Source organism: Medicago sativa, chromosome 1 (assembly GCF_051527215.1).
Source record: "Medicago sativa cultivar Bolivia chromosome 1, Bolivia_mono, whole genome shotgun sequence".
Classification (NCBI taxonomy): domain Eukaryota; kingdom Viridiplantae; phylum Streptophyta; class Magnoliopsida; order Fabales; family Fabaceae; genus Medicago; species Medicago sativa.
In genome coordinates, this window is record NC_140749.1 from 70,590,974 (window position 1) to 70,735,152 (window position 144,179).

Below are 144,179 nucleotides of genomic sequence, written 5' to 3' on the forward strand. Positions count from 1 at the left end.
GAACTTAACACTGCCTGATACATTAATGTGTTTATCTACTGAGACTTCAGTTTTTCTATTATCTGATAGAGCAACTCCAATATTCGTTTAATTTTATTTATAATGTCAGTATCCTTCTGATCTTTCTCATTTTTTCTAATGTAAGCCGTACTCTTCCAGTGACCATATTATCAGCTATATGTTCTGCTTCATTTTTTATACAATCAGCTATATATCCGTCTTTTTTTTTCTTTGTTCTTTGGAGTGCCTATGTTTATGTGCATGCACAGGAGAATTTTGTAGTCCCTTTTTCAAGCATTTTTTGTTGTGTTTTTGTTGATGAGTTATTTTATAATATGCTTAGTTAAAAAAAGTGATAGATAGTTGGTGTCTGTATCCTAAAAATGCATCTTCATTTTTTTATACAATCAGCTATATATCCGTCTTTTTTTTTTCTTTGTTCTTTGGAGTGCCTATGTTTATGTGCATGCACAGGAGAATTTTGTAGTCCCTTTTTCAAGCATTTTTTGTTGTGTTTTTGTTGATGAGTTATTTTATAATATGCTTAGTTAAAAAAAGTGATAGATAGTTGGTGTCTTTGTCGTTGTTTGTTATACTTATTTGTTACACGATTGAATAATTACAAATTCGTGTTGGATGTTAAGATGAATCAAGTGTATGCACGATATTAACATTGTATATATAAGGGTATCCGCTATAGAAATTATGGAATTTGAAAGAAACTATATATAAGGGCATTTGGTAGAAACTGTATATGCAGTGGTAGGCCTCGAGACTCCAACACCCCCAGTTATATGCATAATAGCCAAAAAAAAAAACAAGACTCATGATGTCTCCGTACTTTTAGTTATCCGTGTAAAATATTCCGACATTAAATACTAATATTTCAACGTTACATCCGTTAAATCATTCATGTTTATCGATACGAAAATCCAAATAACTATATACACATTGATATTTGTATATAATATGCAATCGAAAATACGATAACGATGCGTTTTATTAATATATTGTGTATAAAATAATGAATTTGCCATTTAATTAGATTTTATATAAAAAAAAATAGTCGTAATTCTAGCCCGTGCTTGGCACGGGTTTCCAAGCTAGTAGTTAAACTAAAAGCGAACTTTCATACACATTAATGGTTTCATAACCACATAGCTAACAAACTAGAGTTGCTTATTTATTACTACCTCCGTTCCTTTTTAAGTGTCACTTTTTAACATTTTACACAAACCAAGACACTCAATAAATGTTACTTTTTCTCATACAATAATCTATACTTTTACTATAATAGTCTTAGTCATTTAATACTCCCTCCGGTCCTTATTATAAGAAAAAGTTGACTTTTTAGGTTCATAGAATAATTAATGTATCTTAGTGTAAATATAGACTAGATACATCACTTACACAATGAATCAAAAAATTTAATTGTTTCTTATAATAAGGACCGGAGGGAGTATCTTATTTCATATATTTCTCTCTCCACAATAAATAACTAAGGGTAATGTTGGTAAAACAACATTTATTGTTGCATTGAACTTTGAAAGTGACAGTTAAATAGGAACAAAAAATTTCTCCAAAAGTGACACTGAAAAAGGAACGGAGGTAGTACCATGTAGATCCTCGAGTATGACCAGTCAATTGATAATTGTTTGTATAAGAAGGTTTACATGTCAACAAACCACAATCATTAATTTATCTAGGTTAGAATATGGTTTTAGTCCCTGCAAATATGCTTCGTTTTGGTTTTAATCCCTGTAAAAAAATTGTTGTTTTTGGTCCCTGTAATTTTTTTTTGACTATTTTCAAAAAACAAGAAATTTTGCAAGGACCTTTTTTAAAAATAAAATATTTTGCAGGGACCAAAAACTACAAAATTGGTTCAGTTATAATGTGTCACGTATGCAAATCATCACAAAAGTGGGCTCAGAGACTATTTTCAAAAACAAAATATTTTGCATGGACCAAAAACTACAAAAAAAAAATTGACAGAGACTAAAACCAAAACGAGACATATTTGCCGGGACTAAAACCATATTTTAGCCATTTATCTAATTACTTGTTAACTATTTTGATATTTGGACTCCGCAACACTCACAAACACTACAAATTTATCATGAAAATTGTTGTTGACACATTGCATAAGGCTGTGTCACACATGTAAAATACGATTATACCCCCTCGACAGTTAACTGCCGAGGAATTTAAAATCCGGCTGCAGTTAACTACCGAGGAAAACCTCGGTAGTTAACTGCCGAGGAAAACATAACTTCATTTTCTTCAATACTTCTTCTTCTAAAAGTGCTGCATATGCAGCAATTTGGGTACTTCTTCTCACAATATTCATTCTTCCGTTGCAGAGCATACACATCCACCATCAAATACTCAATTACATCAATATTTATGTTTGCATTCAAAATCCCCTATTCTCGATTCATCCTTTATGAGATGCTTTTCATTTTATTTTTCTTCATATTTCTTTCTAAATTCATATCAAGAACTTCCCTCTCACACCCAATTTCTTCAATCTATGTTCATCTTCGTTTCTCTAATTAATCTTCATCCATTTTTATCTCAACAATCTCACTATTGTTTTTCTATGTGAAAAGGCACAGAGATAGAAGTAGAAAGAGAAGAGTGAAGAACTACAAATGAGAGATAGAACTAAAGAGTGAGGAACAGTACTGTATATAATGCAAAGAACCTTTAGGGTCTGTTTGGTTGCAAAAAGAAAGTGTAAGGAAAGATAGTGAAAGGAAAGATTGTATAAGGAAAGAAAGGGAGTGGAAAGTGAGAGGATTGTTTTAGTTGTTTGGTTTAAGAGAAAGTGGATTAGAAAGTTTAAGGAAAGAATGATCTATTTTAAGTAATTGACATAAACACCCATTTGTTCAAAAAAGGAAAGAATAGTAACATAAATAAAAAAAACAATAATGGTAGGGGTGTTTTGGACTTTTAAGTAAAATGGTGAGTTTCCTCAACCTTTCTGCACGTTTTGGTGTGGAAGGATTTTTTGTGTGGGGCCCACCAGATTCTTTCTTTCCAGTCCTTTTTAGAGTGTTTCCAAACAATGGAAAGTGTTTCTTTCCTCAACCTTTCTTTCCTCATCCCTTTCTTTCCTTTGAAACCAAACATACCCTTAAACCACTAGATCTAGAAAAGCAAAATAAATAAATGATGGAACTCCAAAGAAATAAATGAACGTTATTGTATATGCATCACTTTTAGAAGAAGAAGTATTGAAGAAAATGAAGTTATGTTTTCCTCGGCAGTTAACTACCGAGGTTTTCCTCGGTAGTTAACTGCAGCCGGATTTTAAATTCCTCGGCAGTTAACTGCCGAGGGGGCAAAACCGTATTTTACATGTGTGACACAGCCTTCTCAAATGTGTCAACAACAATTTTCATTTATCATTTGTACTAGTCGTCGCAGTTACTCGTTAAATTGCCACTCCATCGGTAAAAAAAATTAAGTATATAAAAATTACTCGTTTTATCCATCTTCCAAACTTGAAAATCTCTCTCGGTGAAGCATGTTTACAAAGAGGCTAACTCTTGTGTGAATTTTACAGCAAACTCTATTGCTCATATTTTATCATAGACTGAGTATTGAGCTATTTCATTAAAAGATGGTATTAAACTATAATATTTATAGTTGTATGTTTTGTGAATGAATTGAAGATACACATGATGGGAAAAAAATGAATGATGTAGTGAAATAAATTAAGGTAGGGATGAAACACATGATGATGTAAGTCTATAGGTCAACCCTACCCAAAGTAAAAAATCTTTAATACTCGTTACCCAAAATTTATACTTGACGGTGACTATGAAGAAATATATGGTGTAAATATTAACGTTTGAAAACTAATGTGTTTTCCATGTTATGTTGTTGAAACAAATTATTATATTTACTGGATTGGGCCTAAATGAGTATATAGCTATCTACAGTGATGTTGTTTTATTGGGTCTTGTTACCCTCACCCTTATTTCTCATTCCCACCCTCTTTGTTTCAATGGAGTAAATTCGACTATGTTTCTCAAGCATGTTGGATTTGAATATTGGAAGTTGAACTACTAATAAAGTTTTAAAGTATTGATGATGATTGTTCTGGTGTTTGATTTCTTTGTTGGCATTCGTGTCATGATTGTGGAGGCGGATGATAGGGTACGACTCGATGATTCATAAATTTTGTGAAACATGCTAGTGGAAAAGAAGAGCGAAAATTCGGTCAAGCTTCATTTTTTGACACTTTGAAATTCCTAATGGGTCAAGGTTGAGGAAAACTAAAATTTGGTATGAATAAATTGATGTGCATGCATAATTTTTTTTTTTTTTTGCTTAAATATGTAAATCGTCCCTGTAAATTTGCGTGTGTTTGGTTTTCGTCCCTGTATCTTTTTTTGTTCTAAAACAGCTCTTGTAAGTTATAAACGTTTTGCTTTTGGTCCCCGCCGTCATCATCTCTTACAAAAACTCTTATGTGTCTAACGGCGGCTGACGTGGCAACGTCTGACATGGCAACTGAGGCTTACGTGTCGTTCCAGATGTCCAATGGCAAGGTTATAAGGACCAAATCCAAAACCGAGAATTTACAGAGGGACTAAATTCAAAAACACGACTTAACAAAATCTTAAATTAAAAACTTTGTTTTCCTTTCTTCATCTTCTTCTTTCCCCTTCTTCATCATCTTCAACCCCACCTTCATCAACGTTCATCAAACCCAAAAAACATGCATTACACATTCAAACTCTTTAATCAAAATCTCATATTCCATTTCCATCAAAATCTTCTCCTTCACCATATTCATTGTATTCCCAATTCCAAATCTAAATCAAAATGAAACCCTAAAATCTCCAAATCTACCCCCAAATTGCATCTTTTTTCTTTACATATAATGTATCGTATAATGAACACTTTATGGATCCTTATTTTGGTTCTTCTATTTCCTTCTATCGATTCGTCATCACCCGAAAATAATTGTACCCATAAATCTTCAAACAACAACAACGCGTGACTTTAATTAAATTCTCCAGAAACCTTCAAAATTCCACATTAAACCACACAACAACAACATCTCATTAAACCACACACCAGTTGCATTTTATTCTTTCGAGCAACACATTTTTTTCTAGCAAATTTTAGAGGCATAGTTTTCCAAAAGATGCAGGCTAGTTTGAAACATTGCAAAATTCTTCCAACCATAAAAAACCTATCATAGTCGTAGGTTTGTTTGTTTTGGGTTTGTGTTTTAGTTCACATTGGCAAAATTAAAATTGAAACTAGAAGATGAATGTTTGGGTTTTGGGGTTCTTCTCAACATCCTTCATATTTTTTTTCATTGAATTTTTTTTCTATCCCTTTGTTTTATTATGTTATGTCCCTGGATATGGAATTGAAAAAAGGGGGTAGAATTGAGAATTAAGAAATGATATGTTTAAATAAGAAGAGTTTAATAAGAGGAAATGGAAAAAGAGATTTTGATTAAAGAGTTTGAATGTCTAATTTATGTTTTCTGGGTTTGGTGAAGATTGATGAATGTTGATAAAGGTGAGGTTGAAGATGATGAAGAAGAGGAAGGAAGAAGATGAAGAAAGAAAAAGAAAGTTTTTAATTTAAAATTTTGTTGAGTCGTGTTTTTGAATATCGTCCCTCTTTAAATTTTTGTTTTTGGTCCCTATAACCTTATCTGGAACGACGCATAAGCCTCAGTTTCCACATCACACATCACCATGTCAGCTGACGTTAGACACATAAGCGTTTTTGTAACGGATGATGACGGCAGGGACCAAAAGCAAAATGTTTATAACTTACAAGGTCTGTTTTAGAACAAAAAAAGATACAAGGACCAAAACCAAAAACACGCGAACTTACAAGGACGATTTACATATTTAAGCCTCTTTTTTTAAGTAAACATTTCAACTGGAGTCACCTGTTCAATAATAGGTTTGTATACAAGAAAAAAATTATTTGACTCCTTTGAAACTTTGTTGCTTAGGTTTTATTACGGAATGGTTAATGTATTATTTCATTGAAATATAATATTAAATTATAATATTTTAAATAAGTCATCTATACGAAACATTTTACTAGATATGATTGTGTATTTTGATAATTAATTAATGGTACACGGGATGAAAAAACGTAAAAGTTGAATAATTGAATGTAATAAATCGAGGGAGGAGTGAAAGACACAATGACATCGATCTATTTGTCAGCCCTCCCCAATTTTGCTATGTTTCCTATATGAGTTTAATTTGACTTATATCCCCAACCATGACTTTCAAAAAAAACCTCATCTTCTCATTTTCCTCTCCATCTTGAATACATCTACATGAATATTGATAGGTTGATTAAAAGGGAGTACAGGAACAACACAACCACAAAGCCAGCATATCCTCTTTCACTGTCCAAGATCAATCGATATTTGGCAGACAACAAATCTTTGGTATTTGATTTCTCCGTCCCTAAACCAGTTTGATAATGCTCCTGATATTATTTTCAATTTGTTGCAAAAATTGACGGCAGCTCAAACTGAGATCATTGTCTCTATTATGTGGAGTATTTGGAAGGCTAGGAATCTTCAGGTTTGGCAACAGGTGACTGACTCGACTATTACCATTCTGGAAAGAGCAAGATACCTTCTCGGTGGTTGGAGGAAAGCAAATCGCAAGCAAACTTCCGTAAGGCCAGACAACCCAACACCCCTTCCGAGTTCTTCAAATCTCAATGATAATTCAAATCTTAGATGGAGGAAACCAAGAAGCGGTAGATATAAATGCAATGTTGACGCCTCGTTTCCTAATACAACGAATAAGGTAGGCTTTGGAATGTGCATCCGAGATTCGGATGGGAATCATGTCCGCTCTAAAACTATGTGGTTGACTCCAGTCTGATCTGTCGATATTGGGGAGGCCTTGGCGTTGCATCATGCGATTCGGTGGATACATGAACTTCAACTCTCAAATGTTGATTTCGAAGTTGACTCAAAAAGAGTAGTTGATTATTTCAACAATGGTCGTGAAGATGTCACCGAGTTTGGGTCAATCATGGATAGTAGTTTCCAATTTTGTAACATTTGTTTAACAAACTCTTATGTCGAGTTTATTAGGAGGCAAGCAAATGAGGTTGCACACACTTTAGCTAGGGCAGCCACATCTAGTACTAGCTTCCAGGTCTTTGATGATATTCCAACATGTATTTCCGATCTGATTTTTAATGAAATGATATAAGTTACTTTCCTTAAAAAAAAACCACAAAGACATACAAACATTCATTACCCATTTTTTATTCATCATCATTAACTGCAACAATTAATTTCTGCAATTTTGCTAACAAAATCCAGAAAGAGATGCCTAAAATGTGTTTTTGGTCCCTGCAAATATGGAAAGTTTGAATTTTGGTCCCTGCAATAAAAACTTTTGAAAAACATCCCTGCAGAAATTTTTGTTTTTTAAAATAGTCCTTGGTCCCACTTTCTTTATGATTTGTCATATTTCTGCATAGGTGGCATTAGCTTCCTTTGTTAAATTGTCCACTTGGCAATTCATTTATTTTAACTAATAAAAAAAATATTTAAAAAATCAGAAAATATATTTATGAAATTAAAAAAAGCTAATTGATTTTAATTATTTAAAAAACAAAAAATATAGCAGAAAAGAGGGAAAAATCCGAGAAAATAAACAATCTTCATCACATTCATCATCAATCCTCATTGTCATTTTCTTTTTCAAACCAAACTATTTCTCCATCTTTTTGCAAACTCAAACTATTTCAAAAACAAATAGTGTTGCCGTGAACTCAAAACAAACAATGTCGCACAATAACACAACATGAACTGAAAATCCATAGTGAGGATGATGCTTAAGCGAAATAGGAGGATAGAACAAGTGACCTTAAGAACCTTTAACAGTCGCAAAGAATAGAAGAACAAAGAAAGCACCATGAAAGTATGACTGAAAAAACAAGACGAACACATCGAAGCCTTTGGAGCCTGCCATTGCCACGAAAAAAACCAAATCCAACACACTCCAATAACAACGACATAACCAGATCGAAACCCAAAATTTACTAGGCGACATCGCCGCCTTCCTTAAACACACCCAAACCGCCGGTGAGGTAGAGCAACGACATGTACTGACCCACGATAGATTTGAGTTCATTTTGATCTTTGCTTGCAAGATGAATTTCATTTTGGATTTGGATGAAGAATTGGTTGAATTTCAATTTGGATTTGGATTTGGTTGAAGGTTTGGATGAATTTGGATTTAGATGAATCCGGTCTAGATTTCGACACGACGCTCTCTGGAAATTTGATTTGAAGAAGATGAGTTGATGAAAGATTGAATCGAACGGAGAAGGAGGAGGAGGAGAAGAAGAAGAAGAAGAAGAAGAAGAAGAAGAAGAAGAAGAAGAAGAAGAAGAAGAAGAAGAAGAAGAAGAAGAAGAAGAAGAAGAAGAGGAGAAGAAGAAGAAGAGGAGGAGGAGGATGAGGAGAAAATGAGAAAATGATTTGTGAGTTTTCCAAAATAATTTATTCAATCCTTAAAATAAATGATTTTTTAATTTTCATAAATATATTTTATGATATTTTAGAATGATTTTTAATTAGTTAAAATAAAATAATTGCCACCTGGATATGTCATGTTTGCACCGTCAGCATCTGCCACATATGCAAAAATGGGACAAATCAGCAAGAAAGTGGGTCAAGAGACTATTTTAAAAAACAAAATTTTGCAGGGACGTTTTTCAAAAGTTTTTTTTTTTGCAGGGACCAAAATCCAAACTCGCCATATTTGCAGAGACCAAAAGCACATTTTAGCCTAATATTAATAATGTCATCAACAACAACATAATGACAAATTCTTATGCAGATTTTTGTCATTATGATCTATATGCAGATTCATCATCACATTCACAAAAGTCTTGATCTTCTATGGTTAACGTTGGTGTTGATGGTGATGATATTGGGGCTAGTAATAAGAACAACATGAAGAGAAAGAACAAGGAAAATGTTGATGATGGTAGAACCCACAGTCTACCACATAAGAAACATATGTTTCTTATGTGGTAGACTGTGGGTTCTACCATCATCAACATTTTCCTTGTTTTTTTACCTTCATGTTGTGCTTTTTACAAGCTCTAAAATCGAAACCACCAACAGCAACAACGCTGGTCGTAGAATACTGAGACTTTTATGAATGTGATAATGAATCTGCACATATTATAAGGACTTCATAAGAATTTGTCATCATGTTGTTGTTGATGACATTATTAAAATTACTGGATAAAAATACCGAGCTAGCACATCAATTTATTTAAATAAAATAAAGTGCTTATAAATAGTTTAACTAAACGATAGTTGCATACGTTAAAGTTAGATAAACAAAGAAATAAAAGAGATGAAAGGGAGAAGAAAAAGCACACAGATAAAGATTTACTAGTTTTGCCGCAAAACCCATCAGGGCCTTCATGTAGTTCTCGAGGAAAAGCACATTGAGATTTGACTTACCAGTATTTTAAAATAGGATAACCTTGAAGCTTTTATGAGCTTACGAGAACTCTCGAAACAAAATTATTCTTTGTAGAATAGACTTTAAATTCAAGAGATATTACCTCTCTTAAATACCTTGAAATCACACCAATAAAGACAAATAAAACCAATTAGAGATTACACGAAATGTGTACATATAACAAATTGAAGCATAATTGATACAACTAAACTATATGGTATAAAAGCTCTCAAAGAAAATATATGTGATTAGGTGAGAAATGACAGAGAGAGAAAAAAGTGATTTGACAAAGTTTAAGTGCAAATATAGGGTGTTGAAAAGAGCTAACATAAGCCAATCTATTTATAAGACAAAATGCTAAAGAAGTACAATATCAAAAACTAGTCGTTGGCACTTAAATAAAAAAATAGTCGTTGGTCAATAAAGCTGTTGGACATAATAAAATAAAGGGAAAATTACATCCACCTCCCCTGAGGTTTATTCAAATGTCACTAACACCCACTTTATTTCTCACAAAGCATTCACCTCCCTTATACTCTTAACACTGTTTAGCTTCCGTCTAAAACATGAGTTAGTCTTTTACTCTGCTTATGTTCACTTTGCCATGGATGAGTTTACTTTGTGTTTAATCTCTCCTCCATTGCTAGGTTAAATCACTCCACCACCAAACTAGTGTGTCTCACTGTCTCAATGATTTCCCTGATGGCCATTTACACTTTTCAGACTACAATGAAAATGCTTAAATTGACAAATTCTAAGATAGGCTTCCTTTATAAGCAACAGGTTCCTCAATTCATTTATTCTTTATATACAATGTATTAGTTGTTTTGGAGAATATATTACTTTAAAATTATTACCATGTGAGATTGTGGTACTGATTTATACTCCACTTTGTTACAATTAAATTAGACTTCTCACAAATCAAGTATGGGTTAAATTTTTGCTGATGCGAGATTGTTTTGATTGGTGAATACAATAATCAGTGAAGTGTGGTTTGATGAATTTAGAGATGAAATTGTTTGACTCAGGAAAACGTAGTGGGAACCTGAAATCATCTTTGTGTTCATTTAAGTGGACGGAAAAATCAAAATTGACGGAGGTTTAGACATAAGGGTGAACAAAACCATTAATTGCAAATACAAGGGAGGTTAGTGTTCATTTAACAAATAGACGGGGTGTGAGTGATATTTAAACAAACTTTAAGGGAAGTTAGTGTAATTTCCCCTAAAATAAATTAGGAAAATATAAATTCTTTCAAGAATGAAATCAATGCAATACCAACATTAAAAAAAAACAATTTCATACCAACGGTTCATTAATCAATTTGTAGAGAAATTAAAATAAATTTAGCTCTTTTAAAGCGCTCTAACTGCTATCTTAAAGGCATAAATCGTTTAAGTCATCTAATTCTAAAGTTAGGGACAAAATCAAATCCATGCTAAGATTGTTTTAAGTTAAAATATATTACGCAATTTTCAAATCGATTATTTTTTAATTATAACCAAAAATATTTTTCTTTAAAATCACATTAAATAAAAAATGTTGTGAAAGTGTGATTTATTTTCGAGGGAGATTTTATAACCACTTACAAAAATATCCTAATAAAAATACCAAAAACCAAAAACCCAAGACTTGATAGTTTCAATTTATTTTCCTCTTTTTGTAGCATGGTTCTTGTAGTGTGTCTTTCATCAATCATCAAACTAAAAATATTACTCTCAAGACATATATTTATATTTTCCCCCCCTTTTGATGATGACAAACATCTCATGGTGGGATTTGCTTAATTAAAGGGTTAGATTAATACTAAAATATATATAAGTTTAATTGCATTTTTTATCCCTTTGTTTTACAAAAAAAAATATGAAGTTTTGGTCGCCCTATGTTAAAACCTAGTTTTTAAAATATCTGGCTATTCATTTATGATGTGGCAACAATTATTATTAGCTAACATGGATATTAAGTGTGGCCTAATAAGTTTTGCAACCTCATAAAAATTAACTCAAAGTGAGATATGGTGACCAAAATTAAATAAGGGATCAAAAGTCCAATTTTTAAAACCGGGGTACCAAAACTTTTTTTTTTTGTAAAATAGAGTGAAAGAAAATGCATTTAGTCTAAAATATATATCAAAGATAAGTGCAAATTAATCTCCTCATTTCTAAATGCAAACATTTAAAATTCACTTCATGATAACCGACAAAATTGTTGTTAATTACTTGGCAATTATCCCCATATCTTATGATAAATTGATAAGACTCTCACATATGATCATCGACTATTTGGGAAATTAGATTTAATTGTTAGTTAGTCATTTTGAACTAGTAATGCTCGCTTTGATTGTTGTGGGGAACAGATTGAAGATTTGCTCTGGCGATGAGGACATGTAGGAGATATATTGTTGTGGATCGCCCAGTACGGTCGTACAGTTGTACAAACTCTTGGGACCCTTTTCTATCATTGCTTAGGGGATGAGTTCGATGAGCTGGCGTCAATCATTGTAGTACAAGGAACAATGGAACATGTTGAGTACTAGGAGGATAAGCCAAGGACACTTCATAGGAGAAATTACCAAAAGTCGCAACTTGTAGTGGTTGCGCTTGTACCATAATTAGACAACAACATGTTAGTGTAAAAGGTCCTAATTTTTCTAGACAGAATTGGGCGGCCAAGCTCCAACTAGGGTTAACCACAAGAGTTCTCACTCTATCTCATTTTCCTCGTAGATGAGCATGAGTGCTAGTTATTAGTAGATTAGAGTTATGATTACTTTTGTGATGCTTAAGTTCACCTCTTTTCTTTTTGGAGTGTAATCATTTTCTAACTTTTGTTTATCTATTAATATAGATTTTCATGTCTTCGTCTATTTCTTCTTTATTTTTTGTTTTTATGGATAGGCTCATCATGAGCTAAATCCCTTTGGTGGTTTAGACATGAGGTTATGATTATTCTTTCATATGATTTGAGAGTTACAAATTCAAGCTTATTTTAAATTAATTATTTTAATGTCAATCTTTGAAAATTAAATTTGATCACTTTTACATTTATTGCCAAATTCCTTGAGAGTGGAAGGAGACATGAATGAAACTGTTTGTTCAGCATGAGTTACGTCCCTAAGTACAGGAAGAAGATGGTAACAAGAAATATTGCTTGCTATGAACATAAATCTTTAAGTGCAAAAAGCAAAAATCTATCTATGATTCTTGTCATAGGTCATGGCTCATCCTCTCCATAAATGAAGAGCTACTGATGAATTAACCTAATAATGTTGCATGTTAAGTACTCTGAGTTAACTCCATATGGTGTGTCATCCCACGCTTAACATGATGCTTGCGTTGGAAAACCCTAAGGCCACTAGGCTGCCAAGATGTTGTAGAAAGATAAATCGTTGCAAAACCATGTTATAACTAAATCATTGTTTAAACCACACTTTTATTCTTGATAACTTATAAGTGTTTTTACTTGTTTTCCTAAAATGTTATTGCCTTTAATATATATTTTTTATTATTGTGACACCAAATGATTTATTTTATTTTCCCGCAAATAAGTTTATCATTGGAAAGCTATATGAAGATATAGCGCTCAATTCTTGTAGGTTCGATCTTTTTATATTATTATTTGAACCAATGTATATTTGCACTAGTGAAACTCCTGAAAATACATAGTGTTTTCATAGCTACCAAGTTTTTGGCGTCCTTGTCGGGGATTGCATGGTGTTACAGTTTTTCTTAGTTTTTCATTATGTAGCAAACGTGTTTACCGGTTATACATGGAGCCTAACGACATAAACCTTGTTTATAAAAAAAAAAAACAACTTGGTTAAGGTTCTTGTGGTCAAACCATAACCATGAAAAACAATATGGAAAAGCAACTCATCACACAATCAGAAAAGCAAGTGATTAACAAATATGGAAGCAATGAATAAAAAATAACACATAACAGACGAAGACACAAACACTCAACCAAACAATTCCTATATTTCAAACAAATAACAGTCCTCGTGAGTTTAGCTCAGTTGGTATGGACAATGCATAATATATGCAATGTCTGGGGTTCAAACCCCGATCACCAAAAAAAAAATAAGATAGACACATTCACGTCAAATAGTTCAATACCAAAAACACCCATTAATAATTAATGAGTCCCCATCTTAATACTTTACTAGGTATTTAACTCGTGCGTTGCACGAGATTCATCCAAATGCGTATATTTTTTCGCACAAAGATTATTAAAAACCTTGAACATTATTTATTTATTAAATCAAATAATTGTTTGTAAATTAAATCGTACAATGACGCGTTATACTAATATATATATATATATATAGATTTGACTTTAATAATAAAAACAATAACAACATTTATATAATTGATTAGAAATCGTACAATGTTGATATACTATATTATAAATTTTTATTTAATTACGCTCAATTTTTGTTTAAAATAAAAATACAAATTAAATTATTTTATTTAATAAGTAAAAAGTATATTAAATATTTAAATCATAAAATGTATTTACTTTAATTAAAATTGTTGGTGTCATATGGATACATGTGAAAAAAATTAAATTTATAGTGCAGAAAGTGTTACTTCATGCACGTGTGAAAGTTATAAAAAAAAAAAAAAAACTTAAACTATGTGTAAGACTTTCACTTGTCCTATAACCTAAAGGAAACTTATCCTCTTTGCAGAAAGACACTTAAATGGCTCAAAACACAATGTCCTAAAAACGGATGGCAAGATTTTTTTAGAAGGCTAAACATTTTTTTCACATTTCTCTACCTTATATGCAAGGAATTTATTAGAGTACCATAATCATTTTTAATGTTAAAAATGATGGGATTTAATTATCAATAGTATTTGTACGTTTTTTGGCATTTGGATTGTTAAACGGAGGTAGTGACAAATACTCTTAAGACAAATAACTAAACATTATTATTTGTTGCACAAATTAAGATAATAAAGATATTTGCACCATACAGTACGAATGTGAAGAATATTAATACCTTGTTCTTTATTCATATTGTAAAGTGTAAAAAGGAGAAAATCACTGGTGTACACCAAGTTTGAGCTATCCCACAAACCACATGTGATGATAGTGATTTCTTAGCAGGAGTATGATAATTGGTGTGTTAATATATATTTTACGAGTGTGTTTATTAATATGGAAAATAATAATACACATTATGAAGATTGGATGTTACTACATATGGAGAGTATCTTTAATAAGGAGTTACATCAGAAAGGAAATATAGAGAGCAGGGAAGTGAATGTAAAACATGAATGTATGAGAATGTAAGTGGATTAAATTGTGTTAAATTATATTACGTCACTTCCTCCCTTCTTTTAAGAGATTTTTTTTCGTCAAAAAAAATCATGTTTGAGTTAAATTGTGTTTATGTTTGTGACTGATTCTATGTTCAAAGGTTCTAATATTGAACTTATGTTTCTGATGGTTAATCCTACGATATATATAGAAGTTTTTGTCGAAGACTAAAAACAATTATGTGTGTATCTGATCTTATCATAAATTTGATTTTTAATTTGTATGTGTGTTTTATTTTGTGATAGATGATTGTAAATAAGTTGTTTCAGTTGATAATAACATGCTTTCTAGTTGAATGACGTAATATGAGTTTTTTTTTTTTAAGTTGTGATTGATGTTTGTTGTAAATATGAGGTTTCTCTCATGGAATGTTAGGGGGTTAACAAAGAAGGCAAAACCTATATCATCCAAAGTGTTTTGTCTGAAGTTAAGCCCATTGTATTTGGATTGATCGAAACACTTCGATGAAGCTCCAGCTGCGCATTGCTGATTTCTTTCTCAATCCTGAATCCCTACTTTCGTGCTTTTAGCGATACATGCTTTTTCAAGTGGTTGTCTAAAAATACAGATATACAAATATAGATTATGTTTAGATTTCGGGAACGAATGAAGATGGAAAGTCAAAGAGGATGTTGAGCTGTGAACTTTTTTATGCTGGAACAAAAAGCATTTCAATGCATCGAGAAGGGATAACAGAAATCAATGGATTTTTGTTGAAGGTGTGTTGCAAGGTGAAAAACCTTTGAATGTTAAATTTATGTTAGTTTATGAGCCATAATCTAAGTATGGAAAAAAAGATGTATATTGATATTGTGGAGAAGTTAGCGTCGTCACATCATCCGCTGATGTTATTTGGCGACTTTAACCAGATTTTAAAAAATGCTCAAAGAAGGGGAATGAAAAAGAGACGCGACTCAAGGGATATGAATGACTTCGAGAAATGCATAAGTAGTATGCATGTAGTTGATTTGTGCAATGGAGACTACAACTAGTATTCTCACGATGCAACAAGTTACATAGACTGTGTTTGTTGAGGGTGAATGACTAGATTACTTTTAATGATATAAAAATGCGCGGCTCGATCGATCAACGTCCGATCACTACCCTTTTTAATTGAATGTGGTTTAGATGCATGGCAGCCCAAAACGTGTCCAATATTTTTTAATTTGGATTCAAAGATAAGCATGTATAACTCTGTGCGCAATGATCGATTTGAAAAGAAACTGGAGGAAGCAAATATGTAAATAGAACTTGCTTATTCTAGACAAAATTGGGAAAGCGCTCTCAATTGTGGAAGGATTTTCATCTAAGCACGTTGAAGGTGAAAGTGTCGTTTTATTATACAAATGTTTAGATGTACTCAAATTTGAGTATGACTAGATTGTTGTATAATAAAAGAAAGCAGATAAAGAAGCTAGATACAAAACTGGAAGCACTTCTAAAAGTGGGAATCTTTCTGCTGGATATTCTAAGCGAGTCGAGTAAGGAACCTAATTGGAAATGAAATTTGGATCCAAAGGTAAACAACTTGTTGGAAAAAAGTAGAGGAGTTGACAACCATGATTAATAAACTTGATCTTTATTGTGTTGAAACTGTCCAAGAAACGGAGAAGTCGATAGAATGTAAAATAAGGTATTTAAAACTTGAGCTCGGTCGACTTGACAAATCTTTAGATGATGCAGCTATGAAACAAGATCAACAACCCTTACAACCAGTTCAAAGTTAAAAGTTAAATTTTGGGTTGCAATTAGTGGTCAAAACTTGTTCAAAACGTTCGTGACACCTTGTTAAAAAATTTCCAGCTAGTATAAAGGTATTTTTCAACGCTATTTAAATTATTATTTTTTGTATTAAATTTGAAGAAACAGATAGAGAAATATCTAACAAACTCTAACTAACTTTTCTCAATTGATACTTCATGTTGAAAGAAATGGATAAGTGTTATTATGTTATAAATATATAAAACAGATGCAGCCGCTCTGCAAACAATACTTAATTGTCACATGTAATTGGTATTTTATATTATTACATACAAAATTTAAAAGAACATATTGTTTGTCAATCAAATAAATTTTATAATTAAGTGTTACCCAACCATCACGTTGGATACATGAAGTGTTACTCAACCATCAAAATATGAAAATAATTTATTTGAATAACCTCAAAGCCGAGATCTTGAATATCCTTCTTATATTAACACAAATAAAGAATATACAATAATATTAGTCAAATGAATATAGTTATATCAATAACACTATGGTTGAAATGCTCAAAGTGAAGTATAATCGAATATAATAAATTCAGTTGAGACCTTCTCATGCATCCGTTATTATTATTGTGAATGCTTATAAAGACATTCTTATTATGTCAAAACTTAAAACAATTTAGAGAGTGAAACTATTAACTAATTGGAGGAATAAATTTGGGTAAACAAATGGTTAAAAAGATAGGGGAGAGGTTGTACGAAATCATAAAATAAAAATTTGTGAATGCTTATATACATTATGGTTAATATTTATGAGTATAAATAAAGGAGATTTGGTTGCATGAAGGGAAAACATAGTAGCACCGGATTATGAATATAAACGATGATATATTTTAAATTCAACCATTGACAGAGCAATAAAAAACTCTTTACCATAATGTTTGAAGCTTTGTGCGGCTTCACCAAATTAATGAATATTTCCAAAATTCTCTATGGTGGTAATGTTGATTGGTTTTTATCTTTAGTTAAGAAATTAATAACATCGATAACTTTTGCTAAAACAATGGTGTAATCTGTAGGACCACAGTTACTGTTCTTAGAAACCAGTTATGAGCAGAAAGATTATTTACAGGAGGATCTTGATGAAGGAAGTGTAGCCTATTGGGCTGCAAAATCTGATGATGTAAAATCTTACTTAGATGACATAAGTCCTGATGAGCAAGAATGGCTAAAAATTAAGAAGTTAGAGGAACTGTGTAAAATCTATGGAAATGGGGAAGACGAGACACAGCGTGAACTTGATAAAGCTTCGAAGGATATGACTATGGTTGACACAAGGGACCTGCTTATGACAGCAAGTCTTTGGAGGTTGGCCAAAAAACATTCTTCAATACTGGTAGTAGTTGTGCACATCATTTGATTGGAATGCGCCATTATTGGGCCATGATGAAATTATCAATGTACTCCAAGAATTCATACAAAGACAAAAGACAAATTTAGGCTGTGAACCTCCTTCCATGTGCCGTTGGAACTTCCTGACTCCAGAATCAGATGTGTAAATGAAGCAAAGGCCTGTATAGGGTGTTTGGAGGAGGTCTGAATTTTTTTGCAGCTGTTTGCATCAGGACTTTTTATTTTGGTTGTGTTATGTGCAACGATCGCGTGCCAGTTTGGTTATGAGTATTGTTTCAGTCTATTAGTGCAAAAAAAAAAATCATCTTAATTCCTTTTACAATAATTTATTTTATTCAAATTTAATATGATTATTTCTAGTTCCATTATTTAATCTTTAGTATATACAAATGATGCATGTTATGTTTAACATGTTTAGTGCTAAATCCTTGTCAAAAAAAAGTTTAGTGCTAAATTATTTTAAAAAAAATATTTAGTGTTAAATACAAAACAACCTTTTTATTAATTCTTTTATTAAAATAAAAACAATGTATTTACATAACATATTAATTTGCTTCGAACGAGGGACAACACAAATATTTTACCTAACAATATTTACATTTGTCAATTGATAGTTACAACTTATAGATTAATTTATATTGTAGTTAATGCCTCAAATTCTTTTTTGTTGAATACGTTTTCTTAATGAATTGTCCTAAACCTATTTGCAATAAATTAAAATTTTCATTTTATAAATTCATTTTATAAATTCATTTAATTTTTTTTTTTGAAGAAATCAAAATGGAATATTATAAACCAACAAACTATCCCTTCAGCACAAGGTGTGCAGAAAAGGATAGCCAATAATTACAAAAGAGTGTCAACGGTTAAAATAACGGTTAACCAATCCCCAGTTAAGCACACTACTACAAATGTGTAACTTCGATCATGTCCTTTCCCCTTATCTTTTCAAATTCATCATATCAATTTGAATTCTAAACACCATTCTTATAACATGTTATCCAACAAAGTGAAATTAGTTTTTCTTCGATGCAATTTTATTCTGGCATCGAGCAAATTAAGTTTGGATCCAACTTGCTCAAAATATTAGTGAAAAAAAAATGCGAAACAACCTAGCAATAGTCATGACAACGTTATCTTGTAGAGCATATTGAAAAAACTCAAAATATGATGTTTGTTTATCTTCAATAAATGTTTAAAGAACCAACCACCGACAGTCGAACATGTTCTCAGGTAAGCATAAGTACATCTTTCAACATTACCTATTATAAAAAATATTACCTATTATTTACTTAAAAATATCAATGAAAAACTAAAGTATAACTACAATATTTTGCGATTAATGGCCACCTTCATTTCCATCATACTCCAAAAGGGCTTTTAATTATTGCAACCAATGTGCGTTGATATATTTACATGTTTGCAAACAACGATGAGGACTTTAACAGACATTGATCAAAATGTGCTTTTTGATAAAATCGCATGTTTCAAATTAAGTTGTATTGATAATGAGTTTGAGCATAAATTCTTCTGTGTTTGAAAGTGAACATCTGCCCCATTAATACTTGCTAGACATCGTAGAAAAGCAACATATCATCAATGGATTGAAATTAATGGAGCTTGATTATATAAAAAAAAAATAGATTAAAGATACACACTTACATAAGTTATTTCATAGACTTTGTGAGAAGCAAGGATCCAACGAAAACAACTATGGAAGCCTCTTTTATCCCATATTTTCCTCTTTCACATGAAAAATATAGTCATGTAAAGTAAGTTTGATTTAACATTAAGACTGGATTGTAAATTAATATCTTCTCCTCATGTAGAGTTAACATTAGACACAAATTCTAAATTCCGAATGTCAATATATTAATATTGTTTTATTAAAATAAATTAGGATGATTGAATTAAAGAAAAAGACCAAAATGATAGATGTTAAAAAAAGATGAAAAGTGCTGGAGAAAAGTAAAAAATATATATTTCTATATACATATTAATATAAATTTTATTCAACGATCTAACTTTTATATATATATATATATATATATATATATATATATATATATAGAGAGAGAGAGAGAGAGAGGAGGTGTGTGTGGGGGGGGGGGGGGGGGATAACTTATGTCTTTATCAATGAAATATAGTTGTTTCAAGGGATAGAAAAATCCATCTCTTTTATTCTCCTCCAAAATTGCTTCGCCCTTTAAAGATGAGTGATCATGTTTTTGCATGTTCTTGCAATAGTTTTTATATTATAAATTTATTAGTGGTTAATTAAATAAGGTGAATGAAAGGTTGTAACCAATTAGTTGAGGTTCTAAGTTGGAACTAATTAAAAAAGGTGAACGATAATAGTTTTTTTCGGTTACAAAAATGTTGATAGTCTTTCTTTTACTACTAAAAAAAATGTATAGATCTTTAATTTCATAGAGTACAATTGTTAACTTTTGTGATTTTAATTTGTTTTTTAACTTTATACAAACATCTATGTTTACATGGTCAAAAATAGTCCTTTGTTTTTTATTTAACTTTTACCTTATCTATTTTATATGTAATCTTAGGGCTTTGGCAATTAATAAAAAAATGAAGTTGCCCGGATCTAATATAATATTACATTTTTTCACGAATATGTTAAAACATTACATTGATAAAATAGTTTCATGAGAAAAAAATGAACAAGACTAATGTGTGGAATGGTGGTGTAACTAATAAGTTTTATATCATGAGAATAATAATCATCATATATTAGAATGACAAATACAATAGTTCTATAAGAGAGAATAAATAGGACTATTTATATATCTATACAGTTAATTTGAACAAATGCTACCGTACAAAGGGTTGTGAGAATGACAATAAAATAAAATTCACTCAATTAAAAGCATTGATAGAATAAGAAAGGGTGAATGTTTTTTTCTAACTCATGCTTAAATACTTTATTAGAAGAAAAAACTAAAAGTTATAATTTAAGGTGATTTCCATTTAAACACGGATGAACATTTCGCAAGATAAAAACAATGTCATAGTTTTCTTTTTTACGCAAAATGGTGTCATAGCTAGACTGAACTTTGAAGTATGTTGGAAATTTCATATTTTCTTAATAACATAAATAATATATAAAAGATTCCATGGATTTCAATAACATATATAAAGTAATAAGAGAAAAAAAATAATATTATAAGTTTCCACAAAAGAGACTATAAAAGAGAAAATAAAATAAGTTGGAAATTTCATATTTTCTTAATAACATAAATAATATATAAAAGATTCCATGGATTTCAATAACATATATAAAGTAATAAGAGAAAAAAAAAATAAGATTATAAGTTTCCACAAAAGAGAAAATAAAATAAGATTATAAAAGAGACTGAGATTTCAATAAAATATAAAAAAAGACTATAGATCTGTAAAAAATAAATAAAGATTTCAATAACATATTAAGTAAAGGAGAAAAAAAGGCATGTCATCAAAGAGACGTAGATTAAAGGGTTAAATGGCTTTTACCCCCCTGTCATATGAGCGTTTTTTGGTTTACCCCCCTACGTAAAAAAAAGTTGGAGATTCCCCCTTGCCATTAGAAGATTCTTTGATTTTCACCCCCATACCATCTGACTGGATTAATGTGCTGATGTGGCATGCTGAATCATTGATGACTGTATAAAAATGATGAGGTGACATGCTGAATCATTGATGACTTGTCATTTTTAATTCTTTTCCATTTAATTAATTTATTGCACCTGTTTTTTTATTTAATAATAATTTAAAAAAAATCAAAATTAAAAACATCATCATCTTCATCTCTTTCTCCTCTCATGTTCATCATCTTTCCAAACATAAACACAACATCAACACAACAAAGCAGTAAAATTATGCAAAAAATCATCGTCAGCCACAAAATTGGACATTCTATTCCATCTTCATCTTCTTCCTAACTCTCTTTTTCAATACTTCTTCTATCAATACTCTCTTTCCAGCAACACAACAACATCAACCCAGCAAAGCAGCAACACAACAACATCAACACAGCAAAGCAGCAACACAACACAGCATTAACACAAAGTCAATACGCACAACAGCAACAGCAACATAAAATTCGAGCAGTACAACAACAACCCCATAAATTTTCCCTCTTTAACAAGTACTACAATAACAATAACAACTCCATCCTCTATATCCATCGATTTTCCCCCTTTCTTCACATCAAATCCATTTCACAAACTGAAATTCGAGCATCTGGGTCAGATTCAACAAGAGGAAAAAAAATGAGGGATTCAGCAAAAAAACAAGAGTTTGGATCGGATTCGAGCATGGTGGTGGTGGTCGGATTCGAGCATGGTGGTGGATGAGTAACAGAGGGTCGGATTCAATGATTGTGCGAAAGAGAAAACAAAGGCATAGGTCATTAAAGACCAAAAGACAAAAAGGGGGTAACACAGGGGAAATTAGGGTTCATGTGTAAGAAGAGAGAAGACAAAGGATAGTGAGGATGAAGGAAATGGGGAATTTTAATTTGAGATTTAATTTTTTCAGTTTTTTTCTGCAATTAGGATTCTGCAAATTTTTTCCTTCAATTTTTGAGAAAGAATGAAGAAACGATTCTACGGTTTTTTCAATTTTTGAGATTTAATTTTTGTTTTTTCTTTTAAAAAAATAATGACATATAATGTAATTACACATGTGTAACCAATAAAAAAATAAAAAATAAATTGTTTTACACACTCAGCGTGCCACCTAAGCTAATTTGTACAGTCATATGTGTTTAGGGGTGAAAACCAAAGAATCTTCTAATGGCAAGGGGGGATCTCCAAGTTTTTTTTTTTCATAGGGGGTAAACCAAAAGACGGTCATATGGCAGGGGGGTAAAAGCCATTTAACCCTAGATTAAAGTAAGTATGATAAATTATGAATTCCAAATTTTACACTTTTGTAGGATAGGTCAATGCAAACACGTTCTAATTTTTTTTTGGAGGGAAAACATGCTTATAACATTTCATTGATAATTAAAGATTCAATACAATCAGGTATATCATAATAAATAGCGGGACTAGTTAAGAACGTGGCTTCTCTTGCAAGAGCATGAGCAACCGCGTTGGCTTTTCGCTTAACAAACTCCACCCTAGAGTTAGAAAAGAAAGAACTAAAATGTAAACGACAAGATTATAGATTATAATAAAAGATAAAATAAGATTAAGAATATAGAAGAGACTATGTATTTCAATAACCTATAAAAGAGACTATAGATCTAGAAGAAATAAAATCCCAATAACATATAAAGTAACAAGAAGAAAAATAAATGTCATTTTCTTCAATAAATAAATAAATAAATAAATAAGGGGTTAGCTACAATAGACCCACTTCATTTTATGAAGGTCTATGTTAGCAACCTGCACCTTTTCATTTGGACACAAAGACCCTTGGTTTTGTTTTTTTGGGCAAATTAAATATAAAGGGTACAAATGTAATTTTGGTTTAAAGGTTGCATTTTTTTTTCTTTCACGAGAAACTCTTCGTGTCTCTCTCATTCTCTTTCTATCTTTCTTCTCTGTTTCCTTAACCCTTCTTTAACTGAGTTTCGTTTCTGGTTGCGGCGCCGCCATGGGATGTTTCAATTCTACCGATAGAAACGCGATTGTCTTCTTTTCTTCACGGGTCGCTGTGTTACACCTCAAAAATGCAATTTCTTTAACATTCCCTCAGAAACGTGTCATAGCATCAACCGGCGCCGGCACCGGTGCCGCTGTGGCATGATTCACCTCCGCCTCCCATTAAAAACGTGAATAGATTAATTCTTTCTTTCTATCTCGGGTCAACTGGTTTTTTGAGTGAGGACAGTGCCGGTGTGCTATTTGTTTTTCTGTGTTTCGGTGCTAGCTTTTGGGTTTTGGTTTTCACGGTGGTAGCGTGGTAGCTTGGCAGTAGTTTGAGGCGTTACTGTGGTAGCCGGATCACTGCTGAAAGCCTGAAACACTGCTGCAAATGCAAACACAACAGACCTTGACTGAACAAAACTTAAGCTGCAGCTACAAGAGAACCTTCTCTGCAAGTTGAACTCATTATTTCTTCCTCCAAGGACCAATCAATGGCCTCATTTCTTCCTTCCGATGACAGAATTATCTCAATTCAAATCTGAATAACCTTTAAAACAACTAATTGTTAGCAAGAACAATTGTAAATTACCCAAAAAAAGAATAAAAAAATGAACATTTTTAATCAAATTGAAATGGAGAAAACTCAATAACATAGATACTACTATACGTAAGCTAGACGACGCAAAAGCAAAAACAAATAGTTTTTTTTTTTTTAAGAATAAAAAACAAATAGTTGAAACATAGATAAAAGATTGGTTGCATATGACGTCAATCCATAGATAAAAAGACTTGGACACAAAATGAATATTTTTTAAAAAATAGTAGAAGGGAGTTTACCTTTCCTTCAATACAGGATTTGTTGCATATGATTTCACAGTAGAAGCACGACGTAAATCCATGGAATGTGATGAGTGGCAAACACAACAAAAAGAGGGAACAGAGAAGGAAGAGAAAGAGAATGAAGAGTTTCTCGTGAAAGACAAAAAAGAAAATCCAACCTTTAAACGAAATTACATTTATGCCCTTTATATTTAACTTGCCCAAAAAACAAAAACAAGGATCTTTGTGTCCAAATGAAAAGGTGCATGTTGCTAAAATAGACCTTCATAAAATGAAGTGGGTCTATTGTAGCAAACCCCAATAAATAAATAAATGTCATCAAAGAGACCGTAGATTAAATTACAAAAAGAAAAAAAAAAACGGATTGTAGATTATAGTTGGTAGGAAAAATTATGAATTTTAAATTCTAAATTTTTTTTAAGGTATAGGTCAACCCAAACATGTTCTAATTTTTCTTAGCCTAGTTGAGACATGCATTTTTTAACAAAGCATTTCAAATCAATGGTTTAAGTAGAATTAAAACTTACATATAAATTGATTTGTTGCTTAATCAACACATTGTGATGGCCGTATATGTTCCATTGCCATCTTTGAAAAATTCGATCCTGAAAAAGTAAGAAAAATGGATATTGAAAAGAGTAAATTACACTCCCCTTCCCTCAAAGATGCTTGAATTACACTCCCCTCCCCTCTTATGTTGAAATATACAATCCCCTCCCTTGAAAAGTAAAATGTACACTCCCCTCTCTTATAAGATGCTTGAATTACAACCCTCACCCTTAATAATTAAATATGCACTACACTTTAATCTATTTTAACATTAATAAATATTTTAATGATATTTATTAATTTTAAACCACCATTTCAGAAAAATTAGCTCATTTCTTTATAATTTAAATGTCAATGATAATTAAATTTAAATATTTTGCTATTGATTTTATAATTTAGAGTATAAAATTAACTTTTAAATAACCATGTTTTACTGTCTTAAGTAATTTTTCACATATTTTAATTTTATTTTCGGTTGTTTCATATTTTATAATAGGGTTTAACACTACATGTTAATCAAATTGTGAATAAAAAATAGCGAAAAATATGCATTCAATTTTTTATTATATTAAAATAGACCCGTAATAGTACTTTTTTTCGAAGTGTGTTATATTATTATTATTTTGCTAGATTATTAGAAATAAAAAAATATATTGAGGGAGTAAAGGTAAATTTTAACATAAGAGAGGAGAGAAATGTAATTCAAGCTTCTCTTAGGGGAGGGGAGTGAAAAGTTTTCTAATAGGGTTTAACCGTGATATGTGTGTGGTTGTAATAATTGCATTATTTTTTTAATAGTTCCATAGTTGAAAAATACTAGTAACATTTTTTTATAAAAGTTTAAAAAAAGTTCAAGTGGAACTTTTTCATGCGTCAATGAGATATTAACCGGAAGATATAAGGTGTGAATTTTAAAGGTGACAACTTTTGGTAGAAGATACAACAAACCCTGCATGAAGTTAAAACCATTTAGAAAATGAATAGGACAACAAATTAATAAAAATTGTAACTCACTAATTCATTTTTCTCAAAAAAAAAAACTCACTAATTCATTATTAAATAGGGAAAAAGAAAGATAGAAATATTATTATAATGAAGCAGTCATGGCAGGTTAATAAGTTGTATCATCACTATCTTTAAGTCTATAGTGGAGGATAACTCTTCATAATGCATAATTTTTTTAAAAAAAAATTCAATCATTAAAAGAGATGTAATATGAGAGGATAGGTCAAGCTTTAAGAGAGAGTGTGGAGTTTTTTTAGAGGTGCCACGTAGATACAATGAAAGTCTAAGGTTAATCAAAGTTTAGAATTCAAGATAGTATAGAAGATTGTTATAGTAAGAAGATAGAAAGCCAAGTTGTTAATACTATGATAATTTTTTTAGGGTTAATTAAGTTTTTAGTCCCTATAAATATTCACAGTTTTGTTTTTAGTCCCTACAAAATAAAATTACACTTTTTAGTCCCTGTGACATTTTCCTTAAGCATTTTAGGGACCAAAAATGTTTATCGAATTTTTTTACAGGGACTAAAATGCTGATGGAAAAATTTTATAGGGACTAAAAATGTTGATGAAAAAATTTATAGGGACTAAAAAGTGCGATTTTATTTTGTAGGGACTAAAAACAAAATTCTGAATATTTATAGGGACCAAAAACTTAATTAACCCATTTTTTTATAAGTGCTATGTAGGCATTATGCTAGCTCTAGAATGAGTCAAGTTTAGTTTACAAAGATATATAGATATAGATAGATAGATAGATCGAATTATCTCGCACCATAGCTATAAAATGTTGACTTCATTGCTCTGATTCCAAATTGTTTCCAAGCTTCCCCATGACCAATATTATCATAGTCACTAGAGAGAAAAACACCGCACGAGCATATCAAGGCAGTCCAACATCAAACAACAACAATAGAGTCAAACATGAATTTATTTAAAAATGGCAAATGAGGTTTCAAACGAAAGCTGATCCTTTACGGTTCAAATATGACATTCGAGAAAGAATAAAAGTTTTACATCAAGGAAGTGAACTTCTGATTATTTAAAACATCACTTTAATCAAAACAACTCAACGTACATACCATTCTTTAAAAACGAAACACAAGCTTTCACCTTATTTTAATTCCTTTTGTGGTGATTCAACAAGCCCGTACCTAGTCAGGCCCCTTTGCATTCATGGAAGTGTTCTTATCAACAAAAATATCTAAATCTAGAGAAATTTTTGGTTGGGTACAAACCCAAATTAAAATATTTGGGCACACATACAAAAGCAAGAAAAAATTAAAGGAAAATAAAACTATAATATATCATATCAATTGATGTGACTAAATACTTTTTATTTAATTTTATTAGTTTTATGCAAGTATGTGTCCAAAAGTGAGGTGTTGAGTATGTGCCCAACCAAGACTTTCTCCTAAATCTAAATGATTGACAAGGTTAATGAAGAACCAAATTACAAAAAAGTTTGAGAGGATTTGTTTTTCAAGACTAAAACCTTAATTTGTCCATATCACATGGATAAAAACATATATAACCTTTAATTTTATCTCATTTTGTATTCCACACATTATTAAAGTCGAAATTAAACAATTACTTTTTATAATATGAAATTAGACTATGTAACATTGTCATTTATCACAAAGACTAAGGGTGCGTTTGTTTTAAGTTATATTTGTAGATTCCTGGGAATAAAACGATAGGAATACACATGCCTATGTTTGTTACAAGTTTACTAAATTTTATTCCCGGGTATAAAACGTTCCTGGGAATAGAAAATTTTTCCCAAAGAAAAGGGTGGGAATAGAGTTCCCATGGAGATGGGAATAAATTCATGAGTAATTACCTATTATAAATCCTACTTTTATGGTTCCCATGAATATTATAATGTTAAGCAAACATCTTTTTTCTAAATACCTTGGAATAAAATTCCCATCTTTATGTTCCAAGGAACGTTATTCCCAGGAATAAATTTGGTAAACTTGAAACAAACACACGTGTGAGAAGAACAAACCTCAAGATTCAACGAGCGTCAATTTATAAATTTTTTTTTGAAAGAATGAGCGTCAATTTATATATGTATCAATAAATGACCCATAAAAAATATCTTCGATTAATAAACGAGAATTGAACCCACAATCTCTTTATCCGATTAAGCCAATTCGCATCAAGCGAAAAATATCAAATGAAATAAAATCAAATGTTAGTACTTCATCCTCCTAGAACTAAAATTCTACATCGGTAAAAACAAACAAAGTAGCAACTATACATAAGACTTGGTTGAGAAAAGAAGAGAAGAGTCCGTTGAAGTTAGATCGTTACGTTACATACATTACATTACGCATCTCTCACCTTCCCCCTCAATCTAGGGTTAGTTTTTCGATTCGAATATACTTATAAACTTCGCATTTTTTTTTTCAATTTTATTTATTTAGATTAGATCCATTTATTAAGGTATACTTATCGTGCTTCACACTTCTTCTTCTTCCTCTTCTTCAATTGTTTTTTTTACATTAAGATTTAACAGTGTGTGATAATTTTGATGAATTAGGGTTTTATAATTCAAGATCTTCATTGTTAAAGATGACGATTGCTGAATCGGATTTTCCGATTGATAATGGGATGAGTTGTGTGCCGATTTCACCGGAGGAAGAGAAACGGATCGTGAAGGAGTTGATAAAGCAATCGGAGCTTAATTTGAAAGATGGGAACTTATACTTTATTATTTCCAATAGGTTTTAATCTTATCTTAATCTTGTTATATAATTTTGAATTTTAGGGATTTTATGATATATGCATGATGAATTTTGATGAATTCAATTAATTATATTGCTATATGCATGTGGATATTGTATTACTTGTGCTGTTTGTTTTGATATGTTATTTTTAGGGTTTCTCGAATATCGGTTATCTGAGCCCTTTTTAAAATTTTATTAGGGGGATTTTGTTGATCATTTGTCGTTTTTGGGCTTTGTCGTAGATGTTTGATGATTGTTGCCAAGCAATAAATTTGTATCCCGAAAACGGCTAGTCTAGCCCCTTTTAAAATCTTATTAAGGAGTTGTTTTTTTTTATCTGTTAAGGTAATGTTACTTTACCTTAAGTGAGTTGTCGACAATCAATAAATTTGCCTCCCGATAAACAGCCTGTCTAGCCCTTTTTAAAATCTAATGAGAGAATTGCTTCATTATCCGTGAAGATAATGTTCCTCTACCTGCGATGAGTTGTTGATCCTTTGTCGTTTTCCAGTTTTGTCGTTGATGTTTGATGATTATTGGCAAGCAGTAAATTTACCTCCGATAAACGGCTAGTCTAGCCCCATTTAAAATCTTCTTGGTTTTTTTATCTGTTAATATTATGTTTCTTTACCTATGTGAGTTGTTGATCATTTGTCGTTTTCCGGTTTTGTCATAAGTGTTAAATGATCAATGACAACAATAAATGCTTGGAGACAGACATTGTCTACCGTATTCTCATTCCTATTACTGTTATCGTTCACAAAATAGTTTGTGGCGTGGCCGGCATAGAGTTGCAATGAATGTCTGGTCGTGAAATCGCGGCATTATGTCGCATTTTTATAGAGCAACGATGGCAGCGTGAATTGCAGGGAAATGATGGACTAATCGAGGCCAACACGGTTAACAAAAAATTTAATCCCCGTTATCTGTCTCTTTTGTTCATTAACCCTTAATTTGTCAATGATTTTTGACCTGTTTCTCCATTGGAATGAAGATACAGTTTGAGACCCTTCATTATTCCAAGAATGATCCACTAGCTTGCAAATCTGTTTTTTCACCTCCTCCATCTCCAGCAGGTGATGCATTTCCTGGCTAATCCCTTGGTATACCTCAGCCTCTGCATCATAATTAATAATCTTAGACTGCATAGAGTCAATACCCAACCTAGAAAATGCTTTAGCAGGATGTCTTTTGTTTTGAAGATTAGAATAGAGACTAAATAATTTATACTGCTCACAGTAAAAAAAAAAACCAAAATTAAAAGCTTTTTATTAAGTAGTTATGTCCTTGTCGATATAGGAGCATGGGGGATGGGTAGCTCAATTGGTTGAGCTAAGGGATTAAAGGAGTTAAGGAGTGAAAGGTCCGTAGTTTGAATCCTCGAAAGGGAGAAAATGCTAACATAACAATTTACATACTAACATTTGCTGTTCCAAAAAAATAAACTATCCATATAAGAGCAATGAGAACATAGGAAAGAAATAAAAGATTTGCTGGAATTAATAGGAAAAAGCAGAACAAGAACAAATTAGATAAAAATTAGAAGTATGTGAACTGTGAAGTGTAAATAGAGACCGAACGCTGATGCATCAACATAGACCAAGACCAACCAAAGAATGGATATCTTTCAGCAGAGGGTCAGTGGTCCAAAAATGTTGATGGCCGGAGAAGATGATGGGGAGCAGCGAGTCACTGAGGTCAAACAGCGTTGTTCAAGACAGAGGTGTTTTTGTGTGTGTGTGTGACTGATAAAGGAAGAAGGATTTCAACCCCAATAACTTTTCTGAAGCAATGTACTGCACGGATAATTACGAGTCCGAAGAAAATCAGATATCCAGGGAAAATGTTGGTGTTTAGCCCCTGTTCACCACAGCAGCCTCAATGATTGCATTTTTTTGCATCAGTGACTGTCATCTTGAGCAAGATGGCGAATGCAACCCAATAAGAAACGGAAATAAAAATGTTGTGGTCCCCTATCATGTGATGCGACAGAGGCAGCACTACTGCGTCTCTATTGTGCTTGATTGAACTCCAACACAATTTTTTGCCAGCCCCTGAACCTCTTCTGAGTCTCTTCTTTCTTCTGGTTTGTGTCCATAGTACTGACAGGCCTGCTCTTTGTTTTTTTACTGTAATTTTTTCCTAGGTTCTTTCTCATGTTTCTTTTTACTTTGAGACACAGAGACACATCTTCTGTGGCTCTTTCGAAGAGAAGGCGTAATTATCAGCGATCATATATCTTTCATTTTGGGTATTTTTTTTATTTCAAATGTTTAACTGTGTGGTATGAATTACCCCCTTTAAATTTGGTACAGCATCCATTTCGCTATCTGCAATCCTACTAATTTGTTTTTTGGGTCAGCTACTTTGCTATGTGGGTTTGACGACTATAATCTTTCGTTAAGTTGCACAATGTTTTATATTTTTTTCCCCAATATATAATTTGTGATGTACCATACAATCTATTAATTAAACACATATCTGTGCCGCTTTTTGTTACTCTGATCTTGCAATAAATCACGTTGACCTTTAACAGTGGTTATATGGGCTCATTTGTTCAAGTTTAAGGAAAAACCACTTCTTTACGTCAAGAATATGCCTAAGTTCTTAAGATGTTTAGATAAGTTTTAGTGATTTTTAGAAAGTCAAAATCAAGTACAAAAGTACAAAAGCTTATCAAAATGTTCCCTATATTGTATTACATTTTATATTATATTTTATATGTAGCCTGCCATTTTTAATCAAGACTTTGCTTACCACCCATGCAGATGGTTTTCAAGTTGGCAGAGGTATGTTGGGCATTGTGATGGAATACTTTCTACTGACCAGCAATCTTCTGATGGCCTGCATGCCGATACTGTTCACTTGAAGATAACTGATAGACCCGGTCCAATTGATAATTCTGATATAATTTCAAATGGAAGTAATTGTGACGGGAGTGATTTAGATATTCATCGACCATTGGAAGAGGATAAAGACTATGTTTTAGTTCCTCAACAAGTATGGGAAAGGCTGTTGGGATGGTAAGCTTATTATTCTCAATACTTTTTTTGCTTTTTGGTCTGGAAACTGTTAATAATCTTGTGGTTTGTAGTTGTAAATAATACTGTAAGAGTTAAATAAGCATATATTATCTTTTGATGCTTCAACCGTTCTTTTAAAAAAGAGCCGCAAACCATCTTTTAACACGTTTATTTAAGTATGCAGTGGGATGTTTTCGTAGAGACGTCACACAGATTTAGTTCCACAAACTAAGTTTCAGGAATCAACTTAATGAAGCAGATGCCTAAAATGCTTGATATTTGTAGTGTGTGAACTGATTTTTATCTTACAATTGTCTAGGTACAAAGGTGGACCAGCATTGCCAAGGAAGTTGATTTCTCAGGGTGTACCGAAGCAGTACAGCATTGAGGTGTACCCACTTAATCTAAAGGTGATTGATGCGAGAGACAACAGTGTCTCAATTGTAAAATTAAGCAAAAAGGTACTGATTGATTTCTTTTCAACCTCTTTTCTTGTAGTTAGTTTTCTGGTAATGCCAATGATTAGAAAAGGGTTTTGGTGGTGTATCTATTTGTATGGAGCATGCTCTGTATGGTTGGTGTTTGTTTGATATCACTATAGGAAATGATTATACTATTTAGTTTGTATGAATGTTAGTAATTTAACATGACTAAATAATGTTATGAAAGAAGCAATTTTTATATTCTGTATGTTTATACAAGATCATCGTAAAGATTAGTATTTCGCTTGGAATAAGTTGAATTAAAAACTGACATGTTTTTATGTTTAATGAATGCCCAATTAACCATAAAAATTTAAAATTGAATTATATGTGTGCGTGCGCGTGCATATGTATATTGGCATCCTTACATATATGTGCTAGTCAATCTGAGCTCTCATTTCATTTAGAATGTAGAGAGAAAAATAATAGTTAAAATCTCTACGAGAACTTTGGGGTTTGGGCAATAATTTATCTTGCCATGAAATTACATAATTTATAACAAGTTATCAACAACATATTCTATTATAAGACATTTATTGATGGGCATTAGTTTTTTCCCAGAAGATTACAAATATAGGAATTTTACTCCTTTTTTTTTTTTTTTTTTATCTGGATTAGAATAGCATCAAATTTGGTTATAACATGATATTTATGATTGAAATGTAAGATGAACCATCCTTATGATTTTTGTTTTCTATTCCTGTATTGTATTTTAGGCTACCTTGAGTGAACTCTATGAGCTAGTGTGCAAAGTTAAAGGAGTAGAACAGCACAAGGTGGTATTCTTTTTTATGTTTTCTTTTTCTTTTTCATTGTTGTAAATCTCAGACTTCTGATTCCATCGTTTTGCATTTTATTGGTTGTAAATTATATTAGGCTTCTATTTGGGATTACTACAATTTGAACAAAGAGTCATTGCTGACGGCTTCAGACCAGACATTGGAGAATGCAAACTTGGCAATGGACCAAGACGTGAGTAACTCTGAATTGTAAACATTTTTTTTTATTGATTGATTGATTTGAAGCTGCTAATAGAAGTACAAAGCTTTAATGGGACCTTGAGCCTACAAAGTGGATATTTTTAAGTTACTATAATTATGATTTTCCATTAGAAGGACGTTTATGTCCAATATATGATATTTTGAGTGTCTTTAAGTTGAGCGAGGTGCGGAATATTCTTATGGTATGATTTGATTTGATGTTTAGCTATTATGATATCCTAATTCTTTGCTTGGTATTGATTCTTCTATAGAAGCTTGATGCCCTTAATTTATCTCTTGCTCACAGATTCTTCTAGAAGTTTCAGTCGATGCTGATCGTTCCTCTCATTCTGGTGTGCATTCAATGGGAAATGAATTAGCATTGGTACCATTAGAACCTCCAAGATCATCTGTATCAATTGCAGGGGGACCTACCTTGTCTAATGGTCACTCAAGTGGGTCTGGTTTTAATTTCTATCAGGGAAGTTCTGTAAGTTCATCACTGACTACTATGGATGATAAATATGACGTCTATAGTGGTGAAAGAGGTGGTTTAGCAGGACTGCAGAACTTGGGGAATACCTGCTTTATGAATAGCGCTCTTCAATGTTTGGTCCACACTCCACCACTTGCTGAATTTTTCTTAGAAGATTACAGCGATGAGATCAACATGGAGAATCCTTTAGGAATGCGTGTATGGACCATTTCTGTTGGCTTTTATTTTTTCTCCTGGTGTTCTCGGATGCATAAGATATTGTGTACCACAATGGCTTTACTTTCAAGGCAATTTAAATTAATTTCAACATTTCTCTGATCTGCAGGGTGAATTAGCACTTGCATTTGGGGACTTGTTGAGGAAACTTTGGTCCTCTGGGCGAACTGCTGTTGCACCACGTGCGTTCAAGGGAAAGCTGGCCCGATTTGCTCCACAATTCAGTGGTTATAACCAGCATGATTCTCAAGTTAGTTTCTGCATTTTGTACAATTTTTATTTTTGGAATGTCAAGTAAATAAACCCTAGCGCTTTTATTACCTATGACAAAAACTTCCTGTTACACGATGCCTGTTGGTCATTAGCATTTTCAATCATATGATTTTGATTTTTGGAATGTCGTCAAGTAAATAAACCCTAGCGCTTTTATTACCTATGACAAAAACTTCCTGTTACACGATGCCTGTTGGTCATTAGCATTTTCAATCATATGTTATGAATAAGGAACAAATGCATGCAATTATTTTTTATATTAAGTTACAGTTTGGGCCAATGAAATATGAAATAATTCTGTAGTTCTTTTTTTTTTTTTTTTTTTATAATTCTTTATAGTTTTGTTTTGATATATATATATATATATATATATATATATATTTCATTTTTTAAATGGTCTAACAGTAATTGTAACTAGCAATTCTTTGTTAAAAATTGGCTGCCAAAAGGTTCTATCTGTGACTTGACATTTTCTGTAGTTTTCAAGAACTCATCTAAAGGATCATTCATTTTTCAGGGATATTCAAACTGTATTTTAACCTTATTTTAGTTGGGTTCCAGTTTTACAGTAGCAAGAGCTTTAATAATTGGCATTCACTGCATTCTGTCATTTTCGTATTACACAGTATAGACATTTTATACCCATCTGGTTTCTTTCATAACATGTTAACTATTGTTGATTCTGGTGATTAGCATTTTTATGAGAAAATTACTATGTTGTGCCATGCGGTTTTTGTTTTAAATTAGGAGATTACAATCATGGGTTTGTAATTTTGTAGGATCTTTTATTAGACTCATTGAAGTTGTCTGTTGCCAGTATGGTATACCTGTATGGCCGACGTTCATCAGTTGTGATCTAGATCTGAATGTTATTTTATGTATGTGTGTTTGTAGAAGTAGATATGTTTTTTGTGATGTTAATTTTTATCCTTTTTACTGCTCTAAGAACTAAAATGGTAGCGGAAAATTTAATCCCAAAAAATTTATTCATTGATCTCTGTTGTAGTTTTCTTCTTTCTGACTTTCCATTTGAGTTAATCCTAATTTGTATTACGTATACATCTTAGTTTATTAAAGGACTGGAGAATTGGGTATCTTTTGCTTAACCTGCATTTGATATAATATAACAAGTTTGCGTTAGGCCAATGTCGGACTTGGAAAATATGACTGTTGCTTGATTTCTTACTCGAGTCTTGACAACTTTATGGTTGTTTTAAAATGACCTTTCCTACTAATTTCTGAAAGCTATTGAACTTCTTTTTCTTGCGTGTTCTCTGAGTAGTGAGTTATTTTTTTTAGGAATTGCTAGCCTTTTTATTGGATGGACTGCATGAAGATTTGAATCGTGTGAAACAAAAGCCTTACATTGAAATGAAGGACTCGGATGGTAGGCCGGATGAGGAAGTCGCAAATGAGTGTTGGAAAAATCATATGGCTCGGAATGATTCATTGATTGTTGATGAATGCCAGGTGAGTACTTACAGAAAAGTTCTTGTTTCGCAGTCACATGTCACATGAATTCCAGTTGATCTTCCATTGATAAGCTGAGTAGCTACATGTTTTGTTGAGTTTTCTTCCCCATCTCAATAAACCTTCATTGATTTCTATCAATTCCTGAGCTTGGGTTTCCATTGAAGCTTTGACTAGAGTTTCAATTGAAGTACATGCGTACATGCTCGTTATCTTTACTAAGCTTGACATTTTGATTTTTCTTGAATAAAATGCTCAGGGTCAATACAAATCGACACTAGTTTGTCCTGAATGTGGCAAAATTTCAATCACTTTCGATCCCTTTATGTACTTATCATTACCACTTCCTTCCACTGTCACCCGGACAATGACAATTACTGTCTTTTATTCTGATGGGAGCGGTCTTCCCATGCCGTACACTGTGACTGTCCTGAAGCATGGTTGCTGCAGAGATCTTTGCCAAGCATTGGGCACTGCATGCTGTTTGAAAAGTGATGAAATGCTTTTTCTTGCAGAGGCAAGTGCTTTTCAGAAAAGTTAGATCTACTCTTGGCTTTTCTACATGACTTTGGTTTTATTTCATCATTAATGTTTTATGCTGTCTATATCTCAGGTTTATGAGCATAAGATTTATCGTTATCTAGATAATCCATTGGAATCATTGACTTCAATAAAGGATGAAGAACATATTGTGGCCTATCGACTCAAGAGTGGAGCCAGGAAAACAAAATTAGAAATATTGCATCGACATCTGGATACGTAAGTATACCTCTTTCAGTGTATACTCTTAAGTTGTGAAATGCACAAAGCTCTGTTGAGTAATGGTTTCTATATACTATGATTCTATGATAGTTTTTATTGCCTGAGTGACATTACAGTGAATATGGGTCAAAAAATTATTGATAAAGTTATTCTGAATTCTGTTGTAGTTGTAATAAACTTTGGTTAAATTGATCTTTCCTACTTGAAAGCAATTGACTGGAGACTGTTATATTTTGGTGTGAACAGTTTCATTTATCCATTGAACTCTTCCAGAGTACAAATGGGAATAAATCAATCAGACATTGATAATGGTGGTTAATGCCACCTGTCTGAACACATAAACTCTTCAAGGCAATCATTTTCTTATCACTTGTTTATAACCCATAATGATAAAACATTATGGCATCATTTTGTCCATGTAGCCGACCCCGCCTAGTGAGATATGGATGTGTTTGTAACCCAAAACACTGGACCATAACTCCCATCAGTTTTCTGATTGTTTGGTAATTTTCTCCACTATTGGTCATTTCAAGTACTACTGAATTTTGCAGGTACCATTCAAGTTGGTACCTATATGTGGTATAGCCGTATAGCATAGTTTGCACAACCTGGCTTAGCATATAGAAGTTTACCATAGAACGATTCCACAACCAGTTATTTATATTTCACTGATTGTACACGGTGCATTGACTTACAACATTATAATACTTTAATGTCTCTAACACTGGTAATTTGATGTGTGAATTATCTTCATGTTCACTGAACAGTGGGAAGGGTGGAGAGAGGAAGATCTTTGGAACTCCCTTGGTTACTTATTTGGAAGAAGACCCTCAATATGGAGCCAACATTGAGACATATGTACATAGAATGTTGGCACCTTTAAGAAAAGCACATTCTTCAACTAAGTCTCATGAAGGGAAGGAAACTGGTTTCATCTCAGGTGGTAGTGACGAGCAATCAAGCATCTCTAATTCTCACAGTGAACCGAGGAACCCGGCACTTTGCACCAGAGAACAAGAGGGGACATCCTGTGGAGAGTCATCTTTCCAACTTGTTTTAACTAACGAAGGCTGTTTTAGCTGTGAGCCCATTGACAAGGCATCTGTGATAAAACCCAGTGCACATATAAAGGTCTTTGTTGATTGGACTGAGAAAGAATATGAATTATATGATGCAAGCTATTTGAGGGATCTTCCTGAAGTTCACAAAACTGGATTCACTGTGAAAAAAACCCGGCAAGAAGCTATTTCTTTGTTTTCATGCTTGGAGGCATTCTTGACCGAAGAACCTCTAGGACCAGATGACATGTGGTAAGATTGCGTTGATGTTTTTGGAATGGATTTCATAGTTGATTACCTTGTACGCATTGATTTTTGTTTTAATTTATTTTCTTTTTAAAAAATTAATTAGGTACTGCCCTCAATGCAAGGAACACAGACAAGCTACCAAGAAACTGGACTTGTGGAAATTGCCAGAGATTTTGGTTTTTCACTTGAAACGATTCTCATATAGCAGATACTTGAAAAACAAACTTGACACCTTTGTGAACTTCCCCATTCACAATCTGGATTTGACCAAGTATGTGAAAAGTAAAGATGGCCCATCCTATGTGTATAACCTTTATGCAATCAGCAACCATTACGGTGGTTTAGGTGGTGGGCATTACACTGCATATGCTAAGGTAAGTTAGTGACATGCATAACAATTATACTGCTTGATTTTTCATGTTCACTGTGTGGTCATGCCAAATCTAGATTTTGTAATTTGTGAATTCTTTGTGCTGCGTGAGATGCTTCTGTTTATAACCTTATGTTATTTGTTCTGGGCAGTTGATTGATGATAATAAGTGGTACCATTTCGATGACAGTCACGTCAGTCCTGTTTCTGAAGCTGAAATTAAATCTTCAGCTGCATATGTGTTATTTTATCAGAGAGTTGGAAGCGACGTCCAGATGGAAGAAGCGACGTCTTAGGTTCATGCAGGTTGTTTGTTTGATGCCTGGTTCATATGCTGAAAGGCAATCCGGAGCTTAAGTCCTGGATAGCCGTTTTACTTTGCAGTGCAAAACACCAAAATTTGAAGACAGATTGTTGTAGCACCAATTAATCAAAACATGTTATAAACGAGGCTCTAGAAAACCTGTTCATTTGGGAGTATTGGTTGACAGTTGTTTTACATGAATGATATCATTTTTTGACAGAAATTTTGCAGCCTAGAACTTGGTTAGGTTCTTCTGTTATTTCATTTTATCGGAGGCTAAAACAGATCATCATGAATTCATCATTGTTGCCATTACAATTTTATGCACTGTAATGTACTAATAGGACAATTTGTTAAAAAAGTTGTATTCATCTTCCATTATGTTGTTAGGATTCTAGGGTCCCCCAATTACATAAAATGTGTGGAAGAGATGATGGATGATAAACAGGTTATCATATTTATTTATTTATTTGTTAAATAATGGCAAATTACCCTTTCTCTTTATTGTCGTTCTCCTAAATCTGGTGCATTACTCAACATGGGTATGCCTTGGCTGAACCCAGTTTTTGGAGTACTTTCAGATTTTTGACTAGTATAAGTCAAATGCCAATGCTGCATTTTGTTTCTGGACCAAAACATTGTGTCTCCAGTTCCATCTATTGTTTATCTGAATGAATTCCAGCTGTGCAAACTATAAGCCCCAGAGTTCTACATCCTCTTAACCCTCCATTGCTCTGTAGTCTTTGTTTGGTTCTTATCGTTTTGTTCTGCATATGCGTCTATATAGCTCTGGCAAGGTTTGGTGGTTGCTCTTCTGAAATTTGTGCCGTCTTCCTTAGGTAACATGTGACTTTGGAATTTTACCAAGAGTTCTTGAGCACAAATGGTTTGGTCTAAGCTACCATATAGTGAAAAACATGTCATGAAGAACTACTCGCAGTATCCCTAATTTCGGCTGTTAAAAAGTCTGGTACATATTGACAGCAATTGTTTAATTTCAAATTTCCATTGTATAGGCAAATTACTTGGTGTCCTTCAGAGTCAACTACATTTTTAGGTGGAGAAAATGTAAAACTCTGGTGAATAAAGAAAAAATGATCAGAAATTTATATATCTGTCAATCACACATGTATAGACCATAAAATTTGTTCTCTCAACTCCCATTTTTTCAGTAGAAAATCATCTCAAATTCGGGAGGTTTCTATTCCAAAATTGAATCCTCTATCTGTAGTCTGCTATCCTTCAATAGCCCGTGATGTTTTTTTTTTTTGTCCTTATTTAAGCCATTAGAAAAGTGCATGTTTTCAAATTGTTACCAAGTTATTGGACTCAAGTTTCAGAGATAGCAACAAACATCATTGAGGAAAGACAGGTTGGGATAGGGAAGCTAATTAGACGGTGCGGCAGATAAGAACGCACATCACCAACAACACCCTCAGCTACAAGAATAGATGAACCCGGAGGAAGTGGAACAGTGACTTGAACAGCAGCAATCCTCATCAGTAAAACCGTTTGAGAAAATCTGAGTATGAAATGATCCTTACCTAGGTTTTATTTACCGTTTGTTTGATCTCCGAACTAAAACTCTTTTCTTTAGAACTACCACCGGTGTTAAAGACTCAAACAAAAGGTGCACGTATGTGATAGTCGTGGGAGAATGAATAGCACACATTGTGAATGACCATATCAAATCATATCATATTATTGTTAAAAAAGAATATCTCAAAATGAGAACCAATAAAATGGGATACATAAATAAGTAAATAATCTGGCATGGCGGGGCACAAGGCCCTTGATGTCCACATTTCCTTCCTAGACCGGCATGAGACATTAAAGAGAAGATAATGTATGTATTCTTCCTGCAAAAGGAAAACATAAAAAGGGTTATCTTTCTTTTTGCTATTGATGCCAACTAGCATAACATGTGCCGCCCAACAACATTAAAGTGTGTGATTCTGTCAGTTTCCTAACGGATACAATAATGCTAGTATTAATATTCGAAACCTATGGTTCAAGATTGTCACTCACTGGTAACTCAATCTTTTTGTTATAAAACAAATTGTGTATCCAATTATTGCAACCAGCTTAGTTTATGACAAAAATATGATGTAACATGCTAAACTAAAATAATGTATTATGTAGGGACTAGTTTTATATTATACTATAAAATTTCGATGAATATTGGTTCAATTGATAATAAGCCAACTCACAAAGTTAGTAACAAGTTAACTTTACAAGAGTGTAACTTCAACTTCAACTTCCGCTTCTAGCGTGAAATCTCTTTAACAAATCAAAATATCTACTCTACAGATAAATGGTGTACTACTAGAGTACTAGTGGTAAATTTACAGCTTGCATCCATTGAGAAACGACACTTTATGGCAAATTTCAGTTTCCAAGAGGAGACAACGGTACGTTTTATATTCGCTCACTGACAAGAGCTTGAAATAATTCCAAAAGCAAAGGACAAGCAAAGTGAAAAACAACAGCCACGCCACATGAATATAATAACTCAACTTCTGTTGGTCGATTTTACCTTTTACTCCTTTCTCATCATGCCTTTACTCTTCTCTAAATTGTCATGATGCCCCTTGTATCTTCTTTGGATTCACTTCATAGTGAAAAAAATCCTCAAAACTTCAAAATCATCAATAATGGTAGAAGAAAGGATAATGAAATCCCAAGCATATGGTATCTCTCCTGAGTCAAAGAAAAACTATACATCAGTGTTATTACAGCACCATTTTTGTCTTAAGCCCTGTTTTTTTACTAAATTATTATTAAGTCCTTGTTGAACTTAAAAATAGGCCCTAAAAGTAAAATAATAAAACGAGTTAATATCATAGTGGGATTTGTCAAAATCACGACGACACTCATAACTATAGTACTTTATAGCTTTTACGAGACCCGTGTTATACGGGGGAAGATCAAAATGATAGTACTAAACATACACTAAATTGACACATTTTATATAATTTAGAGACTAAATTGAAAAGAGAAAGATAATTTGACTAATAATCAAAACTTCGAAGCAGCAGTGTGAGTGTTACTAACCAGTGAAGTAGCTCCAGAAATGGCCAAATAACCGGAGGAAGAAGTTGGAGGATGCGGCGGAGCACCACCAGATCCAATAGTACCATTATTACCACCATCATTCGAAGGAGGACTCGAATTCGAAGAAGAAGACGAAGACAGCGAGAATCCAAGATTATAAACAGGATTCCCATCAGGTTTAAACAATCCATAATTCCTCTCAGAAGTTGGACCAGGTTTCAAATTCTCATTAAAAAGTGCAAAAACATAAATATTCAAATCAACTTCAGGTCTCAACGGTGTTCCTTTCTTACTACTCAACTTTATCACATTCCCATTATACTTTCTCGCATTTTCAACATTAGCACCAACCTCATCTCCATCTCCTTTCGAAGGCCAGCCTGTTTCAGAAATATGCACCGGCATTTTATCGTAACCTAATGCTCCAAGCGCAGAATAAACAGCGTCGATCTGCGCAAACAACATGTTATCATAATGCAGGTTTGTTTTTGGATCAACCATTCCTTGGTTTGGTTGAAACAAAACATAATCTAACGATATTTGCTTAGGGTTATCCTTATAAGCAAAGTAAGGATAAGCGTTTATCAAGAAAGGTGAACCAGTTTTGGATTGAAAGCTTAAGATGGAAGCAATGCATGGAGCTATATCAGAACGAAAAGTTCCAGAAGAAGGTGGATAAGAATTTTGTAGTATAGCTAATGAATGAGTTGTTGTAACAGTGATTTGTTTATGGAGACCAAGAACTATGAGTGCAGTGTGAACACTTTGCATTGCTGGTAGAAGAGAAGATGTTAAAGAAGAGTCATTGAAAGTGAGAACTTCATTTCCTACAAAAATGGAAGTGATTTTTGTGGAAGGAAGGTAGGGTTGGAGATTTGTTTTGATCCATGCTTGAGCTTGTTTAGGGTCTTTCATTTTAGAGAGATATTCATTTCCAAGCCCTACCATGAATTCTATACCCGTGTTGGCGAAAGCTTTGAGAACTTTTGGATCTGCGTCGTAGAGTTTTACTTTTGTTGCTCCAATGCATTTTATTAGGGTTACTACGTTTTCTGGTGATGGTAGGTTGTTTGCTATTTGACCGTAGTTTATTCCAATTGATTCAGATTTTGTTGCTAGTCCTGCACAAATAGGACACTGTTTTCAGTGATATGTTACATTTTTAAGACTATATAATAATAAGATGTAGTAGGAGTAGAAATTCTTACCTGTAATGAAAATGCTAATGATGATGATGAAGTTGCAATAGCGGTGCCGGAATGTAGGATGATCCATGTATGGATCTGAGGATTGGGAATGTGAATAGTGAAGGGAATGAATGAGAGTGGGTTGAGGGAAGGTGGGCGAGTGAGAGTAATGTTGAATTGAATGCAGGTAGGGAAATATCTTGACTAAGCTCCACACTCCACTTGAGTTGGGTTAAAGGGAATACTTTTAATTTTTTTATATGAAAAAGTTTAGATGAGTTGGATTCTAAAATTAGAATAGATATCAAAACTCAAACGAAGGTATTTGTAGATCGGTTGTTAAAGATGTTGGAGTAGATCTCAACGAAGAGAAATACTTACGAAATACTTCAGAGATTCTCAAGTCAACATTTTATCAATTGAATCAACTTATTAATTATATTTTTTTTAAAGAAATGATATTTATACAATCAAATTTTAGAAAAACTTTTTTTCAATACTTCTATTGTAATCTTATTTTCTTTCTCTTTCTCCGTTGTTTTTATTCCAAAGCAGGGTGTGGTTATGGTGCATAAGGAGATCCTTATGCACCGTGCATAATTGCTTTTTACACCTAACATAATTGCTTTCTACACCCTAAGTGAAAGCTTAATTCTAATAAGTAGAGGTGTCAATAGAGCCCCAAATTTCAAAGCCCACTTCAAAAAGCTCCAAGCCCACTAAATTAAAGCCCCATATTATAATTTTTTTCTTAACAATTTATTTATGCAAAATAGTTTATTCGAAATAGTTTATTTATGCAAAACAACTTATTAGAATGATTTTTTAAAAACCGCTTATTCAAAACAACTTATTCATGCAAAACAGTTTATTCCGATCTCATTTTAAAAAACAACTTATTCAAAACACCTTATTTATGCAAAACAGCTTATTCGAAACAACTTATTAGGATCACTTTTTTAAAACCGCTTATTGAAAACAACTTATTTATGCAAAACAACTTATTTGTGCAAAACAGCTTGTTTATACAAAACAACTTATTCCGATTTCATTTTAAAAAACAACTTATACAAAACAACTTATTTATGCAAAACAACATATTTATGCAAAACAACTTATTCAAAACAGCTTATTTATGCAAAACAGCTTATTCGAAACAACTTATTTATACAAAACAGCTTATTTGTGCAAAACAGCTTATTTAAACAAAACAGCTTATTCCGATTTCATTTTAAAAAACCACCTATTCAAAACAACTTATTTATGCAAAACAACATATTTATGCAAAACAACTTATTCAAAACAGCTTATTTATGCAAAACAGCTTATTCGAAACAACTTATTTATACAAAATAGCTTATTTGTGCAAAACAGCTTATTCAAAACAACTTATTTATACAAAACAACTTATTTGTGCAAAACAGCTTATTCAAAACAGCTTATTTATACAAAACAACTTATTCCGATTTCATTTTAAAAAACAACTTATTCAAAATAACTTATTTATGCAAAACAACATATTTATGCAAAACAACTTATTCAAAACACCTTATTTATGCAAAACAGCTTATTCGAAACAACTTATTTATACAAAATTGATTATTTGTGCAAAACAGCTTATTCAAAACAACTTATTTATACAAAACAACTTATTTGTGCAAAACAGCTTATTCAAAACAGCTTATTTATACAAAACAGCTTATTCCGATTTCATTTTAAAAACAACTTATTCAAAACAACTTATATATGCAAAACAACATATTTATGCAAAACAACTTATTCAAAACAGCTTATTTATGCAAAACAGCTTATTCGAAACAACTTATTTAAACAAAATAGCTTATTTGTGCAAAACAGCTTATTCAAAACAACTTATTTATACAAAACAGCTTATTTGTGCAAAACAACTTATTTATACAAAACAGCTCATTCTGATTTCATTTTAAAAAACAACTTATTCAAAACAACTTATATATGCAAAACAACTTATTCAAAACAGCTTATTTATGCAAAACAACTTATTCGAAACAACTTATTTATACAAAATAGCTTATTTGTGCAAAACAGCTTATTCAAAACAACTTATTTATACAAAACAACTTATTTGCGCAAAACAGCTTATTCAAAACAGCTTATTTATACAAAACAGCTTATTCGAAACAACTTATTTATATAAAATAGCTTATTTGTGCAAAACAGCTTATTCAAAACAACTTATTTATACAAAACAGCTTATTTGTGCAAAACAGCTATTTTGCACAAAATAAGCTGTTTTGCACAAATAAGCTGTTTTGAATAAGCTTTTTATGAGTTAGAGAGAGAAATAAGTATGGATTATGAGTTTCTTTACTGGAACGTTGTTTAACATGTTATACACTGCAATTATTACTGAAACCATAATTATGGTTTAATGGTTTTGATAGTCTTCTATGAGAAACCAAAATAATTGTCTAATGGTTTTGCTATGGCTATGGTTTCTGTGAGTTGGTTTCAAAACCATTTTGCTGTGGAAATGGTTTCCGTGAGTTGTACTTCAAAACCATTTTGCAGTGACAATTATTTTTCTTTCACATACAAGTCTATTAAAACCATTAAAGCGCGATTATATTTAGACAAAGTCAGAAATTCGTTTTACAACGTAAGAAATAAAAGAGAGATGACGAGGCTTTACAAAAAAGTGGTTACTTATTGATTAATTCACATTAGGTTATAAGTGTGTCCTATTAAGTGGTTACTTAATAATGATTTAAATGTTTATCACAATTTTTTTATTACAAAACCATTTACACTGGAATTGGGAAATGATTCGATGTGAAATCTGTTGGTATAAGCTGGAATTCGGATTTGATGAATTATTGAGAATGTTGTGATGAATTGTGTTGTTTATGATCAATCCGGTTCGGATTTGGTGTTAGCATTACTCACGGAAACCATTTTCACTGCAAAATGGTTTTGCAGTACAACTCACGGAAACCATTTCCACAGCAAAATGGTTTTGAAACCAACTCACAGAAACCATAGCCATAGCAAAACCATTAGACAATTATTTTGGTTTCTCATAGAAGACTATCAAAACCATTAAACCATAATTATGGTTTCAGTAATAATTTCAGTGTATAACATCTTAATCATTATTCAAAACCATCTAACAATAATAATTTCATTAAAAATCATTACACATTTATCTTGGTTTCACATACATGATTAACAAAACCATTAAACCATAATTATGGTTTCAGTAATAATTGCAGTGTATAACATGTTAAACAACGTTCCAGTAAAGAAACTCATAATCCATACTCATTTCTCTCTCTAACTCATAAAAAGCTTATTCAAAACAGCTTATTTTGTGCAAAATAGCTCTTTTGCACAAATAAGCTGTTTTGTATAAATAAGTTGTTTTGAATAAGCTGTTTTGCACAAATAAGCTATTTTATATAAATAAGTTGTTTCGAATAAGCTGTTTTGTATAAATAAGCTGTTTTGAATAAGCTGTTTTGCACAAATAAGCTGTTTTGTATAAATAAGTTGTTTTGAATAAGCTGTTTTGCACAAATAAGCTATTTTGTATAAATAAGTTGTTTCGAATAAGTTGTTTTGCATAAATAAGCTGTTTTGAATAAGTTGTTTTGCATAAATATGTTGTTTTGCATATATAAGTTGTTTTGAATAAGTTGTTTTTTAAAATGAAATCGGAAGAAGCTGTTTTGTATAAATAAGTTGTTTTGAATAAGCTGTTTTGCACAAATAAGCTATTTTGTATAAATAAGTTGTTTGGAATAAGCTGTTTTGCATAAATAAGCTGTTTTGAATAAGTTGTTTTGCATAAATATGTTGTTTTGCATATATAAGTTGTTTTGAATAAGTTGTTTTTAAAATGAAATCGGAATAAGTTGTTTTGTATAAATAAGCTGTTTTGCACAAATAAGTTGTTTTGTATAAATAAGTTGTTTTGAATAAGCTGTTTTGCACAAATAATCAATTTTGTATAAATAAGTTGTTTCAAATAAGCTGTTTTGCATAAATAAGGTGTTTTGAATAAGTTGTTTTGCATAAATATGTTGTTTTGCATAAATAAGTTATTTTGAATAAGTTGTTTTTTAAAATGAAATCAGAATAAGTTGTTTTGTATAAATAAGCTGTTTTGAATAAGCTGTTTTGCACAAATAAGTTGTTTTGTATAAATAAGTTGTTTTGAATAAGCTGTTTTGCACAAATAAGCTATTTTGTATAAATAAGTTGTTTCGAATAAGCTGTTTTGCATAAATAAGCTGTTTTGAATAAGTTGTTTTGCATAAATATGTTGTTTTGCATAAATAAGTTGTTTTGAATAGGTTGTTTTTTAAAATAAAATCGGAATAAGCTGTTTTGTTTAAATAAGCTGTTTTGCACAAATAAGCTGTTTTGTATAAATAAGTTGTTTCGAATAAGCTGTTTTGCATAAATAAGCTGTTTTGAATAAGTTGTTTTGCATAAATAAGTTGTTTTGTATAAGTTGTTTTTTAAAATGAAATCGGAATAAGCTGTTTTGTATAAACAAGCTGTTTTGCACAAATAAGTTGTTTTGCATAAATAAGTTGTTTTAAAAAAGTGATCCTAATAAGTTGTTTCGAATAAGCTGTTTTGCACAAATAAGCTATTTTGTATAAATAAGTTGTTTCGAATAAGTTGTTTTGCATAAATAAGCTGTTTTGAATAAGTTGTTTTGCATAAATATGTTGTTTTGCATATATAAGTTGTTTTGAATAAGTTGTTTTTTAAAATGAAATCGGAATAAGCTGTTTTGTATAAATAAGCTGTTTTGAATAAGCTGTTTTGAACAAATAAGCTGTTTTGCATAAATAAGTTGTTTTGAATAAGCGGTTTTAAAAAAAGTGATCCTAATAAGTTGTTTCGAATAAGCTGTTTTGAATAAGCTGTTTTGAACAAATAAGCTGTTTTGCATAAATAAGTTGTTTTGAATAAGCGGTTTTTAAAAAAGTGATCCTAATAAGTTGTTTCGAATAAGCTGTTTTGCATAAATAAGCTATTTTGAATAAGTTGGTTTTTAAAATTAATCGGAATAAGCTGTTTTGCATAAATAAACTATTTCGAATAAGCTATTTTGCATAAATAAATTGTTAAGAAAAAAAATTATAATATGGGGCTTCATTAGGCCCACAAACAAATAGATTTTACAGTCGACCCAAATAATTATTTTCACTTGGGGTGTAGAGAGCAATTATGTTGGATGTAGAAAGCAATTATGCACGGTGCATAAGGATCTCCTTATGCACCATAACTTTTGCCTCCAAAGCAAATGAAAAAAATATTCTAAAAATTATCATAAAATAATTGTACAAATATCATTCTTTATTCATTTTTTATTTTATAAAGGGTTAAATATGTTTTTGGTCCCTATAAATATGTCAACTTTTCATTTTAGTCCCTCTAAAATTTTCCTTCAACTTTTAGTCCCTATAAAATTTTCAATCACTACTTTTGGTCCCTATTTTTAATTTAATTTTTTTTATTTTTTAATGAAATTGTGCAGAAATGTATAAAATATTCTAAAAAAATTTCCTAAAAAAAATTAGAATTTTTCAACAAAACACAAATTAAATATGAATTTTTAACCTTAAAACATATAAAAATTCATATTAAATTCATGTTTTGTTAAAAAATTCTTTTTGGAGTGATTCTTATAATATTTTGAATTTTTCTAGAAAATTTTATTAAATAATATGAATTCTACATATGAGTTTAATTTAAAAGAGGGACCAAAAGTGAAGATTGAAAATTTTATAGGGACTAAAAGTTGAAGGAAAATTTTAGAGGGACTAAAACGAAAAGTTGACATATTTATAGGGACCAAAAACATATTTAACCCTTTTATAAATATAGAGAGAAGGGGAGATAATATTTAATTTAATTTTAAAGAAAAAGAGATTCCCCATAAAAGAAAGGAACACAAGGCACGCGGAAAAGAAGGCCGCAAAGATTTGCCTTATTTTATAAACAAGACGAATGAGATGCTTTGTTTACTCAAGAAAACTAAATGGGAAGCTTTTTATAAGAGTCAGAAGGAAGGAAATTTTATGCTTAAACAAAAGAAGGAATAAAGGGAAAGTGAGGAAGGGAGGGAAGAAGAACAAGCAATATTTGAACCCTAGTCTATGAGTGTTTGTGCGGGTTTTATGCTGTATTTAACTTAGTGAGATGCAGGGTTAGTAAGGAATTGGTGGAACTAACTAAGGATGTTCACGTCTTGAGTTGGTTCGGTTTTGGTCAAACTAATTACATGATCCAATCAAACTTAATTGGCTTGAGTTGACTAAAAATCAATATTTCAAACCAAGTTTGTTTAAAGTTGGAGGAGAGGAGGTCCATGAGGCTAGATGGGGGGGAGGGGTTGGCCATGATATCGATATTAGAAGAAGCGTCTAACTTGGCTAGAGTTTTTGCAACTATGTCATGCTCCAAGGGTTGAACGATGTGAATGTGCCCATCTTGATGAAATAGGTCTTTGATATCATGAATCAAATAACATACTTGTAAAATTTGGGAGTCTAAGCTTGGAGAATATCAACAAATTGAAGAGAACATGTGAAATAGATTACATTTTGGTAATGAAATGACATTTTATTTCATGTAAAGTTCACACATTAGAGGACCATCATTTCATTTTTTTTTTGAAACAAGGGACCATCATTTCATGAAGTGTTGCGTTTTAATTATTTTAATTTCAACCGTTCAATCGATATTAATGATAGAGGTTACTTTAAATTGATTTTTTTTCGAGGAAACTTTAAATTGATTTTGTCAATAGTTAATTTGTTAGAGGGAGAGAAAATGCTAGCAACACTAATCGAATTGTGGACTTGCGAGCAAATAACTTCTTGTCACAATCTAGACAATTGCTGTTTTGACATTCAAAATGTCCTAGGAACACAAGTAAAAGACCAAAAAACCCAGCGGTAGTTAACTACCGCTAAGGGTATTTTAGTAATTTACTTGTGCTATTAAGAACTTCAAAAAAGCAATTGTCCACAATCTATACCAACCATTGGACTCATTTGGGATTTTTTTTTCTTTTTCTTTTGAATATTACTTTTCCCAGCCAATGGGATTCTCGCGCGCCCTATTTTTTCTTCCAAAAATGCCCTTGAAGTTTCCGGATTTCATAATCCGGAATGGTGTTTTCCTTTGTTGAAGGGTGAAAAAAATGAGTTACGAATGTTTCCGGATTTTGTTACCCAGAAACTTCATTTTTCCGGATTTTGTAATCCGGAAACTTCAAAAAATAGGGTGCACTACATGATTTTTTCAATAAAATAGGGTGTTATTGCTAGGATTCTTGGTGTTGCTTTGGTTGTTCCTATTTTGCACGAACAGGCATATGGTGTTCCTATTTTACACCACCAACAGGCGTCAAGTAACAATTACCTCTTGATACATGTTTTTTAAGAGTGGACAAATTTCCAACGAGATGTTTGATAGAGAACAGAAAATTATAGCTGTGAAATTGACCAATCATATGATGTTCATGACAAACAAAGCAGCACCAAGAATCCTAGCAATAACACCCTATTTTATTGAAAAAATCATGTAGCACACCCTATTTTTTGAAGTTTCCGGATTACAAAATCCGGAAAAATGAAGTTTCCGGATTACAAAATCCGGAAAAATTCGTAACTCATTTTTTCACCCTTTAACAAAGGAAAACATTATTCCGGATTATGAAATCCGGAAACATAAGGGTATTTTTGGAAAAAATAGGGCGCGTGAGGAAAACAATTGGGTGGGAAAAGTAAAACTCTTTTCTTTTTGAGAAGATGTCTCAACACTTTGCAGCCCCAAGAGTCGATAATATCTTAAGCTATTTTTTTCATTAAAATTAATTAAAAAAATATAACAATATGTCGATTTATTATTTATATTTAAAATTATGCTTCAATTTTTTTGTTATTGCCCCTAACATTTTCCAGGACAACATCCAGAACAACAAAATGGATAATTCGATGGCCACCATGATCAATCCAACCAGCACAGATATCAACCCAACCCTCCAACATGATCAAGCTGCTGATGCTACAATACCTGACAGTAATGACAGTCACGATGAAATTCCTCAATTTGAGGAAGCCATGGTCACTTAGTCTTCTCCTCTCCTGGTAACTTTCAGATTACATATTATTTATGGAAGCTCTCTTAGACATTTCAATCCTCTCTTGGAATATTAGAGGGGCCCAAAATAATAATTCCAGAAGACATCTGAAAGACTTGATCAGAAAGTATAATCCTACTTTCATAGCTATTCTTGAAACTCATGTCACCTTTGCTAAGCTCTCTAATTTCTGGTTAAACAATGGATACAACCCAATTCACATCATTGAAGCACAAGGACACTCAGGAGGGATCTGGCTTCTCCAAAACTCAGCCACCAACCATACTGTAACTGTTATTGATTATAATAATTTTTCTATCACCTTCACTATACAAAGAGCCGATGCCATCTCCACCTGCACCTGCATCTATGCCAGTCCTCATTTCACAATGCGCCCCGGTCTTTGGAATCACCTTACAGCTCTCAGCCAAAGCATCACTAACCCCTGGATGCTAATAGGTGACTTCAATGAAACTCTCCTCCCTAGCGACCAAAGGGGGGGGGGGGGATCTTCAATCACAACAGAGCCACTATTTTCTCAAATTTCATGGATAATTGCAACTTACTTGACATCACAACCCTTGGAGGTCGTTTCACTTGGCACCGTAACAACAATGGTCTCCGTATTCTCTCCAAAAAGCTTGATAGAGGCTTAGCTAATGTAGCTTGGCGTCTTGCTTTCCCGGAGGCTTTTGTTGACATCATCTGCAGAATGCACTCTGATCACAACCCCCTCCTCCTCCGTTTCGGCGGTCTTCCCCTTGCTAGAGGGCCTAGGCCTTTCCGTTTCGAAGCAGCTTGGATTGATCATGAAGACTATGCTGACTTGGTTGATAGAGCTTGGAAATCTTCTAACCACAACACTGTCAATGCTCTTTGTAAGGGTAGAGAAAATTCCATCATCTTTAATCATGAAGTTTTTGGTAACATTTTTAAAAGAAAAAAGCGAGTTGAAAGCAGGCTTAAAGGAGTCCAAAAATACCTTGAAAATGTCGACTCCCGTAGACATGTTCAACTTGAAAAAGAGCTCCAACAGGAGTACAATCACATTCTTTATCAGGAGGAGATGCATTGGTACCAAAAATCCCGTGAGCAATGGGTGAAATTTGGTGACAAAAACAGCGCCTTTTTCCACACCCAAACCGTCATCAGAAGGAAACGGAATAAAATTCATAAACTTCAACTACCCAATGGCTTATGGTCCACTGATACCAACACCCTTCAAGAAGAGGCTCTCAATTACTACAAAAAAATTTTCTCCAACAACCATCACCATCACCACAATCATACTCTTAATGAAGGCAGCCACCCCACCCTAGATGATGCTGATAGATTTTCCCTCACTAATCCCATAACCAAAGAGGAAGTGAAAGCCGCCCTTTACTCCATGAAGTCATACAAAGCCCCCGGCCCTGATGGTTTCCATTGTGTTTTTTTTAAGCAGTATTGGCATATTGTTGGTGATGACGTTTTCAACTTAGTTTTCACTGCCTTCACCAATGGCCATTTCGACCCCACCATCTCCGAAACTCTCATAACCCTCATCCCAAAAGTCGACCCCCCCAGCACCTATAAAGACTTTAGACCGATCAGCCTTTGCAACACCATCTACAAAATAATCACCAAAGTCCTTGTCCTCCGCCTTAGGCCTATCCTCAATAATATTATTGGTCCCTACCAAAGCAGTTTTCTGCATGGTAGGGGCACTACTGACAACGCTATTGTTTTGCAGGAAATTATTCACTTCATGCGCAAGTCCAAGAAAAAGAAAGGTTATGTGGCCTTCAAAATTGATCTCGAAAAGGCCTTTGATAATGTTAACTGGGATTTTCTTCGTTCTTGCCTCATTGATTTTGGATTCCCGGATATCACTATCAAGCTCATCATGCACTGTGTCTCCTCTTCAAATTTCACCATACTTTGGAATGGAAACAAATTGCCATCCTTCAAGCCTACTCATGGTCTCAGACAGGGTGACCCGCGCTCTCCATATCTCTTTATCCTTTGTATGGAAAAGCTCTCCACTGCTATCAACAATGCCGTCATTCAAGGGCAATGGGAACCAATTCAAATCTAGCAACAAGGGCCTAAACTCTCACACCTCCTCTTTGCAGATGATGTTCTTTTGTTCACCAAAGCTCGCAACTCTCAGCTTCGATTCATAAGGAATTTATTTGACAACTTCAGCAAGGTCTCAGGTTTGAAGATTAATTTACACAAATCAAGAGCATATTACTCATCCGGCACTCCTCAAAGAAAAATCAACACTCATCTCCGGCATCCGTTGTACTACATCTCTTGACAAGTATTTGGGATTCCCAATTCTTCAAGGGAGACCAAAGAAAAATGACTTCACTTTCATCATTGAAAAAATGCAAACTAGGCTAGCTTCTTGGAAAAATAAGCTCCTCAACAAACCCGGAAGACTAGCACTAGCATCATCGGTATTATCCTCCATTCCTACATACTACATGCAAATTAATTGGCTCCCACAAAGCATATGTGATAGTATTGACCAAACAACAAGAAATTTCATTTGGAGAGATTCAAATAATAAAGGAATTAATTTGGTTAGTTGGGAGAAAATAGCTAGGCCGAAAATTCAAGGAGGTTTAGGGGTCCGATCAGCTAGAAAAACCAACATCTGCCTTCTCGGAAAATTGGTTTGGGACTTGCTTCAGCCTTCATCCAAGCTATGGGTACAACTACTTTCACATAAATATTCCAATCAGCATCATATGCTTCCCTCCACCGCCAAGCCTAGCTGCTCCCCGACATGGGCTGCCATTATCCGCGCCAAAAACTTGCTTCACGATGGTTTCACGTGGAGACATGGCAGCGGCACTTCCTCTTTTTGGTTCGCAAATTGGAGCCATTTCGGTTCCCTCACAAGCCTCGTCCCGTACATAGACATCCACGACCTCCATTATACCATCAAGGATGTTCTCACTAGTCCGGCACCCCACACCAATCTTCTCTACACAACGTTGCCACCGGATATCGCCAACAACATCAACAATTTAAATATCCGTTTCAATGAAACTGTTATCGACACCTTCATTTGGTCACACAACAAGAATGGGAACTACACAGCAAAGAGCGGGTACAATTGGCTCCTCTCTCAAGATACACCACATCCCATCGCCGCCTCTCATAAATCTTGGGCTTGGATTTGGAAGTTACAACTCCCGGAGAAATATAAATTCTTTGTTTGGCTAGCTTGTCACGACGCCGTTCCTACTTTATCGTTGTTAAGGCATAGAAACATTTCTCATTCAGCCATGTGCACTAGGTGTGATCAGCAAGAAGAAACTCTCATGCATTGCGTTCGTGATTGCCCACACTCTTCAAAAATATGGCGTCACATTGGCTTTAATTCCGCAGAATTTTTTGATGAAACAAGGCCATATGACTGGCTGAAAAATGGTTTGACAGGCTCTCAATGTCACATCTTTGCTGCCGGCGTTTGGTGGGTATGGCGACACCTCAATTCTATGTGTCTTAATAATGAAGAATGGTCCCTAAACCAAGTGAATTACAATATTCAGAGTGCTGTCCAGGTTATTGATTCCTCTTTAAATCATTGTTCGAACACTACTGTTGCTGAAAGAATGGTGAAGTGGAATTGTTTTAATCACACTTGTTATATCCTCAACGTGGACGGAAGCTGTCTTGGTAACCCTCAACGTGCCGGTTTCGGTGGCCTCCTAAGGAACAGCGAAGGCTTCTTTATTGCTGGTTTTTCAGGACATTTGCACGGAACAGATGACATAATTTTTGCTGAGCTTCACGCCATTCTCAATGGTTTGCAGCTTGTTCGACGGCTTGGCATCACCAATTTCGTATGCTACTCCGATTCCCTGCTTTGTGTCAACCTCATCAACGGACAACCGATTCTTTATCATGTTTATGCTACTATCATCCAGGACATTAAAGACATGCTGCTTCTCAATAACATGGTTGTTTTGCACACTCTTCGTGAAGGGAACCGATGTGCCGATTTCCTAGCTAAATTGGGAGCTTCGACGGATTCTCCACTGACAGATCATGCTACTCCACCTGCTGGATTGTTGCCGCTCATTAAAGATGATGCTTGGGGGATTTATTTCCCTAGGGGGCTAACTTAGTGTAGCTGTTTGTTTTCTTTTTCTGCTTCTGTTTTCTGCTTGTTTTTTTTTTTTTCCCTTGTAACCAAAAAAAAGAAAGAATGCTTCATGATTTGCTTATATATAATGTTTTTTTTATTAAACTGCTTATATATAAATTTAGAAGCTAACATTTAAAAAAAAAAAAAATACTTAGCTCTAATGACGTGAATATTTTTAGCTTAACTTAAGCCATCAACATAATTGAAGTTAATTTCAAAGGCATTAAATAATCTTTTAACAATAATGTTAGCAGCACATTTTTTGATACATACTTTTTAACGCACTATCTTCTATTGGTCAAAATTTATAAGTCCAGCGAAATTTAATACGTACGAATATATTAATCTCGATGCTTGCGTGTAACTTTGAAATAACCTTTTTTTTTTTTTTTTTTGAAAGAAACTTTCAAATAACCTGGAATAGACCTTTATTCACTTAGACTGCATTTGAACTTCGTACAACTTATGTTCTGCAAATTTCATTGATTGCTTACAAGACCTTATTCTAAATAAACCTTAAGTTAGTTTACGCTATATATATGTTGCTTAAAAAGGACCTTCAACTAAGTTCCAAGGTACAATGATTAGGTTCCTTCGTTAGAACTCATTCATCAACTACGATTTACCGGCTTGCGGCTACACCTATAATCTTACTGCACTTGTGCTAATGCACTCATGTATTAGATAACGATTTTTATTAATGACCATATCTAAAATGAGGATATATATCCCTATTGATGCTCATGGAGTGGCCACATTTTCCTTTGCAAGTGGAGCAATCTCCTCTCCATCTATTCCAGGTTCGTTGCCTGCGACCTCGAGGCTCAACAGTGCGTTCTCCCATAGTTTGGCTGGTCCCTGCATTAGAAATCACCCATTGATGATTAGCTGAACTGCATTTTTCTGCATGAATATTCATTATCCATGCCTATAGAGGTGTAAACATCTGCTGTGAGCAAAACAAAAGTTTGATACAGCAACAGCGGCAGCGCGCTTACCTTCCACGAAAAGTCTTGAGCCATGCAGTTTTGGATTATCTCTTGCATGGCTTGGGTACCATAGGTTTTAAGGGCTCTCGTGACGGCAGTTGATAACTTATCTACATCATCTGGATCAACAGTTTCACACTAAAAAACAGCCCAAGTTATAATCTTTTAGTTTAAACTCTAACAAAATCAGATAGAAGAAAGTGTCCATATCTTCTTACCTCCACGTTGAACGCTCCAGCGTGGAATCCTGTATAGCCTTCTTTCACAGTGTCAACAAGACCACCAGTTGATGAAACGATGGGCACCTGTTTCAAGCATTTATGTTAGGAACATCAAGGTCAAGATGAAATGTAGTTATGGAATTATGCATTTGACCAGTCACACAATCAAAACATCAGAACAAGATCAGATGACCCACTTTATGACCAGTAACTCAGGTCTAAAAGATCAGTGACGTGAGCCATCCAATTTAGATCACTCAGTGTGATTCAATCACTATATGATTTGCAGGAAATTCAAATTTGAAATGGCAAATAAAAGGCATAAGCTCTACCGTTCCATATGGCATGGCATGTAATTGAACTAGACCACAAGGCTCAAATCTACTTGGGATAATTATAAAGTCAGCTCCAGCAATTATTTTGTGAGCCAAGGGGCCATTGAATTTTGCTACCCCGATTGCCTTGCCAGGATATGTTACCTCCAGCTGCTCAATTTGCTTCTCCATGATCTTTTTGCCGGTTCCCTGAAGTAAAAAGAACATGAATAATTAGCATAGCTTTGTTTAGGTAATAGGATCAGAAATGGACAAAAAATTGAGTAAAGCACTTGCAAGAACTATTATCTGAACATTCTGGTCAATGAACTTTGCGATAGCTTCAACAAGAATATCTGAACCTTTCTGCTCTTCTAGCCTGCCAATGAATCCTATCAAAGGGATACTCTTGTCAACAGGCAATCCAACCTCAGCTTGAAGAGCTTCTTTCAACAGAGATTTTGCTTCAGTGACCTAAAAATGACAGTTTTGATGAGCATGGGTTTCAATGGTCCATGTCAAATGAGGAATCCACATTAAACAGGAAGGTGCTACTTACAGTTGTTGCATCATAGTGTACATCGATGTATTTATCAGTTTGTGGACTCCACTCACGATTATCCATGCCATTCACGATACCAGTGATACCAGTTGAACGAATGATATTGTCCAATTCCACACCTCTGTCTTCTCCGGAAACAAGTTCCTTGGCATAATGTGGACTTACAGTGAACACTCGGTCGGACTCTAATATTCCAGCCTTCATCCAATTGATTTTCCTTCCCTTCACAGGTGTAGTATACCTGAAAAAGAAACAAAACAAAAACATGCACGGTTGGTAATGGTAACTAAAGTGTATGAACACAAGACCAATGATCTAATGTGATTTGTAGAAGGATAACCGTATCGTACCCATCAATAAAGTCAAAAGAGCTTCTGAATTCATCAGGTAAGTTGAGAAGAGCGAAGTCTGAAAAGGCATGTCTTCCCTGGTAGGCGATGTTATGAATACAAAACGCTACCTGTGATGATTACAAAGAAAGTCAGCGTCCTTATGCTAAATAGATTTTGTACACCCGAAAAGTAAACAAATCCTCACCTTTGCGTTTTTGTAAAGCCCCCTAGACTTGTACATTGATTTTAAGTAGCATGGAAGAAGAGCAGTGTGCCAATCATTGGCAACGAAGACTACATCTTCGCCTGCGGGAAGACATAAAAAAGTTGTAAACTTAAGTTGAAGTTTATTCTCAAATGAATATTTAAAAGATCAAGAAATTAATAGACTAGAGAGCCACACCATATGGTCCTGAGAAATATTTGCTGCTGTTTAAGTTCAAAACCCTTGGTGCCTCAAGTGCGGCCTGAAAGTTGTTAACCACATTGATAATGTTCATATCTAGAGTCAGTATAAAGGAATTGCAATTATCAGCAATCAAGTGTACATATGTACTCGCAACAACCAATCTCATCAATCATCATACAAATTTAGTCAGTAATCATATATCAAAACACAAATCTTAGTCTAGGGAATTCAACAATGTCCTGAAAATTGAAATACATGACTTCTACTCAATTGTTTGAGGAACTAACAATCAATCAACACCAAAAGAGCAAATATTGTGATTTGTGATAGTGATTCAGATGACAGGAAAATTGTGCAACTACCCAGTCATTCACTTATTATTGGCTATAATCACGATTTGTGAAGGACCAATAGTAATTAACGAGCTTTGAGTTTGGTTATGCGGTGACATAAAATGATTTTGAATGATTATATAAAATTGATTCTAGCTAAAAGTGAGTTGATTGTAAAGTGATTTATGTTTGGATAAATTCATGCAAAAGTGGGTTGAACAATAAATTTGAAACCAAAATTCAATAGTTGAAGCAAAAGTACCAAAATCAATTGTACTCAAGAACATCCAAACAAATCAAAATCAATTCTACGCATTTGAAGTCAGTTTGAATCCTCCAAAGTGGAACCAAAATACACAAAAGTTAATAGAGGGTAAAGCAACACAGGTAGAAAATATAAAGCAAAAAGTTACCTGACATAACAAGCTGAATCTAAGTTGATTATCTTTATAATCAGTTCCAGTTTTAGGACCATAGAGTTTTGACTCGGTCTTCCCCCACACCTTTCATATTCCAAATGCCAAAAAATAAAGTCAGTTTAACTCTATAACACATTCAAATTCAATCTTATAAAGGACTATAAACATTCCAATGATTGATGAAAACTAAATCATAGAAATACAACCTTTTCAAGGAAAAGTGGGTGATCCACAAAAACGCGATCAACTCCTCTCTTGTGGCAGTGAAAGAAACGCACAGTTTCAATTCTATCACCAACTTTGAGCTACAACAAACAACAACAAAATGAAACATGTAAATAAATCATCAACAAGGAATAGTTCCAATTTCTTTCAAGAATTATACATAGACAAAAACATAACAAAAAGCAGTTACCTCGACAGACACATCAGTATCCCATGCATCCTTGTATTGATCATAACGCGGTGATACAGTCATAACACGGTGCCCATTTCCCTAAAATAATTAAATCATCACAGGTAACAAATTAACATAAATAATAAAACAACACAATTAAAAAAATAGTATGTGTCTATGCGAAACAAACATTTCAGATTGAAGTCGTGTTCATGTCCACAAACACGCGTGATTACAGTGTCATATCAGTGTCATATCCGATGTCCATGCATGTATTCACAGTAAATTTGCTAAATTCAGAGTGAACTATCGCGATTTTTCAAAAGCTACACAAAATTACAGTGACACAGTGATTTTGTCAAAGCCACCGTAAATTTAAACATAAGGATGAAAATTGAAATGTAAAACAAACTTACAGCCAAAACAGGTGGAAGTCCACCAAGAACATCACCAAGTCCACCAGTCTTACTCCAAGGTCCAACTTCAGCTCCAACAAAAACCAAATTCATTCCACCACACACTATTTTCCCCTTAAAATTTCCACTCTCACTCTTCTCACTCATCTTCAAAGAAGACGAAGCAGCACGTGCGGTTGACCGCACGTGCAGCTTGTTGAGAGATCTCAAACCAACATAAGTAAAGGCCTGGTTATTATTCAAAGTCAACTGAGTCAAATTAACTTTAGTCTCTGCTTTTCTTCCCTGGAAATTGAGGCATGCACCCACAGAAGAACCCCTCATAGTTGCCATGATTATGTCAAATTCTTCTTCTGCATAAATATGTCACACCAAAATTATCAACATAGTTGGAATAATAATAGTATATGTGACAGAAGGATAACTAATATAAGCATATGAATCGAAACGACAAGGGTTGAATCTCAGTGGATCGTGTAGCGAAAACTTAAAATAAAATTAGTTAAGAGATTAAAGTTACAGTAATTGATTACTCACCAGTGCTCCTGGAGAGTGTACCTGCTAACAATGATGAGAAGAGTGTGGTATTTTGTAGTGGAAGAAGAAGAAGAGTGTAACCCAACATGACCTACTACATTTTGACACGTGGAAGAATGAGTAATTTCATGCGTACACATACACTTCATCATTGTTGGTAAGTGGGACATGGTAGTAGTACCATGTGATTCTGTACACGAAACATTGGTTTGAGGTCAATAATGTCATTAAAAACTACAAAGATCTTTTCTGGTCACGAGGACATTAGTACTATTAATGACATTTATTGGATAATTAAATATAATAATATTTTAAAAGATACATAAATAATGTTTTAAAAGTTTTTAAAAAAAATGTTCATTTCAATACAAAATTTCATATTCTTTAGGTTCTTATCAAGTGTCATTATTTTAAGGACATTTGTTAGTATCAACCTTTAATTTTTTCTATAAATTGAAGAATGTCAATTAATTGATAAAAAAAGGTAACATTAATGATAACCAATTTTACAAAGGAGAGTCGTTGGCTCACTTTATGTATTCCATATAATGTTGAGATTTTACAAACAAAAAAAAGTGTCATTCATTTTTGTTTACTAAATAATTTATAAATCTTCTCTCTAGAAGCTCGGATCAACTAAGTTGAGATTCTACCATCTTTTTTATGATAGTTGTTACCATAACACTCTTTCTAATGTTGTCATTTATAGCACTATCATGTCTATTCGTACTATACATTATACACATCATCATCATCATCATCGCTACATTTATTTTATTCTTGTGTTGGTTATTTATCTCTCGTTACTTTATCCCATGCAACATTGGTGGTATTACAGTTGCATGATAACATTTTCCTTTTGACTTGTGCAATACTTATGTATCACATAAAACACATGAGACTCTTTTCTATTTGAAGTTCTCTACTTGAATTCGATGGTTTGCCCTACCTTTTATTTCTTTGTCGTTTTATACTATATGAATCCATGATACATCAACCATGAACGAATCCAATATATGGTGTGGCTATAGTCACACCGAATTTTTTAAATTTTCTTTTAACATATGAATGATATCTATAAGAATGAAATGTTAGAGGAAATTGATGACTAATTTTGTTCTAATTAGGAATCGTTAGAATTACAAATGGAGTTGGACTAATAAAACTACTAAAACTGATATTTTGAGTGAAATAGTTCAGTCTTTAATTTCATTGGACATTTTTTTTTAACATTGTTAATTTAGTCACACCAAAAGTTTAGTCCTAGATCCGCCCTAGACATCAACTAATTTAATTTAAGCAATTTTTTTTCTGAAATGTGTCAAAATTTTCGTAATAAAAGAAAGTTATATATTATGTTGAATATTCTTTGTTGCCTCATGGAGAATTTGAGAGATTAGATTAATTGACATTACAATTTCAAATATCAAAAAATAATAATGTCTATACTTTTAATACACATATGACCTTTCGTTGTGATGTAACATCATCAGCTCCAAATCGAAAAGAAATAAGATGATTGAACCATTGATATAGCAGCTGTTGAAATTTGATTTATTTGAAGCAACCAACGGCTTCTATTTCACCAACATTCTTCCATAAATATTAATTAATTAAATGAAATTTGTGGCACTTGCTTGCTTTTGTTTTATGTGCACCTTTTGAAAGACATAAATAAATGAAGTGAGTGTGAGTGATCAAGTGGGAGACAGAAAGGACAAACAGATACCTAACACGATACATTACAATCATGAAAATTGCTTTTCTGACAATGAATATTTCCTATTGACATAAGTAAATGACGCTTTTACTCCAGCGGTAGTTAACAATCGTTGATATAAGCGCCCGTAGTTAATATCTGGCTTCCAGCGGCAGTTAACTACCGTTGTGTTCGTGATATATTCAAGACAGTAGCTATAATCCAAACACTCTCTCCATCTTCACCATCACCATCTTTCTCTCAAATTTTCACTCTCTAAAAAACTCTACCAAATCATCCAAACTTTCTTCCACTAAATCACAAGTAAGTTATCACTTATGCTATTGTCATACATTTTAGTTAGTATATGTGTTTATATGTTTATAATTTTAGTTGTTGTTTAATTATTAAATTTTGAATATTTGTTTTTAATATAGTTATGTTTGTAGATCTGAAATGCTATTAACATATATTATGAAAACCTGTTATAATGAAGTTATATTGCTTAAATTTATAAATTTTTTTCAAATTTTATTAATTTTTAGGGTTTGAATATTTGTTTTTAATATAGTTATGTTGTAGATCTGAAATGCTATTAACAGATATTATGAATACCTGTTATAATGAAGTTATATTGATTGAATTTATAATTTTTTCGAATTTTATAAATTTTTTAGGGTTTGTTTAGGATTTTTAGGGTTTATGTCAAATTTTCACTACAAGTGTTTGAATGAGTTTTTCATTGATTATTTTTAATTTCGATGTGTGTAGATTTGAAACAATGGCCGGGTGGATCGACAACATTCAACGGCGGAGAACCTCAGAGGTTGAAGGTTCGGTGCCTTGATGTAACGTTAAGAGATCTCAAGGATCAACTGAATGAATTCAACCAAGGAGTCAACCCTAGAGACACAAGGAGGGTGGAAGACGTCCGGTATAAACGTCCAACGCTCGACGAGGGGAGAGTATCATTCACTTGGGTGGAGTTAAAGAAGGACGAAAACGTGACGACCATGTTTTGGGAGCACACCAAGTTCCAGTGGATCGATATGCAGGTGACGTTGCTGAGATCAACTGAAGATATCATCAACAACTTGATTCCGCCAGAAGATCGTCATTAGTTAGGGTAAGGTGCATTCCAACTACAACAATTGTCTTACCTCTGAAATGGGGTAATTCAAACTTGCCAAACGGCGAGGACTCAAGCATTTCGCTCGGCATTCATGTTTTTCCTTTGAAAAGATTAAATTTTTGTTAGGCTTGCTTAGATGATGGTATTAAGTGTCAAGGAATGGACCTCATTTCGTTGGCACTTGAATACCATCATCTAAATCAAGCCTGACAAAAATTTATTCTTTTCAAAGGAAAGCATGAATGTCGAGCGAAATGCTTGAGTCATGTTGTTTGACAAGTTTGAATTTACCCCATTTCAGAGGTAAGACAATTGTTGTAGTTGGAATGCACATTCCAACTACAACAATTGTCTTCCTCTAGATGGGGTAATTCAAACTAGTTAAATGGCAGGACACCGGCATTCGCCCGGGAGTGTTTTTGTTCCATTCTAAATGTTAATTTCTTGTTGGCTTCGATTAAATGATGGTATCGAAGTGTCAAGGTCTGGACCTCATTCTGTTGGCACTTAGATACTATCATTTAAAACCAAGACCAACATGAATTTAACATTTGGAATGGAACAATAACACTCCTGGACGAATGTCGGAGTCCTGCTTTTTAGCTAGTTTGAATTGACCCCATTCAGAGGCAAGATAATTGTTGTAGTTGGAAGGTACATTTCCGAATGTAATGTAATGATAGTTGACGTACATGTCTTTTACGTAATGTAATGTAATGATACCACAATGTAATGTAACGTAGATGAAATTATATCTAAATAAAATTTTCTAAGAATTAATGTTGTGTACTTATCGAATTTATTTACTCAATACTCCATTTTTATTTGAATTAATGTTGTGTACTTATTATAATTTACTTATTCGATACGCAATATTTATTCAAATTCACGCTATCGCAATATTTATTCAAAGTCACGCTACCATAATATTTATTCGAATTTTAATTATTTGAATTAACGTTAGATTTTATTAGTTTTTATTCAAATTCACGTTAGATTCACGTTAGATTTCTTTAATACACATTTTTTATTTGAATTTTTGTATTTCATATAAATAAATGAAAATAAAAACTAAAATAAAGGAACACAAGTAATATATATAAAATCACATTTTATTAATATAATAATACATTTACAATGGGGTAAAGCTAAATCTGCTTCGTCGTACCAATAACATTAAAAATAACATCTTCGTCGTACATTTATTCCTTAATAGGTGGAGTCATCTTCGTCGTACATTTGTTGACTGAGGATGAGCCTGAGAAATACCAGACTCACTTTAGTGAGTACATTAAGAAAGGAATTGGGACAGATGGCCTTGAGGAGCTTTACAAGAAGGTTCATGCTGCAATTCTTGTTGTTCCTCACATTTGCACTCTTGGGGTAAAACCAATTCAAAGAGGCTTACTTGAATATATAACCAATGAACAAGTTCTGGTTGAGTTTCTTTGAGTATTGGACTATGACAAACAAACATTTTGTAGAAGAAATAGTAAAGAGGAGAGAATGCTAGGAAATGAGAGTAAGGATGAGAGAATGTGAGGAAATGTGAGAATGTGAGGGTTTTTATAGGGGAAAAATGTAGAAAACATAGGTTGAATGAATGATGGAAAAAGAGGTTGAATGATGGAAAAAGAGGTTGAATGATGGAAAAAAATAGGTTGAATGTGGAAACTATGTGTTGAATGAATGAAGAAAGAGAGGTTGAATGGTGAAAAGGACGGTGCATCCTAGAACGCACGTAGCGGCAGTTAACTGCCGCTGGAAGTCTCAAGCGGTTGTTAACTGTCGGCGCTTATACCAGCGGTTGTTAACTACCGCTGGAGTAAAAGCGTCATTTACTTGTGTCAATAGGAAGTATTCATTGTCGGAAAAGCAATTTTCTACAATCATAGTTCAGATTCATTCACCATCAAACAAATCAGAGGGTCCCCTTTCCCTACTAGCAAACTGAAAAACATGCAACAATGAAAGCAAAGCTCCAAATGAATGTTGTTTCTTACTACTATGTTGAGAAGGGTGCCCCTTCCCCTGCCCTACCAGTATAATTTGCATGCTACATGTCATGTATCCCATTCTTTTGCAACACTTGATGTTACTGAAAACTAACAAAAGAAAATACTCGTGATTTTTTTAAATCCTCGGTTTTTAAAGAATATTATAATTTATATATTGTTTAAAATATGTTTAGGATTAGTTATCTTAAAAATATGATTTAGAAATATATTTCGTATCTGTACCGAAAAATAAATAAATTGTATTACAATTTAACTTTGTATAGAGCAATGAATAAAAGTTTCGAATGAAACTTTTTATATATCATATCATATGCTTTGGCGTGGACCGTGTGTAAATTTTTTATTTTTTAATTAATTTTTTTTATTTTTTAATTAAAAAAATATTAATTACACACGTGGCATCCACATGTGCATTTGACTTGGTCAAAATTGGCCTGGGGCCAAAACTGCAAAATGGGCAATACTTAGGAGGCGGTTTTGTATTTTATTTTGTTAGGGGCCAAAATCACAACTTTTTGAAACATAGAGGGTCAAAACTGCTATTAAGCCTATTCAAAACCAACAAAAGAAAATACTCGTGATATCTTTCCAAAACCAACAAAAGAAAATACTCGTGATATCTTTCTTAATGCTCAGAAAATAATCCATTTTGTATCATAAAAAAGTGTGATAATTTTGGTAACGGTTCTATATTTAGCATGATAAAATCACTATACTAAGAAGGTACAACAAACATGAGTACAAATATTAAACAAAGAAAAACAAAAAAAGGTATAAGATGAAGCTAACAAATAAATCAAAGAAATTTTGATTGAATTGAAGAATAAGGAGAAAATATTAAGTTTTACATACACCACTTTGAAGTTCAAGACCCTCTAACAAATTTGTATATTTTCCATTGATCATCATTTCAATATAGGTAAAGTCTTTTTTCAGTAAACTTCAGTTCAGAATATCGAATACGCTCGTTTCGTTCCTCCGTCAACTCGTTATTAGGTGGAGAAACATTAACCATTTCAGTACATAACATTAATCCAGTATCAGATTGTTTGTGTTCCTTCAAATATTTAGGTGAAGAATCAAAATTGTACTTGTTATTCTTCAACGTGAGAATAGAATCATGTTTTTGTATAGAGTTCCTTGAACTCTTCCACTCTTTTCTAATTCTTTTGTCGAGTATTGCTACATAGTGCGAAAAGCGAAAAATATATGTGCGACTAGATACGATAAACATGGGTAGTGCTGCTATTATATTTCTAAATTAATAAACGTAGTACTTAACTAAAACCAAAATGAAATGCAACGATGGTTTCGTCGACTATTCATTCGCACCATTAAGCTTTTCCGTTCTTTTATTCAAAGATTCTGAAATTAAACCATTATCATCCATAAACAAGTCAATTGCATCTCCATAACTTTCCAAGTTTTCAGCATGATACAAATTGTCACCACGCTTTCCTATATTGAGATGGTGAAAACATTACATGAAAGTCACTACTAGTTAATAAAAAATAAAAACTAAGACACAAATATACAGTTTCTAATGGTTGTGATTTAGTGACGGTGGACAAACTTTTTTTTTTTTGGTACAAAGTTGAAAGGTTAAAGAAAAGGGAAATGTTATCTTGCGCCCTTAGTTAAACACTAAGGACACAAGTTTAGAAACCAAAGATAAAAGTTTTTTTTAATTTGTGCATTCGACATTCTAAAAGTTTCTAAATCATCTTTTTAGTATAAAACTTTTCTCTTAATTTCTTTTTTAGCCTCTTAACATGTGTCATAAGGGTTAGGGAAGTTAGCATGACCCGAAATAAGGAAAACCCAAAAGTCGTCAATTTAAATAAAGAGAAAATTAAATTGGTCATTATTTTTCAACACTTGATGTTATTGAAAACTAATACTTGTAATTTTTTTTTTAATCCTCAGTTCTTAAAGGAAACATCATAATAATATGAAATTCGGTTAAGATGTGAGTAAAATTTGACCAAAATCGGTGTTGTTATTTCTATATTAAAGCAGACAATTAAATATTTAAAAATTTATTATAAAATATTATCAAAGTTGAAATTACTTGAATTCATATGTATATACTCTTATTTATCTGTAAAAGAAAAAAGAAAAAAAGAGGGTGAAGAATATGAAAAGGAAAAAAAAAACAAATGAAAATTGATTTATAATGAACAATTAATTGACTAAAAAAACCAACTGAAATATGTTTATGTGTTACACGTAATGACTATTTGTCAAAAAAAAAAAAACTAATGACTACGTATTTATGTGTAACATAAAATAGGCTCATGCGCTACATAAATATATAGATAAACAACAATCATTGACTTGTACAAAAATAAAATAAAATCATTGACTACATTTTCATTACATGAACTATGGTCATGTATTACAAGAAGATTTATATGAACAACAACCAATAGATACATTTTTATTACGTGTTTCGTGAAATATGTTCATGCATATTACATAAAAATATAGATAAACAACAATCAACAAACAATGAATTACAACCTACGTATTCACGTGTTACATGAAATATCAACATGTTTTACATGAAAGTAGGGTTGGGAATAGGCCAGGCCGGCCTACAGGGGCCTACGGCCTGGCCTGTTTTGGCCTGGCCTGGCCTGTTTCGTAGATAGGCCTAGGCTTAGGCTTTTTAAAAAGCCTGTTTAGTTAAATAGGCCAGGCTTAGGCTTCCAGAAAAGCCTGTTAAGCCTAATAGGCTGGCCTATTAATACTATTTATTAAAAAATGTTTTTTATATTAAAATAATTGCATATATTAAAAATATAAATATCTTTTTCTCTATCTATTAGTCCCTTAATAGGCTTTGTTGTTATAGGCTTTTAAGTAGGCTTTAATCTAGTTAAAATTTACTTGTAGTTAAATAGGCTTTTAAGTAGGCTTTAAGGCTTGTTTAGCTTATTTAGTAGGCTAAATGAACTATTTGATGACCTTAATATAAAGTAGGCCTGTAAGTAGGCTTTCAGGCCAGTCCAGGCTTTTAAATAGGCCAGGCCAGGCCCAGAAAAACGGCCTATGATAGGCCATAGGCCAGGCTCAGGCCTGTAAATTTTTTCGTAGGCCAGACTCAGGCCTATCAAAGCCTGGCCTGGCCTGGCCTATTCCCACCCCTACATGAAAGATACTGGGGAAGGACAACAAACAAAATGAAGAAGCTGAATTTTCAACTTGAAGCTCAAATTGGATGCACAAAAGTTATGCATTAATATCTTTTGAAGATCTTCGCTATAAGATATAGATTTCAATATAATTATGCATTAAAATATTTAAAATTTAAAATGAGATATCATTAAGATTTGTAATTTATGTATCTATTTATAATATTGTTAGGTTTTGTTCAAATTGATCATGTAATATACGCCGAGTTTAAAAAATAATCATGTAAAAAAAACACAGCACTATAATAGTATAATTTTTTATTCTTCCTATTTGTTTACCTTCAATTTTTCAATGTAGACATGAAGTCTACAAAATTAAACTAGAGGTTGAATTGTTTTATGATTTTTTACAAACATATTTAGAACGGTAAAATATGACTTTTCGCATAAAATTAGAATTTTCCTACAAGAAAAAGATTAATTATGAATTTTTAAAACGTCAAAACCTAAAAACCAAAACAACAAAAACCTTGACCTGAAATCGAATTTTGAGATTTTTTTTTTGTAGAGACATCTAAAAACATATATAGAAAGGATATCCAGAGTTCAGTAGCATTCTGAAGAAGCCTTCATTTATTTCTATTTCTTGGACATAAACATACAAAATTATAATTTTGTTTCGAGTAAGCATGTAGATACGGATCAAATTTTGTTCCCTAATTTTATTAGCTTGTTCATAACATAATAAGAACCTTCACCATAAACTTTTTTAGTTTTTAAACGAGAGACAAATAAATTAGGAATCGTTTAGGGAATTCATAATCATGTGTAACGGAAATTTATAATTAATTCGTTTCTCGTTTAAAAATTCCAACATTCCGTAGTGGAGGTCATTATGATGTCATAAACAAGATAGCCATTAAGGAATGAAACCTGACCCGTACGTACATGCTTACTCGAAACAAAATTGTAATTTTATAAATTTGGGTCAAAAATAAAAATAAGGCTCTGTTTGGTAAAAATAGCGGATAGCTTATAAGCTAGCTGATAAGCTAGCTGATAGCTTTTAGCTGATAAGCTAGCTGATAGCTTTTAGCTGATAGCTTATAGCTGATAAGCTAATTAAAGTGTTTGGTAAAAATAGCGGTTGAACTAGCTGATAAATGTAAAATTACATAAAAGGACATTATTAATTCATATAAAATTTATACTACTATAAATTAATATTTAAGATATTTAATAATTTAAATTAATCAATTTAATATATATTTTATAGATTAATAAATTAATATTTTATTTTTTGGTCAAAATACTTAATTTATGATTCATATTACGTAAAAAAAATTACTTATATTTACGATTCATATTACGTAAAAAAAATTACTTATATTTACGATTCATATTACGTAAAAAAAATTGAGAAGTGTTATATAGTACGGGATTTATTTTCACGAAAATTCACGGACGCTTGAACATATAAGCAACCTGAACGGTATCTATTATTATGCACTATGTCTTTATTGTTATGCAATTCAACCAAAGAAAAAGGTGGTCAGCACCGTTTCAATTTGTTGCACCGTTTGCTTAAGATTAATTCCCTCAAAAAAAAAATAGTGTTAACGATTAAAGAGTGCTAACCCTTCACGAAAAAAAATAAAATAAAAAGAGTACTTACCTTTAAACTCTCTTTTATAAGTTAATTAAATCAGAACCAAAAAGTTAATTAAATCAGTTACTATTCAAAAAAAAAAAAAGTGTCGCAGTTAGCCTGTCCGTGAATTTTCGTGGCCACAAGTTCTGTAACGCCCCAGATTTTGATCCAAGACATTACGTCTAATTCATTTTCATTTTTCGAAAAACACTACTATTTTTTTTTTTTACTTCATCAATAATAAGTTCTTAGCTAAACCTATACAAAATTCTTAAAATAAATATCCTTCAAAAATATCTTCCAAAGTTACAATTCAATCAAAAACCCAATTTTTATCCCCGCGTACGCATTCATCACACATCAAACTTCATATATCATCTTTGGTACCTACAACATTATATTAATGTAAGGGTCAATTTCCTTATCCAAATTGGTTCATACTCAAAGCACAAGAAACAATGTCATAAAATAGATAATATCAAAACTTATCAATCAAAAAGAATTAAGAAAAATACATTTAAGTCTGTAAGGTAAAGTTCATACACATTTCTCTTATATATATGACAGTTTAATCACTTATCAACACACATATGTATAATAGACCCAATGCAATGCAATGATGTGCAAAATGCATGCTCTTATAACTATATGATCCGGATATAATTCCCGCCACACAGGCATCCACACAGAATATAATTGCAATTCCCGCCACACAGGCATCCACACAGAAAATAATTGCAATTCCCGCCACTAAGGCACCACACAGATGCATATGCCATGCATGATCATGAAAATGCAGACTAAAACCCGCCACATAGGCACAACAATGCAATATGATATTATCCCGCCACTAAGGCACCACAAAGAAATATATTATTATAACCCGCCACACAGGCATCCACTAAGAAATAATTGTAACCCGCCACTAAGGCACCACACAGAAAATAATACCACATCATGCACACGACAAAAGAAGTCTTTCATAAAAAGCTTATTTCTCTTATTATTTCAGTTCGATAACAATCTCAAATTTTACGTGCAACATCCATGAGCACATACCCACACATAAAAGAGAATCAAACTTCATATAACAAGTCATAGACACACAAATTTCATGAATAATAAGCAAGCACCAATTTTATAGTCCACCAAACTTAGCTGCACAAGCATTCAAAATAGGGAGGCATTATCTCATCAAGTATAGTAGTGTACTATCTCACTGCCATAATCCTACAAAAAGTGGCTCCCGAAGTGAAAAATATTAAGACTATAGTATGTTTGCTCTAAACGATAATTAGTCACCCATATACCACAAATTTAGACGTCTATTAATTCATTCAAGAATGATTTGGAGCACTAAAGCTATATCTTCTTGTAACACATATTTTCATCTTTTCCTTTCTTTAATTTATCAAAAATTTATCATTTCTTTCCTAACATCACAAAAACATAACAAGCATAATAATATAAACATATCAGTTCACATCATACACAACTTTCATATAAAACATAATTAAGAATAATCACTATTAGAAAGGATTAAATTTTACCAAGAAAATACATTTTTAATTATTTTCCTTTTTAAAAGACAAGAATTGCTACCTCTACTTAATAACAAAGCCCTAGCACTTAGTATGGACGTATGGGGAAAAAGCACTTACCTTATACGCTTTACTTCCTTAGCACTACTTTAAGCCTCAGATTTGGGGTTGTCCTGTAACCATAATTTCTCTCATCCTAGACATCATTTTGACGATCAGACCATTGAAAATGAAGAACTACATGTTGCGAACATGCTGCCCAAAAATTAGCCCGATAAAACGGTGAACCAGGAAGCACTCGCAATTCCAATAGAAAGTGATTGATGGACTTTGAATATTTTTATGCAATTGTGTGAACCCATGAAAAACACGACAATATGAGAGGGAGAGGGTTGTCGAGAACACTTGGTATGCGAATAACAGGAATCAATTGGAGTAGTAACAAACACAAGGTAGTCATGCTAATAAGTTGGAATTCAATATATTTTGATTTGGCTATCCACTTTCATGTGTGCTAGAATAGTTATGAGATCCTTCCTCTCGATAAAAACAATTGGCATTTTATGAATAAGGGACACACACTTAAGAAATTAGAAAGAAAGAATTAGTTTGTTCGGCTTAAAACAAATGAGAAACCACGAGGATTAATAAAATTGAGAGAATGAAACCAAAATGAGTAATTGCAAATAGGTTATAGCTAAAATGTGGAGAGGAGTTATACATGGTTTAGTGGGATTAAATGACATTATATGTAACTGACTAATGTGAATGTATCGTGAGAGAAATTCATGGAGTTATGATAACAGCACAATTGAACTTAATGGCCTAAAAACAGCATGATTACTCCAAAGTAGTAGCATCACGTGTTGCACTAAAGGATTGGTTTGGTCAAACATGACTTGGTCACTCTCCCTTTCTAGAAGACAATTAATTTCTAAAATTTCTTTTAATTAAATACATAAAATGACAATAGCTCATCTTATAAAATTATCAAATCATTAATATAAAATAAATCTTTATATAACATATATACAAATATGGGATGTTACAAGTTCCGTACTATTTAGCATTTTTCAAAAAAATTACTTATATTGCTAAATGAAAAAAAAATCATGTGACAAAAAAATGGGATTGAAAATTGTTTCAGCATTAACGTAACATGTTTCAGATTGTAATAAAATATAAAGGGTAAAAAGGGATTTTAGATAAAATAGCAAGGGCAAAAGTGGAATAAAATACAATAAGCTATAAGCTATAAGCTCAAACGCTACTTGAAATAGCTTCTAAAAAATAGCTTATAAGCTCGTGGAAATTCGTGAAATAAGCTATAAGCTCGTGGTAAAAGATCGTTACCAAACAGAGCTTTTTTTGTCAAACGAGCTTATAAGCTATAAGCTATAAGCTCATTTGGTGGCCTTACCAAACAGAGCCATATCAAGGAGAAACTCAAAAATTAAGAGCTCAAATTCAAATTCAAAGGAGAAACTATTTGTTTCAATAATATTATGCTTCGTCAAGAAATCAACACATGCATAATGGTCCATAGTTATTTACATGCATGCTACCATTAACTGAAAGTTAGTTCACAACATCAAGGGTCAAGGGTCACTTATCAGAGAAACAGAGACACATGACTTTATAATGATATGTCCGACACGATTTGAACTAACCTCTAACTTATGAAAAGTTTCCCAATCAAAATAAATTCAGCGTTGCTTAGTTTAATAAAGGTATATTCATGATAAAGAAGCTGAATAAGTTAAGTTGATAGGCAAAAGAGATTATTGTTCATCTTTATACTTGTTAAATATTTAAATATTTCTACTTTTACAAGTTTATCCAATGACTCTTTGAAAACTATCATATCTTGTTCAATGTGTTTTCATAATCTGCATTATGATAAGTTTACAAATAGAAAGATAAAAAAATGAAGAAATCTGAATCAAGAAAAACCTGATTATTGATATTATTCATGCAGCACGAGAATCTTCATTTCAATAACTTACATATACAATGTCCATATTTCCACTTAAAAAGCTGCATCATCATCTTCAAACAAATTGAGAAGAGAATAAAACCATTTCTCTTGAACCATGGCTGCCAATTTGATACAAAATAAACTCTACTGCCACAACTTACTTGGCCGCCGGTATTTCCTCGACAAGAAACAAAAAGAAAAGCATAATGTATCACATGTCACAACCTCCTTCCGAATTTTCCAAACCGTCGGGCTATTCCAAATACAACCGCCTTGGTCACTAGCCCTTGATCAAGGGTGCAGGCAAGGGCAATGGCTCCGCCAACAACTAGAAGCTTAGGTATGCTTCTCCCGATCGGTTTGTCATCAGAAGAATCCTGATTTTCAGTCTCCAACAGGTTACCGGTCGAGTCTTCCACAGATCTCACGTAATCAGCACTTACTTTAGTATTGATTTTAGCGTTATTAGCACATGCTGACAATGGAACGCCGGAATCCCTTTCTTTCTTATACGTACGTAGTCCAGGATCAAACTTCTTGACGGCTCCCCACATACCCTGACGAACTCCAAGCTTAGCGATTTCCCAAGGTATGCCCATATCTTCATAGTGAAAGAACAACACTTCACATGAAGTCAGCTGGCCATCTTTTCTTGATTTAACTGGTCCACATATGCAACAGATGCGTGTAAGTCTCTATAGATTATAAAACCACAATTACTTAAATTAATAAGAATTTAATGATTCCTTTGGCATACCATGTAGAAAAGAAAAAAAATGATAAAAGAAAATAAACAGAATTTTCTCCCGTTCTATCATTCATATGAAACCAAAATCACTAAGATGCCAGTTAACAATATTATGGAGAAAATTGAGGATACCATCATTTGTACCAATTGCAAGGTATAAGTGTGATTTAAGATCAGCCTATCAAAATTCTACTATGCTAGCTTTCGGTTCCATAATAAAATTGTTTTTTAATCCAATGACCAAGATTAAGAAAAATGAATTGAGTTCAAGAAAACATTGTACATATACACATTGGTAAGTTTTTCTAACATCGTAGCCGATAGTTTCAATATGTACACATGTTAACACATGAGATGCTTGTTAAATAAAGAGTATATCAAGAATTAAGCGCTAAACTGTCAATTACCTGCACGGATACAAAAGCTTGAATAATATAGATCTACCCGTTTAGGTTTGCTCTGCCTTGGTATGGAGGAACAAGGTACTCCCTGAAGAAGTGAAATACGCCACAAGTTGACTAGAAATATAACATAGAAACTTCCTCTCAAAAGATTGAGAAAATTATCATGATTATCTAATAGCTAATATATTAAATAGGAAATAGCTTGTTAAATTCCGATAAGTTAGTTTAATACGCTCAAGACTCAGTCAAATGTTACTAAAAACCATGCAGCATACTTTGCAGTACAAACTTTTACGAATTTAAATTTTAGTCTTCCATTATAACAATGTTGATGAAAAAGCTACCTAGTTGGTTAATTATCCATGGACACTATGGCAATATCTGAGAGTCAAAAGAGACTCTATAAAGTCAAAAGAATGGGCAACTTAATCTCATGGCAATTGACATGTCCATAGAAGGGAAACTGGGCATACCTTAGTCACACAGTAGTAAGTTCGCTCTGCATCCCAAATTCGACGACCTATGATATATTCTCTATCACTGCAAAAGAAGGGAAACTGCAGCAAGCGTAAACAATAGAATATGAGAATGCAAGAAAGTTACTTCGTAGTCATAGCTAAGGTTTACAACACAAAACACAAGGAAGCTGCATGCTTACCTTGCGCACCCACTGCACCATCATTGTTCCAGTGACCTCACACTCTTGAATAGTTGAAGCATGTAGAAGCATATCATCCCACCTCGACCGAAACTCATCATCCCAAAAGAAATCCCTAACCAACTCAGGACTCGCATCTTCAAACACCGTTCTACTGCGATACTGTGGTGGTCCATTCTAACAAACAAAAGTAACAAGCTCATTCTAAATATCTACAATAAATCATTAATTTAGTTGCTAAAATTGTAGAGTGCTCTCAACGAACTTGGTCACTGAAATTAACAATCCAAAATTTGAACATTCTCGATCACATTAGTGCCTACTGTACAATTTTACGGATCAATTGATTGGTACAAAAGGACTGATATAGATCAAAATAGGGGTGAGAATAGGTCAGACCGATTGACAGAAACCTATGGCTTAGCTTAGGTTAAGCTTAGGTCAGATCATGTTTCTTTTAATAGCCTATTTAGCTAAACAGATCAGGCTACTGGCCACCAAAAAAGCTTTTTAAGCCTACTAGACCGGCCTACTAAAATAAATGTAAAATGTTTTTTTTATTACTATTACTATTATTGGATTAGATTTTGTATGTGGTGTTAAATCATAAATTTGCCAACATTTTCAATAATTTAAACATACTATCCTAAATCAATATTTAAATAGTGTTATTGTAAAATAGAATTTAAATAGGATGTCATATTCTCCAAAGACATGTTAGATATCAGAATAGAATTTAATCTCATTATTAGTTTGTAAGTCATATGCTCTAAAGACGTGTTAGGTATCAGAATAGGCTTTTTAATTTAAAAATCCAAACCCGAAACCAAGCCGGTGAGAACTCCAGGTCATAGTTCAATTGCTTTAAACCGCTCGAACCTGGACAAAACCACGGTTGAACCGCTCAAATAACCCAATGTAGGCAGTGTCTGTTCACAGTTAAACCGGTTTTGAACCGTTTAGTACGGTTCAGTTTGATTCTTAACACATTACTACCAAGTCATACCAGACTATAATTTTTTTTTTTTTTTGAGCTATTTATCCTAAGTTGTTCTCGGCTTGGCCAATTCTCATCACTAGACTGACATGATCAAATTTTCAATTTTAGAAATTATTTGAAAATATTAATAATTTAAGCAACTAAAATTGGTGAAGCACTAAAATTTCCAACTAGATAACCGAACACGCAAGTATCATCTAACAATAATAATTCAATGAAATCAGGAGTAAGAAATACCTCTTGGTCCCTACGCCAAGCTTGGTAAGTCATGTTTGGTGTAGAACGATCCATCATCTGAATCCAAGCTGGTCCACCATCTTTTTCTCCAACCAACTTACACAAATTTTGCAAATCATGTTCCGTCACTATACTCCTCAATCCCTTTTCACTTTCACCACCAGAAGAACTGCACGTGACATGCACGAGTTAAATAAAACACATTCAACTAAAAACAGTTACAAATTAAAACCACACTGCCCCATATGAAACAATAACCACATGTGTCAGTGTTGTGTTGGTGTCAGACACCCCAAACACGCATTTGATTAAAAGTGTCAGTGCTAATGATATTAAAAACGAACCTGGTTGCGGAGTATTCTAAACCAGGTTGGTTTTGAAGCTCTGAATCGTTAAACCAAGGAATTCGAAACTTGAAGAGATCAGTACTCCAAGAATAGTTATTAGGCTGAATAGCCCATTTGGGTTTCCAAGCCCAACCAACAACAACACCGAAGATAACAGCAATCCAAAGTGGAGCTATGAATGTAACAAGGTTTCCCAAGATATCCATAACAACAACAGAGGAATTCTCGAACATGTTATTGTTCTGCTGTTGTTCCTCGGTGAAACCGAAAGGATAAGAGTGAATACACAGCGCGATTGTTGTTATTGTTGTTGGAAGTGTGGAAGAATTGGAACCAATGAAATGGAAACAGAGGAAAAAGAATAGAGAAGAAAGATGGTTAAATAGGAAAAGCAAGTAAGAGATGAGTCAGAAAAATAGATATGGGTTTCATGAATAGCTGTAATTGAATACCCAATAGGAAATTGAGGAACGTTACGGATAAGGATCATTTCATTAGCGGTCATAAATACATCTTCTTTGATTATCTTGGGCCCCACTATATTTCTAAAGACAAATGTTAACGTGTGCCCCAAAGGCATATGTTAAGGAATTTAAAATAGAAATAATTATCTTAAAAGTTGTGCATTCAACTTTATTCATATGGGCACAAGATAACAAGACCCATTTCTAAATCATAATCATAATAATGAAAAATTAGATTCATTGATAATTTAATAAGATAAACTATTGTTAGTTTACACATGCTATATTATTTTATTTTATTGACCTAACCATTTTTTTTATTGAGATGACCTAACCAAATTATTGCTCTTTGGTGAGTGTGAAGTTTTATCTTTCTTGTTTTTTAATATGATAGAGGATATGGGAGAATATTGCTACTATTGTTTAAGAAGAGGGGGACATTAGATTACACATTTTTAAATAGGATTTCATTGAGTTAGGTAGCCATGGTAGTACTACACTAGCACCGTGAGATTTTCTTATATTTAAATGAATGAACAAAATAGAGAAAGATACAAAGTATACTCTTTTTCTTTTCTAAAGAGTATAACAACCAAACTCACATATCAAATGTTAATGAAATCTATTATCATATAAATTGAACAAAATATATTGTTTATTAAACGATGAACTGGCCTTAAACTATATTCTTTCTTAAATACACAGGTTTTAACATAGTCTAGAGAAAGTGATTGGTGTGTGAGTATTTTAAACACCAAAATACTTGTAACCAAAAAAACACCAAAATACTGAGCTCTGAGTTCAATTCCTACTCATGAAAATATTATAAACTTTATTTTTTCTTGCAATACCTGTTTTTTTTCCTTCTTGTAAGGTACATTACTGTGATTATTTTTTTGGTTAAATGCATTACTATGATTATGTTTAGGAAGTTACTAGCAAATAAATATTTTTTTATCTATTACCTTGGATTTTAATTATTACTTGGATTTTTAATTTTTGACATTATTTATCTTAGACCTCGTTAAAATTTATTAAAATAGAATTTTGTTGAGCAATTTTAATTATGCAATTTACATGTTAATTCATATGTGTAAAAACTGAAGTTTTTAAACAAATTTGGTGTATTAGCGAAGATTTGCATAATCCTACTAGAAACTAGTCACCTGAGAGATTGAACTGGCCGTCATTATGTCCAAACTCTGAAATTCTTAAGCGGGTCAACAATTACACCAATAAGATTTAACAAGAGATCAGCAGTTAAAAGACCTCGAGATTAACGTGCTCTAATACAATTAGACCTAGGAAAAGAGGATTGATATTTTCCTGAAACCATAAACCATCTCAAAGGTTGATCATCTTAATGTTTGGTTCAAGGGAGAGTGGAGGGATTGATTGTGGGGAGGAAAGAAAGTGAGGTGAACCAAGATCTTTCCACAGTTTGGACTCACTGTCAGAGAGGTAGGAAAGATTACTTTTATGGGTCCCACGGCTAAAATCCTTTCCGCCCAGTTTTGGAAAGAAAGCAAAGAATGGAGAACCGCTTCAGTGAAAGGACAAAACTGCCCTTGCTTTTGAAATGTGTTTTTTACATCACAATAATATCGTGGTATCATTTTTTGTTTGTTTAATTTCTTGTTTTCGATATCTAAGGCATCAACCAAAGCATACATTAGTTTTGCTTTTGCTATATGCTACCATCACTTTGTTTTTTCACATCGTGTACTCCTACTGTTTCCTTTGTTTTAGTTGATTAAGTTCTTGCGAACAACATGTACAAAAATCAATTAGTAATTAAGTCAACGTTTAAATAATAATGTAATAATACTTATTTTAAATTTACATGTATTATATATATAGTCACACATTTATTAATATTCATTTCCTCATTAAAATATGACATTTATATTATGTAAGGGTGATTGTGTCATTTATTAAGTAATATATATTCCTTTCCTCTCACTTTCCATTCACTTTCACTCATACCAAACAACTAAAAAATCATCTCACTTTCCATTCACTTTCCACACACTTTCATTCCTTCAACAATCTTTCCTCTCACTTTCTCTCCTTTCACTTTCTTCTCTCATCCAAACAAAGCAAGGTGGCAATGTTTTCCAAAAGAAACAATTACAGCGGAGCCTACAAGGTTCTCAATTACCAGCACAAAAACATGGTTGGAAAAATCAATAGAGCATTGGAACTAAGCAGATTGAAAAGAAAAAAACAGTTTCATAAACTTTTTTTATTGCAGGTAAAATCTTGATGCGTCAGCATGAGACAGAAATTTTCATCCCTGGCACTAAACTTCACCAGTTAAAAGACAACGGAAATAAAAATAGTTTCAACATCCCAAACTGTAAAATCTATATAAAAATATATCCCAAAGCAAAAAGGACATATCAACAAGATTGGCCCTGGCTCTGTCCACAAAATAGAGAAACAATTTACAAAAAAAAAAAAAAAAAACATACAGTTTGAGCAATACTATAGTTCCAAAACTATGAAATGTATTGTCGTCCTCTCCCATATTGTTATATGGGACATGTCAACCCTTTATACATCAGCTTGTATCCAACTGTCTTCATCTACCAGCTTGTAAACGCTGAAGTGGTTGACCCTGAACTTCCATTCTCCTTTATTGGGATCATATGATACAAACTCAGCACCTTGGTCCTCAGCCTTTCTCTTGAGCATCTCTTTATATTTCCCGATTCTCGGTCCTTCAGTGTACTGTTGCCCAGTTTTTTTGTCAAAACATTTTATGTTGAGGAGTGTTACCTCAGCAGGCTTATTCAGCCCTTGTCCAACAGGAGGTTTCTTTGAATCATCCATGTATACAATCACCTCACGATTGTTAAACTGAACAATGGACTCGAGATCAATCCCTCGTACATCTGTCACACCCAAAAATCTGATGCTGCCATAACCTTGCCTTCCAACGACAAAGTCCTTGACATGACTGCAGAATCCTGGTTCAGCTCTTTCCTTAGCCGCCAATTCATGAATACGAGGCAGTGTGTAGTAATCAGACCGTCGCAGCTTTGGCATTAGTGCCTCAACATCAGCTCCATGTTCATACACAATGGCAGCCTCACCAGCTCTGTGCCCACTGAGTGTCTTGTACATATCCGCCTTTTGCAGAGAATGGTCTTCGTTATTCCCATTGGATGCATGCTTCGTACGTACAGGCTGCTGAACTTGCTCCTTGACAACACCATTTTCAGCTGCAGTCCCTAAAATCATTTACAGAAGTTATGACACAAGAATAAAAGCACCAAAATAAGGGACTGATGGAGGAACATTTTATTGATCAGTCATTTAAAAATTGGTTGAACCATAGCAGATAATATTTCCATTGCCACATATTGAGTGTCACTTTAGATTATTATTTCACAAAGATTAAGAAAAGTTTAAAAGTAACAATTTTACAAAAGTTTAAAAGTAACAATTTTACAAAAGTCATAAATGCATAGTTGAGTGTAATGAACTTGAAATGACATGCATAATAGTATTAATTTAGGGATAGAGTTGAAATATAATAATTAATGTTGTATTGAAAACATAGTGAGCTTATTTTGGAACATTTTCCGTTTGCTAATGTGACACTCAATATGGGACGGAGAGAGTAAGAGATTATCATCCCCAAAACTAAGATGTAATTGCAACAAATGAAGCACAACCACCAAGGTTCAACAAAACAGTCCAAAATTTGTTAACATAGATCAATAAGCTAGAGCCATCCCATGAATAAAAATATTAATAATACAAGCACATACTCTCTTTTTCCTCCGAGGTGGTCCTATCGTTGGGTTTGGTACCTGCTTCTCTTGAGCTTATCCCTGAAAATTACATTCAAGATATGAAGAGCAGTTTTTCAAAAAGCGTAAAATTCCGAAGTTTTTACAAACATAAGGCAAAATCTGCTTGTTCTATAGCTAATGTCTAAAAAGAGCAAATTAAAAAAATAAGTTTATGGCAAAATAGGATCACCAATTACAAAACACAAGTCAAAAACAATAAAATGCTAAAATGTATAGGGTTTTAGTTTGTATTGTTTTGTCATCAACATGATTATAATTTTAGCGATTTGTGAGTATTCCTTCTCTGGTCTTTATACCTAATAAAGGAATAAAATCTAGAACTAAAGCAACAGCGAAAATGCTAAAATGTATAGGGTTTTAGTTTGTATTGTTTTGTCATCAACATGATTATAATTTTAGCGATTTGTGACTATTCCTTCTCTGGTCTTTATACCTAATAAAGGAATAAAATCTAGAACTAAAGCAACAGCGAATACTGAAAAACAAATCTTGGGATGCCATGCTGTATTCTAAACGTAAGCAACAGAATACTTAATTTCAAAACTAAAGAACAAACACTGAATATACTCAATAATGAAGACAGTACCATTCTCATTCACGGAGGTGTATCTATCCTTAAAAGAGGATGCTTTCTCAGAAGTCCTTCCAGGCCACTGCTCCATGGGACAAATGATCAACGCCCTTGGATTTTCCCTAGGAATGAAAAGGGCATCAGCCTTTGGTGTGGTTGGAGTATCTTCATCATCACTAAAGAATGGAACCTGCAAGAGAACAGTGTAATTAAGACATACAAAACTTATGTTTGTAATATCCTCATCATAACAAAAAAAACTACAATTATTCACCTTTGATCCCTCATTCTTATATTTCCTTATAGGAAACTTGACTCTTCTTTGTGAGAGGTGGCGAGAAGTCAATAAGGAGGATATTCTTACAGTAGCAGGTTTGTCTTGGGCCTGAAAAGAAGGGTCAGTTTGAAACTTATTACTAGCTCTCATAAAATGTAAAACCACCCAAAAAGGTTGATCATAGTTTGTATTGAAGAGTTAATCAAATAATGATAGACTCAAGTTAAAGTACAAAACCAGCTTAAAAAATAAACAGAATCAGAAGTTAAAATCAAGAAACATCACTTACAGGCATGCTAGAGATACCATATTGAACGGAAGGAGTGGTTCCAACTCGACCAATTGACATCTGAGGCAAAGCAGGAAGTGTTCCAAATGGGTTTGTAATGGGTGCTGCTTGTGCAACCATAGAACTCTGGGGAATAGCCCTGTCAAACATAAAACATCCAGGTAAAAAAAAAAAACATTTAATTGGACAAAATTGTCCACACACAAACATGACATTATATTCCAAAAAAGATAATTGAATCCAACGACAGTACGAGAAAAGTCACTGTCATTTGGTAACCCCAAAAAAGGTATATAATAATTTAAACTAATGCATGAAACCAAGAAATAAAACAATTGTAACTTACTGAAGTCCAACATTATTCTGACCAAACATGCTTTGAGTTTGAGCTCCAGCAAAGCTACTTGCACCAGCTATTTAATACAACAAAATAAAACAATCAATTTGAAACATTAATCCTTCAATCATTGCATGAACAACAAAAAAATAGTGCACCCATAGCTAAAATATTGAACTAACCAGGTTGTGTCTGGCCAAAGTTGCTAAAGGAAAAGGTACCAGCCGATTGGAAAGAAGGTGTAGATTGGAAAGGTGTTGACATGGACGGCTGCAGAAAGAAAAAAAATTAAAAAACATATTAGAAAATGAAAGGTAGTGCAAACTGGAGTTGGTATGGATAAATGTATGATACACACAGAAAAGAAAGGAATCCTAAAAATGGACAACGTACTGAACAAAATAACATACAGAGATGCCAAGTTTAATCACAAAATCATAAATATCCACATACAAGTAATTCAATTATTAGGAAGTCTCTCCGTTTATGCTGACTTTTCCATTAACACCAACAATTCAAAGAAGGTGAAACATGCAGATCAACACATATAGTTCTCTACACCAGGTCTACAGGTTTAGATAGCCTAATCAAGTTGAGACATCCTCATAACTGACGTTTTCCCAGGTAATGCAATACACATAAACTTTGAAGAATCAATTCTCTTAATGGATTAGGCTGTTAGGTATTCACACTGAGATGGTTTATACCACCACCTAACAGGATGGTTTTACTTTACTGAAAATTATTTATCCACAAGACAACCCTGCCTAACAGGATATGGATTGGTGGAGGTGGTAGTAATATTTTTCATTTATAGGCAATTACTATAGAACAATGACAACTGGTTTGCATAAAGTGTAACAGATATGTGAAGTAAGTCTCAATTATTGACTCCATCTTATCTTGGATCATAAACTAACTGTGATCTTTAATGGAAAACAAAATTAAAAGTGAAAAGCATTATGAAACTACTCACCGCTGCTTGTCCAAAACCTGTCGGAGCATTAGATGTGAGTGATGGGCTGCTTGAGAAAAGGCTTCCAGATGAAGGTTGATTGAACATGCTTGGTTGATTAAAAGCACCAGTTTGCCCAAATTGGGAGGTATTCTGACCAAAACCAGACTGTGCATTTGTAGGGGCAGAAGTGTTAAATAGGCTTGGCTGGGTGTTGCCAAAAATGTTTGTACTAAATTGGGAAGATGTGCCTTGACCACCAAACAGGGATGTAGATGACCCAACTGGCTGTGACGAGGAGTTGGCCCCAAACGGAGCAGTTGCGGGTGTTCCAAAAATAGAGGGTGCTGCTGCTGATGATGATGAAGAAGGAAATGCTGGTGAACTGAAGGCAGGAGCTGAAGTTCCAAATGTCTTTTGTGCAAATGGGTTAGAATTAGGTGTTGTGCTACTAGAGAAAGGATTGGCTGGTGATTGACCAAAAACATTTGTCTGTGTCGTAGACGAATTAAAGCCTGGCATACCAGTTGACGGAGGAGCAGAGGCATGTGGTCCACCTAAATTTGAATTAAGTCAAGGTCATCAGTCATCACCAATAAAAGCCAGCAGAATTATCGAATTATTTAATTTTTAAAATAAAGAATGCACCTTTATCTCCCAATTGATAGTCCTCCCATCTTAGCTCCTCGTGGCTTTTATCTTTGTAAACAGGCATGGCTGATATTGACTCCAACTTTGCAGCCTGTCCAGAGGTGCCACTATCTGCTTCCACTGTAGCTGAGTAACTAGCTATTCTACTTCCACCCCGTTGACCTCCAAATCCTGACTGCCCAATACCAGTACTTCCAAATGCTTGAGTGGGAGTCTGTGATCCTGCATAAGAAAATATGAAAAAATCACTCTCAATTACAATGACATATGATACAAAAAAATACATAATTATAAAATTCTAAAAACTATTGAACTCACCAAATGCAGAACTTTGACCTCCAAAATTAGAGGTCGTACTCCCAAATGGGCTGCTGGTGCCAAATGCAGAACTAGACTGACTAAAAGCCGGAGTGGTGGAACCAAAACTAAAACCTGGGGCACTAGAAGCACCAAAAGCAGGAGAGCTGGAGGCCCCAAATGCAGGCGTGCTTGATGAACCAAATACAGGACTGCTTGAAGCCCCAAATCCCCCACCACCACCAAACACAGTGGTATTTGACATGCCAAATGCACCCCCTGTGTTACCAAAAGCTGAGGTTGAAGTTGAACCAAATGCAGGGGTGCTGGTTGCCCCAAAAGCTGGGGTGCTGGTTGCACCGAAAGCTGGGGCGCTGGGTGCACCAAAAGCAGGGGTGCTGGGTGCACCAAAAGCAGGGGTGCTGGTTGCACCAAACGCAGGGGTGCTCGTAGCACCAAATGCAGGAGTGCTCGTAGCACCAAATGCAGGAGTGCCTGTCGAACCAAATGCTGGTGTTGAGGAACCAAATATGCTGCTTCCAAATGCTGATTGCGACTGTTGGGTGTTACTTCCAAATGCTGGTTGTGATGGTTGGGTGGCACTTCCAAATGGACTTGTTTGAGTAGGAGTAGAGCCAAAACCTCCAAAAGAAGGCTTCTGACCAAACACTGATGATCCTATAAAAGAGAAAAGTTGGATCTCAGTTAGAATTAGAAAATTGCAAAATATAATAATATAAAAACAATAAAAAGGCAGAAAAGTAAGCCAAAAGATGTTAATGATTACCATTATTAGATAATGAAAGAAGGACGACATAAACTAGCTAATACAAATCTCAGTTATGTAGTCTTTAGGTCTTCAAAAAGAAATGTAAATTAAAATTGAATAGAGAATACATATAGCTGAAAGAAATCACATTCTTTCGTACTGTTCTTGTTCTTAAGTGTTTCACATGGAGGTGGGGGAAGGGGGTGGAATATGAAGGTGGGGGAAGGGAATCATATCCATAAACAGGATAGATAGACACCCACACACAAATTCACATGAAATCTTCATTAGAAAAGAAAGAAAATATGATAATAACATTCAAATTTAGCAAAGCTTGACAGTTATTTTCGCAAATCCTCCATAAAAGCATTGGCTAAGCACTACAAAATATCCACGTGTATGAAAACTGTTATTTCTCTTTAATATTGTGCTTCTCACACATCACATGACATAACCAACAATAAACTGGTTTCAAAAGCTCCAATGAAGATAGTCTACTGATTACAAGACCAAGATCGTTAAAATCGAGATTTTATGCAAAATCAAGGGGAAGTAAATCGTAAATCATGGAATTGTAACAATAATCATAAGACTATACAAAGTTCGTAAAACTTATATATATGCACATAAAATAGCATTAGCAAGACAGAGAAAACCTTAAATCACTTGAAGTACTTGTGTAATTTTAAATTCGTAGGCATAGCTCACAAGTAAGATAATTAAAACCTTAAATCACCCTTCAAATACTTATAAGTTTAAAATTATTCATAAGCTTAATCGCAGAAATTTTTTGAAGATCATAGATTATACAATTCAACGATTAACAGGGGTGATTCCAGTCTTTTCCACCAAAATATGATTCTGTTTATACTCTTAATTGCTGAGGGCAAGCATGATCGAAAAATTGAGTTTTTATTATTTAAATCGGGATTTTAACAGCCATGAGCAAGACAATTAATAAATGGAAAAAAAATATTAAATAAGATTCCATAGAAAAGCCTACCACCAAATGACGATGACGAATTACCAAAAGCCGGAGTTGAAGATGCCCCAAATGCCGGCATTGAAGTACCAAAAGCTGGAGATGATGAAGCGCCGAAAGTATTGGAAGAAAACGGAGACGATGGCTGAGTTGCGCCAAATACACCGGTGGAAGTACCACCAAACACGGAATTACCCGTTTGCTGCGATCCAAATGGAGTTGGACTCCCAAATGGCTTAGGTGCAAAAGGATTGTTATTTGTGTTGTTCTGCTGCCCGAACACGGATTGAGACGAGCCGAACGGGCTCGATGACTGCCCGAAAGCTGTTAAAAAATTTCCATATATTAATCAATAAATACTTTATTAAAGTAACAATAACACTAATAATGACAACAACATAGATTGGTCCCACATAGGTAGCTCGGCTGGTGAGCTAAGCAACATTTAAAGAGTTATAAGAGTTAAGTCCCCGGTTCGATCCCGGTAACTATACAACCACTAACTTTATCATTTATCTATAAATAAACAACCATAATCCAATAATTAATCAACCCTAAAAATAATAATAATAATAATGAAACAAAAAACTGCAAATTAAGGATAATAAAAAAATAGATTAGGTTAAAAAAAACTTACGATTTGTTGAACCAAACATGCTTACAACTTTCCAAATAGAGTAAAACCTAGATAATCCCCAACTGCAATCAACAACAACATATATCAAATTACGCAAGAACGGAACACGAAAATCACAGCTAGACCTAAGATGATAACGGATTAATCATCGACATTATAATAATATATGAATCAATGAATAAATTATATATAAAAAAAAGTTGAATTAAACGAAGAAACGATGATAATCGAATAATTGAAAGAAAATGAAAAGGAATGAAAAGCTTACAGTGAAATTGGGGAATATAGATCTGCGAGAAGAGATTAGGGTAAAGAGAATGCAGAGAGAAGCGTTTTCTCAAATCGACGATACTGTTTTCGCAAACTCTAACTACGCTTTTAAAATTAATTCAATTTAAGCGATTATAAAATGATGTTGTTGTATATATACTTCGTTCTTTAGCGTGAAATCGGAGCTAGTTTTTTTACTTTCCGCTTCTTTTTTAAGTCACAACGGTTTTTAATAATCTGCTTATTTTTTACGTCAAAACTTAAAATAGGTTGTAATAATTAATAATAGGATTTTGGGCTAGTTTGTTGTAATTTTTTTAAAATAGATTTTTATAATGTAACATCTTTATGTAATAATCTTTTTTAACATATTTTTTTAAAGAAAGTTTCAAATAAAAAATTCGTTTAAATAATTTATCTTAAAATTTTATTATAAATATTTTATCATTTTGTTATTAATTTTTTTATTTATAATAAAAATTAAAAAAAAAACTCTAAAATAAAAAACTATTTCATATAACTTTTCATAAATAATATTTTTAAAAGATACCTTTTTGAAAAAATATGTGATTTTTATTATGTAAAATTGACTATTTTGTTTCTCTCTTTTTTTCCATTCTCAAACCTAGCCGTTGTAACTTTACTTTTTCTCTTTTGGTTAAACAACTGATTTTCACATATTTTCAGTTTTCTTTCGTTTGTTTTTGTGATTTTGTCGTCTAACACAACTTTGTTTTATTTTGATTTACTGTCTTCGTGCGATGTGTTTTTGATTTCTCATCATAGTCCGGTGTTTATCTGATTCAGATTGAAAGATTAGCTTTGATCAAGTGCAAATTCAATCAATGACTTTTGCGTCATCAACTTTGCATATCCGAAAATATGAGTATTTTGGTGGCTTGAACATAGTCATATTTGTAGGCATATGTACTCTGTCGTTTTATGATATAAACATGAATGTTGTGAGTTTGTTTGTAGATTCATCCTTTTTGTTTTTAGAGACTTTAAATTCTGTATTGTATCTATGTACTCTATCAATTTGAATGGATAAATATCATTTATATTTGTAAAAAAACAAATGAATTTGAAATAACTTCTGTTATTTTTAAATAAATTAATATATATATATATATATATATATTTAGAAATACAAAAAAAATATTTTTTAAAAAATTTAAAACAAACGGGCTCATCATTAATATATGCATATACAGTGCAAATAGTCATCGTGAACTTAGCTCAGTTGGTATGAACAATGCATAAAAATATGCAAAGTCCGGGGTTCAAACCCCGGCCACCACCAAAAAAAATATACGGTGCAAATAAGTTTTACGCCATCGGCCGGTCATAACAATTCGAATGTTAAAAAAAAAATCATTATATGTAACTTGAGAGATATGCAAATATCTTGAGAGATATGCAAATGATTGTTCGATCAATATAAATTCATTGAAACGGTCTAACTAAAAGGTTAGATGGGAAAAAGTATGCAACGAAGAGCAAAGTAGATGTAGGGAAAAAAAATAGATATATCAATATATCCTACTCTACAAAGACTCTACAAAGAAAACGAGAAACTTTTAGACAAAGAAAAACACATGAGCCTCATTTTATTTTTTTTAAGCAAGTGAGCCTCATGATAAAGAATGAAAATAAAAATCTAAAAAAAACGACCACAATCATGCCTAGCAAAAAAAGCGCCATGGCGTGAATATTTTCCTTGAGCTTCATTGGAGTTTGGTTAGGTTTTTATTTTATCCTCCACTTCTTATGAATCTCTAAAGTTCCTCTTACATCTTGAAAGTTCTCATTAGAGTTCTCTCTAGAACCGAAGTCAGTGGTATCTTGTTCCTTTGCCATTTTCCCTTATCTCCTTTCCCCTTTTTACTTCAGCCTTCATTCCTTTGTTCCCCATACTTCAACATATATTCTCCTTCAAATCGTCAATTTTCTTCCACAAATCAAACACCACAAGAAATATTATACATCTAGGCAAGCTATTTAATAGTACGAGTTCTATTTGGGTTAGGGTTTGTGCTTCGAGGAAGAAGAATACTAATTTTGTGAAAGTTGCTCATTGAGACTCTTTGAGGTGTATTTATCAACTTACATTTCATTTAGTACTTATTTATGCATGATTAGTTTGTTTAGAAATTATTTTAGAGGTTATACTAGATAATATGAGGATTTTGTGGTTAACTATAGTTAGAGAAGATACGCTTCACATGCTTCTCCAGGAGTGGTTGGATAGCAAACTTAGTTGATTCGTCATAACTGTGAATTGATGACGATCATTATCACATATTTTAATTATTATTGATATTTTACTTATTTTTATGTTAAAGTATTTCTCAAAATGAAGAAACACAATCTTTGGACATTTTTCTCATCGTCATTATTTATTTCTAGAGTTATCGATATTAATATTGTCTCTACTTGGATTTACTCATGATCTATATATTGAACACAAGATTTGAAATTGCGATTTGATTTCATACACTTTGGCGTGAGTTTTGATATTTTGAGAAATATGGTTTTAAGATATATGGCTTTGGAAAAGAAATATGGTTTTAAGATATATGGCTTTGGAAAATTTTGATATTAATGTGTACTTCATTTGGACTTGACTTGACTTGTGGTATACAAAGTAGAATATTTTCAATTCAGTTTGGAGTGTATGCATTTTGAGATTGACATAGGTTTCAACAATGTATTTTACGAATCACGGTTATAATGACAAAGGACTAGGTTCACCTAGTTATGTGATTTAGGTTAGGTAGCGTTACTCCATTAGATGAAGCCATCCTTATAGAAAGGCCGCCAGTATGAGGAGAAGGCTATAAAGAGATGTAAACTCCTTAATTGATGAATATCTTACGTTTTTGTTTTGAATTGAGAGAAAAGAGTTATCCGTTAGATGGAGTCACCACTAAAAGAAAGACCGCTCTTAGGCGGAAAAAACTATCAACAAAACAAAGCTAGTTCTCGGTCCACTCGTTATGATTATTTTACTAAATTGAGTTTTCTATACTTTCTTTTTAAAGTTATTTTTTATTCCACCTCCTTACAACGTTGGAATTTCTTTTGAAATATTTTTATTTAATCAACAACATTTACAAGCTTTGTAAGTTTTCAAATGTACAATTGATTGCGAATTAACTAAATTTCATATGTTTACTAGTTTTCTAAATTTATATCGGATTTGTGAAAAATAAATGTTTGTGCCCTTGTGTGTTTCTCTTCTAGCCGGTGGTGGTTGTTGTCTCTTCACTAAGTATTTGTGACTCACTCTTGCATTTTCTATTTTTTCCAAATCCCCAAGCAACTTAGTGGAAAGCTGATAGTAGACATGAAGTTCAACAATGTCACTCTTTTTGGTAAGCCTCCTTGATAGATGACTCTTTCGTTTATATATATATATATATATATATATATATATATATATATATATATATATATATATATATATATATATATATATATATATATTGAGTTGGAGTATTTGCAACTATTTAAAGTCTATGAATGTTCTCTTCAAAAAAAAAAGTCTATGAATGTTCTATTCTGAGTTGTACAAATATGTAAAAATGCCAATTTGATACTCGGGATGATGATACATTTTGATGAACAAGATTAAGATATAGGAAATGTTAAAAAATACATAGGATATTATATCAAAATTTCTGTAAATATTATTTTGAAGTATAAAGGTTTTAGTCGTCAGGCTTGCAGGACTAAATGCATAAGTCTGTGTGTCGGTCACAATTTCTGTTTTTGGGTCGTGACAATGATACTCCAATTTATTGTCTTCACTACTATTGATTGAGTTTTATGTTTCTTGTTTTTATTTTTCTTTTAGATCTTCATGATCAAACTAGAAGGCAAAGACACGATGACGAAGCAGCAGCATGAAAACTAAAAAATGTGAGGAGGAAGAAGTGATGAAGATAAAATGAGATGAAGCAGATTTAGTTGAACTTGAACCCAAACAAGAAGAAGGAACGACGATGAAGACGAAGAAACGAGACGAGCAACTGATTGAAAAAAAATATGATAAACTACGAAACAATCAATTTAGGGATTTAATGGGTTTTATTTTTATTTATTTAATTTTAGCAAAGATGTATTTTTTTGGGAAATAAGTTAATTTATTGGTTAAATTTAAATGCAAAATGAAATTGTAAAACTAATAAAATAATGACAGAAGGAATAAAAAAAATGGCGAGTATGAAATCTAAACTTTTTATTTTACAGGAACCAAAACCAGATTCACTCAATAATACAGGGACCAAAACAAATTAAGGATTAAACCTTTATAATATGATTTTTCTAATTTTGTTTGAAAACTAGTTTTTAGTTAAATGAAAATCAAGGTGGAAGAATATTAATTGATTTTTTTTTTTTTTATAAAAAAGTCAACTAAGTGTGTGAACACATGGTGCCCAAAGAGTTTGGTTGAAAACGTACCTCTCACCCAATCATTCAACGATGTATCATATTTTAATATTAATTTATATTGAAATAAATTTAAATCTTCAAAAAAATTAACTACGGGTATCAATATCTTTTTTTGGTTAGTGACGGGGTATCAATACCTAACCATACTCTACGATATGCATGAATTTACACAACTAAGTGTATCACAAAAACAATTTTACACACTACTAAAAGGGTAGGGGGCAATAAAGGGATAACAAGAAGTGTTAGGTGTCCAATTTCATTTATTGAATCACCAAGATTTCAAATAATTTATTTACGATAAATATGGAAGATATAATGATCTTCATATTACTATTAACTCTGGTCATTGGGATATGAACTTCTTAGAGGACAACTTACTAGCGAACATTGTTGATTAGGTTTTGGCCCTTCCAACCCCTTAAAATATTATGGGTCACATACTATTGGATGAGGAGGCACTAACACTCATAAGTTAACTGTCTGAAGTGCTTATAATCTGTAACAAGATACCTCTTTGGGTGTGGGCCGGGAGGTGATTGGAATTGTTTGGGTAGGGGCACATGAGAGGATTCTTACCAACTTTCAAAGAAGTAAGTGGGGGGATGGTATCTCCTTACTTGTCTTTGTCGCGCACAAGAGGATGAAACAATTTTGCACGTGCTTTGTGACTACGTGCATGCCACTCAAGTGTGGCTCATACTTGTCCTATCTAATTATGTAACTTGTTTGTTTTTCTTTTGATTGCAAGGAATGAATCTTCAACAACCTCAACAAAAAAGGGATGGGAGATAGCTAGATTACTTGGCATACTACTCTCATGATGACATGTTAGTACTTGTGGACATGGCAACAAAATCTATTTTTGAACTAGACTTTCAAAACGAACAACCCAGCTTTGGTAATTTACATATTCATTAAAGAAATAGAAAATGACCTGAAGAAGCTTGTAGACACGATTAATGGGGATATTTGTACGTTGGTTCGGCGTATTCAAAAGCCTTTGAATTTGAGTTGGATTGAAGTACAATGTTTTTTCTCAAATCATTCTTAACCACGAGTAAATAATATTATGTTGAAGCCTTTGATTTGATTTATCTCAAATCATTCTTGATCACTCACAAGGTTCTAATCTTGAAGCACAATATTTTTTCTCATATCATTCTTAACCACGAGTAAATATTATTCTCATGTTTTAAGTTCAAAATGCACTCTAATAAATTTAACAAAATAGCATGAATTAACTCTTTAGAAGATCAATTCAAGATAATATTGAGAAATAAAACAAGATAATGTTCTCTTAATCCCAAACATCAAAATACACCCAAATAAGACAACCATGATCCAAAATTGTCTAAGCCCAATTTAGGATTGTTTTTGACCAATAAGAAGCAAAATAAAGTTAAGGAAAGTTCTTTGCAAACGATCAACATAACGTTATGTCGATGTTTTCAAAATGGCTCCATCTTACATTTTTTTTTATCAAGTAGCTTAATGACTGAACTAACACATTGAGAACCTGAAATCTTTCATTTTAGTATAACACAAGAGAGTCCTTGCAAAGTATATTTGAAGTGACAATAGCACAATTATAAAACAATATCAACTACAAACAACAATTGTGTGTCAACTTCCGAACTCTTTTTCACTATCACACTTTTAAAAAACGTAAATAATATAAAAAAAACGTTATGATCTTTCACAAACATAAATAACATAGCTCTCTTCCACATCTATGTTTAACCAAAATCAATCATTCATGTCTATTGAATCATGCAACTGCCAAAGCTGGGGTTGGGTGCACCAAAGGCAGGGGTGATGGTTGCACCAGACGCAGGGGTGCTAGTAGCACCAAATGTAGGAGGGCATGTCGAACCAAATACTGGCTGGGATGAAGCGCCAAAAGGTGTTGAGGCGGAACTAAATATGCTGCTTCCAAATGCTGGTTGCGACTGTTGGGTGTTACTTCCAAATGCTGGTTGTGATGGTTGGGTGGCACTTCCAAATGGACTTGTTTGTGTAGGAGTAGAGCCAAAACCTCCAAAAGCAAACACTGATGATCCTATAAAGGAGAAAAGTTGGATCTCTCAGTTAGAATTAGAAAACTTCAAAATATAATAATATAACAACAATAAAAAAGGCAGAAAAGTAAAGCCAAAAGATGCTAATGATTACCATTATTAGATAATGAAAGAAGGACGTAATAAACTAGCTAATACAAATCTCAGTTATGTAATCTTTAGGTCTTCAAAATGAAATGTAAATTAAAATTGAATAGAGAATACATATAGCTGAAAGAAATCACATTCCTTCATACTGTTCTTGTTCTTAAGTGAGATTTTGTATTAATGTGGTTCGAATGATATCAATATACTGACACACAAATTCACATGAAATCTTCATTAGAGAAGAAAGAAAATACAATAATAATAAATTCAGATTTAGCAAAGCTTGACAGTTATTTTTGCAAATCCTTCATAAAAGCATTGGCTAAGCACTACAAAATATCCATGTGTATGAAAACTGTTATTTCACTTCTTTAAAATATCGTGCTTCTCACACATCACATGACACTACCAATAATAAACTGGTTTCAAAAGCTCCAACGAAGACTGTCTACTGATAGCAAGGCCAAGGTCGTTCAAATCGAGATTTTATGCAAAATCGATGGGAAGTAAAATCGTAAATCATGGAATTGTAACAATAATCATAAGATTATACAAAGTTCATAAAACTTATATATATGCATATAAAATAGCATTAAGACAAATAAAATCTTAAATCACTTTAAGTACTTGTGTAATTTTAAATTCGTAAGCATATCTCACAAGATAATTAAAACCTTAAATCACGCTTCAAATACTTATAAGTTTAAACTTTAAAATTATCAAAATATTTAGTTTTTAAAATTAATAAAGAATGCACCTTTATCTCCCAATTGATAGTCCTCCCATCTTAGCTCCTCATGGCTTTTATCTTTGTAAACAGGCATGGCTGATATTGACTCCAACTTTACCGTATATCCAGAGGCACCATTATCCGCTTCCACTGTAGCCGAGTAACTAGCTATTCTACTTCCACCCCGTTGACCTCCAAATCCTGACTGTGCAATACGGGTATTAAATGAAGTGTCAGGTTTAAACTTATTAGTTTTCATAAAATGTAAAACAACCCAAAAATGTTGATCATAGTTTGCATTGATAAGATAAATAAATAAATAAGGATGAACTCAAGTTAAAAGTATAAAACCAGCATAAAGAGTCAACAGAATCAGAAGTTAAAATCAAGAAACATCGTTTACATGTATGTTAGAGATTCCATATTGAACAGAAGGAGTGGTTCCAACTTGACCAATTGACATCTGAGGCAAAGCAGGAAGTGTTCCAAATGGGTCTGTAATGGGTACTGCTTGTGCAACCATAGAACTTTGGGGAATAGCCCTGTCAAACAAAAAACATCCAGGCAACAAAAAAACTTTTAATTGAAAAAAATTGTCAAAACTCATTAAAAAAAATAAAAAGTGACATTCTATTTCCATAAGAAAAGAGATAAAATGATAGTGGCAATGGCATGCATGGGTACAACGGTACGAGAAAAGGTCACCGTCCCTTGGACACCCCGAAAAGGGTATGCAGAAATATAAACTAGTGCATGAAACCAAGAAATAAAACAATTAATTGTAACTTACTGAAGTCCAACATTATTCTGACCAAACATGCCTGGAGTTCCACCGGAGCTACTTGCACCAGCTATTTAATGCATCAGAATAAAACAATTAATTCGAAACATCAATCCTTCGATCATTGCATGAAAACAAAAAAAAATAGTGCACCCATAGCTAAATTATTGAACTAACCAGGTTGTGTCTGGGCAAAGTTGCTAAAGGAAAAAGTATCAATTGACTGAGCAGGCTGTGCAGATGGGAATGGTGTTGACACTGATGGCTGCAGATAAACAAATCAAAAGTATATTAGAAAATGAAAATGTAGTGCAAACTGGAGGAGGCATGGAGAAATGTATGAATATGATGAATGCAGAAAACAAAGGAACTTAAAAATGAGCAAAGTACTAACAAAGTAACATACAAATATGCTAAGTTTAATCACTAAATCATAAATATATACATACAAGTAAATCAATTATTAGAAAGTATCTCCAATTACGCCGAGTTCAGATACCATTAACACCAATAATTCAAAGAAGGTGAGACGTGCAGATCTAATCATATAGTGCTCTAGGCCAGATCTACAGGTGAGATAGACTAATCAAGTCGAGACATCCTCACAACTAATGTTTTCCTATAATGCAGTACATAAACTTCAAAGAATCAACTCAAAGGATTAGTCATCTAGGAATAGACATCGGAATGGTTTATACATACATGTAGCCACTCAAATTTAATGTTTATTATAAGGAATGGGGTAGCAAGGGCCAAATTTATGATCACTTTGTAGCGAAGACTGACATCTTGTCAAGGATCAACCCTCCCAAAAGCTCAGACTATTGGACAGTGACAAAAGTATGGTTTTATATCTTCCAACATAAACAATACCCGATTTAACGTATGATGCTACATAGGATGCAAATAGCACTTTTAATGTTTAAATGATAAAATCATATTTCATACAAACAATTTTCATTTTTTTTTAGTTTACAACGGCTTGTTTAATATTTAACCACTAGTAGGAGGGATGGTTGTACTTTACTGAAATTTATTTATCATCACAAAAAACCCTGCCTAACACGCTTGGGCTTGGTGGAGGTGGTGGATGTCGTATGAATTTTTAATTGATCATTTATATGTAATTCCTATAGAACAATGACAACTGGTTTTGTAAAAAGCTTAACAGGTTTGGGAAGTAAATCCCAAACATTAACTACATTGTATCTTGGATCATAAACACACTGTGATCTTTAACGGAAAACAAAATTAAAAGTGAAAAACATTATCAAAACTACTCACCGCTGTTTGACCAAAACCTGTTGGATCATTACATGATACTGATGCACCGCTTGAGTAAATGTTTCCAACAAGCCCAGATGGAGGTGAACTGAATAAGCTTGATTGACTTAAAGCAGCAGTCTGCCCAAAGGGAGCGGTATTCTGACCGAAATCAGAAGAAGCTTGTGCATTTGTAGGGGCTGCAGAGCTAAATAATTGGGATGGTTGAGTGTTGCGAAAACACCTTGTGCAAAATGGTGAAGATATACCTCGAGCAGCAGTATTAAACAGGGATGCAGATGGCCTAAATGCCTGCGACGAAGAATTGTCACCAAACATGGATGTAGATGACCTAAATGCCTGTGACGAAGAATTGTCCCCAAACAGAGGTGTGGATGAGCGAAAAGTAGAAGGTGCTGCTGCTGATGTCGATAAACCAAAAGCCGATGAACTGAAGGCAGGAGCTGATGTTCCAAGTCCAGAAGAAAATGTTGTAGTATTCGGTGCAAATGGGTAAGAATTAGGTGTTGTGCTATTGGAAGGATTGGATGATGATGGACAAAATACAGCTGGATGAGGAAAGGCTGCAGAGCAGAGGCAACCGGGTAACTCCCAGCTTCCCGTACCAGTTGGCTGAGGAAATGTTGAAGATGTACCTTTATCTCCCAATTGATAGTCTTCCCATCTTATCTCCTCATGGCTTTTATCTTTGTAAACAGGCATGGCTGATATGGACTCCAATTTTTCAAGACTCTCTGCTTCCGTTGTAGCTGGGTAACTAGCTACTCTACTTCCACCTAGTTGTCCTCGAAATCCCGACTGCCCAATACCAGTATTTCCAAAAACCGGAGCGGGAGTCTGTGATCCTGCAAGAGACAATAAGAAAACATCAGTCTCAATTACAATGGCCTAAGAATGTTATTATATAAAAAAAGCGACATTAATTATTCAAGTCCCTAGTATTTCAAAAATAGATATATTAGAAAGAAGATAAAATCCTAAAAACTATTGAAATCACCAAATATAGAACTCTGACGTCCAACGGTTGAGGTTGTACGCCTAAATGGGCTGCTGGTACCAAATGCAGAAGCACCAAAAGCAGGAGAGCTGGAGGCCTCAAATGCAGGTGTGCTTGATGAACCAAATACATGACTACTTGAAGCCCCAAATGCTCCCTCGCCTCTAAACACAGGTGCACTTGACATGCCAAATGCACTCCTTGTGCAATCGAAAGCTGGGGTTGTGGTTGAACCAAATGCAGGGGTGTTGGTTGCAAAAAAAACAGGTGTGCTGGTTAAAAAATAAACAGGGGTGCTAGTTACAAAAAAAACAGGGGTGCTTGTTGCACAAATTGCAGGGGCACTGGTAGCACCAGGTGCAGGAGTGCCAGTAGCACCAAAAGCAAGGGGGCCTGTTAAACCAAATATGCTGCTTCCAAATGCTGGATGTGATTGTTGAGCATTACTTCCAAATGCTGGTTGTGATGGTTGGATGACACATCCAAAAGGACTTATTTGAGTAGGAGTGGAGCCAAAACCTCCAAAAGCAGGCACCTGACCAAAGAATGATGATCCTGGGAAGGAAGAGAGTTGGTTCTCAGATAGAATTAGAAAACCGCAAAATATAAGAATAACAATAAAAAAGACAGAAAAGTAAGCCAAAAGATGCTAATGAATATCATTATTAGATATTAATAAAAGAAAGATGGCATAAACGAGCTAATATAAATCTTAGTCATTATGTAATCTTTAGGTCTTTAAAAAGAACAGTAAATTAGCATCGACTAGAGAACACATATAACTGAAAGAAATCACATTCCTTCTTAGTGTTCTTGTTGTTCCCTTGATATCGATATACTCACAGGACTGTGGAAGTGGGGTAAGGGCGGAACACATCCATAAACAGGATACAGCACACACACACACACGCGCATTACTTCACATGAAATCTTCACTAAAGAAGAAAGAAAATACAATAATAGCAAATTCAGAGTAAGCAAAGCTAGACAATTGGTTTGCAAATCCCTCATAAAAACAAAATCTTCCTAAAAGCATTGTACTACAAAATATCTATGTGTATGAAAACTAGTATTTCACTTCTTTAAAATATTGTGCTTCTCACACATCACATGTCACTACCAATAAACTGGTTTCAAAGAAGACAGTTTACTAAGAGCAAGACAATTAATAAAATGGAAAAATATCAAAATTTTCAATAGAGAGATTACCCAAAACCGGAGTTGAAGATGCCCCAAATGCAGGCATTGAACTACCAAAAGCAGGAGTTGAAGATGCCTGAAATGCAGGCATTGAACTACCAAAAGAAGGAGTTGAAGACGCCCCATATGCAGGCAATGAACTACCAAAAGAAGGAGTTGAAGACGCCCCATATGCAGGCAATGAACTACCAAAAGAAGGAGTTGAAGATGCCCCATATGCAGGCATTGAACTACCAAAAGAAGGAGTTGAAGATGCCCCATATGCAGGCATTGAACTACCACCGAAAGAGAAGCGAGACGGCGTTTGTGGTGCACCAAATACACCTGTGGAAGTACTCCCTGACGTGGAATTAACCGTAATCGATCCAAATGGAGTTGGACTACCAAATGGCTTTGGAGCAAAAGGACTGTTACTTGAATTGTTCTGCTGCCCAAACACTGACTGAGAAGAGCCAGACGCGCTCGACGAGTGACCAAAAGCTGTCAAAAAATTTCCATATACTAATTAATAAATAGTTGATTGAAGTAATCAGCACACAAAGTTTCTTCACTATACTTATGATAACACAAAGCAATGCTAAATAATAACAAACAACTATTGTCCAATAAATTTTCAGTTCAAACTCGAGAACCGCATTCTATGATCAAGCTCAGACAGAATGCTAAATACTACTTCCTCCATTTAACAATTAGGGCCACTTTCGCCGACAAAATTGTTTCAAACTGAATGTCGTTTTCAGTTTTTACTTTTTAACAAACATATTTATTATTATTTTTTCCAATTATGCACTCTTATTAAGTCTATCTACATGTGGGATAGTGAGAAACATACTAATAGTTAATAAGGATACTTTATTAAAATGAAGATTAATTATCCTTTTTCTATGGACAAACAACCATTTTAGTCCTCCTGTATGTGTGAAACACCGTCACTAATCACTATAGTCCATAAATGTATCGAAATCGCAAACACATTTATTAGTAATTTTATGGACTAAATTAAACAACGAAAAACATATTCAAGAACCAAAACGACTAATTAAAGAGACGAAATATAACAGTCAGTTACACTTATAAGGGCTAAAATAGCGGTTTTCGTTTCACTATTATTGCATTTCTTGATATACAAGTATAAACCCTAAACAACAAGAAAATAGAAGAAGTAACGTAGAACGCAAGAAAGGAACGCGGAAATTGATTTTAACGGATTAATCATCATCATCATCATCATCATCAATTAATCATTATTATTAATATGAATGAATGAAGAATGAATAATATAAATAAGTGGAAAACGAAGGTTGCCATTTCTGAATGAAAAAAAGAAAAAGAAAATCTTACGGTGAAATTGTGGATATATAGGCTGCATTGTATTGAAGTATGCAGAGTCAGAGAGAAAGGTTCAGTTTGAAATTTTTTTACGGCGCGTTCGTTCGTTTTCGCAAATTCACGCTTTTCAATTTAAGCGATTATATTATATACTGCATTCTATAGCGTGAAATTTCCGTTGTATTTTTACTTTCTGCTTATTTTTTAAGTCAGGTCTTTTTTTTTTTCAGCTTTATTGTTACGTCACAATATTTATAGGTTGTGAGCTTTACTTTTAAGCGATTATTATAAAATAATTTGACTTTAATTATGTCTAATCTGAATCATCCAAATAATGGCTTGTGAGTTTTTTTTTTTTTTTTAATAAGATAAAATGAAATATATTAACAACCGAAAAGTTTTATCTATTACGAGAAGTGCAAGATAGTACTAAAGAGCTCACAAAGTCAATCATAGAATAGAGCCACAACACAACATGAAAGCAACAACTGAGACAGAACCAAACACATAAAAGAGTTCAACCACCATTGATGAAGATCAAAAGTTTTTTTTTTTTTTGACAAGTGAAGATCAAAAGTTGAAATTGAATTTTTAGCTTTCAACCATGAATAAGAAAATAACTTTACTTTATCGAACAAATGTTGCACCGAGTCTTTCTTTCTTACTTTTTTTTTCCTTGGAAAGAAGCGACAATTTTGTTCATTTCAAATGACCCAAACACAACCTAGTCAAGCACAAGGTCTAACAATAAGGCTAGACAAGAAAAAGTATAAAACCAAAGCAAAGCACAAAACTAGAAACACCTAGACGAAGAAAAACACATGAGCCTGATGACCAAAAACAAAATCACAAAAAAAAAATAATTGAAATCTTCTTGGATCCTTGAGCTTCACGGGGTTTTGTAACATTATGATTATTATATTCTCCATCTTTGCATAAAAAACCAACTTATGAATCTCCAAACTTTCCCTTGCTTCTTGAAGATTATCATCAGAGTTCTCTTGAGAACTTAAGTTAGTGGTATTTGCCCCTTTTTTCAACTTAGTTTTAACCTTTTTTGAACCCTTTCGATCTTTTTCATAGATGAAAACGCCCAATTTTAAAGCTCACAACCTATTTTCATATGAATTTAACGCCTCCTTAAAACTCGATGGGTTTTTAAATACACATAAAAAATATAATATTTTCGATCGCTCCAACCTTGAGAACAATTAGCTGTAAGTTTAGGTATTCTATTTTTTTTTGAATCGGCAAAATATTATTAATATACCGAAACTCTCGCAAGACGCAAAGAGGCGGTAAAAAGAAATAAACAAAGATGCCGCCTATAAGCGTAACATCCACCCACCACAAACGGAAAAAAGCAAACCGCAACCAAAACAAAAAGTGCAAACAGTCACACAACCAAAACCGAAGCAAAATAGCGTAAGCTATGACACTGAAATCCAATAACAACTACCAAAATTCAGTCCCATAGCCATGCTACTGCCAACAGAATCACACTTCAACAAAAAGTTGTTCCTAAGAGCACCTAACAGCGAGCAAGGCAACCAAAGAAACAAAAACAGCAGGTGCAAAGTGCCCAAAACAGCAGCGCAGCTTAACAGAAAAAAACAGCAGCTAATAGCTGCTATCTGTCATGACAGTAGCTCCACTATCAGCCCAAAGAGCAACCACTACAGCCCGCACAACGCATCACGCAAAGGTAAAACCTGCCTTACCTTAACAAACAATCCCGAGGGCACCAACTTCATTCGTAAAACAAACACGCCAGACCGTTAAATCTACTTAAAAACCATCTCCAGAACATCACCTTTACCTCCTCCACCAACTCATCCCACCTCGCATTTTCATTATTAAAAATCCGGCCATTTCTCGCTTTCCAAATCACCACCTCCCATATCATACGCAATCCCTTCCGGATTTTCTTATTAATAGGCCCCCCACTCCAACACTCCCAATGAACAAATAAGTTCGGTGGCATTACTAAATTCAAATCTAGCCACATTTCAGTCAAAATACAATTCTAATTTGATATTATACGACAAACAACTTAATTATATTTTTGTTAGGAGTGATTATTTCTCAAATCATCTTAATTTATACCTTTGAGTGTGTTATTTTAAAAGAAACGTATAATACTTGATGACTCACAAGGTTCTAATCTTGAAGCACAATGTTTTTCTCAAATCATTTTTAACCATGAGTAAATAATATTATCATGCATTCATGTTTTAAGATATCGTAATGTTCAAAATGCACTCCAATAATTCAAATAAACTTTTTTACCTAAAAAAAAAATGCACTCCAATAAATTTAACAAAATGACAAAAAAACTTTCCAGAAGAAAGTGGGTGTGGAGATTTTAGAATACTTGTAAATCACTCCGCGCCGCCATCACACCAATGTTTTTCCTAGATAGAAGAAAGTGGGTGTGGAAAGTTATTAAGAAGAAAGCAACGGCATTACTGCAACACAAAACTCATGAATACCTAAATCGAAAAACAATAATAAAACATTTATATAAGACAAATGTAGGACTCTTTTGAGTTGCTTCATCGCAGCCATCAATCACTTTCTTTAGATCTAGAGAGAGTGCTCATGTGAAATAAAGAAAAGAGTACACTAGACTCTATTGAGTTTTTGTTACTCGAAATTTTTCTGATGATGCCAATAAAAACCACATCTATGTTTAAGCAAAATCCATCTACTAAACAAAATGGGAAAATAATAATCAGGTGTTACAATCTATGGTTAAATTGTCATTCACCTTGGAGAAAATGACTTCTTTTGAGGGTCTGTCAACTTTTTTAATTTCTATTTTTATTTCTTAAAATTTAAGTTAACTTTACTAGTAAGCATGAAGAAAAGAGAATATTGAAGTGAACATGGAAACAATTAACACAACAAAAGTTTCAAAAGTCTTCCATTTGACATATTTTGAGAAATCAATTCTGAGGACTAGAAGAAATTCTAATTGAAGCTACTATTCGTAGTTTTGATTCTAGAATGGATTGTAACACACAATTTTTTTACCTGCAACTCACTTTTAGTCAGAATCAATTCACTTAAAACTCAATTCTTCTCAAAACAGAACCAAACATACACCAAGTGATCTCATGTTCTTGAAAATAAAAACAGAAAATATTGGACACTGATAAATTTAAACATACAGCTAGTATCAAGAAAAAAATCTAAACATGCACCTCATTGTTGACGTTATTTCAAACTGCGCAAGAAATTCAACAAAAAAAAATTGTGCTACATATGAACCAAAATAGATAATAACAGATGGTAGCTTTGCCTTTCAGAATTTCACAGGCAGGCAAATAGACACTTTGAAGCTTTCCATCCCCACTGCCACTTGAAATAAGCAAAAATTTAAAAGGAAATATATCTATCTATCTACATCAGTTCAGCTGAGTAGCTAGCTACTCAAGGTTAACTAAGCAATGTCTGTAACCTGGCTGTTATGGCCTCAAGTTTTTCAAGTAGTTCTCCAAATCCCGACTGCCCAATACCAGTATTTCCAAAAGCCGGAGCGGGAGTCTGTGATCCTGCAAGAGACAATATGAAAAGATCCCTCTCAATTACAATGACATAAGAATTTAAGATATTAAAAATGACACTAATTATTCAAGTCCCTAGCATTTTGAAAATATATATATCAGAAAGAAGAGAAAATCCTAAAAACTATTGAAATCACCAAAATTAGAATTCTGACCTCCAACATGCCCACATGGAGGTGAACTGAACAAGCTTGATTGACTTAAAGCAGCAGTCTGCCCACACAGAGTGTTGTGAACACGGCCACATGAGCACACCAGATAAGATGTGCATGGGCAAAAAATAGAAGGTGCTGCAGCTGATAATGAAGAAACAAAAGCCGATGAACTGAAGGAAGGAGCTGATGTTCCAAATCCAGGAAAAAATGTTGAAGTCTTCGGTGCAAATCCCGACTGCATAATACCAGCATTTCCAAAAGCCGGAGCAGGAGTCTGTGATCCTGCACGAGACAATGTGAAAAGATCAGTCTCAATTACAAAGACATAAGAATTTAAGATATAAAAAAAAACGACATTAATTATTCAAGTCCCTAGCATTTTGAAAATAGATATATTAGAAAGAAGATAAAATCCTAAAAACTATTGAAATCACCAAATACAGAACTCTGACCTCCAAAAAGCCCACATGATGGTGAACAGAACAAGCTTGATTGACTTAAAGCAGCTGTCTGCCCATGCAGAGTATTGCGAAAACGGCAAGTCTGTCCACACGGAGTGTAGTGAAAATGGCAACATGTGCAAAATGGATAAGAAGTGGATGTGCCAAAAATAGAAGGTGCTGCTGCTGATGATGATGAAGAAGGAAATGCTGGTGAACTGAAGGCATGAGCTGAAGTTCCAAATGGCTTTGGTGTACATGGGATATAATTAGGTGTTGTGCTAGGGAAAGGATTGGCTGATGATTGACCAAATACATTTGTCCGTGTCGTAGATGAATTAAAGCCTGGCATACCAATTGACGGAGGAGCAGAGGCATGTGGTCCACCTAAATTTGAATTAAGTCAAGGTCATCAGTCATCACCAATAAAAGCCAGCAGAATTATCGAATTATTTAATTTTTAAAATAAAGAATGCACCTTTATCTCCCAATTGATAGTCCTCCCATCTTAGCTCCTCATGGCTTTTATCTTTGTAAACAGGCATGGCTGATATTGACTCCAACTTTGCCGTATATCCAGAGGCACCACTATCCGCTTCCACTGTAGCTGAGTAACTAGCTATTCTACTTCCACGCCGTTGACCTCCAAATCCTGACTGCCCAATACCAGTACTTCCAAATGCTTGAGTGGGAGTCTGTGATCCTGCATAAGAAAATATGAAAAAATCACTCTCAATTACAATGACATAAGATACAAAAAAATGCATAATTGTTCAAGTCCCTTGCATCTTAAAAATTGACATTATGGTAGAGAAGATAAAATTCTAAAAACTAGCGAACTCACCAAATGCAGAACTCTGACCTCCAAAAGCTGAGGTCGTACTCCCAAATGGGCTGCTGGTGCCAAATGCAGAACTAGATTGACCAAAAGCCTGAGTGGTGGAGCCTAAACCAAAACCTGGGGAACTAGAAGCACCAAAAGCAGGAGAGCTGGAGGCCCCAAATGCAGGCGTGCTTGATGAACCAAATACAGGACTGCTTGAAGCCCCAAATGCCCCTCCACCTACAAACACATTAGTATTTGACATGCCAAATGCACCTCCTGTGTTACCAAAAGCTGAGGTTGAAGTTGAACCAAATGCAGAGGTGCTGGGTGCACCAAACGCAGGGGTGCTCGTGGCACCAAATGCAGGAGTGCTCGTGGGACCAAATGCAGGAGTGCTGGTAGGGGTGCTCGTAGCACCAAATGCAGGAGTGCTGGTAGCACCAAATGCAGGAGTGCTCGTGGGACCAAATGCAGGAGTGCTGGTAGGGGTGCTCGTAGCACCAAATGCAGGAGTGCTGGTAGCACCAAATGCAGGAGTGCTCGTGGGACCAAATGCAGGAGTGCTGGTAGGGGTGCTCGTAGCACCAAATGCAGGAGTGCTGGTAGCACCAAATGCAGGAGTGCTCGTGGTACCAAATGTAGGAGTGCCTGTCGAACCAAATGCTGGTTGCGACTGTTGGGTGTGACTTCCAAATGCTGGTTGTGATGGTTGGGTGGCACTTCCAAATGGACTTGTTTGAGTAGGAGTAGAGCCAAAACCTCCAAAAGCAAACACTGATGATCCTATAAAGGAGAAAAGTTGGATCTCAGTTAGAATTAGAAAACTGCAAAATATAATAATATAAAAACAATAAAAAGGCAGAAAAGTAAGCCAAAAGATGCTAATGATTACCATTATTATTAGATAATGAAAGAAGGATGACATAAACTAGCTAATACAAATCACAGTTGTTATGTAATCTTTAGGTCTTCAAAAAGAAATGTAAATTAAAATTGAATAGAGAATACATATAGCTGAAAGAAATCACATTCCTTCATACTGTTTTTGTTCTTAAGTGTTGTTTCACATGGGATTTTGTATTAATCCGTACTGACATGTAAATGAAAACAACTTAGGGGGTGGACTGTCGAGGTGGGGAAGGGGGGGAACAAATCCATAAACATGAGGTAGCAGACACTGACACACACACACACAAACATCCTTAGAGAACAATGCTTGGCAATAAACTGCTAATTCAATTCTATAAAATATTGTGCTTTTCACACATCACATGAGACTGTCAATAAATTGGTTTCAAAGGCTCCAATGAAGACAGTATACCGAGAGCAAGATAATTAATAAATGGAAAAATATCAAAAGGATTCCATAGAAAAACCTACCACTAAACGACGACGATGAAGATGCCCCATATGCAGGCATTGAACTCCCACCGAAAGCTGGTGAAGATGAAGCACCGAAAGTAGTATTGGAAGAGATGGGAGACCACGTTCGAGCTGCGCCAAATACACCTGTGGAAGTACCTCCAGACATGGAATTACCCGTTTCCGATCCAAATGGAGTTCGCTTAGGTGCAAAAGGACTGTTGCTTGAATTTTTCAGCTGCCCAAACACTGACTGAGAAGAGTCAGAGGGGCTCGGCGACTCGTCCAAAGCTGTCAAAAAAATTGCATATATTAATTAATAAACACTATACTTATGATAACAACAACAAACAATGCTAAATAAATGACAAACAATGCTAAATAAATAACAAACAACTATTGTCCAATAAATGATCAGTTCAAACTTGAGAACCGGATTCTATGATCAAGCTCACACGTAATGCTAAATAATACTCACTCCATTTAACAATGAGTGCCACTTTTGCAACACAAAAAAATATTGTTTAAGACTGAATGTCGTCTTCGGTTTTTAACGAAGAACCATGTTGGTCCTTGAATGTTTGAGACATTGTCATTATAGTCTCTAAATGGATCGAAATGCAAACTGATCCCTAGTGTCCTTTTTGTTAGTAATTTTATGAACCAAACTGACCAACGAAAAACACATCCGATCACTAAACTAACCACCCGAAAACATATTCAAGAACCAAAACAACTAATATAAGAGACACTTGTGGATGCAGTTGCAATTTCAACACATTCAAGGATTAATATAACAGTCAGTTACACTTCAAGGGACCAAAACAACGGTTTTTCATTCTTCTAGGTTCCAAAATAACGATTTTTTCTTAATACAAAAGTAGAAACCCTAAAAAAACAAATGGAGGAAGCAACGTAGAACGCAAGAAAGGAACGAGGAAATCGTATCTACTCAAAAAAAAAAAGTCGAATTAAGAAAGAAGGGAAAGAAAAAAAACTTACGGACTATAAGCATTGTCGTATTGGAGTATAGTGTGAAATTTCTCTCGGTTGGTTCAATACACAATGGATGAATTCAATTCAATATTGTTGGTGTTGTATATATAGTGCATTCTATAGCGTGAAATTTCCACTGGAGCCATGTTTTTTTATTTTATTTTCATTCCGCTTACTTTTTAAGTCAAAACGGTTTTTTTAAGCTTTTTATTTTCAGCTTAATTTTCACGTCACAATATTTATAGGTAGTAATATATTTTTTTTGGTACAATATAGGTTGTAATATTATTTATTTTTCCCCAAAAAAAAAACTTCCTTATTTTTAAAATATTTAATCAGCTTATTTTTTTCGTCACAGTAAAAATAGGTAGTAATAATTTATAGGATTTAATTTATATATGCATTGACAGTGCAAAAAAATTTACACTGTCATGTCGAGCAGTCATACCAATTCGATTGTTAAAAAAAAGTTGATTCTCATTATATTTAAGAGTTTAAAGGTGGTGGATTGTCCGTTCAAAACAATTTTGTACAGACAGTCAATGAAAACACTCAAAAGTAGAATAAGGTAGTTGCATGACATCGCAATTGTTTTTTATTTTATTTTTTATTATCCTGGTGTGTTTATTAATTATCTGCGCAAAGTTGTTTTGAACCGACGGTCCTCCACCATTAAACTCTATATCTAATTTGAGAGACAAGCAAATGTTCTTCGTTTATGAATTTTTTCGATAAATAGAAAATTGTTGTAACGGTCTAACCAATAGGTTAGATGGAAAAAGGTATAAAATGAAGAGCAAAGCATGAGGTCAATAAAAAACACATATTAGAAATATCCTACTCCACAAAGAGAACAAAACGACTCCTGTACAAAGAAAAATAGATGAGCCTGATGATGAAAAACAAAATAAGAGCCTAAAAAGAACATTTGCAGAAAGCTAAGACAAAATCACGACAAAAAAAAATCATTGAAATCTCCTTGCAGTTAATCTTTTCTTGAGCTTCGCCGAGGTTTTGTAACGTTATGATTACTTTATTCTCGATCTTTGCATAAAGACCCAACTTCTTATGAATCTCCAAAGTTTCCCTCGTTTCTTGAAGATTATCAATGGAGTTATCTTCGAAACAAGTTAGTGGTATCTTGCCCCCCTTTTTCCAATTTAAATTTTAACCTTTTCCGAACCCTTTGACATTTTCACAAGTGAAAACGCCCTTTTTTCAAGATTACAAATCTCAATTGAATGATCTATCTAGAAGGCATATGTTACATTTGCCTATTTAACTTTTATCATCATCATTCCTTAAAAAAAAAAAAAACTTTTATCATCATCATAATAATAATTCTATGTATTAGTGGTCACAAGATTGCAAGAGAAATTGTGAATTTTTTAACGAACATAATAATAATTATTTTTTTCCAATTATGCACTCTAATTAAGTCTATCTACACGTGTCATAGTGAAAAACACGCTAATAATTAATAAGGATACTTTAGTAAAATGAAGATTAATTATCCTTCTTCTATGGACAAACAACCATTTTAATCCCTCAATGTGTGAAACACCGTCACTATAATCCCTAAATGTATCAAAGTCACAAACACATTTATTAGTAATTTTATGGACTAAATTGAGCAAAGAAAAACATATTCAAGAAAATAGCGGTTTTCGTTGCATTGTTATTGCATTTCTTAATGAGCAATGCTAAGGACAATTGCTTGGACACTCTCCATTGGACACTCTCTTTACTATTGGACCACGTCACCACCTTTTACACACCAAGTAATAGGAAACCGCTCTAGCCAGTTTATACTATTTTTTTTCTTCTTCACATCTCTGAACTATTAGCGTTGGTCAAATGTTCTTCTCCACAATAACAGGTCAAAATTCTGATAATACCTTCAGTGGTAAAATAATCATCTTCCTTAAAATAATACTTGAAGGCATCCTCTTAGAACCACCATGGAAGGTGAAAAATTGTCGTCTAAGGTTCTTGGAATGAACATGCAGAGATGGACATATTTTGTTTTCTTCTATTTGTTTCCCATTCTTTCTTCCATAGATCTCAAAAATCCAACGGTGATTCCATTAGAAAACTATCAATTTCAGAATCAAATTTCACACAAAAGGAATGAATCTGAAAATTATTCCACTAAATTGCAAGATGTTACAGTCTAGGACTGCTTCAACTAATCGTATTTTGTGCTCACATGATTATTCACAGTCATAAAAAAAACCCAGATCTCAATTGATTAAAAGTTTTGACCTTTGCAATTAATCTTTAGCATACGATGGAGATAGAAGAAATGAGGTTTATGAAAATAGATTAATAGATGGCCTGTTAATTATTTGGGATGTTGTTGTCGTTATTGTTGTTTTTCTTGTTGCCGGCGGCCATGGACGGTGGTTATGTGTGCGTCTGAATTGAGTGAGGAGGAAGAAGATCTTCAGCTTTCTATTTTTTTTTTTTTAAGTTGTGGGAAAAAAACAATAATAACTTAAACTGGCTAAACCAGTCTCCAGTTGCATTGTTTGTAAAAAGTGGTGACGTGGTCCAATAGTAAAGAGAGTGTCCAATGGAGAGTGACCAAGCAATTGTCCTTAGCATTGCTCTTTCTTAATATACATGTATAAACCCTAAACAACAAGAAAATAGAAGAAGTAACGTAGAACGTAAGAAAAGAACACGGAAATCGATTTTAACAGATTAATCATCATCATCATCAATTAATCATTATTATTAATATGAATGAATAATATAAATAAGTGGAAAACGAAGCTATTAATATGAATGAATAATATAAATAAGTGGAAAACGAAGGTTGCGATTTCTGAATGAAAAAAAGAAAAAGAAAATCTTACGGTGAAATTGTGGATATATAGGCTCCATCTATATAATATAAATTTACGACCTGTTTCATGGCCCTTTATGGAAATATTTTTCTTCAATTCTATTCTTGACATGTGTCACCATATTTCATTGTTTTCAATTTCATTCTACTAATGACATGTGGCACTCTAATGTTGTTCTATTCTCAAGCATTTGCATTATTGTCACTTTGTGTATTAATTTTTCTAATTAATATATGGAACCATGTGTATGAATTATGTTGTATTTTTTTTTGGAAGACCAATTTTATTTTATTTTTTGACATTTTGGAAGACCAATTATATTGTATTATTATATTATTTGTATATACACTACCAAAAAATTATTATTTGTATAATCATGTAATGTAATGTTTTATTATCATATATTTTATAGTTGGATATTAAGGAATGAAATTTTAACGAGATTGTTTCATATAATATGATATTTTCAATTATCATATATTTTATAGTTGATATTAAGGAATGAAATTTTAACGAGGTTGTTTTATATAATATGATATTTTCAATTATAACATAAAAATATATGCAGAATAAATTGCATATATTTTTAACCTATTAAAAAGATTATCAGATTTGTAATTTATCACAAAATATAAAATGTAAGCCATATTTTTATCACAAAAAAAAAAATGTAAGTCACATTTTTATTAAATGTAAATCACCCATAATAACCGTTGTTAAATCATAATAATCCCCGTGCCAAGTATACCCTGATCCACCATTTTTTTAATGAATTCCCTTGAATTATTCAATATTTATTGTAGGAAGGAAAAAAAAACGGATACTTTATTTTAGAACATAAAAAAAATTGGAATTGAAGGTATTTAATTGGCATAATTCCATGAACGTATTTAAATTGGAATTGGAGGTATTTGGTAAAAACGGATCCTTGCATAATTTTAGGGAAATAAAAGTCCTATAATAAATTATAGGCATAATTCCATGAACGTATTTTTATTTTTTTTTACCAAGAACGTATTGTTAATCCTTGCATAATTTTAGGGAAATAAAAGTCCTATAATAAATTATAGTATTAGGAAACAAAAACGGATGCCCAACAAAAACGCAAAAATGAATCGTAACTAAAAGAAAGAAAAGAAAAAAAAAAGCAAATCACAGGACCGCGTGTAATTAATTTGATGCCAAAATTAATTTGGTTATTTAACCAAGTTACCCTGTGAAAAATACTATAAGTTAGACTTTTGACTTCACAATTTTTTCACATCACAATCTCGATTCTCTTTCTATCTGTTTTGTTTTTTTTTCCTATTGTTTTTCTTCTTCGCTCTTAACAATCCACATGTCACCGGAAATTGATTTCACCGATATTTTCCTTTCGAAAGAAAATTAAAACATCAGGGTTTGAGTCATTTGGATATGGTTTGTGAGTGACATGAACAATAATAAACTACCTTACTCATTGAAAATGGTTTTAATGGATAATAAGGTTGTTTGACGCTATTTGCTTTTTTTTATGTGTCTATATCTATTTTTCTATAGTAAATAGTTTATTTTATTATTTTATTTTTTTACATCAATCAAATATGACACCCGAGTTTGTTCCCAATATCTCCCATTTGCATAAAGAATTTTGGAGTATATTGATCGAATGTGGTTGATTTGTTTAGTGATATTTTTTTATATATATGTATATATGTGATCAAGGTTGTATATTTTGCTTATTTGTACAGTTTGCATTATTTAATACACATTAGTATAATTCAGTTATAGGTAAAAAAAATATAACAGAATTCCCATTCGAAGGAAATATTTCAGTTTTTATTTATTTAAAAAAAAAAGATAAACTTTGTGTATCAATTTAATTGTTGGTAAAAAAAACTGTGTAAAAAAATCTGCAAAAGGTTCATGGACAAAGCCGCATTAATTCTTTTTTTTTTGACGTAACAAAGCCGCATTAATTCAGTTATTTATTAAAAATTAGTTTGTATTGCATATTAACACATTTTAAAAAATTAGATCATTGAATTTATTTAAAAAATCTGATCAATAAATGAATTGATATGATGAAAATAAATCAACCAATCAAAATGAAGAATGACTCATTTATCTTAATAATCAACCAATCAAAACGAAGCTTGACGCATTTGTCTTCATTATCTACCAATCAAAATGAAGAACAAAATTTATACACAAATTTCTTAAGGCTACAACATTAGGGAGAGAATTGTAAAATACAAATGATATTTTCCCTATAAATAGATTATCCTTTTTTCATTATTTTCATTGGTCTCTTCATACCATACTCTTAATCATCCCAATATCTATATCTCTCATCCTTTATTTTAATCGGACTTTCATTTTTTTAGTTTCTAGCACTTTTCCTTTTGCCATTTTTGAGTTTTGTATATTTTTCTAAGTCACATGTCTCTGTTTTATTTTCTTATATTTTTCAGCAATGATTATTTTATCTATTTTATATATATTTTTGTTTAGTTACATGAGAATATGCAGTTCAAGCATAAGATTAGGTTCAAACTCGAGAAATTGGTTAAGCTAGAAGAAAAAGTGGCAAACTGTCCTCACATTCTTTCGTTTGGCTTATACTCCCTCCGTTTTTAAATATAAGCAAATTTTACTTTTTAGGTTCATTCAATTAATGATGTATGTGGTTTATAATATGAACTACATACATCATTAATTGAATGAACCTAAAAATTAAAATTTGCTTATATTTAGAAACGGATGGAGTAGATCTATATTTTCACTTCCTAATGGTGCATTGTTAGTACGGAAAAAGTGAATGAATGAGAAAATAGATCATTTACTCATCTTTAACTTTTGTTGTACTTTTGACCATTTGATGTGTTGTGTGACATTCATGGTCTTAGACTCTAAAACGAGACATGATTCCGATTGAAAACTAAATGTAAAATCAAAATTTACAAATTTGTATTTTTGTTGTTGTCTATTTCATATTTCATCTGATTCATTTGTTTGTTTCCTATGTTATTGTTTGGATCTATATTTTGTTCTTTTAAACATGTTTGTTAGATTTGTTTATATATCATGTAAGAGTAATATGTGTCCTCCTTATAAAAATAAAATATTATTTTATATAATGCTATATATACATATTCTTATTACCTCCTCCTCCTCCTCCTCCTCCTCCTCCTTCTTCATAACTACATATTTTTACTTTCAAAACAAAACAACACATTTAATATATAAAAACAAAACAAAAACTGCACATTTATATTCTTACATTGCTTTGTACATATAAAAAGAACTAAAAACAAAATTATTATTAAAGACATACTCTTGGAGTCAATTGATCAATTCTATCTTATTATATTATTATTCGCTCCATAGTTTACGGTATTAAATTCACAATGCAATTGTCTTCTACCATATTTATCATTTTTTAGGGGATTATTGTTTCATTAAACCATTCTTGCGTATTCATCAAATATGTTTTCAATTTGGGTTCTCTTCCTTATGATTTTGATAGCCTATTAAATCATTCTAAGAGAAGTAGTAATGTTGAAATATGTCTTTTGTTTGACGAACGATGACAGCTTATTTCTCAAATATAATAAATGTTTGCTTTCACAATGATCCTCATACTAGCGCTTCTCAAGTAATTTAATAGCTTCAGATGCAAGAATCACACATTCGAAGATATTAGATTCACAAATGAAACCACGCTGCTCAACATAAATTATCCTCATAGTAATAGTGGCCAACCTGTCTGCAAGAATTTTAGTAATAACTTTGAACTGAAAATTAGCAAGAGCAATAGGGCGATAGTTCCCCATCACTCGCGGCCCTGGCACTTTCGGAATAAGCACAATCATATTATTCAATTTTAACTTTTTCGTAAACAAATTAGATATTTTAATGAAACTTTAAAATATCATTTTATGATTTTTTTTACAAATTTTTTGTGAATGATTATTAAACATTTAGAATGAAATCAAAATTCCTTAATAACACGATTCTTTTACCTTTTTCAACAAACAATATCAATTTGGATTGAAAATAGAACATCAAATTTGAAATTTGAATTAAAAAAAATAAATAAAAAAATCCATTCTTAATTGTGGAGTTTTCAAATTCAATATGTTTTTTTGTGAGTTAATGGTAGTAATTAACCTGCTAATTAATAAAAATTTAATGATATTTGTTCTTTGAGACTAAATACTTTTCCAGCTCATACATTATATTCACCATAGCCAGGAACAACGAGTAAAACTTATTTTTTCCACGAAGAACAAGATCAACACCTGTGACCATTGCCAATCGCTTCTCTATAATGTCAAAATGACTAAAAATTGTGTGCTTTGGGGTTTCAATCGAAAGAAAATTTTGTTTGCTATAATTAATTGTGATGTAGGGCTTCACTAAATAAAAAAATGAAAAAAATCAGAAGATAAATCCTGAATCTGAGGTACATTTTCCTTTCAGGGAGAAATTGTTATTTGAAATAAATTTATGATTTGGAGGTTTTAATTGAAAACACTGGGATAAATCGTAATTTTTCTTTGGAGTTTCACTATGTGTTATCACTTGCTAGACCGACACCACCATTTTTGGCTAAATCTAGAAAACTAAAACACGGTATATTTGAACTATTGGATGAATCCCACGACTCAGTAAGTTTCACGGCTGAGATTTGACAAAACAGAATTGGAAATCGATTGAAAGGATTGATGATGAAGGGGTTAGAAGAAGATTTGGGTTGGAGTGATGAAGGTTTTAAGGTTCTATGTTGGAGTATTAAGGTTTGAAAGATGAAGTTTGATTTGAACATGTAATTGTTTTTTAAATAGTTGTTAATGAATAAAAAACCAGTTGAAAAAAATAAATGAAAAAGAAGGATTTGAACGGGTTTTTTTAAATAAATTTTAATCTCCTATGTTAAAAATAGTGAGATTGACAGTTGAATCGGTCCATATTAGACGCATCGTGCTTTTATTTTATTTTATTTTTGTGTTAACCCTCCAAGAATTTGAACGGGTTGGTTTGGGTTGGACTCAAGCTTAAACTGTTCGGATAAACTATGAATTAAGTTGGACCTAAGCTTAGCCAGGTTCAAGTAAACTATGATTCATTGATATATAAAGTTTTATCCCAATTGTGTTTCTAATACACTCAGACCCATAATTCTAAATTGATGACAAAATTATTATGCATCCACAAAACATGAGAAATTGACACTATGACTAGGAAGATGATTAATTTTATGTGACCACAAGAGACTAATTGGATGGGTGAAAAGACAAAAGAATTAGATAGTTCTAGATTTAAGCATTGATACACCGGCAAAGTTAGATTGATATGTGGGGTAGGCATTATTGTAAAGAACAAATTAAGAGTTACTAACTCTACGATACCATTCAACATTTTCCATATTTTTTAGGCTGATATGTTTAAATATAAAGGATTCTCATATAAAGCTAATATTTTTTCTTTCTCTTCAACGTGCACACATATGCATGCAAGGGTGTTAATATTAATTTTGTGACTTTACATTTAATATGAAGATCTGCATATCGGTGACGATGACTTGAAGAACCAGTGTTTGATTGAAATTGAAATGCTGCTTCAGGAAAACAGACAGTCGCTTACTGATTTCAAATCTATGCCCAGGCCAAACCCAACAGACATGTCAACTTTCACAAACAAGCTTATCGTTGATGAGCTAAATTACAGCAAATATGAAATGGAAAAGACACACGCTGATATGTTACTGATGCTGACTGATGAACAAAGATGTGTGCATGACAAAATCATGGAGTCCATTGATTTTGATGACGGTGGTTTCTTTTTCTTATATGGTTACGGTGGTACTAGAAAACCTTTATATGGAAAACATTGTCGGTTGCTGTTAGATCGAAGGGGTTAATTGTATTGAATGCTGCATCTAGCGGTATAACGACTCTTCTATTACCAGGAGGAAGAACCGCGCACTCGACGCTGACAGTCCCTATTGAGATTAATGAGGCATCATCGCTTACGATGGAAAAGGATAGTCCTAGGGCAGACCTGGTGCGTGCTGCAAAGTTGTTAATTTGGGATGAGGCTCCAATGATGCACCGATAGTGTTTTGAGGCAGTTGACCGCTCAATTCATGATATCATATCCAAGAATGATCACCTAAACGAGTTTAGACATTTTGGTGGAATGACAGTGGTTTTAGGTGGTGATTTCAGGCAGATATTGCCTATTGTCCGAAAAGGAACGAGGCAGGATATTGTTGATGCCTCAATCAATTCATCAAAGATATGGGCTTATTGTAATGTGTTGAGGCTTACTGTTAATATGAGATTGAGTGCATCTTCGGTATCTGCAGAGCAGGAAGAAATTGTTAATTTTGGCAATTGGAGACGGCAACGACACTTCGGATGAGAATGGTGAAATGAAGGTAGAAATTCCTGAAGATTTGCTCATATCAGACACAACAAATCCGTTGATGTCACTTATAGACTTTGTGTATCCCGATTTGAATGATAACCTTGGTGACCCGCTATTTTTCCAAGAAAGGGGAATACTCGCACCAACGCTTGATTCAGTTGAGCATGTTAACGAATATATGATGTCACTGATTCCAGATGAAGAGAAAAAGTATTTAAGATCTGATTCTGTTTGTCGATCGGGTGAAAATTCTAATGTCCAAAGCGAGTGGTTCACAACGAAATTTCTTAATGGTACTAAGAGCTCTAGAATTCCAAATCACCGGTTGAAACTAGGGGTGGGATGTCCAGTTATGCTGATGAGAAACATCGATCAGGCTAATGGACTGTGTAATGGTATGAGGCTGACAGTTACACATCTAGGGAAGAGCACGATAGTTGCTACCGTAATTACAGGAATAAGGGCAGGTACCAGGGTATTCATTCCCAGGATGAATCTTATTCCGAGTGATCCAGGACTACCCTTCAAATTCAGGCGCAGACAATTTCCATTGACGCTTTGTTTTGCAATGACAATAAATAAAAGTCAGGGTCAATCTTTATCTTGAGTGGGAGTTTATCTTCCTAAGTCCGTGTTCACGCATGGACAACTCTATGTCGCTGTCTCTCGAGTTACTTCTAGAAAAGGTTTGAATTGCTCATCTTGAATGAAGATAATAATGTTTGCAAGGAGACCACAAATGTTGTGTATCGTGAAGTTTTTCAAAAAGTATGATCATTGGTTATGTTTTACAATTGTTGTTGCTATAATTTAGAAAACAAAAGTTGCGTATTGTTTGGAAGTCGTTTTTTTTTAAATTTCTTTGTAAGATGTACTGGTCATTACAGGACATGCAATTTCTATATAAGCAGATCCTCCTGCCATATTGACTTTTAATTGATGCACTTTTCAGGTATAACAATACGCGAAACATTTTTTTTTCATCGTTGTTACCCTAAAATACAATATTTACATTAGACAATTGATTTTGTAAAAAATAAAAACAAATAACAATCGGCGTTTCTGTAGCCCAAACTATACTTATACACACCCGTAAAAAATTTAACGTTTGCATTCACAGACTAGGTGTATACATCTGACACTGACTATTATATAAAAAAACACAATTTTTTTAGTTTTTATGATTAATAAAACACATTATGTCAACAAATAATAATATACAGTACGTTGACATATTTTTGCAAAAATATTACATAAGCTAAGTTTAACAATTAGTACCTCTTATACTACAAATAATTAGTATAAGTATAAATCCAAATACTTTAATCGTTATGTGCAATGTTTAGATATTTCAAAATATATACAAAATTAAGATGATATTTTTTTTTCCATATCAAATTTAAATTATAACCATACTTATACTTTAATATAACATAATACCATACATTTGATAATAAAGTTTTTTATTTCCCGTGCTTGGCACGGGTCACTATACTAGTTGTATTGAAGTATGAAGAGTCAGAGAGAAAGGTTCAGTTTGAAAAAATCTTACGGCGCGTTCGTTTTCGCAAATTCAACTACGCTTTTCAATTTAAGCGATTATTATATATACTGCATTCTATAGCGTGAAATTTCCGTTGGATTTTTACTTTCTGCTTATTTTTTAAGTCAGTTTTTTTTTTCAGCTTTATTGTTACGTCACAATATTTATTATAGGTTTGTGAGCTTTATTTTTAAGCGATTATAAAATAATTTGACTTTCATTATGTCGAATCATCCAAATAATGGCTTGAGTTATTTTTTTTAAACAGGTAAAATGAAATATATTAATTAACCGAAAGATTTTACCTATTACAAGAAGTGAAAATATAGAGTCGAATATTTGTCAAAAAAAGAGAGAAGAAGATAGAATCGACGAGCTCATAAGGTCAATTATAGAATAGAGTCACAACACAGCAACATGAAATCTACAACTAAGACACAACCAAACACATAAAAGAGTTCAACCACCATCGATAAAGATGAAAAGCTGAAATTGATATCTTAAAGATAACAAAGTACTTAATTATATTTTTTTTAAGGAGACACAACTAAGAAACGTATGAAACTTGATCACTCACAAGATTTTGATCTTGAAGCACAATGTTTTTCTCAAATATTTTTAACCATATCATACTTATATCTAATATTTGTTAACATTGCTAATGACTTGGCAAACCCTAAACCTAAATGGTTTTGACTCCAAAACAAGGGAGGCCGTTGGATCTCATCATTTGGCTAAGCATGCATCTCATCCTTTGATCTAATCTGAGTCAAACTTTCAAATTTGATGTATATTTCCTATGCACTTATCCAAGTTTTGACTCCAATTCCCAAATTGACTCCACACTTATCGATGCCCACCTCTTTCTCCTTCCTTTTTAACGTTCTCTTCTCTCCTCTCCCATTATTCCTTCTTTAGATCAAAGGATTACGATTCTCAACCATCATTCACCATTAGCGATTTCAGATTCTCACCCCATTCTTCTAATTCTCCTGCATCACTGAGTCCGGTTCGATTTTGAAACCTTCCGATACAGAAATACAAAAACGCTGATCTGTTCTGATTACTAATTCAAAAAAAGGTTTGATTTCTTTTCATCCAAATCTCATCGTTTTCATATAAATTTTAAATGTTTTTGTCATGGTTTAAAGGTCAATCGACTAAGCTTGGAATGAATTTATATGTTCTGTTTATAATTTAAAGAAAAAAAAGTAATTCTTCTGTCCCACGTCTAGCAATCTAATAGCATTGGTCAAACTTCAGCTGGTGACACTTAATTGTTTTGATTTTTTTTCTTTTATTTATTTTTGTTAAATTTTGTTGATTGTTGTAGGTTCGGCGAGATCGAAATGATTCAGATCGCCGTCATTTTCAAAAACTGTGCTATACTCTCATAAAACTAAAGAGAATGTAATTGTGTCGGTTTGGTTTCGGTATTTGAAATAAGTGATTGTGAATTTCGTTATTGTATTGTGTTATAGTTGTTTATGTTAATTTGATTGAGGTGTGGTGTATTATGTGTGTGACAGTCCAAGGGAATTCACAAGTCAGGGAGATTGCTTGGTATGCAGATGGAGATATTGTAGTGTGAAATGAGTATAATCCGTCTATAAGTTATGCTAAGGTAAAAATATTCCAAACTCATATACTGTTAATAGGTTTTTTTGTTGTTTAAATTTGTTCATTTGGTATTTTCTTCATATCGAATATAATACTTATAGAATGGTAGTCACCTTGAAGTGTTGAAAAATTTCATGTTGCTTTAATTGAAGTCCAAACGATAGTTCTGTCTTGACTGAAGTTGTCACTTTCTTTTTCTATTTTCCATGATTCTTTTTGTTATAAATATTTTCAAGCAATTTGAGATTCATGAAATGCCTCTGATTGTTCCAAATTAATTTTTTAATGTACTATTATTTTGTTACTTTTATACTTTTGCATCCACCGTATGTTTGATTTAATGTTTTTTTTTTTTTTGAAACGGCAAATTTATTAAAACACTCCACCTGAACAAGACGTAACAGGTGGAGGATTGGACTAATGCCAATCGAAATGATACAAAATGATGCCAAAAACAAGTCTGGCCGAAAACAGCCAAACCGAAAGGATCACTAGGCACACCAACAACTGTTGTCCTCCCTTAATACAAAGAAAACTCCAAAAAACCAAGCCTAAAAACAGAAGGAAAAAAAAACAGATAGCAGCAGTCCCAACAGCACCAAACCCGCAGGAAACAAAGTTGTTGCTGCAGGCAGGCTGCAAACAGCTGCACTCATCCACGACAACAACAAACCATCCCACAGAACCACCGTCAACTCCCCGTTCCAAAACTGTTATCTCATAAGGCACATGTTTGATTTTATGCTTATACTAATACCTTTGTTTTTCAAGCAATGCCTTAAAAAATTGATTTTGAATATGAAATTCTCATTATATCATAGTTCAATATAGCGAATCATTCATTTTGGTTTTTAAAGTGACAAGTTTTGATTTCTGGCTAAATTAGATTTTTAACCTACATATTTTGTCATGTGCAATCTAATAAACAGATTTGTGTGCTCTAATTGTTGTGATACAATTTAAGTCTTTATTATTTATCTCACATTACCACTTTTAACTCATTGCATTTTCTATTTTCAATTTGTCATCATATTTTGTTGCTGCCAAATCACATGAGATCAGAAGGTGCTGCTAAGTTCCAACGAGAGCAATGTTTATGCAAGATGAACTTTCTTTTAGTTAGAGCAGAAAGTGCAACAAGGACAGCCACTTATGGCTCTAATTAAAATAGAAAGTGACACAGCTTTAACGAGGATTGCCACATTTTAAGCAAGATGAACTTTCATTCAGTTTGAGCAACATCAAGTTTGAGGTTAGTGTCTAAATTATCAAATTTATTCTTTATATTAAATATGATCAAATAGTTTGAAGCTTTATTTTTAGAATACTTCCAATTGAAATTGAGAGCTTCATATAAAACAAAAGTTTAGTTCCACATTGTTTTAAGTTTTGCAGTTTCTGTTGTAACAATATTCTCTTTAACATAAATCTTTTTATTGTTAAGAAGAACATTCTAATTGTTTTTTGATCAATTATTCTAATTTACACATCTTTCCCATGTATTTTTGTTGTTAAGAAGAAATTCTAATTATTTTTTGATTACTTCCTGTATCTTTCAAATAGTAATAATACAAAGACTATAAAATATTGAACATGATTTAATTTGGATTCCACTTCTTTACTGTTCCATCTCCCCCTCTCATTTTTACTCATAATTCATTGCAGGAGCAATCCTTATTTTCTGATAGGTAGTTACAGCAATACTCATTAGTAGATCTCTTAAGGAGGTTTATTTCAATGGTGGCTGCAGTTAGAAGACTTGCAGATTGCTTGCAGCAGCTTACAGTCGCAGTGACAATGTAGCTTGCAATTTATATACATTCTTACACTTTTTTGATTTTCTTTTCAAATAAAGCCAATTGTTCATATGTGTAATTGTTGGGGTTTAATTTTTTTTAATGGCTAAAAGATAGTTTACTTAAAGATAGTTTATATTGAATTGTTTTCTTATCTATGTAATGAATCATATTGCAATATATTAGCTTCTCCATTTTTAATGTCCCGGGCGGTAGCACGGGTAAAAGATCTAGTGTTTTAATATCTCGTAATGTTCAAAATGCACTCCAATAAATTTAACAAAATGACAAAAATATACTTTATAGAAGAAATCAATTCAAGATTTAAGTATTTATTAAAGATAATATTCGGAAGTAAAACAATATAATGTTCTCTTTATCCTAGCCCTAGGAATGAAAATAGACGCAAAAAGACAGGGATGATCCAAAATTGTGTCGGCTCTATTCAGGATTTGCTTTTGACCAATAAAAAATAACCATAACAAAATGAATTTAAGGAACGTTCTTTGCAAAATATCAACATAACATTGTGTTGATTTTATCAAAATGTTCACCTCATCTTACGTTTACTATAAGATAAAAGAGTACTTGCAAAGTACATTTATTGTGACAAGTGGATTCATAACATCTATGTTCTCCACACAATAGCATTATGTTCTCAACACAATACCATCCAACTTAATCTATTCTTTTTCTTTAGAGTCATGACGGCAAGTTCAAAATAAGACTATTAAAGCCTTCGCTTTAGGGCCACCAAGAAAATATTATTTTTTATTAATTTTAAAAAAAGTATCATATTCATACAAAAAAGGCCTCATAATTTATTTAAATTTTCTTTATACTTCATCTACTATTAAAGATTATTAGGCCGGCTTCGAGTCTAGAGAGCAGAGAATGAGCTATTAGTAGCCATCACACCAATGTTTTTTCTAGTTATTAATTAAGAAGAAAGCAACGGCATTACTGCAACACAAAACTCATGAATGCCTAAATCGAAAAACAATAATAAAACATTTATATAAGACAATTGTATGACTCTTTTGAGTTGCTTCATCACAGCCATCAATCACTTTCTTTAGATCTAGAGAGAATGCCCATGTGAAATAAAGAAAAGAGTAGACTCTATTTTGAGTTTTTGTTACTCGAAGTTTTTCTGATGATGCCAATAAAAACCACATCTATGTTTAAGCAAAATCCATCTACTAAACAAAATGGGAAAAGAAGAATCAGGTGTTACAATCTATGGTAAAATTGTCATTCACCTTGGAGAAAATGACTTCTTTTGAGGGTCTGTTAACTTTTTTAATTTCTATTTTTATTTCTTAAAATTTAAGTTAACTTTACTAGTAAGCATGAAGAAAAGAGAATATTGAAGTGAACATGGAAACAATTAACACAACAAAAGTTTCAAAAGTCTTCCATCTTCCTGTTAACAAGTTTAATAGTGTTTGGTTTCACTTTGTGCCAAAAACAATTCTAACTCTATAAAATTATAAAATTATGTTTGACATATTTTGAGAAATCAATTCTGAGGACTAGAAGATATTCTAATTGAAGCTATCATTCGTAGCTTTTGATTCTAGAATGGATTGTAACACAAAATTTTTTTACCTGCAATTCACTTTTAGTCAGAATCAATTCACTTAAAACTCAATTCTTCTCAAAATAGAACCAAACATACACCAAGTGATCTCATGTTCTTGAAAATAAAAACAGAAAATATTGGACACTGATAAATTTAAACATACAGCTAGTATCAAGAAAAAAATCTAAACATGCACCTCATTGTTCACGTTATATCAAACTGTGCAAGAAATTCAACAAAAAAAAATTGTGCGACATATGAACCAAAATAGATAATAACAGATGGTAGCTTTGCCTTTCAGAATTTCACAGGCAGGCAAATAGACACTTTGAAGCTTTCCATCCCCACTGCCACTTGAAATAAGCAAAAATTTAAAAGGAAATATATCTATCGATCTACATCAGTTCAGCTGAGTAGCTAGCTACTCAAGGTTGACCTATGATGCACAGACGCGGCTGAGATCCGCCGTGTCGCGGTGTCCGACGCGGTTCCGACACGGACGCGCGTACGACACGCGTACGATTCGCGTCAGACGCGGATATTGCCGTATCCAACAAAAACAAAAAAAAAAAATTGGTCGGACACGGATCCGACACCGCTCTGGTGTAAACCGACGTGGCAAATCACAGAAAAAAAGAAGAAAAAGAATGAGAATTAAAGAATCAGTAGAGAAAAGTAGTGTTTTCGCTGCTCCGTTTTCCACCACCACACCTTTCCGGCGCCGCCGTCGCTTCCTTCCCCCCTTCTTGGTTCTAATTTCATGGCTTTTATTGTACTCGCCGTCGCCGTTTCTGTTCCTCTGCTTTGCTGCTTCGTGTTGAAACATGACCACCACCACCACACGTTTTGTGACTTTGTCCTTTCTGAATTAATATAATATAATACTATGAACTTTTATCACCACCTTTTATCACCACACGTTTTGTCTTGTCCTTGTCCTTAATGAAGTATAATAATAATATGAACTTTTATCACATGACCACCACACCACACGTTTATAGTAGTAACATTTTTATAATATATGTCCAACTTTATGTATTTTTTACTGGTTGATTTTCTCAATGTGGAGTGAGTTGAACATGATTTCATCATTTTGTTAAACAAAATGTTGAGTTTAAATAAACATAAATTTTGCTTTTCATTTTAGAGTTAAATTGTGATCATAAATTTTTTATTTTATTAACATGTAAAATATATATAGCCGTGTCCGTGTCCTGGGTTTTTTTAGATTAGCCGTGTCCCGTGTCCGTGTCCGTGTCCGAGTCCGTGCTTCGTAGTTGACTAAGCAATGTCTGTAACCGGGCTGTTATGGCCTCAAGTTTTTCAAGTAGTTCTCCAAATCCTGACTGCCCAATACCAGTATTTCCAAAAGCCGGAGCGGGAGTCTGTGATCCTGCAAGAGACAATATGAAAAGATCCCTCTCAATTACAATGACATAAGAATTTAAGATATTAAAAATGACACTAATTATTCAAGTCCCTAGCATTTTAAAATAAAGAATGCACCTTTATCTCCCAATTGATAGTCCTCCCATCTTAGCTCCTCGTGGCTTTTATCTTTGTAAACAGGCATGGCTGATATTGACGCCAACTTTGCCGTCTGTCCAGAAGTACCACTATCCGCTTCCGCTGTAGCCGAGTAACTAGCTATTCTACTTCCACCCCGTTGACCTCCAAATCCTGACTTCCCAATACAAGTACTTCCAAATGCTTGAGTGGGAGTCTGCGATCCTGCATAAGAAAATATGAAAAAATCACTCTCAATTACAATGACATAGGAATTTAAGATACAAAAAAATGCATAATTGTTCAAGTCCCTAGCATTTTGAAAATAGATATATCAGAAAGAAGAGAAAATCCTAAAAACTATTGAAATCACCAAAATTAGAATTCTGACCTCCAACATGCCCACATGGAGGTGAACTGAACAAGCTTGATTGACTTAAAGCAGCAGTCTGCCCACACAGAGTGTTGTGAACACGGCCACATGAGCACACCAGATAAGATGTGCATGGGCAAAAAATAAAAGGTGCTGCAGCTGATAATGAAGAAACAAAAGCCGATGAACTGAAGATAAAATTGACATTATGGTAGAGAAGATAAAATTCTAAAAACTATGGAACTCACCAAATGCAGAACTCTGACCTCCAAAAGCTGAGGTCGTACTCCCAAATGGGCTGCTGGTACCAAATGCAGAACTAGATTGACCAAAAGCCTGAGTGGTGGAGCCTAAACCAAAACCTGGGGAACTAGAAGCACCAAAAGCAGGAGAGCTGGAGGCCCCAAATGCAGGCGTGCTTGATGAACCAAATACAGGACTGCTTGAAGCCCCAAATGCCCCTCCACCTCCAAACACATTAGTATTTGACATGCCAAATGCTCCTCCTGTGTTACCAAAAGCTGAGGTTGAAGTTGAACCAAATGCAGGGGTGCTGGGTGCACCAAACGCAGGGGTCCTAGTAGCACCAAACGCAGGAGTGCTGGTAGCACCAAATGCAGGAGTGCTCGTGGTACCAAATGCAGGAGTGCTGGTAGCACCAAATGCAGGAGTGCTTGTGGCACCAAATGCAGGAGTGCTGGTAGCAAATGCAGGAGTGCTCGTGGCACCAAATGCAGGAGTGCTCGTGGCACCAAATGCAGGAGTGCCGGTAGCAAATGCAGGAGTGCTCGTGGCGCCAAATGCAGGAGTGCTCGTGGCGCCAAATGCAGGAGTGCTCGTGGCGCCAAATGCAGGAGTGCCTGTCGAACCAAATGCTGGATGCGACTGTTGGGTGTTACTTCCAAATGCTTGTTGTGATGGTTGGGTGGCACTTCCAAATGGACTTGTTTGAGTATGAGTAGAGCCAAAACCTCCAAAAGAAGGCTTCTGACCAAACACTGATGATCCTATAAAGGAGAAAAGTTGGATCTCTCAGTTAGAATTAGAAAACTGCAAAATATAATAATATAAAAATAATAAAAAGGCAGAAAAGTAAGCCAAAAGATGCTAATGATTACCATTATTATTAGATAATGAAAGAAGGGTGACATAAACTAGCTAATACAAATCTCAGTTGTTATGTAATCTTTAGGTCTTCAAAAAGAAATGTAAATTAAAATTGAATAGAGAATACATATATCTGAAAGAAATCACATTCCTTCATACTGTTCTTGTTCTTAAGTGTTTCACATGGGATTTTGTATTAATCTGTGGTTCGAATGATATCAATATACTGACATGTAAATGAAAACAACTTAGGGGGTGGACTATGGAGGTGGGGGAAGGAGGGAACAAATCCATAAACATGATGTAGCAGACACAAACACACACACACACACACAAAAACAAACATCATTAGAGAAAAATGCTTGGCAGTAAACAGGTATTTCAATTCTATAAAATATTGTGCTTTTAACACATCACATGACACTGTCAATAAATTGGTTTCGTAGGCTCCAACGAAGACAGTATATTGAGAGCAAGATAATTAATAAATGGAAAAATATCAAAAGGATTCGATAGAAAAAACTACCGCTAAATGACGAAGATGAAGATGCCCCATATGCAGGCATTGAACTACCACCGAAAGCTAGTGAAGATGAAGCACCAAAAGTAGTATTGGAAGAGAAGGGAGACGACGTTTGAGCTGCGGCAAATACACCTGTGGAAGTACCCTCGGACATGGAAATACCCGTTTCCGATCCAAATGGAGTTGGCTTAGGAGCAAGAGGACTGTTACTAAACACTGACTGAGAAGAGTCGGAAGGTGTCGACGACTCGTCCAAAGCTGTCAACAAAATTGCATATATTAATTACTAAACACTATACTTATGATAACAACAACAAACAATGCTAAATAAATAACAAACAGCTATTGTCCAATAAATGATCAGTTCAAACTTGAGAACCGCATTCTATGTTTTGTTTGGGTACAGAAAAAGTGCTTCTCTGAAACAGAGTTTTGGTGCAAAATGCCGGTAGAGATGAAGCTGGAATTCCTAGCTGCTTCTACGGTAAAGCAAAATCAAGTTTGGATTTTCATTTTTGGTGATTGATACACTTTACCAAATTACCCATTACTTTCTTCTCCATCTCACCCAGATCTTGCACTCCAACCACCTGCTTGTTGCATTTTATCTCTGAAACTCACAATTAAAGAAGGGATTTTAGCTTCCCTCTGAATGGAATTATTGAGATGGAGGAAGAACAAAAGGTATTGAGAGATAAAGGAAGGCTGTCGAGAAAAGAAAGAGACAGGCACAAGATTCAATTGTAGTTTTTTCTTTATTTCTTGGTTAATATATTTTTTGTTGAGAAAGTTGCTTTTTTGACAAAGAATACTTCCAATTGACACATGTAAATGACCATATTGCCCCTGGCGGTAGTTAACTACCGCTGGTAAACACGCCGGCAGTTAACTACCGCTGGTGCCCAGCGGTTGTTAACTACCGCTGGTGTTCGTGATAACTCCAGTCAGTAGCACAATCCAGACACTCACCCATCATCACCATCACCATCACCATCTTTCTCTCAAATTTTCACTCTCTCTCTAAAAAAACTCTACCAAATCATCCAAAATTTCTTCCACTAAATCACAAGTAAGTTATCACTTATGCTATTGTCATGCATTTTAGTTAGTATATGTATTTATATGTTTATAATTTTAGTAGTTGTTTAATTATTAAATTTTGAATATTTGTTTTTAATATAGTTATGTTGTAGATCTGAAATGCTATTAACATATATTATGAATAACTGTTATAATGAAGTTATATTGCTTAAATTTATAATTTTTTTTCGAATTTTATAAATTTTTTAGGGTTTGAATATTTGTTTTTAATATAGTTATGTTGTAGATCTGAAATGCTATTAACATATATTATAAATACATGTTATAATGAAGTTATATTGATTGAATTAATAATTTTTTTTCGAATTTTATAAATTTTTTAGGGTTTGTTTAAGATTTTTGGGGTTTATGTCAAATTTTCACTACAAGTGTTTCAATGAGTTTTTCATTGATTATTTTTAATTTCTATGTGTGTAGATTTGAAGCAATGGCCGGGTGGATCGACGTTCATGCAACATTCAACGGAGGAGAACCTCAGAGGTTGAAGGTTCGGTGCCTTGATGTAACGTTAAGACATCTCAAGGATCAACTGAATGAATTCAACCAAGGAGTCAACCCAAAAGACACAAGGAGGGTGCAAAATGTTCGGTATAAACGTCCAAAGCTCGACGAGGGGAGCGTATCATTCACTTGGGTGGAGTTAAAGAACGACGAAAACGTGACGAGCATGTTTTGGGAGCACACCAAGTTCCAGTGGATCGATATGCGGGTGACGTTGCTGAGATCAACTGAAGATATCATCAACAGCTTGATTCCGCCAGAAGATCGTCATTAGTTAGGGTAAGGTGCATTTCAACTACAACATTTGTCTTACCTATGAAATGGGGTGATTCAAACTTGCCAAACGGCAAGGACTCGAGCATTTCGCTGGGCATTAATGTTTTTCCTTTGAAAAGATTAAATTTTTGTTAGGCTTGCTTAGATGATGGTATTAAGTGTCAAGGAATGGACCTCATTTCGTTGGCACTTGAATACCATCATCTAAATCAAGCATGACAAAAATTTATTCTTTTCAAAGGAAAGCATGAATGCCCAGCAAAATGCTTGAGTCCTGTTGTTTGGCAAGTTTGAATTTACCCCATTTCAGAGGTAAGACAATTGTTGTAGTTGGAATGCACATTCCAACTACAACAATTGTCTTCCTTTGGATGGGGTCATTCAAACTAGTTAAATGGCAGGACACCGGCATTCGTCCGGGAGTGTTTTTGTTCCATTCTAAATGTTAATTTCTTGTTGGCTTCGTTTAAATGATGGTATCGAAGTGTCAAGGTCTGGACCTCATTCCGTTGGCACTTAGATACTATCATTTTAAACCAAGACCAACAAGAATTTAACATTTGGAATGGAACAAAAGGACTTCTGGACGAATGTTGGAGTCCTGCTGTTTAGCTAGTTTGAATTGACCCCATTCAAAGGTAAGATAATTGTTGTAGTTGGAAGGTACATTTCCGAATGTAATGTAATGATAGTTGACGTACATGTCTTTTACGTAATGTAATTATATGTAAATAAAATTGCCTAAGAATTAATGTTGTGTACTTATCGAATTTATTTATTCAATACGCCATTTTTATTTGAATTAATGTTGTGTATTTATTATAATTTACTTATTTGGTACGCAATATTTATTCGAATTCACGTTAGATTTTATTCGAATTTTAATTATTTGAATTCACGTTAGATTTTATTCGAATTTTATTCGGATTTTATATAAATAAATGAAAATAAAAACTAAAATAAAGGAACACAAGTAATATATATAAAATCACATTTTATTAATATAATAATACGTTTACAATGGGGTAAAACTAAATCTGCTTCGTCGTACCAATAACATTAAAAATAACATCTTCGTCGTACATTTATTCCTTAATAGGTGGAGTCATCTTCGTCGTACATTTATTGACTGAGGATGAGCCTGAGAAATACCAGACTCAATTTATTGACTGAGGATGAGCCTGAAAAATACCAGACTCAATTTATTGACTGAGGATGAGCCTGAAAAATACCAGACTCACTTTAGTGAGTACATTAAGAAAGGAATCGAGGCAGATGGCCTTGAGGACCTTTACAAGAAGGTTCATGCTGCAATTCGTGTTGTTCCTCACTTGAATATATAACCAATGAACAAGTTCTGGTTGAGTTTCTTTGAGTACTGGACTATGACAAACAAACATTTTGTAGAAGAAAGAGTAAAGAAGTAAAGAGGAAATGAGAGTAAGGAGGAGAGAATGTGAGGAAATGTGAGAATGTGAGGGTTTTTGTAAGGGAAAAATGTAGAAAAAATAGGTTGAATGAATGATGGAAAAAGAGGTTGAATGATGGAAAAAGAGGTTGAATGTAGAAAAAATAGGTTGAATGTTGAAAGAAAATAGGTTGAATGTGGAAAAAATGTGGGAAATATGTGTTGAATGAATGAAGGAAAAGAGGTTGAATGGTGAAAAGGACGGTGCATCCTAGAATGCACGTAGCAGCTGTTAACTGCCGCTGGAAGACTCCAGCGGTTGTTAACTGTCGGCGCATTAACCAACGGCTATTAACTGCCGCTGGGGTAAAATGGTCATTTCTATGTGTCAATTGGAAGTATTCTATGTCAGAAAAGCAATACTCTTTTGTTGAAAGTTGGGTTGGGTTGTAGTCATTTTTTATCACACGTTCAAATTTAGCCTTTGCAAAAGTAGTGATATAAGAAATTTTATGTTTGGGGTGTTTGGTCATTTTACATTTAAAATCAGTTTTGATTCAAACTATCCAAACAACATCAATTAATAAAAATCACTTTTAAATGAGTGTATCCAAACATAAATCAATTCACATTCAACTCACTTTTTACCAAAATCAATTCTCTCAAACTCAATTCTATCAAAATCAATAATTCTCCCCACCGCCGAACCAAACACACACATAGTCTCTAAATATATCGAAACACAAACTGATCCTTTGTGTCTTTTTTTTTAGTAATTTTATGAACCAAACTGACCAACGAAATACACATTCGATCACTAAACTAACTACCTGAAAACATATTCAAGAACCAAAACGACTAATCAAAGAGACACTTGTGGATGCAGTTGCAATTTCAATACATACATTCAAGGATTAATATAACAGTCAGTTACACTTCAAGGGGCCAAAACAACGGTTTTTCTTTCTTCTAGGTTCCAAAATAACAGTATTTTCTTTATATAAACGTAGAAACCCTAAAAAAAATGGAGGAAGTAACGTACAACGCAAGAAAGGAACAAGGAAATCGTATCCAGTGGCGGATCTTGGTTAGGACCCATGGGAGCCATGGCACCCCCAAGTTTTCTATATATATAAGATCTGGCACAATGTTAACACTAGTATTTAGTTGGCGCCGTGAAAGTGAAGATCGTTTTTCTTTCAAAGGTCTCGTGTTCGACACTCGACACTTCCGTCTCGTGTTCGACACTCGACACTTCCATCATCTTCCTTTTTATATTTCTGTTATAATATAATTTTAACATTTTGTTCAAAAAACAAAAAAGGCGTTTATGGGAATTGAACCCGCACCCCCTACTCTGCATTCAATCAAAATATACCGCTGAATCAGTTGACAATTTTGCTCTTATTTTAAAACAGCTTAATATATATTTCATACAAATTTGGCACCCCCAAGAAAATAACTCAAGATCCGTCACTGATCGTATCTAGCCCTGAGGTTTTGACGGATTAATCATCATCGTTATTAATATAAATATGTCGAATTCTCTACCAAAAAAACAAGTTGAATTAAACCAAGGAAAAATAACTTACGGACTATAAGCATTGTCGTATTGCAGTATAGTATGAAATTTCTCTCGGTTGGTTCAATACACAACGGATGGGATGAATTCAATTCAAGGTTGTTGTTGGATATATAGTGCATTCTATAGCTTATTTTTTAAGTCAAAACGGTTTCTTTTATATGTATAGCTTATTTTCTAAGTCAAAACGGTTTTTTCTAATCTTTTTATATTCAGTTTTTTTTTTTTTCCATCACAGTAGTAATAATTTATAGGATTTAGTTTATGCATTGACGGTTCAAAGAATTTTTTACAGTGTCAATCAGTCATAACAATTCGATTGTTAACAATTTTTTTTTTTTTCCATCACAGTAGTAATAATTTATAGGATTTAGTTTATGCATTGACGGTTCAAAGAATTTTTTACAGTGTCAATCAGTCATAACAATTCGATTGTTAAAAAAAAGATTGATTTTCATTATATTTTTTTTTGAAAGGAATGATTTTCATTATATTTAAGAGTTTAAAGATGGTGGATTGTCCATTCAAAACAACTTTGAAGACACAACCAATGAAAACACTCAAAAGTGGGATAAGGTAGTTATATATATAACATCACAATTATTTTTTATTTTATTTTTTTATTATTCTAATGTGCTGATTCTAAGTATTTTTATTGATTGTCTGTGAAAAATTATTTTGAACCGAATGGTCCATCACTATTAAACTATCTTTTTTTTTTTTAAACAACAAATTTTATTAGACAACCAGATCTCTCAAGACGAACAGAGACCGGTGAAACTGAGAATACAAACAAGAGGCGTCGTATATAGGCGGAACACCTGAACAGGCCCGTCCCTTGGGGGGAGCAAGCAGCTCAATAGTAGTGGTGCTACTATACCCCACTAAAAAAAAATCTTTATTCTCATTTCTCTGATACGCACATTTTAGACTTTCCTTCTTCTCATTTTAGTAACTAGAAGGTTGATAAAGGTATTCGCCTAAGTTTGTATTTTTATATTATTTATTAGAATATGAATATTTTTTGTGTTAGTTACAATGATGATTATTTCTTATGTTTACGGATTTCATTTTCAATTTAATTAGAACGTTGTTCATTTAAAAAAAATGCATTTTTATTTTGTTATGGGCCTCTTTTTATCTACAGAGTCGAGCCTCCATATTCATAGGGACGGCCCTGCACCTGAAAATAAACACCCTAAGAGCATCCACAATGGAGACTCTCATCTTTGAGGTCTTAGATAGGTCCCACATTGACACATCACTTTTTAATAATTTTTTAATAATAGTACCTAATAGGTACTCAACCACTCCAATGGAGACCATCTAACAAAAGGTCTAATAGGGTCTCACCAATATTATTTATTTAATACACTATCTATTTTAATACATTTTTTAATTATTATTTTAATAAAAAGGTGATGTTGGTCCATTTAAGAATGAGGTCTTAATTTAGACCTTGCATCTTTTAAGACCTTCACTTTTTTTTTTCCACAATGGGGGTACCTATTAGGTACTAGGTCTTGAATGTTTAAGACTCTCCCATTGTGGATGCTCTAAAAACACCCATGAGGACAATGCCCACCAAAATACACATCACCACCTAAAATAGACTCTTACACGAAAACAACCACTTTAAAAACGATATCCAACACCACCCGTCGTCACTACTCATCCCCAAAGAAAAACACCCCGCACCCGCAAATGTTCTTCGTTTATGAATTTTTTCGATAGATAGAAAATTAATTATTGTAACGGTCTAACCAATAGGTTAGATGGAAAAAGGTATAAAATGAAGAGCAAAGCATGAGGTCAATAAAAAACACCTATTAGAAATATCCTACTCCACAAAGAAAACAAAACGACTCCTATACAAAGAGAAAATACATGAGCCTGATGATGAAAAACAAAATAAGAGCCTAAAAAAGAGACCATAATCACACCTAACAAAAAAAAAACATTTGCAGAGAGCTAAAAGACAAAATCACGACAAAAAAAATCATTGAAATCTCCACAAAAATAATAATAAATGGGCAAAAATAATAATAAATTACACACAAAATTTCCAAGGAAATCCATAGTGTATAACTTTAACACTCATAAAAAACAAAAAATGGGCAAAATCAATTCATTGAACACATTCATATGCAACTCATAAATGTATATGTATATAATATAATATATAATTAAGCAAAAATGGCAAAAAGAAATGAAAAAAGAACTCACAAAGATAAGCAACCCTTGGATTCTCCCCTTCAATCTCAATATTTTCTTCATTTGGCAACTCAACAGTCCTTGTAGGTGCCCTTATCATCCTCTTTGAAGGTTGTCTAGAGATTTCAAAAGGACCCTTTGTCCCACTGGTGCTAGCCATGTTTCTGCCACACCGGTCTCAAACAACTTCGAATACACGATCACCAATGCAAGTTTAAAGTTTCTTCTTTTCTCAGTATTGTTATTGTTCTTGGAACAAAAACCAAAACAGCATTTGTGTGTTGAGTAGTGATGAGTTAAGAAACTAAAGGTGTCATCTTTTTGAAATGAAATAATAGGCCAAAAAGAATGATACTTTGATTGAGAAAGAGGTTTTGGAATTGCTCTAATAGCAAGGTAAAAAGAAAAACTATTGAATAAAGAAAAAGAAAGGAACAGAACTGAGATTATATTGATAATGTTTTGTTTTTGTGAGTGCTTTGTTTTTTATCTTTTGGTGAAACGTGTCACCCAAAGGAAGCGAGTGTTTCTTAGAGTGTGTTAGAGCGACTGTGGCTAGCAGTCCTCTTAACCTTTTCTTAACCCTTTGATATTTTCACAAGTGAAAAATCCCCTTTTTCAAGATTACACACCTCAAATTGAAGGCAGATATTATATGTCATCATAGGAATTTAATGCTTCCTTGGTACTCGACGAGTCTTTAAATACGCATAGACAATATAATTTGCGATCATTTTGGCTCTGAGAACAATTAACAGTAAGTTTAGGTATGCAGTTGTTCTCTCCACTAAATTTCTTGGAAAACAAACTAATACTAGTTGATTAGGATAATTTGGTAAAATAACATCTCTTTCTTTTAATTAATACATTTCTTAATATGTGAGTAAAAATCTTAAATGACATTCATTTTGAAACGGAGGGAGTAGTAAGATTATAATTGAACTTGTGTATTTCATATTAAATATATAACTTTTTAATAAATAATAATTGTTGTTTTTCAATAAAAAGTTGTTACTTTTAGTTCTTTTAAATAAAAAGTTGTTACTTTTAGTTCTTTTAACATGTGCAATATTACATATGTTAGACAAACCCTTAAGGGTTACTTATAAAAAAAACCTCTATCAAAATTGTGAATCACAAACTTTGAGTGTGCTTATTTTATCATCTTCTCAAACACAATTTGAGTGTCAAACCGATCCCAAAACACTAAATCATTATTCGTAAACATTTTCACGCCTTTTTTTAGGGACTTTTTTTGTAGTCTATTGAGCTAGAAAAATACAAGATAATTGCTCTTCTTTCATCTGTTTTTGCTCATTCCCGTCAAATAGTCGAGCATGAGTTAACACACAGGTGTATTTTTCAGCGTGAGTTAACTCACGTAATCCGGGAATGAGAAAAACGGATGGGAGAAGAACAATTCTCAAAATACAAGATGCATGCTTGTTAAGATAAGAGAATACAGGTTATAAAGATCCGGTAAGAGATTTAAAGAGTGGAGGAAGCATTCCAAGATCGTTAACTTACTATTTTAGACGATTAAAGAGCGTCTTTAAGGCACTCATTAGCATTCCCTAATTTAAACCCTCTTTTTGTGACGATTATATCCACTCCGCTCATTTCGCGGGCGTGCAAAACTTGGTTTTGCCTGTTAGATATTTAATTCAATCATAATATCACATGATCTGCACACCATACCCATCTTATATTATATCTTCATCTTTGTCTCTCTCATCCAACCTAACCCCTTCCCTTCTCTCGTGAGAGTCTCAGTTAGGAAGACCTTCGCAACGGTGCTTTCCTAGGTAGAAGAAAGCGATGGTTTAAGAAGAAAACAACACAAAACTCATCTTTCTTCTTTCACTCTTTGGGCGCTTCACCCACCATCCTGCCACACACAATGCCTCATCACCATGACTCACGGACTTACTTCCATGGTATGATAACGAACATTCCTTGCAAACCCACCTTTTCTAGACCCAACGATGTGTAAACAATGTGATTCCATGCATGCCCAAATTGAAAAATAATACAAATACCATACCATAAAGCAGCTACATGTGACGATTTTACAACTCCTTGGAGCTGCTTCTTCACAACTATCAACCGCTCACTTTAGATTTCCTGACAGTGCTCAAGTGGAATAAGAGTCTATAACTTATAACTATCTAGTCTACATAATTAATTGTGTTTCTTGCTACAACACCCTGAAAATGAGTTTATTTTGGGTTTTTGTTACCGGAGGTTTTTCCAATGGTGCCAATGAAACCGTTGAACCTCTTCCTTTATGAGACCATTCCATCGGGAAGAGTTTCAGATGTATCATGTTATAGATGCAAATGTTATACTTCACCATGCAAGTCAGTGATGGAATGAGGAATCACATTCTGGTGGTTGTGGAGGTCAAGGAGGGGAGTGCGAACAAAACAACATGGAAAAAAAATAAAAATGTTACAGTCTAAGGTAACACTGTAGCACTCACCTTGGAGAAAAATGCTTAATTTGAGTAAAATGATTTTTTCTAAAATAACTAATTAAATCCAACATAGGCACCTAGAGTCCAGCAAAAAAAAATCTAAAATGCACCTAATTGTTTCAAAATGTGAACAACATTTGAACCAAAATGAATAATAATGGCCGGTAGCCTTGCCTTTCAGAATTTCATGAGGCAACCAAAGTGACGCTTTGAAACTTTCCATCCAAACACTGTCACTTTAAATAAGCAAAAAATTAAAGGGAAATAGTTTCCTTTCCCTTTTTCTAATTTTATTTTCTATTTTCTCCTTTTTCTTTCTCTATAACCTCCATTCAGGCGGGGGAAAAAACCCAAAGACTAAGGTTGGACGAAGTTGCAAGTGCAACCTCAGATGAACTACAATTTACATGTCAAGAAAAAGTTAGGCGTATGAATAATACGTCCAAATAATCGATCACCTAGGGTGGTTGGGTTTTGTGAATTTCTTCATAGAGAATTTTTGCAATTGGGATCTGTTCAGCCGCTGGCTTATTGTCAGTAAGAATGTTGTACAATGAGTTCAATTCTTCCGGATTCGCTTTTTTAAATAGGCTCTTCAGTACTGCAACAGCTCCGGTGGGTGTGTGCTGATTCATGGGAACCCCTTGATCACTTCCACCTCCACCATTTACACTGGTCTGGCCAGCTTGTGAAAGCTGCCCTTGAGGCCGACGGAAGTCCCAGTATTCATGACAAACTCGACTACGATCTAGTGCCTCAATAGCCTGATTAAAGAAAGCAGATAAGAATACCTTGAGAGCTATCAAAACTATGTTCAAGAAAAGAAATTCAAATTGGGCATAACAAAACTAACTCGGATTAAAAAGAAGAAAGGAGTTTACAGCCCTAAAACACCAGGTTAAAAATATGTTAAACAACTGGAATTTTACAGTATTTGCTCTCATGTACCAGGCTGAATAAACAAAATTAAAACAGTGTTTAAAATCCAGACGTAAAACAAGTGACACGCTTTTGCGTCAACAATTCTTCATGTGATTTTTTCATGAAGGAAACTTTTTTTTTTTTAAGAAAAAAATTTAATGCCAGCAAACTCCCACTTTCCTTCTTGGCAGGTTGTATATGAATAAATTTGGCCTAAAACGAATTTTAAGTTGAGGACTTTTTAATTAAAGCTAATAATAAAAAAAAATCAAGAGCCTTTTTAGGCCTAATTAATTTTTATAATATTAAATAATAAAAGATATGTATTATAATTCAGGTTCATAAGATAAGAATATCAATGTTAATTGATAACATAAATTTTACTAATAATGAAAGAGTCGTAGCAAGATGGTGGATCTTTTTTTAAAGAGAAATATACTAAGAGCCCGAGCAAATGCTTTAGTTGCTTCACCCTTGGGCAGCCCCTACTTTTTCTTTTGTAAAGAAATTACCAAGAGCATGCATTGTTTGTGAATTCTGTTTCCATTTTCAGTAGATCACAAAACAGGTTTAGAAACATCCTGAGTTGCACATTATGAAAATACTTATTATTATCTCCTTAACACCAGTATTAGCTGCAAAGGGTTAACACTACAAAAAATTTCTGAAAATACATAATAACTACTTGATATTCACAAATGAAGCATTTTGAACTATAAATGAGTTTTCATTAATAAAATTACCTTCACTATTTCTGGTGAAGAAAATCCAAACATTTCGATGCCATCAAGGCTGCCAGCAGGATGTAAAGGAGGAAGGCCTTTTCTTCCCAGCTTAAACTGTTTTGCTATCTCTAGATTCACTCTCTCTCTTACCATATCCCAGCATTTTGTTGCTGACATATGAATGAAAACCTCCCTTGGATTATTTTCCAAGGAAACCTGGGAGGAAAACCAAGATTTAGTTATTTTACAAATAACCTATTTCCAATTCCAGCCAATTGAATAACTCGGCGACTTATAGCAGTCCTCTCCATGTCCAAAGTAATTTTCAACTAACAGCATAACTAACACCTAAAATAGTTTTAAAATCTTGATTTTGATCCGACAGGAAATAAGTCACCCAATAAGTTAAACATGTGACTGCTTCTAATGAAGATTACACCAGATCACAACTGCTTTTTCAAGTTTACCTCACGACTAAATTTTTAAGATTATATGTGCCCATAATGGCCTGAGAATGAACAATGTCCATCTCAGGGATGGGTAAAGAGGCAAAAGAATCTCTATAACATTAACGTCATAGGGAACAACTAATGAAAACAAAACATTGCTTTAAACACACGGTAAAGCCATGAACTGGAAAATAGGTGAGCCAAGAATCTTCCATCAAATTCTTGCCCACATAATAAGGGGTAAACCTTGACAAGATTTTAGCACAAAGGGATTTAAATTCACAGCGCATGACAAATTTACATCAGAAATATGAAAGGCTTTTCAAGACATACCAACAAAAAGTAAATACTTTAAAATCATTTGCATGAAAAAAGATTGCAGTTAAGCATAAGGTGAAAGTACCATAAATAGAGGCGAACCACGTCCAGCATCAAGAATTTCTGAAATATAGTAACATGTACTGCATGGATCTAAGATATTTATGTATCGAACACGGCTTCTAAATCCTGCATCAATTAATTTAATATGCATAAATACACAGCTTACAAATTCAATTTAACAGCGACAAGACATGATTATAGACCAAATATACGCACCCTTTGGAAATATAGCCTGAATGCTGCACCATGACTTTCCAGAAAGCACAACTCCAAATTCCAAAGGCTCAACATTGCAGTTGATGCGCCGGACAACCTTTGCAATACGAGGACCTTTCTGACGGGAATTGTTTGGACCACAAGAGATGTTTCCGTTAACAGCTCTTGCATTGTCTGCTACATTAGAAGTGGAACATCCATCAAACCTCTCATGATTATCCTCGTTCTTAGCCTTAATAGTGCTGGAAGGTTGGGGGTTTGAAGGACAAACCTCCAAACTTTTTAAACTATGACCGCTGGCATCTGCTCTTGTAGAAGCTGGAATGTTCCTCGCTGATTCTGCACCAGTAAGACCTATATGAAAAGAAAGATCTACTGGGGTAGAAGGTATAATTGGTCTTCTCTGCTCGTGACATTCTTGTTTTACTTGTAAAAGCTGAGTTGAATTTGAGCCTGAATCTTCACGAAGCACCGCAATAGCATCCTTCTCACCCGTCACAGAAGCATCTGTCACAGGGATGGTCAAGCTTTTATCTTCTATATCACTACACAGGCTTGCTTTATTTCTAGAACCAGCAAGCATATGAGGAACCACCTTCCTTCTATTTGAATCTGACATCTTCATTTCATCATCTTCGTCGTCACTAAGAAGTATGATATCTTTAGGTCTTGAATGTGTACTTTTCTCATCTCCGTGTTGAGCTAGCGGCGGTGATAAAGCATATGAGGAATCCTCTTGATTGAATTCACAAACAGGGACACTCGGCTTTGATCTACAAATGATAGACTCTCCTTTAATAGCAAAGATCTTACGATTAGCCATCTCACACGTAGGTATGGAGCTATTCTTCTGTTTAAGATAGCTCTGATCCTTGCTATTTGCAGAATTTGCTTGATCCACTATTGGAACATCTGTCAAAGCCGCCTCATTATTCACATTGCTCCTGGAAGAATGAGACGAGTCGGATGAATGCAATTTCAATTCCCGACATACTGTTTTTTTATCTACTGAGATATAAGAAGTTAGGGCCAGCCCAAGGTCTAATTTTGCCCATCTATAAACTGCACTTAATTTTCCTTCCAATGCCTCAACAAGAATATTTAGTTCGCTAATATCATAACGAAAGAGGAAAAATTTGGAGCTCCAAGAGCATGAACACAATTGCTTAGCATGATCCAAGCAAGCATATCTATCTGTGGAACAGTGACAGGCAGCAGCAGATAGGTGTAAATCAAAGAAGCAGATGCTGCATTCCCTTTCACTGGTAGCATCAAAACTACTCTCCATTTTTAATGCCTTTGAAGAACTGCAGAGAAATTCCCTTCTTACCCGCTCCATCTCAACACGTGCCTAGGGAAAAAAGACAAAAAAACAGTAAGAGAAAGAATTCACAAAGCATAACCCATATATTTTCATTCCGTAATCAATATTGATTTTGAAAGTGAGAAGTCGGAATCATCTTTTTCTTGCCAGTTTGAGGGTCACTCATAAATCAGGACATCAATTTCAATAACTATGAAATTGTAATTGACGATTGATGTTCGCTTTCCCCTTAGAAGTTTTAATACTAGAACAAGATCCACAAATTCAAAGCAAATAGAACATAACTAAGCATTTTAGTCAAAACTTTAAGCAATTAAAATATGTTTCCTTTAATAAACTAATGAAGTTAGGTGCCATCAAGTAAAATAAATGATCCTTTTCCAAAAATCAGGAAATTTTCAATTGCCACCCCCAATGAAGACAAGTGAAAACTAATGAGTTGGTGACTAACACAGATTGTGGCCTTCAAATGACCAACCAATGCAAGGCTTCAGAATGGACAATAAGGAACAGGAAAGAGAAATGACACCATAAATCAGTACATATAAAATAATTCTTCGAGAGGTTAACTATAAAATTTCAATATATACGAACAAAGAATCGGAAATAATGCCCCTCTCTCCACCTTCATTCCTTTGTAGTTAACATTTGCTGTTAAAACCTGATTCAAGAATATCTTCCAAAGTTATAAATTGAACTTCTGTACACATAATTGCTTAGAGTAAAACCATTCTTTGACATCCACCTAACTTCAACTTATCAAGCAGTTGATCAAAGCCTCGACAGAAAAATGGTTAGAAGTTTGGTCCTTGCCACTGCCCTTACTTCCAATGAAGTTGAAACCGCACACAGTAAACAGGCTTATGGATTGACCACACTTTAAGCACAATAAGCTCTTGCATGAGAGGCACACCAAAGATGAAAATCATAATTGGGCCTCCACCTAAGAGCCAAGGCTTTAAGAAATGTCAGCACTTGACAACTGTAGACGCTGGTAAAGTTAGATACAATACAAGACAGCCATGACCAAGTGGTTGCCAGTTTGATCCTGAGTAACCCCCTTTTCTTAATTGAATTGAACATCGCTAATCCTGCGTTGTTTACAGTTCAAGCCTAAAGAAATCTTGAATGAAGGTGATTGTTATAAATAAAACTATTTGAGACCTTCAACTAAAATCACTTAAATTTTGGGAAAATTGGTCAATGACATTCAAGAACCACTGAAATTATATTTAACCTTTTTAATAGTATTATAATTATAGGTGAAAGATTCTGTCATGAGCCAACTATCTCGAAAGCCTAAATAGTTAGGTGATGACAGAATGATTTTATTTTATATCTCTAACACATCCCCTCACTTAAGAGCCTTTTGGGATTGAAGCGTGGACAATACGTAACCCACTTACCTTACACAAAATACAACTTTTTATTAGAAGATAGAAGCAGTTGGGGATTTATACTTCAATCTCAATAGGAACTAAAAACACCCAGTTTATGTATTTTAGAAAGACTACAAATAAATAAAATTTTATTGAGTTTAAAGACTAAAATTGAATTGTTGTGATTTTAAAGATTCTCCAATTAAAATAGTTAACATGATACCATAAACGTTATCCCGTTCTACAGTATTATATGGAGAAACAAAATTTACCTTGAATGCTTTTGCCAAAAGACCGTCTTTTCCACAAACATCTTTCCATTTTAGATTATCCGAAGTGTTTTTCTTCAGCAAAGTAATCTCCCACTGGGCTCGTACTGCTTCCCTAGCAGCCCCAAGCAATAGCTTATCATGAGATACAGAAGTCTTACGCCCCTGCTCCCGGTACAGCTCTATAGCAATATGTCCATGTGGAAGCCAGTCAACGGGAGCTACATTAACAGCCTCAGCACAGTTGAAGCCACAATTGAACCCAGAGTGGTAGGCTCGAGGAAATGTTAGAATAAAGTCCCCAGGGTTTTGGACACACCTATAAACTGGCACACCTTTGGACTTAAGAATAGAAGGAGAAAGCTGTGTGACCTGTAAGCGAAAGTTAGAAAGTCAAGCATCAGATAAATATATGTCAAAAAAACAAAGCATGATCATCAAAGAGAAAAATTTGTCTGCTCAGTCAGAAATGAAATATGGAAGGTGGGGTGAAGTCTGGTGAAAAATAAGACAAAACTTCACCCCACCCAATGTGAAGATATCGATAGTTTTAATCTTGTTTATTACCTATCTAGCAAGTAAAACAAACAAGACGATAAACAAGAGGAACAATATCATGTGAAGTGAGAGACAGACATGTGATCCCATCTGCAACATCCTGATCAAATGAACTTGTGCAGTGGCAAAAAACTTTCACTTACCAGCTTATGAAGCAAGTCAGGTTGTTCTTCAAAAAGTTCAGGTAACTGCTTTCTCATGGCCTCTTCCAATTTGCATGCATCTTTTGCAGGGACACCATACCACATTTTTGGAGCACCCAGATGCATATAATTCAATGAATATAAATGGTGATCTTCCACATGCTGCACCCAAAATTAAACCATTAAAAACAAAGATAAAGCATCTCCTAAAATAAAGACGCTATATAAGCAATCTCTCTCACACACGCAAACGTGCATGCGCACACATAAAACTTCAAGTTTACTTAGAAAAACAGGGCAAAAGGATGTCAACCAGATGGGTTCTTTATTCTCACTATAAACACACCCATAGCATCCCCTCCCACCCTCGAAGGGTGTGTTGCATATGAAGAAACAACAATCTATATTCTATATAGATAGGACATACAAACACAATATGCACATGGACAAGCATAAGGTCCTATAGAGTATAGACAACAAATACAAAGGTAAACTGATAGATAAAAGATAATATGATTGTAATTCTTATTCTTGAGATGGTCTACATGCTTGAGGAATCCCGGAGCACAATCAATTGCATATGTACACGATTTAAAATTTTACAATTTAATAATGGAAAGAACAAAACTAAGGAAATTAATTATAAGAAAGCTAAAAATATAAAAAGAAAATATATGCGACACTAAATACATATTAACTCTCCCTAAGCAAACTATTTTGTATTGCTAAGAATGTGCCACAGCGGCAAATAAAAAACATATATATGACACTACATATAAATAAATATATATATATATATATAACACTAAATAGATTATATTCTCTAATAAATATATATATATATATATAACACTAAATAGATTATATTCTCCATAAATAGGAGATATTTTCCAGCAGGTATAAGCATGAGTTGGTGAAGAATTCATGAAAGACGTGCTAGAAGACAAGGATGATATGTTGTCCTTACCCAACAAAATGAGGAAAAGCACATTCCTATATACAACCATGGCACTACAACACCAGATATATCACTGGTTTCATAAGAGAGCAGAGATCCTGGTAACCTTGCAAAGTTATTTAAATTCCACCCAGATTTTATGTACTGCTCGTATGAAACAGAAACTTGACTAGACTTGCTAGGAAAACCACTCCCAAAACTCCCAGTTTCCAGATCAGCTCCATAAAGCACCTAGAAGTATGTCCAAAACAAAATGTAAGGAAGGGTCATGTACAAAGGTCAACGAACATGCAATAATTTCATGAAGCAGCAATTTATTAAAATTACATAGAAAGTGACCTCAATTTCTTCAGTAGGACTCTCAACCATCCGCCAGTATTCACCCTCAATGTTCTCCACAGAAGGCTCTAAGGTACCATTTAAAATTGCTGTATTAGCACTTGGATGAGATAAATTATCATTTTTGAAGTATTCGGCCTTAAACTCGTCTGCATATCTCTTAAATGTTTCCAAGGTAAATTCTGGGCCAGGTTCAAACCCAAATGTTTCAACTTCACAAAATCCTGCATTAGGTTCTGTTCCAGTGCCATTATCCACTCCCATTCTTGTGCATCTTCTCCTTTTCCTTTTCATATTATTTTGAATCCTTGACTTCTTTGTCCCTGAGTTACGATTCTGAAGTTTGTCAATCCTCTGAACACGAGTAGCGAATTTAGAACCCTCCCATATACTTTTTTCCTTGAGAGGACAAGGGGGTTTCCATGAACGTGGGGGAACAATACGGCAGATTCCATATGGTTCAGCTCTGGAGCGAATCTTCGATATATATTTCAAAGTATCTTGAAATTCCTGAGAAAAAAATTATAAACAAGTCAAAGATTGTATTCTGCAATAAAGCTAACCTGTAGAAGTAAACATATAAATGGCAGTAACATGAGTTAACTCAAATGTGCCACAAGAGCGAGACCTCTTCAGTGGGGTAGAAAAC

General features: G+C 33.4%; 9 protein-coding genes and 2 long non-coding RNA genes across 23 annotated transcripts in view; 2 read left to right on the forward strand and 9 right to left on the reverse strand.

Annotated features, from left to right (window-relative positions):
* Window positions 1-28,235: 28,235 nt before the first annotated feature.
* On the forward strand, window positions 28,236-38,865 carry LOC146956925 (ubiquitin carboxyl-terminal hydrolase 9-like). Its single transcript, XM_085732629.1, has 14 exons — window positions 28,236-28,310; window positions 28,492-28,675; window positions 31,447-31,701; window positions 32,021-32,162; window positions 32,900-32,959; window positions 33,060-33,155; window positions 33,471-33,857; window positions 33,985-34,125; window positions 35,448-35,618; window positions 35,878-36,135; window positions 36,232-36,377; window positions 37,148-37,690; window positions 37,791-38,061; window positions 38,210-38,865. The coding sequence occupies exons 2-14, from the start codon at window positions 28,524-28,526 to the stop codon at window positions 38,351-38,353; spliced, it is 2,766 nt and encodes a 921-aa protein (XP_085588755.1). The 5' UTR covers window positions 28,236-28,310; window positions 28,492-28,523; the 3' UTR covers window positions 38,354-38,865.
* Window positions 38,866-40,019: 1,154 nt separating this feature from the next.
* On the reverse strand, window positions 40,020-42,770 carry LOC146956926 (Glycosyl hydrolase superfamily protein). Of its 2 annotated transcripts, XR_015021481.1 has the most exons (4): window positions 42,624-42,770; window positions 41,416-42,536; window positions 40,898-41,061; window positions 40,020-40,220 (listed from the first exon to the last, which is right to left on the reverse strand). XR_015021481.1 is itself a non-coding variant. In XM_085732641.1 (3 exons), exons 1-3 carry the CDS (start codon window positions 42,688-42,690, stop codon window positions 40,993-40,995), a joined length of 1,257 nt encoding a protein of 418 aa, XP_085588767.1. In that variant the 5' UTR covers window positions 42,691-42,770; the 3' UTR covers window positions 40,747-40,992. The 2 variants fall into 2 exon arrangements, 1 of the variants encoding a protein (XP_085588767.1); XM_085732641.1 differs by lacking the exon at window positions 40,020-40,220 and having other exon boundaries at window positions 40,747-41,061.
* Window positions 42,771-55,299: 12,529 nt separating this feature from the next.
* On the reverse strand, window positions 55,300-59,855 carry LOC146956927 (granule-bound starch synthase 1, chloroplastic/amyloplastic-like). The gene is made up of 14 exons (XM_085732702.1): window positions 59,824-59,855; window positions 59,287-59,639; window positions 58,889-58,969; window positions 58,680-58,778; window positions 58,468-58,557; window positions 57,717-57,780; window positions 57,519-57,619; window positions 57,332-57,441; window positions 56,979-57,222; window positions 56,717-56,893; window positions 56,438-56,629; window positions 56,103-56,189; window positions 55,894-56,022; window positions 55,300-55,753 (listed from the first exon to the last, which is right to left on the reverse strand). The coding sequence occupies exons 2-14, from the start codon at window positions 59,617-59,619 to the stop codon at window positions 55,637-55,639; spliced, it is 1,824 nt and encodes a 607-aa protein (XP_085588828.1). The 5' UTR covers window positions 59,620-59,639; window positions 59,824-59,855; the 3' UTR covers window positions 55,300-55,636.
* Window positions 59,856-69,656: 9,801 nt separating this feature from the next.
* On the reverse strand, window positions 69,657-71,249 carry LOC146956928 (uncharacterized). The gene is made up of 2 exons (XR_015021541.1): window positions 71,122-71,249; window positions 69,657-69,847 (listed from the first exon to the last, which is right to left on the reverse strand). It is a non-coding gene; the product is annotated as an uncharacterized LOC146956928 (long non-coding RNA).
* A 1,690-nt stretch (window positions 71,250-72,939) lies between these two features.
* Window positions 72,940-76,722, reverse strand: CP5 (Polyketide cyclase/dehydrase and lipid transport superfamily protein). The gene is made up of 6 exons (XM_085732823.1): window positions 76,371-76,722; window positions 76,027-76,195; window positions 74,790-74,966; window positions 74,605-74,688; window positions 74,135-74,216; window positions 72,940-73,640 (listed from the first exon to the last, which is right to left on the reverse strand). The coding sequence occupies exons 1-6, from the start codon at window positions 76,604-76,606 to the stop codon at window positions 73,198-73,200; spliced, it is 1,191 nt and encodes a 396-aa protein (XP_085588949.1). The 5' UTR covers window positions 76,607-76,722; the 3' UTR covers window positions 72,940-73,197.
* A 2,345-nt stretch (window positions 76,723-79,067) lies between these two features.
* On the reverse strand, window positions 79,068-86,822 carry LOC146956930 (Nucleoporin autopeptidase). 4 transcript variants are annotated; one of them, XM_085732744.1, is made up of 13 exons: window positions 86,695-86,822; window positions 86,427-86,488; window positions 85,835-86,113; window positions 84,060-84,716; window positions 83,739-83,963; window positions 83,112-83,647; window positions 82,318-82,405; window positions 82,145-82,211; window positions 81,799-81,937; window positions 81,507-81,617; window positions 81,248-81,422; window positions 80,617-80,679; window positions 79,068-80,064 (listed from the first exon to the last, which is right to left on the reverse strand). In XM_085732744.1, exons 2-13 carry the CDS (start codon window positions 86,443-86,445, stop codon window positions 79,394-79,396), a joined length of 3,030 nt encoding a protein of 1,009 aa, XP_085588870.1. In that variant the 5' UTR covers window positions 86,446-86,488; window positions 86,695-86,822; the 3' UTR covers window positions 79,068-79,393. The 4 variants fall into 4 exon arrangements, with proteins under 4 accessions (XP_085588870.1, XP_085588863.1, XP_085588855.1 ...); XM_085732737.1 differs by having other exon boundaries at window positions 79,068-80,073; XM_085732729.1 differs by having other exon boundaries at window positions 85,811-86,113.
* Window positions 86,823-92,665: 5,843 nt separating this feature from the next.
* LOC146956931 (uncharacterized) lies at window positions 92,666-99,867 on the reverse strand. Of its 2 annotated transcripts, XM_085732763.1 has the most exons (10): window positions 99,656-99,794; window positions 98,324-98,794; window positions 97,133-97,669; window positions 96,449-96,962; window positions 96,118-96,400; window positions 95,011-95,098; window positions 94,843-94,903; window positions 94,456-94,594; window positions 94,080-94,257; window positions 92,666-93,216 (listed from the first exon to the last, which is right to left on the reverse strand). In XM_085732763.1, the coding sequence occupies exons 1-10, from the start codon at window positions 99,681-99,683 to the stop codon at window positions 92,918-92,920; spliced, it is 2,598 nt and encodes an 865-aa protein (XP_085588889.1). In that variant the 5' UTR covers window positions 99,684-99,794; the 3' UTR covers window positions 92,666-92,917. The 2 variants fall into 2 exon arrangements, with proteins under 2 accessions (XP_085588889.1, XP_085588882.1); XM_085732756.1 differs by having other exon boundaries at window positions 96,118-96,962; window positions 99,656-99,867.
* A 2,937-nt stretch (window positions 99,868-102,804) lies between these two features.
* On the reverse strand, window positions 102,805-107,165 carry LOC146956932 (uncharacterized). 3 transcript variants are annotated; one of them, XM_085732768.1, is made up of 7 exons: window positions 106,998-107,165; window positions 106,014-106,286; window positions 104,652-105,416; window positions 104,286-104,510; window positions 103,820-104,194; window positions 103,368-103,649; window positions 102,805-103,200 (listed from the first exon to the last, which is right to left on the reverse strand). In XM_085732768.1, exons 1-7 carry the CDS (start codon window positions 107,008-107,010, stop codon window positions 103,085-103,087), a joined length of 2,049 nt encoding a protein of 682 aa, XP_085588894.1. In that variant the 5' UTR covers window positions 107,011-107,165; the 3' UTR covers window positions 102,805-103,084. The 3 variants fall into 3 exon arrangements, with proteins under 3 accessions (XP_085588894.1, XP_085588908.1, XP_085588901.1); XM_085732782.1 differs by having other exon boundaries at window positions 103,820-103,990; window positions 106,998-107,133; XM_085732775.1 differs by having other exon boundaries at window positions 103,820-103,993; window positions 106,998-107,132.
* An 11,459-nt stretch (window positions 107,166-118,624) lies between these two features.
* Window positions 118,625-121,443, forward strand: LOC146956933 (uncharacterized). The gene is made up of 5 exons (XR_015021539.1): window positions 118,625-118,881; window positions 119,134-119,210; window positions 119,330-119,424; window positions 120,483-120,672; window positions 121,086-121,443. It is a non-coding gene; the product is annotated as an uncharacterized LOC146956933 (long non-coding RNA).
* Window positions 121,444-122,952: 1,509 nt separating this feature from the next.
* Window positions 122,953-133,810, reverse strand: LOC146956934 (uncharacterized). 6 transcript variants are annotated; one of them, XM_085732791.1, is made up of 7 exons: window positions 133,405-133,810; window positions 126,314-126,568; window positions 124,929-125,687; window positions 124,699-124,839; window positions 124,308-124,532; window positions 124,084-124,194; window positions 122,953-123,237 (listed from the first exon to the last, which is right to left on the reverse strand). In XM_085732791.1, exons 1-7 carry the CDS (start codon window positions 133,550-133,552, stop codon window positions 123,227-123,229), a joined length of 1,650 nt encoding a protein of 549 aa, XP_085588917.1. In that variant the 5' UTR covers window positions 133,553-133,810; the 3' UTR covers window positions 122,953-123,226. The 6 variants fall into 6 exon arrangements, with proteins under 6 accessions (XP_085588917.1, XP_085588939.1, XP_085588916.1 ...); XM_085732813.1 differs by lacking the exon at window positions 124,308-124,532; XM_085732790.1 differs by lacking the exon at window positions 122,953-123,237 and having other exon boundaries at window positions 123,822-124,194.
* A 2,194-nt stretch (window positions 133,811-136,004) lies between these two features.
* The window catches only part of PKDM7D (Transcription factor jumonji (jmj) family protein / zinc finger (C5HC2 type) family protein), a 10,158-nt gene continuing 1,983 nt past the window's right edge, over window positions 136,005-144,179 (reverse strand). Inside the window, exons 5-13 of the mRNA XM_085732714.1 lie at window positions 144,159-144,179; window positions 143,531-144,040; window positions 143,201-143,422; window positions 142,234-142,395; window positions 141,536-141,904; window positions 138,561-139,911; window positions 138,367-138,470; window positions 137,533-137,730; window positions 136,005-136,632 (exon numbers count right to left, since the gene is read on the reverse strand). The exon at window positions 144,159-144,179 is cut by the window's right edge and continues 57 nt beyond it. Of these exons, the coding sequence (XP_085588840.1) occupies window positions 136,327-136,632; window positions 137,533-137,730; window positions 138,367-138,470; window positions 138,561-139,911; window positions 141,536-141,904; window positions 142,234-142,395; window positions 143,201-143,422; window positions 143,531-144,040; window positions 144,159-144,179 (3,243 nt within the window). The 3' untranslated portion in view covers window positions 136,005-136,326. The remainder of the gene's footprint in view (window positions 136,633-137,532; window positions 137,731-138,366; window positions 138,471-138,560; window positions 139,912-141,535; window positions 141,905-142,233; window positions 142,396-143,200; window positions 143,423-143,530; window positions 144,041-144,158) is intronic.

Coding starts and splice junctions, on each gene's coding strand:
- LOC146956925 (XM_085732629.1), top strand. CDS start 28,524: ATGACGATTGCTGAATCGGATTTTCCGATTGATAATGGGATGAGTTGT. Junction 35,619..35,877: donor TGATTGTTGATGAATGCCAG/GTGAGTACTTAC, acceptor TAAAATGCTCAG/GGTCAATACAAATCGACACT. Junction 36,378..37,147: donor TTGCATCGACATCTGGATAC/GTAAGTATACCT, acceptor TTCACTGAACAG/TGGGAAGGGTGGAGAGAGGA.
- LOC146956927 (XM_085732702.1), bottom strand. CDS start 59,619: ATGGCAACTATGAGGGGTTCTTCTGTGGGTGCATGCCTCAATTTCCAG. Junction 57,442..57,518: donor GGCTTTACAAAAACGCAAAG/GTGAGGATTTGT, acceptor TAATCATCACAG/GTAGCGTTTTGTATTCATAA. Junction 56,630..56,716: donor ATGTTCAGATAATAGTTCTT/GCAAGTGCTTTA, acceptor TTTTTACTTCAG/GGAACCGGCAAAAAGATCAT.
- LOC146956932 (XM_085732768.1), bottom strand. Junction 104,511..104,651: donor AGGTCAGAGTTCTGCATTTG/GTGAGTTCGCTA, acceptor TTTCTTATGCAG/GATCACAGACTCCCACTCAA. Junction 104,195..104,285: donor CTATCAATTGGGAGATAAAG/GTGCATTCTTTA, acceptor ATTCAAATTTAG/GTGGACCACATGCCTCTGCT.
- LOC146956934 (XM_085732790.1), bottom strand. CDS start 133,552: ATGGCTAGCACCAGTGGGACAAAGGGTCCTTTTGAAATCTCTAGACAA. Junction 126,569..133,404: donor TCCAAGGGTTGCTTATCTTT/GTGAGTTCTTTT, acceptor TTTTGTTGACAG/CTTTGGACGAGTCGTCGACA. Junction 124,533..124,698: donor TCCATGTGGGCATGTTGGAG/GTCAGAATTCTA, acceptor TTTCTTATGCAG/GATCGCAGACTCCCACTCAA.
- LOC146956931 (XM_085732756.1), bottom strand. CDS start 99,683: ATGCAGCCTATATATCCACAATTTCACC. Junction 98,795..99,655: donor TATATATCCACAATTTCACC/GTAAGATTTTCT, acceptor ATTTTTTGACAG/CTTTTGGTCACTCGTCGAGC. Junction 95,099..96,117: donor CAGGTTTTGGTCAAACAGCG/GTGAGTAGTTTT, acceptor GTTTATCTGCAG/CCATCAGTGTCAACACCATT.
- CP5 (XM_085732823.1), bottom strand. CDS start 76,606: ATGTTCGAGAATTCCTCTGTTGTTGTTATGGATATCTTGGGAAACCTT. Junction 76,196..76,370: donor TTAGAATACTCCGCAACCAG/GTTCGTTTTTAA, acceptor TGTCACGTGCAG/TTCTTCTGGTGGTGAAAGTG. Junction 74,967..76,026: donor CTTGGCGTAGGGACCAAGAG/GTATTTCTTACT, acceptor TTTGTTTGTTAG/AATGGACCACCACAGTATCG.
- LOC146956930 (XM_085732723.1), bottom strand. Junction 82,406..83,111: donor CAGGTTTTGGACAAGCAGCG/GTGAGTAGTTTC, acceptor TTCTTTCTGCAG/CCGTCCATGTCAACACCTTT. Junction 81,423..81,506: donor ATAAGAATGAGGGATCAAAG/GTGAATAATTGT, acceptor GTTCTCTTGCAG/GTTCCATTCTTTAGTGATGA.
- LOC146956926 (XM_085732641.1), bottom strand. CDS start 42,690: ATGGATCATCCTACATTCCGGCACCGCTATTGCAACTTCATCATCATC. Junction 42,537..42,623: donor CATTAGCATTTTCATTACAG/GTAAGAATTTCT, acceptor CTATTTGTGCAG/GACTAGCAACAAAATCTGAA. Junction 41,062..41,415: donor TTTCTGGAGCTACTTCACTG/GTTAGTAACACT, acceptor TCTTTGACTCAG/GAGAGATACCATATGCTTGG.